The sequence below is a fragment of the Arvicanthis niloticus genome, chromosome 17, assembly GCF_011762505.2.
Source record: "Arvicanthis niloticus isolate mArvNil1 chromosome 17, mArvNil1.pat.X, whole genome shotgun sequence".
NCBI classification, from domain to species: Eukaryota; Metazoa; Chordata; class Mammalia; order Rodentia; family Muridae; genus Arvicanthis; species Arvicanthis niloticus.
In genome coordinates this window covers 8193289-8329461 of record NC_047674.1, presented here as the reverse complement: position 1 = coordinate 8329461, position 136173 = coordinate 8193289, and the positions used below count along the sequence as shown (strand labels likewise).

The 136173-nt window shown below is 36.6% G+C and overlaps 1 protein-coding gene across 1 annotated transcript; it reads right to left on the bottom strand.

Annotated features, from left to right (window-relative positions):
• Positions 1-14827: 14827 nt before the first annotated feature.
• LOC117722638 (solute carrier organic anion transporter family member 6C1-like) lies at positions 14828-101838 on the bottom strand. Its single transcript, XM_034521888.1, has 14 exons — positions 101390-101838; positions 98010-98270; positions 88835-89023; positions 85652-85742; positions 71203-71321; positions 68432-68538; positions 54343-54487; positions 46927-47122; positions 41801-41954; positions 36639-36826; positions 28252-28316; positions 26316-26453; positions 16480-16623; positions 14828-14983 (listed from the first exon to the last, which is right to left on the bottom strand). The coding sequence occupies exons 1-13, from the start codon at positions 101679-101681 to the stop codon at positions 16496-16498; spliced, it is 2073 nt and encodes a 690-aa protein (XP_034377779.1). The 5' UTR covers positions 101682-101838; the 3' UTR covers positions 14828-14983; positions 16480-16495.
• Between the last annotated feature and the right edge of the window lie 34335 nt (positions 101839-136173).

The following is a 136173-nucleotide window of genomic DNA, read 5'->3' as shown; positions in this document are numbered from 1 at the left end:
AAACTTTATACAAGGTTATTCAAAGCTTGATTCAATAAAGTCAAGGAAATATGAGCAATTAAAATATCATCCAGATAATGAAAAATCAGTAGTTCGGGAAACTGCTAGTGCATGGAAAGCAAAGCCATATCTACAAATTTTTGACACGAAGTGGAACTATTTTTCATTCCCTGAGGGAGTACCTTCCATTGAAAACGCTGGTATGGCCTTTGTAAATTTATTGAGAAAAAACTAAAGGCAAAATGCTTCCGGCCATCTGGATGTAAAGAAATAGTAAAGAAACAATCTTACAAATCAATAGCAAAAATAGAGTATCCCTGGGGACTCATAAGGGAGAGGGCAGTCCTGGTGGCACAGCCCCCATAACCTCCATGGTTGCATTTACCTTCCTTAAATCTTGTAATAGTCTCCATTTGCAAGATTTTTTTCTTCATTACAAAGACAGGTGTATTCCAAGGACTGGTAGATAGTTCAATGTGACCCTTATCTGGTTGTTCTTGTACAAGTTGAGTAGCTGCCTGGGTGTTTTCTTCAAAAAGGGGCCACTGACTGACCCAGACACTGTGTTCAGTGGTCCAAACTATCTTATCAGCAGTTACTTCAGTGGCCCCAGAGAAAAGGATATCCTACATCATGCCTGTTAATTTTTGCTATGACAGCTATGGGGTCAGTTGAACCTTGTAAATGTTTACCAAGTCATTTTCATGGCTGAAATCCCATTTTCTTTTTTTGTTTGTTTGTTGTTTGTTTGTTTGTTATTTTTTTATTTTATATTTTATTAACATTTTAGATGCTATCCCTTTTCCCCAAGTTGAGTAGCTGCCTGGGTATTTTCTTCAGAAAGGGGCCACTGACAGACCTTAGTGATGCAGAATTATTAAGGACTGATTACTCTGTGTAGGCAGTTATAATCAGTCGACTATTCTGCAAGTGTGTCCTTTTCTGGACAGTAATTTGTCTGTAGATGGAAAGAGGCAATTCTTGCCTAGTGGCTGTCAACGCACAACTGGAGTAACTACAAGGATGCTCAATTTCTTCTTAAAATCCATGACAGGAAGCTGTCAGGAGCAGACAGGTCTCTAATCAAAATGAACATTAATACAGAAATGTTTGTAACGTCAATTCTAGGACTTCTGAGGTTTTCAAAACCAACTATCCATGTAAGGTAACCTGGACTGTTGTCTGTTGACTCCTCTCAGATATTTCTAAATAAAATATGGAAAACACCCTAACAATAAACTCATAGCCATGCATTTACTATTGTCCCTTAACTCATAGGCTAACTGTCCCAAATCAGTTAAAGTTAAAGAAGGACTGGGTCTAAGCCTTGTATTCCTAAATGTGTTATACAGGCACAATGCCCATGAGAGTATCAATATCCATCTTACTTTTATGTCAATAAGAATCTCATGCCAAAGAAAACCTTAAATTTGAAATTAAGGTAAATTTTGTACCATTAAAAAATTATAACTTCATCTTGATATTAATTATACAGATTTCTACCAATAGGTTATGGCTATGCAATAAGTCCTAGCTAATCCTCCCTGTTCCAACAAACCACTACTTTTCCCTAGAAAGACAGACCAATATTAACCACCTTAGTCCCCAAGCCCAGGGAATAGGGGCGCTGACTCTTCTTTAACTTCTTCAAGCTGATTACAGGCGTTGAGATATTAGAAGAGGGGTAGGGGGAAGAGTAAATTGATAAGTCTCTGATGCTGTGTCTTCACTGCATCCAGATGGAATTCCAGGACATCGGAGGTTTGGGCTTCCTTGTGCTTCTATGAGGGTATGATTTTCTAATTTCTATGATGCTGTTTCCATTAACATAAACTGCCTATAAATTTCCAAATCCTTCCTTTTGTGTTATTAAATCTCCTATTTTTCTTTTTCTTTCTTTTTTCATTTTCTCCTTTTTTTCATCTCTTTTTAAAAATTGGGTATTATATTTACCTTTCAGATTTTATCCCCTTACCCCACTTTCTCCCACCACCCAGAAACCTCCTATCCCATCCCCATTCCTCATGCTTCTATTAGGCAGTGCCCGCACCTACCCCCCTATTACCCTCTCCCCACCCTCACATCCCCCCCCCCACTCTGTGTTCATTTTTTATGGGACCAAGAAACTCCTCTGTCACCTATGCCTGAAAAGGCCATTCTTCCCTACAAATACCACTGGAGTCATGTGCTCCCAGGCTGGTGGTTTAGACCTTGGGGGGCTCTAGTTGTTGCTTTCCTCCTGGGATCACAAACCCTTTCTGCTCCTTCAGTCTTCTCTCTAAGTTCTCCATTGGGAAACCCTTGATCATATCAGTGATTAACTGAGCATCGTCCTCTGAATGTGTTCGTCTTTGGCAGACGTCTAAGGAAACAGCTATATCATGTTCTTGACAGCATGCACTTCCAGCCATCCACATCAGTGTCTAGCTTAGGTACATGGGATGGATACCCAGGTGGAATGGTCTCCTGATGGCCCCTCCTTCAGTTTCTGTCCCATGTTTTGTTTCCATATTTGCTCCCTTGAGTATTTTTGTTACTCGTTCTAAGTAGAACTGAGGCATCCCCTCTTGGTCTTCCTTCTTCATGAGCTTCATGTGGTCTGCAGGTTGAGTCTTCGCTATTCCAAGCTCTTGGGCTAACATCCGCTTACCAGTGAGTAAATACCTTGTGTGTTCTTTTATGATTGGGTTAACTCACTCAGGATGATAATTTCTAGATTCATCCACTTACCTAAAAATTTCTCAAATTCATTATTTTTAATAGATAAGCAATACTCCATTGTGTAGATGTACCACATTTTTTTGTATCTATTCCTCTGTTGAGGGACATCTTGGTTCTTTCCAGCTTCTGGCGATTATAAATAAGGCTGCTACGAACATAGTGGAGCACATGTCCTTATTTATGTTGGAGCATCTTATGGGTATATGCCCAGGAGAGGTATAGCTGGATCATCAGGTAATGCTATGTCCAGTTTTCTGAGGAACCGCCAGACTGATTTCCAGATTAGTTGTACCAGCTTGCAATCCCACCAACAATGGAGGAGTGTTCCTCTTTCTCTGCATCCTCACCAGCATCTACTATCACCTGAGTTTTTGATCTTAGCCATTCTGATTGGTGTGAGGTTGTTTTGATTTGCATTTCCCTGGTGACTAAGGATGTTGAGCATTTCTTAAGGTGCTTCTCAGCCATTCGAGTTTCCTCTGTTGAGAATTCTTTGTGTAGCACTGTACCCCATTTTTAATAGAGTTATTTGGTTGTCTGGAGTATAATTCCTTGAGTTCTTTGGACATATTGGATATTAGCCCTCTGTTGGATGTAGGATTGGTAATGATCTTTTCCCAATCTGTTGGTTGCTGTTTTGTTTTATTGACAATGTCCTTTGCCTTACAGAAGCTTTGCAATTTTATGAGGTCCCATTTGTCAATTCTTGATTTTAGAGCATAAGCCATTGGTGTTCTGTTCATGAACTTTTCCCCTGTGCCTAGGTATTTGAGGGTCTTTCCCACCTTCTCTTCTATTAGTTTCAGTGTATGTGGTTTTAAGTGAGGGTCTTTTATCCACTTGGATTTGAGCTTTGTACAAGGATATATGAATGGATTGATTTGCATCCTTCTACATGTTGACCTCCAGTTGAACCAGCACCATTTGCTGAAAATGCTGTCCTTTTTCCACTGGATGGTTTTAGCACCTTTGTCAAAGATCAAGTGACCATAGGTATGTGGGCTCATTTCTGGACCTTCAGTTCTATTCCATTGATCTTCCTGCCTGTCTCTGTACCAATACCATGTAGCTTTTATTACTATTGACCTGTAGTATAGTTTGAGGTCATGGATGGTGATTCCCCCAGAAGTTCTTTTGTTGTTGACAATAGTTCTCACTATCCTGGGTTTTTTGTTGTTCCAAATAAATTTGCAAATTGCTCTTTCTATCTTTTAAACAATTGATTTGTAATTTTGATGGGGATTGCATTGAATCTATAGATTGCTTTTGGCAAGATGGCCATTTTTACTATATTAATCCTGCCAATCCAGGAGCATGGGAGATCTTTCCATCTTCTGAGATCTTCTTCCATTTCTTTCTTCAGAGATTTGAAGTTCTTGTCATACAGATCTTTCACTTGCTTGGTTCGATTCACTCCAAGATATTTTATATTATTTGTAACTATTTCATAATAGTTATTATTATTTATATATTTTTTAAAATATTTTGCAATAGCTATAATTATTAATTATTAATATTAGTTATTACTATTATTTCAGAATAGTTATGTTATATTATAATATGATAACTATTATTATATGATATATATTATAATATAATGTATAATATAATATAATAGTTCATAATAGTTATTATTAAATAACTATTAATATATTATTAATAATAATAATAGTTAAATTGGTGTCATTTCCCTAATTTTGTTCTCAGCCTGTTTATCTTTTGAGTATAGGAAGGCTACTGATTTGTTTGAGTTGATTTTATATCCAGCCACTGTACTGAAGTTGTTTATCAGGTTTAGGAGTTCTATGGTGGACGTTTTAGGGTCACTTAAGTATACTATCATATCATCTGCAAATAGTGAAATTTTGACTTCTTCCTTTCCTATTTGTATCCCTTTGACTTCCTTTTGTTGTCTAATAGCTCTAGCTAGGACTTCCAGTACTATATAGAATAGGTAGGGTGAGAGTGGGCAGCCTTGTCTAGTCCCTAATCTTAGTGGGATTGCTTCAAGTTTCTCTCCATTTGATGTTGGCTACTGGCTTGCTGTATATTGCTTTTACTATATTTAAGTATGGACCTTGAATTCCTAATCTTTCCAAGAATTTTAACATGAAGAGATGTTGAATTTTGCCAAATGCTTTCTCAGCATCTAGTGAGATGATCATGTGGTTTTTTTCTTTGAGTTTATTTATGTAGTGGATTACATTGATGGATTTCCGAATATTGAACCATCTCTGCATTCCTGGGATAAAGCCTACTTGATCATGATGGATGATTGCTTTGATGTGTTCTTGGATCTGGTTTGTGAGAATTTTATTGAGTATTTTTGCATCAATATTCATAAGAGAGATTGGTCTGTAGTGCTCTTTCTTTGTTGGGTCTTTGTGAGGCTTAGGTATGATCGTAATTGTAGCTTCATAGAACGAATTGGGTATTGTTCCTTCTGTTTCTATTCTGTGGAATAGTTTGAAGAGAATTGGTATTAGGTCTTCCTGGAAGGTCTGATACAATTCTGCACTAAAACCATCTGGCCCTGGACTCTTTTTGGTGGGAAGATTTTTTAATGACTGCTTCTATTTCTTTAGGGGTTACATGACTGTTTAGATGGCTTATCTGCTCCTCCTTTAACTTTGGTACCTGGTATCTATCTAAAAAATTGTCCATTTCATCCAGATTTTCGAATTTTGTTGAGTATAGGCCTTTGTAGTAGGATCTGATGATTTTTTTAATTTCCTCTGTTTCTGTTGTTATGTCTCCCTTTTCAGTTCTGATTTTATTAATTTAAGTACTGTCTCTGCGCCCTTTGGTTAGTCTGGCTAAGGGTTTGTCTATCTTGTTGATTTTCTCAAAGAACCAGTTCCTGGTTTTGTTGATACTTTGTATAGTTCTTTCTGTTTCAACTTGGTTGATTTCAGCCCTGAGTTTGATTATTTCCTGCCATCTACTCCTCTTGGGTATATTAGTTTGTTTTTTTTTGTTGTTGTTGTTGTTCTAATGCTTTCAGGTGTGCTATCAAGTTATTAATGTATACTCTTTCCTTTTTCTTTTGTGGACACTTAGAGCTATGATTTTTCCTCTTAGTACTGCTTTCATGGAGTCCCACAAATTTTGATATGATGTGTCCTCATTTTCATTAAATTCTAAAAAGTCTTTAATTTCTTTCTTTATTTCTTCCTTGACCAAGTTATCATTGAGTAGAGCATTGTTAAGTTTCCACGTGTATTGGGCTTTCCTTGTTTTTTTCCATGTCAAAGACGAGTCTTAGTCCATGGTGGTCTGATAGGGTCCAAGGGATTATTTCAATCTTTTTGTATCTGTTGAGGCCTGTTTTGTGACCAATTATATGGTCTATTTTGGAGAAGGTACCATGGGGTGCTGAGAAGAAGGTATATTCTTTTGTTTTAGGATGAAATGTTCTATAGATGTCAGTTAAGTCCAATTGGTTCGTAACTTCTGTTATTTTCCTTGTGTCTCAGTTTAGATTCTGTTTCCACCATCAGTCCATAGCTGAGAGTGGGGTGTTGAAATCTCCCACTATTATTGTGTGAGGTACAATGTATGCTTTAAGCTTTAGTAAAGTTTCTTTTATGCATGTGGGGCTCTTGCATTTGGAGCATAGATGTTCAGAATTGCAAGTTCCTCTTGGTACATTTTTCCTTTGATGAATATGCAGTGTCCTTCTTTATTTTTTTTGATTACTTTGGTTGAAAAACGATTTTATTTGATATTAGAATCACTACTCCAGCTTGTTTCTTGGGGCCATTTGCTTGGAAGATTGTTTTCCAACCTTTTACTCTGAGGTAGTGTCTGTCTTTTTCACAAAGGTGCGTTTCCTGTATGCAGCAAAATGTTGGGTCCTGTTTATTTATCCAATCTGATAGTCTATGTCTTTTTATTGGAGAATTGAGTCCATTGATATTAAGAGATATTAAGGAAAAATGAGTGTTGTTTCCTGTTATTTTTGTTATTGGCAGTGGAGTTATGTTTGTATAGCTACCTTCTTTTAGGGTTGTTGGAAGATTACTTTCTTGCTTTTTCTAGGTTGTGGTTTCCCTCCTTGTGTTGGAGTTTTCCACCAATTATCCTTTGAAGGGCTGGATTTGTGGTAAGATATTGTGTAAATTTGGATTTGTCATGGAATATTTTGGTTTCTTCATCAATATTGATTGACAGTTTTGCTGGTATAGTAGTCTGGGCTGGCATTTGTGTTCTCTTAGGGCCTGTATGATATCAGTCCAGGATCTTCTGGCTTTTATAGTCTCTGGTGAGAAGTCTGGTGTAATTCTTATAGGTCTGCCTTTATATGTTACTTTGCCTTTTCCCTTAATGCTTTTAGTATCTTCTTTGGTTTTGTATATTTGATGTTTTGATTATTATGTCACGGGAGGTATTTCTTTTCTGGTCTAGACTATTTGGAGTTCTGTAGGCTTCTTGTATATTTAAGGACATCCCTTTCTTTAGGTTGGGGAAGTTTTCCTCTATAATTTTGTTGAAGATATTTACTGGCCCTTTAAGTTGGGAGTCTTCACCACTTTCATTTATACTTATTATCCTTGGGTTAGGTCTTCTCATTGTGTCCTGGATTTCCTGGATGTTTTGTGTTAGGAGCTTTTTATATTTCACATTTTTTTTTTTGCCCATTGTGTCTATGTTTTCCATGGTATCTTCTGTGCATGAAATTCTCTCTTCTATCTCTTGTTTTCTGTTGGTGATGCTTGTGTCTATGACTCCTGATCTTTTTCCTAGGTTTTCTATCTCCAGGGTAGTCTCCCTTTGAGATTTTTTTATTGTTTCTACTTCAATTTTTAGATCCTGGACTGTTTTGTGTAATTCCTTTACCTGTTTGGTTGTGTTTTCTTGTATTTCTTTAAGGGCTTCTGTTTACCTGCACTCTCCTCAAATTCTTTGAGAGTGTTGTTTATGTCCTTTTAAAAGTCCTCCATCATCATCATGAGAAGTGATTTTAATTCTGAGTCCTGCTTTTCTGGTGTGATGTGGTGTTCAGGACTTGCTATGGTGGGGTAACTGGGTTCTGGTGATGCCAAGTAACTTTGGTTTCTGTTGTTTACATTCTTATGCTTGCCTTTTGCCATTTGGTTAGCTGTAATGCTACTTGCACTCACTGGTTCTGACTGGAGTCTGCCTTTCCAGTTATCTTGGTTGTGTCAGAACTCCTCGGGGTCCGGATGACTCTATGATCCTGAGCTCCAGCTGCTCTGGGTACAGTGGCTCCTCTAGCATATTTCAGGATATGGTATCTCCATGGTAGTAGACCAGCTAGGTGTTTGCTGCTCTGAATGTAGTTGCTCCTCTAGGATGCTTCAGGATATGATGTCCCCTGCTCTGCAGCTCTGTGGGCCGTGTCCTCTCTAGGATGCCTGCAGCTCTGTGGTCCTTGACCTCTCTTGGGTACCTCTCCAGCTCTGCAGTCTGTGACCTCCCTAAGGTGCCTCTGGACTCAGTTTCCGGAGGGGAGCAGATCAGCTGGGAGACTGCTCCAGCCACAGGTATCCTGGCCAGGGGCAGAAGAGGAGTGCAACCATCTAAATTGACCTCTCTTGGGTACCTCTGCAGCTCTGCAGTCTGTGACCTCTCTAGTGTTCCTCCGGACTCAGTTTCCAGAGGGGAGCAATTTGGCTGGGAGACTGCTCCAGCCACCCACCGGGCCAGGGGTGGAAAGGGAGTGGTTCTCTGCAGGGGCAGGGTCTGGATGCCAGGTGTACTATGGGGTCTCCCTACTGCCAGTTGTGCTTCTAAGCCTAGAGTGGTGTGCGGGTTCTCCTACCTGCTGCTCTGCAGTCTGTGCCCTCCCTAGGGTGCCTCTGGACTCAGTTTCCAGAGGGGCGCAGATCAGCTCCAGCCACCGGTATCCGGGCCAGGGGCCTGAAATCCCATTTTCAACACTTGTTATAGAACTGGGTCTGCAAATGAAATCAAGAATTTCCCCATTTGGTCCAATTGTCTCGACCCCAGAAAGTGAAAGGCAAAGATGAAATAATAAAAGGCTGAAAAGTTCCAGTAAGTTCTCCATCCTATCAACGCAAAATCGCAGAACTCTGTACTACATTAGCAGCATGTCCTACACCAGTAAGTGAGGACTCAGTTCTAGTGGGGCCAAGGAGAGGGCTAGTCCTTCCTGATATACAGGAGACATCAGCCCCAGTGCCCAAGGGCCCAGTCATAAATTTTCCTTCAACTTTTAAGGTTTTTAATGGCCATTCCCTTATTACTTGTTCTATCCAAAACACCATATCACTGGAACCAAAAGAGGCAGTCTGTCATGGAGTGGATGTTAAATCAATTTCAGTTTTCATAAAAGGTAATAATAAAGTTGTGCTATTCTTTGTTCCTTATGAATAATCAATGTTTTATCACTTGGCTTAACTATTATTTGAATTTCCCCAGTATAGTCAACATCAATCACACCTGGGATAACATGGATGCCTTGAAAAAAAGTTGAACTTCTAGAGATCCTTCAAGGAGAGGGCCAGAGACTCCCATTGGTATTTTAACAGGCTGGGAGTCAGAAGTAAATATGACTAAGGAGGAATGACTGAGGTCCAATCCTGTGCTACCTTGGGTAGCCCTGCAGAGGGAGTCAATTTTTGGATAAATTTCTGATCAAATGGGTTGTTGACAACTGTCCTCATTGTTTGGGGTGCCCAGGACAGGGCCCACAACTGTTTTCCCTGCTAGATAGCTTGGAGGTTACCAGTAATACCTCTGGTGGGTGGCAAAAGGTGGTCATTCCTATGGAACCTATATGTGCAATTGTGTTCCTTTCCCAATGGTAGCCCTTATGACAGCATGTGCACAGAGCAGCTGGAATACTGCCTGAAAGTCCTCATTGAAATGGGCATTTCTCCCAGTAGATTTCTGAGGACAGTTACAAATTAAGTGTCTAGGATTTCCATAAGAAAAACACACCTGACTGAGGACATCCCCCTTTTTGTTTAAAGGCCTGGGGAGTCCCCTGCATCTGTCCCTGAGAAGCAGCTGCAAAAGCCATTCCCTGAATTATGGGTAGAGAAAAATTGGCACAAGCTCTGACAAAGTCATCAAGGGTGGCATTATTACATCTTTCTCTTAGTTTTTTCTAATTCATTCAAGCAGAAGTCTGGGAATATGTGTGGGCATGGATTTTAAGTGTGTAAGATCATGGTGGAAGGAACATAAAACAGATCAGGCTGAGTTTATTGGTATGGGCCTTCTGAATGGAGGTTCTAGGTTTAGTATATAAGCTCACACATTTTTTTAAAAAGGTGTCAGAAGTTTGTTTGAATGATTGGCTGAAGCATGCATCAATAGATAGCCTACTGAGAAGGAGTTGGAGATGCCTGGTATCCCTTGGATTAGCGTTGATGAAGGGATTTTAAGGCGCAGAAAAGTTTCACTGCCTGAATCTGTAAGGCATGTTCAACCTAATCCTCCACAATCAGCGGGTCTACTTAACATGCCCTTCAGGAATCTTATAAGGTGCAAAATGCTGAAAGAGGTACCAGCACATTTGAAGTATTTTGTTGTTGCTCTTTTCCTTGTGCCAATTGGATGAATTAAATGCAGTAGGTTTAACTGGGGCTTGAGGTAGCAGGGCTTAGGTGGCCACATTGAACCACAGGAAGCAAGGTGATCATAGTCATCATAATGTGCAGGTGAGATAAAAAAAATTTTCATAATGACCTAACCCATAATGGTCATCACAGGTGAGGTAAATTTATAATGGCATGGATCGTACTGACCTTTAGTGCTGTCTACTTCCTGAAGCTCTTTCCAGGAATGAAATAGATATAGGCCTACTACATTTGTTTGATCTGTAAAAGCAGAAAAATTTCCAAACAAATGAAAGAAAGACTACATTGGATTGTGGCGAAAGGAAATCTTGGCCAGTGAATCAATTTCCAGACTCGAGCCAGTTTGAAGACCCAGAACCTACTGAATGAAAGGGTGGCTGGGTTCCTCTGAAGAAGGACTTTAATAAGACAACTAAAAGTTTTGCTTTTAGCATTTCTCCAGTTCTTCCCCAGAGAGACCTAAGACCCTTTGCAAGGGTAACTATATACTGGTGGAAAGAAAATAAAGTTTCCGGGGTCTATTGGATACTGGTTCTGAATTGATAATGCTTCTGGAAGATCCCAAGAAACATTCTGGACCTCCAGTTAAGTAGGGTTTTATGAAGGCTAGGTGATTAATGGAGTTGTGTTTCATGTCTTATTCATATTAAGTCTGGTAGGCCCCCTTACTCCTCCTGTAGTTATGTCCCCAATTCCAGAATGTATGATTGGGATAGATATACTTAGAGATTGGAAGAATTCTTACGTTAGTTCCCTGACCAGTTGAGTGAGGGCTATTATGGTTGGAAGGCTAAATGGAAGCCTTTAGAGAAAAGTCTGCCAAAGAAAGTAATGAATCAAAAACACTGTCATATCCATTAGGGGGCTTGCAGTAATTAGTGCCATCATCACAGACTTGAAAGAAGCAGGAGTGGTGATTCCCAACACATCTCCCTTTAACTCTCCTATGTAGCCAGTGGAGAAGACAGATGGATCATGAACAATGACTGTTGAGTATCAGAAGATAAATCTGGCAGTAACTCTATGAACAAAGTAACACATCTCCAGGTACATTGTATGTAGCTGTTGATCTAGCAAATGCCCTTTTCTCAGTAGCTTTCCATAAGGATCACCAGAAGCCATTTGCTTTCAGCTGGCAAGGACAGTAGTTTACCTTTCCAGTTTTGCCATGTGGATATATTAACCTTTCTACCTGTGTCACACCTTAGTTAGAAGGATCTTGACCTTCCGTCCTTTCCACAAAATATCACATGGCTGGACTATATTGATGACATTATGCTGACTGGACCTAGTGAGCAGGAGGTAGCAACCATGTTAGGCATCTGTGTATCAGAAGAAGGGAAATAAATTCAACCAAAATTCAAGGACCACTTCCTCAACCTATTAACTGGTGCTTTATTGACTATAGATAGCCAAAAAGGGCTATTTAAAAGACTGCCAAATTGGTTGTAAGGAAAGTAGTTGCTGAGTTTTTATCTACTTCTTTATAATTGTCCTGAGTTAATTTGGAAACAAGAACTTATGTTCTGCTGTAGAAAAAAACTAATTTAAGTCTGCACACTACAACCCAACTTATACATTTTATCATATTTTTTTCTCCAAGATCAATAAAAGGGGACCAAATGTAGATTTCATGTGTCTTTAATGTAGTAGTACATATTACATGTACACTCAAAGAGAATCTGAATATTATTTTTAACATTATCTAGCTGTACATAAATATTCAAATCATATTTAGATTCAAGAATACTTTTATAGGTTATTTTATTTACATTTCAAATACTATTCCTCTTTCCAATTTTTCCTCCACAAGATCTCTATCCCCTTTCTCCTTTCCCCTTGCCCCTATGAGGCTGCTCCACTCACTCACCTCTGCCTCAGTAGTCTAGCTTTCCCCTATCCTGTGTAATTAAGCCTCCACAGGACCAAGGTGCTCCCCACTCAGTGATGCCAGATAAGGCAATCCTTGGCTACATATCCAGCCAAAGCTGTGGGTAGCCCCTGTGTGTTCTTTGTTTGGTGGTTTAGTTCCTGAAAGTTTTGAGTGTTCTGGTTGATTGATATTATCGTTCTTCCTATGAGGTTGCAAACTCCTTCAGATCCTACAGTCATTGCCCTATCTTCTCCACTGGGGCCCCACACTCAATCCAATATTTGCATTTGTATTGGTCCAGCTCTGACAGAGCCTCTCCAGGCACAATTATGCTGGGCTCCTGTCAGTAAGCACTTCTTGTCATCAGCAATACTGTCTGGGTTTGGTGCCAGCAGATGGCATAAATCCCTTGGTGGGGCAGTTTCTGGGTAGACTTTCCTTCAGTTTCTGCTCCACTCTTTGTCCCCACAATTCATTTAGACAGGAGCAATTTTGGATTAATACTTTTGAGGTGTATCACAAATAATATGAAATATCTTGGTATGATGCTAATCAAGCAAGTAAAAGATTTGTATGACAAGAACTTCAAGTCTCTGAAGAAAGAATTTGAAGAATATCTCTGAAAATGGATAGATCTTCCATGCCCATGGATCAGCAGGATTAGCATAGTAAAAATAGCCATCTTACCAAAAGCAATACACAGATTCCACGCAATCCCCATCAAAATTCAAACTCAGTTCTTCACAGAGATATAAAGAGCAATTCTCAAATGTATCTGGAATCACAAAAAATATCAAAAATCATTCTCAGAAATAAAAGAACTTCTGGGGCAATCACCATCCAGAGTAATGGTGATAAAAAACCACATGGTATTGGTACAGAGACAGACAAGTAGATCAATGGAATAGAATTGAAGACCCAGAAATAAACCTACACACATATGGTCACTTGATCTTCGACAAACGAGCCAAAACCATCCGGTGGAAAAAAAGACAGCATTTTCAACAAATGGTGCTGGTTCCACTGGAGGTCAGCATTTAGAAGAATACAAATAAATCTATTCTTGTCTTCTTGTTTAAAGCTCAAGTCCAAGTAGATCAAGGACCTCTACATGAAACTAGATACCCTGGAACTAATAGAAGAGAAAGTGAAGAAAAGCCTCAAACACATGAGCACTGGGGCAAATTTCCTGAACAGAACACCAATGGCTTATGCTCTAAGATCAAGAATTGACAAATGGGACCTCATAAAATTGCAAAGCTTCTGTAAGGCAAAGGACACTGTCAATGGGACAAAAAAAAATCCACAGATTGGGAAAAGATCTTATCCAACCCTACATCTGATAGAGGGATAATATCCAAAATATGCAAAAAATTCAAGAAGACTCCAGAGAACCAAATAACCCTACTAAAAAATGGGATAGAGAGCTAAACAGTGATTCTCAATGGAGGAATCTCAAATGGCTAAGAAACAAAGAATTCAACATCCTTAGAAATGCAAATCAAAAAAATCCCTGAGATTCCATTTCGCATCAGTCAGAATGGCAAAGATCAAAAACTCAGGTGACAGCAGATGTTGGTGAGGATGTGGAGAAAGAGAAACACTCCTCCATTGCTGGTGAGATTGCAAGCTGGTACAACCACTCTGGAAAATTCTGGCAGTTCCTCGGATTATTGGACATAGTTCTACTGGAGGACCCAACTATACCACTCCTGGGCATATACCCAAAAGAGGCTGTAACATATAACAAGGATATATGCTCCATGTGTCCACTATGTTCATTGCATCATTACTTAAAATAATCAGAAGCAGGAAACAACCCAGATGTCCCTCAACAGAGAAATGAATCAAGAAAATATGATACATTTACAGAAAGGAGTACTACCCAGTTATTAAAACCAAAGACATCATGAAATTCTTAGGCAAATTGTTGGAACTAGAAAATATCATCCTAAGTGAAGTAACACAGTCACAAAAGAATACACAATGTATGTACTCACTGATAAGTGGATATTAGCCAAAAAGAAGTTCAGAATACCCATGATACAACTCACAGATCACAGGAAACCCAAGAAGGGGAAGAGAATCTCTGGGAAGTGAAGGGAGAGTAGGATCTGGGAGAGAAAGAGGAAGGTAAAGAAAAATGGGGGCCAGTTCAGATATGGGAAGGGATAGAGGAGTGCCAGGAATGTGAAAGTAGGTGAGTAGCAGTTGCAGAGGGAGAACTAGGAGTAGCCACTAGAATGTCCCAGATGCAAGGGACCCAAGAGGTTCCTGGGACCCAACTATGAGGACATTAGCCAAAATTCCCAACAAAGATGAGATAGAACCCGTAGATAGATATCTAGTGCATTGGCATGGCCACCAGTAGATTCAAAGATATTTTAATAGTTATAATTTAAAAATTTTGAAACTAATTCTTATTGGAATCTAAATTATACACATAGAATAATATTTTAAAATCCTATTCCAGGGCTAGCAAATGGCTTAGTGGGTAACAGTGTTTGTCCATAGAGATGAAAACCTTAGCACTATGCCAGCAACCCACAAGCAGGTATGACAAAACAGACTCCTGGGAACTGTTCAGGTATGACCTATGCCAAGAACACACACTGTCCCCTCAATAAAACTAAGAAAAAGTGATAATCCATAAAACATTATTAGAAATGTTTCATACAAGTATTTTTATTATGAAAATAAAGATCCACACAGACACTTTAATGGTATTTTTCTCTTCTGAAATTATAGCACATCTTATGAAATCTTCAAAGGATAGACTGCTCTCCTTAGAACTCAGAACCTCACAGATTCTCCAGTCCTACAGATTTAAATCAAAAAGAGTTAGTCAATTTTCACATAAAACTAGTGTGATAGTTTGAACATGCTTGGCCCAAGGAGTGGAACAATTAGGAGGTGTAGTCTTGTTGGAGTAGGTTTTTCACTGTGGGTGTGGATTTTAATACCCTCCTCCTAACTGCCTAGATGCTAATCTTATCTTGTCTGCCTTTGGATGAAGATGTACAATTCTCAGCTCTTCCAATCCTACATGTGGCTGGATGCCTTCTGAACCTGAAAGCCAGCCCTACCAGGGACTAAACTACCAACCAAAGTGTATACCTGGAGGGACCCATGGCTCCAGCTGTATATGTAGCAAAGGATGGCCTTGTTGGACTTCAATGGGAGAATAGGCTCTTGATCCTGGGAAGGCTTGATGTCCTAGTGTAAAGGAATGCCATGGTGGGAAGGTGGGCGTGGGTATGTGGGTGGGGGAGCACCCTCATAGAAGCAGAGAGGGGAAAAATGGGATAGGGGTTTCCATAGGGGAAACTGGGAAAAGGGATAACATTTCAAATGTAAACAAATAAAATATCCAATAAAAAAAGGAAAGAGTTGCCTTGATCATTGTGTTTATTCACAGCAATAAAACCCTAACTAAGACAACTAGTTTATAAATTTTCATGTTGTATGTTCAATTTAAAGAGTGTGAGTACAATGAATACTTCCTGCTTCCCACTTCCTTCTGAGTGCTGTGGGGATGGATGGAGCCACCACCCTTCCATGCAACAACACAGTGCCATCCAAGATTGTCAATTCACACAGAGAAGAAAACAGCAGGGGAAATTGACTTATGAGTTCTTGCTATAGAAAATAAGTTTATCTATGGCTTGAAAATATATCAAGAATGTGAATAATATATGAAAAATTAAAATCTCTTTACAGGAAAGTTTTAACTCAAGGATAACTTCATACATTGATTGATACCTATTGCTTTCAAGTGCAAACGTTTCTTCACAGAAATATATGTGATTAAATGTAATGCGTGATTAAATGTAAATATGAGAATAAAGGAAAAATGGAAAATTGACTCAGGTTATTAGGTATTTTTAATAAAATCCAGGTAAAAGTGTAAAGTAGAGATATATGAATACATTAAGTTTTATGTCTTCTAAAGTACAAACCAGCAAAGAATAGGTAGTGCAAATTTTATGTAAGAATCTATGTCAATTTATCAATGAATATAATTATGACTTTAAAAAAGATATAATAATGTACTTTCAAAATTTAATACACATTTAAGCTAAACTTCTTTATATGTTCTATGGGGAAATTTCTAATTTATAGAATTATTGAAGAACAGTTATCTATACTCCAATAATCTTAACAATTATCTTAATAAAAACAGTAGTTTTGTTAAATACTATACAAAATTTTGAGATAATACGAAGTATATTTTTAAATGTACTATTTACAATTATTGTTTTAAAATTATCCATATGATATTTCATTGACAAAATAGAAGCAAATAATCCTTACCCAATGAAGAAATCAGTTAGAATTCTTCAGTTCTTTTAACATTTACAGGTGTAGGCAGTTCTTCTGTCTTTTCATTTACCACATAATCATATCTGGAAAGAGCATAAAAACAAAGAAAGCCTGCCAATCCTTGCAGGCCAATCCCTGAAATAAAAAAATAAAACGTAGAAGTGTAACTATGTCATATTTAACAAAACTTTTTTAAGGAAAAATGCAATTTACCCAAATAAACCAGTTTAATTCTGAAGGTCTTAATTTCCCATTTATAAAATGATATTATAATTTTATGGTTAGTTGTGTATTTTAAAACACTTATTAAGTTTTTCAGACTTATAAGATAGCTTCAAAAAAGTAATGTTCCATGAATTATTAAACTATGTTAATTTGCAAGTACACAAATTATATTTTCAAAATTTAACTATGAATAGGAACTGAAACTTGCTTTAAGTTTTATGTAGCTTAACTGATTGAAATATTGTTCACACATAAATACAAATAATTATTTTATAGATTTAATTTTTGTCTCAAATTTCTTAAAATTACAAGTATTACATAAAAATAATTAAACTTCACAAGTAAAACACCCTGTTAAAAGTCCAAATATTGTAGCAAATCAACACTGGTTATCTAATACAGCCACTTCAAACAACAAAAAAAAATTAAGAGATCTGTTCCATTTCTGGACTATGGCATCTGTTTTAAAGACATAGTTACCTGTGATAGACAAATAATATTTCCATGGAAATTATAAGCAGTGAGTGACTGTAATCAACATTTGGAAGCATAAACTTTGAGAGATGAATGAGAAATTATTAAAAAATAAACCTGGTAGCTCTTCCAAGAAGAGTGGCTTCCTAGTGAAAAATGTATCTGACCACAGTGGCAAAACATCTAGAGAATACACTAAATGTTTCCATGCTTAATAACTAATAAAATGAGCTATTAACATCCAAAGGAAGGGAGAACTTCATGACAGTGACATGGAGTACATTTTCCACAGCGGATGGGAGCAAGAGATGGAAAACCACACTTTCACTCAAGAAGGATCTGTGAGAGAGCATAGCATTCTGATGTAGTCTTACAAAGACTGACCTGAAATGATTGCATAGAACAGTGCAAAGAAACACCAAGACATGTGATTAATACTGAGAGGGCAATATTCAAACAACCAAACAGAAATGATATGCAGTGGGCAGTACTTGCTGGTTTTATTCAGAATTTAGACTAAAATTTTATAGCCTGGTCAGGAAAGAGTAAAACCATGTTTGGAAGAACAAATCGTAAGTAAGTAAGCACTCGTTAATGAGATTAGTGTGACTCTGTAGGAGTGGACAGCTGTGGAACAGAACAATGAAGAAAGGCCTACAGGACATTCCACAACTCTTTAAACAAGCCCTTAGCACCAGAAATCAACTTCCTGCTCAGGGAAACTTTCTCTCCTTGCTGCCAAGTGAGTACCACAACAATAGCCATGGCTCAGTCTTCAGTATCACAACTCACATTGACAGCAGATCTTACTAAATGGTCCTAGTTGTCCAGGGAAGCAAAATGCAAGTGTTGTGGGGGTCCTGACAGCTTCAACAGAATTCTCACAGGAAGTTCTGGAGACCAGACCGAAATATGCTACATGTCTTGAGCTTATACAGAATAGGCTAACAGGGCTATGTCAAGTTGAGCTTTGAAAATTGACCTGCAAAGTGGTCAATAGACAAGCAGAGTAGTAAAAAATATTGTACTGCATCAGATCAAGTTATAGATAATTTGCAAATCCAGAGCAAAATAAAAACTCTGGGTCCTAAAGGATTATCAACATCACAGGTCAAATGAGGGGCCACCCAGCATTAAAATGTTTATATAATACCAGGTTTGGAGCTTTAAAATTCTGTATCTTCCATGCTGGATTTTTTAGTCTTTGTTCTGGCTTCGGTACTCCTCTCTGGCTCCTGACATCTTCCTTTGGACTACTGATGTTTATCCTGTGTTTGTCACCCTCCTAATTTGTAGACATGAAACCTTTTAAAACATCAGCTTATATCTGAAAATGTCCCAGTTAAACCTACAAATTTAAATCTTTGCAGTGATATTTCAGGGTCCTTGGCTATGAGGATGGGATCGTTGTATTTTATATTAGAGGAGGGTCTCATAGATCTTGGAGGCCAGGTATGGATTGCTACAGTTTGGATTTTTATGCATTGAAAGATTGAGTGTATTGTATTAATACACTGGTGATGAGTCCTATAATATGTAAGTCATAGTAGGAGACTCATAGAGAACACTACAGATATGCATTTTACAAGTCCTTGACCTTGGTTACTTCCCATTGTAATAATAAGCCTAAGCTTTGAATTTCTTAGCTTTCTGTCTCACAATGTGGTAGTTCTATAATAAACATGTCCCAGACATTATGTTGAGGATGATGATTTGATGCAGCAAAAAAAGTTCTGTCAGAATTGTAATCCTATTTAGAATTTGAAACTCCTAGACTGTGAGCTATATAAACTTCATTATAAAATACCAAGATTCAACTATTTTGGGAGCAATTGAAAATGTAATAGTAATATACATAGTATTTATCTGATTTATCCATATCCTCAAAGAGACATTTTTTTCCTTCTTTTGGGATTAAAATAGTGTCTGGCATGTAATGTCATATGCTCATTATCCATTCACTACTTAATGAGATTACTGAACATTCTTTGTGAAATTTCTAGATGGTTATCAATAACCCATATAGTTTTTCTTCACTATTTCATATTTTTATTGCTTTGTGTTCCTTGACTGGGTAATTTGAAATTTCCTTCTGACTTACCAGATATTTTTTGTTTATATGTGAGCCAGCCACTGAAAGTATAATTTATCACCTCAGCTCCTGTGTTGTTAGCTTCAAATTTCTAATTTGTTCTTATTTCCCAATTTTTATGTCTGCTGAACATAAGTTTTCTTTCATATTCTCTCTTCTGATTGCTTGGGTCCTTGGCTATGAGGATGGGATCGTTGTATTTTATATTAGAGGAGGGTCTCATAGATCTTGGAGGCCAGGTTCTCTTGTTTATGTCTATACAGCAGACATGTCCCAATGAAGTATATTCCAAAGAGTACACAGCACTAATTGCACCCATTAACACAAACATACAACATTACCTTCTGTTTCCACAATTCAATTAAATCACATTCATTATTATTGTCTTTTATGCACACATATTTTATCAAATTTAAGAATTCATATTATATGTGGTCCATCATTCTTGAACTTTTAGATAAAATATCTAAATTAGCATAATTCTTTTTCCTTCTTAGCAGATATGTTGTCAGTTTGATCCAATATATTTTTCATGAAGCTCGTATGCTTATTTGCATATTATTTAAAAGAAGCATTCAGTGATACCTCTCAACCATACCCAGACATCAATTATGTCATACTTTGAGAGATTTTTGATAACTAAAAATGTTAAAATACATCTCTTGTCTTGCCGAAAACGAGGAAACTTTCAAGTTTAGTCTTCAGAGAGATCATAGTGTTTTGATGATATTATTGGCAACTTGCCTTAGTTTGGATTTGATTTTTGTGAAGAGACATCATGACCTTGGCAACTCTTATAAAGGAAAACATTTAATTTGGCCTGCTTAGATTTTCCGAATGATTATCATGGTGGAAAGCATGGCAGCATGCATGCAGAGATGGGGATAGAGAGGGAACTGAGTGTTGTACATCTTGATCCACAGGCAGAAGAAAAAACTCTGTGCCACACTGGGCATAGCTTGAGCACAGAAGACCTTAAAGCCCACCTCCAGAGTGACACACAGCAAAGTCACACCTACTCCAACAAGGCCTCACCTACTAATTGTATTACTTTCTATGAGTCAAGCATTCAAACACACGGGACTATGGGGACCATACAACTACATTTCAATTCTTGGCCCCAGTAGGTTTATAATGGGATTGTAATGCAAAATATGTTTAGTCCAAATTCTTAAGTCCCTATAGTCTCAATACTGTTTAAAATCCAAAGCTCTAAGTATCTTCTGAGATTCATGCAATCTCTTAACATTAATCCACTGTAACATGAAAATCAAAAGGCAGATCACATACTCCCCACATGGAACAAGATATACATTACTGTTCCAAAAGTTAGGGAATGGAGCCCAGTCAGGAAATACTAGACAAAAGTAAGACAAAACAAAACAAAAACCTAGCTTGGCAAACTCTGAATTCCGCATCTCAGTGTCTGATGTCAAAGTGCTATTCAAATCTCCATCTCCTTTCAGTTTTGTTTATTGTAACACAGAGCTATCTATTGGATTGGTTTCATTCCTTGTGTTTTAGCTATCTGGCAGGGATCCAATGGATCTGGCATCTCCAACGTTTTGGGGTCTCCAAGACAATCCAAGCTTCACTTTCACAGTTTCACACAATTGCTTCTCTAGGTCTCCATGCAGGAAAAGTCTTTGACACAGACCTTGTGACAGAAACTTTCCTTAGTCAGAAAGGAATATTCATTAACCTCTTTCTATTATCATTGCTTCTAAAGACAGAACCAAATGTCCAAAGATACCAAGTTCTGCTGTTGGCTGGAGCTGCAGCATGGCCCAATCATTCAATTATATCTTCACTGTCTCTTTCTGTTTTTGATGGTTTCCATCATTGCCTAAACTCAACTGTTCTGGAACTCCATCTGTAGACTATGCCAACTATGAACTCAGATATCTGCATGCCTTTGTCTCCTGAGTGCTGCGATTAAAGGCATGTGCCCCCATGCCTAGACATAAACTGTTTTTAATTCCTTTTCAGAAGATGGAATCTTAACTTGGTGGGATTTTGCTATGACATCACAAATCCATTTATTCCACTTAATGTCTTTAATGTGTTTATCTGTTTGAACATGGGATTTAGCTCCTTTGTACGTCTTGGTGCCCATATTTTATGGAACATACACTTTGTAATTTTCTTTGTTCCATTTCATCAAACTGTTCTTCATATGAGTGAACCACAGGACAGTCTACGTTAGGCTGTTTGAGGTGTTCTAAACCTCTTCAGACAGACTCTTCAGACAAGGATAAGAGCAGCCACATTCTGCACCCCAACATCCTAAGAATGATCTCTAGGCAACATACTAAAATTCTTCTCCTCTGAAATTTCTTGAGCCCAGCACCCACAGTTCAAATCACCTACAGCACCACTGTCTTCTATGTTCTTAGTAGTATGGCAAATTATTCCCAATTAAAACACATTCCACTGGTGTGGCTAGAGCAGACACTTAGCTGGTCTGCTCCCTGTTGAGGACACCCTATCCCCAGACATCCTAGAACTCAGAGCAGCAAGTAAGAACAGTCACACACTGCCCTGTACCCCAGAGCAATAACAGGCAGCAGGGGTTGCTCAGGACCCACCAGGCACCCAAACCCCACCCCTGTGGAATAACATTCCCCTTCCGCCCCTTGCCTGGTCCTTGAGGCTAGGACAGACACCTAGCTGTTCTGTTACCATGAAGACACCATATCCCAAGACATCCTAGACAGCAACAGAACTCAGAGCAGCAGACACCATATCCCAAGACATCCTAGAGGAGACACTACACTCAGAGCAGCGGATACCATGTCCTGAGACATCCTAGAGGAGACACTACACTCAGAGCAGCAGACACCTAGCTAGTCTGCTACCATGGAGACACCATATCCTGAGACATCCTAGAGGAGACACTGTACTCAGAGCAGCTGGAACTCAGGATCACAGGATCACAGAGACATCTGGACCCTGAGGAGTTCTGACACAAGCAAGATAACTGTAAAGGCAGGCTCCAGTCATAGAAAGTGAGTGCAGGTAGCACTAAAGTTAACCAGATGGCGAAAGGCAACCTCATGAACATAAGCCACAGGAACAAAAGTTACTTGGCATCATCAGAACCCAGTTCTCCCACCATAGCAAGCCCTGAACACCCTATCACACCAGAAAAGCAGGACTCAGAATTAGAATCACTTCTCATGAAGATGATAGAGGACTTTAAGAAAGACATAAATAACACTCTCAAATAATTTGAGGAGAACACAGGTAAACAGCTAGAAGCCCTTAAAGAGGAAACATAAAAATCCCTTAAAGAATTGCAAGAAAACACAACCAAACAGGTGAAGGAAATAAACAAAATCATCCAGGATCTAAAAATGGAAGTAGAAACAAAAAGAAAAGGGAGACATATAAATAAAAACTGAAGAAATTAAAAAAATAATCAGATCTTACTACAAATGTAATACACTACATAAACAAACCCAAAGAAAAAAAACCACATATCATCTCACTAGATGCTGATCTTGGAAAGATCAGGAATTCAAGGCCCATACCTAACCATAGTAAAAGCAATATACAGCAAGCCAGTAGCCAACATCAAACTAAATGGAGAGAATCTTGAAGCAATCCCACTAAGATCAGGGACTAGACAAGGCTGCCCACTCTGACCCTATCTTTTCAATATAGTACTTTAAGTTCCAGCCAGAGCAATTAGACAACAAAAGGAAGTCAAAGGGATAAAACAAAGAAAAGGAAGAAGGCAAAATTTCACTATTTGCAGATGATATGATAGAATATTTAAGTGACCCTAAAAATTCCACCAGAGAACTCCTAAACCTGATAAGCAACTTCAGCAAAGTGGCTGGATATGAAATCAACTTAAACAAATCAGTAGCCTTCCCATACTCAAAGAATAAACAGGCTCAGAAAAAAATTAGAGAAATGACACCCTTCACAATAGTCACAAATAATATAAAATACCTTGGAGTGAATCTAACCAAGCAAGTGAAAGATTTGTATGACAAGAACTTCAAGTCTCTGATGAAAGAAATCAAAGAAGATCTCAAGAGATGAAAAGATCTCTGATGATCATGGATTGGCAGGAATAATTTAGTAAAAATGGCCATCTTGCCAAAAGCAATCTACAGATTCAATGCAATCCCCATCAAAATTCTAACTCAATTCTTCATAGAGATAGAAAGAGCAATTTGCAAATTCATTTGGAATAACAAAAACCCAGGATAGAAATATTCTCAACAATAAAATACTTCTGGGGGAATCACCATCCCTGACATCAAACTGTACTACAGAGCAATAGTGATTTAAAAAAAAAAAAACTGCATGGTATCAGTACAGAGACAGGCAGAAAGATCAATGGAATAGAATTGAAGATCCAGAAATGAAACCATACACCTATGGTCACTTGATCTTTGACAAAGGAGCTAAAACCATCCAGTGGACAAAGGACAGCATTTTCAACAAATGGTGCTGGTTCAACTGGAGGTCAACATGTAGAAGAATGCAAATCAATCCATTCTTATCCCCTTGTACAAAGCTCAAGTCCAAGTGAATAAAGGACCTTCACATAAAACCAGATACACTGAAACTAATAGAGGAGAAGGTGGGGAAGACCCATGAATACCTAGGTACAGGGGGAAAGTCCTTGAACAGAACACCAATGGCTTATGCTCTAAGATCAAGAATTAACAAATGGGACCTCATAAAACTGCAAAGCTTCTATAAAGCAAAGGACACTTTCAATAGGACAAAATGGCAATCAACAGATTGGGAAAAGATCATTACCAACCCTACATCTGAAGAGTGATAATATTCAATATATACAAAGAACTCAAGAAATTAGGCTCCAGACAACCAAATAACCCTATTAAAAAATGGGGCACAGAGCTAAACAAAGAATACTTAACTGAGGAAACTCGAATGGTCTAGAAGCACCTTAAGAAATGCTCAACATCCTTAGTCATCAGGGAAATGTAAATCAAAACTACCCTAAAATACCACCTCACACCAGTCAGAATGGCTAAGATCAAAAACTCAGGTGATAGTAGACACTGGCAAGGTTGTGGAGAAAGAGGAGCACTCCTCCATTGTTGGTGGGATTCCAAGATGGTAACAACCACTCTGGAAATCAGTCTGGCGGTTCCTCAGAAAATTGGACATAGCATTACCTGAGGACCCAGCTATACCACTCCTGGGCATATACCCAAAAGATGCTCCAACATATAACAAGGTCATATGCTCTACTATGTTCATAGCAGCCTTATTTATAATAGCCAGAAGGTGGAAAGAACCCAAATGTCCTTCAACAGAGGAATTGATACAAAAAAATGTGGTACATTTACACAATGGAATATTACTCAGCTATTAAAAATAATGAATTCAAGAAGTTCTTATGTAAATGGATGGAACTAGAAAATATCATCCTGAGTGAGGTAACCCAAACACAAAAGAACACACATATGGTGTTTACTCACTGAAACTGGATATTAGCCCAAAAGCTTGAAATAGCCAAGATTCAACTCACAGACCACATGAAGCTCATGAAAAAAGACCAAGTCTGGATGACTAGGTCCTACTTAGAAGGAGTAACAAAATACTCAAAGAAGTAAATATGGAGACAAAGTGGAGGACAGAAACTGAAGGAGGGGTCATCTGGAGACCATTCCACCTGGGTATCCATCCCATATGCAGTCACCAATGATGCTGATGTGGATGTTAGGAAGTGCATATTGACAAGAGACTGATATATTTGTCTCCTTAGAGGTCTGCCAGAGTCTGACATATTCAGAGGCAGATACTCACAGCTAACCACTGATCTGATCAAGGGGTTCCCAATGGAGGAGTTAGAGAGAATACTAAAGGAGCTGAAAGGGTTTGTGGCCCCATAAGGAGAGCAACAATACCAACCAACCAGAGCTCCCTAGGATGTAAACCACCAGCCTAGGAGCACATGGGGGTGGGGACCCATGACTTCATCTGTGTATGTAGGAGAGGATAGCCTTGTTGGGCGAGGTTGGAGAGGAAATCCTTGGTCCCATGAAGGCTGAACACTGAGGGTGATGGGGGGATTCAAGGGTGGTGAGGTGGGAGTGGGGGGGTAGGTGGGAGCACATTCTCATAGAAGCAGGAGGAGGGGGGATCGGATAGGAGGGTCCTGGGTGTTGGGGAAATGGGGTAAGGAGATAAAATCTGAAATGTAAATATAATATCCAATAAAAAATGCATTCCACTGCTTTCTTAACCCTTTGGCCCAAATCCACAATTCTCCAAATCAAATTATGGTCAGGTCTATTATAGAATAATTCCATTCCCTGATGCCAACATCTATCTTAGCATTTTACTGGTGGGAAGAGACACCACAGTAACTCTCATAAAAACTGGGACTTGCCTATGCTATAAGAGGTTTAGTCGATTACTGTGATGGTGAGAAGCATGCTGGAGTTCAGGCAGACGTGGGGATGGAAAAGAAATTGAGAGTTCTACATATTAGGTGGCAGACATCGGGTGAATCTATGCCACACTAGGCATACAGATTGAGTATAGGAGAAATAAAGATAAAGTCCACAATAACATACTTTCTCTAAAAGGTCTACCCCTACTTCAAAAAGCCACACCTCCTAGCAGTGTAACTCCCTATGGGCCAAGTATTCAAACAGATGAATGTGTGTGAAGGGCTGGGTCGTGATACCTATTCAATAAACCACACAGCTATTATAAATTGTATTCAAATTTATCTAATATTTAAATCGGTTACCCTCAAAAACCTCATCAGGAATATTTAATTTGGCTGCATAAATATATAGAATAGTTAACACATTGAAATTATATTTCCTAAAGTATAATGCAGGAATCTAAAATGCATTTAACAAAAATATAAGCATTTAAATAAATTATGTAATACAAGTCTATAAAATACTTCCTACAGAATTATGTAAATCTTTAATCATCAAAATAATTATTAGCAGTTATTACCTTGGTATAAACAATTGAAAATTCTAAAATCACCTTTATTTAAGTTCATACAATTCATATCACTTACATATTATCTGAAATGTGTAAACCAAATTTTGCTTATCAAAGATCCAACAACGTACTTTATTTCCACATTCATTAATGTCCCAGAATTTACAAGTAAAATCTGATGTTGCTGCAAATAATAGTGGTCCAGGAACAGCTCCTATAAAATAGTCAATGATTAGAAGTACTTCATACGAAATAGAATAAGAATCATTTCTTCTCAAAGCACACACACACACACACACACACACACACACACACAAACACACACACATGAGATCAATGTGCTGCTATTAAATAAAACACATTTTATTCATATCTTTTATTTTAGTTTAGCTTAAAAGCTAGTGAGATTTCATAAATCTTCTATCATTCTTAGTTTTAACAAACTCTTACTTTATTTCCCCTCCCTTAATCTTATCCCCATCCTCTTAAAACCACAGCACCCAGTATTTCCCGCTGGGGTATCATATCACATGAGTTTCATCATTCTTGTTTATATACTTTTACTCATTCTGCAAGATAATTGTTGCCCATGCAACTTCATAAAGACTTCATTTGTTTCAAGGCTACCTCTGGTCCTTCTTTTGCTGCTCTATTATTTCACTCCCTGCCCAAACCCATCTGTTCCCTATATTTTTCCTTTCTACTTCCATCTCACTTATATTCTGACATCCCTCCTCTTCAAATGCTTCCTGCCAAGCAATGGGATATTTATACTTTCAACATGTACTTTGGATTAAACCTACAAATGATCAGAAGCTAGGGTCCACATATGAAATATTTAGAGTTATGTTATATCGTTGGACATGAGTAGCCTCAGTCAATATAATTGCTTTTGGTTATATCCATTTTTCTGCAAGTTTCTCAATGTCACTTTTTCATTACTGGTAAGCAAAGTTATACTATGTATGAGTATGCATTCTCAGGGTCCATTCATCAGCTGATGACCACCAAAGTTGCCTCCATCCCTAGCTGTAGTGCAATATAAAATCAATGATCATGAATATGCTAGTATCTTTGTTATAAGATATCAATTCCTTTGGCTATATGCCCAGGAATGGTATAATAACATTTGTAATAAGAATTATTTCAGAGTTTGAACAGATGTGTCCCACATTTGTAAATAATACTCTTCATGAAGACATGTAATATGTAACTGAAAATCTCAGTGTAAAACAGAACTTATCTTTCTGTTGGTTATTGGTCAGGGAGGCTGTTGAGGCACTTGAAATAATATGGTTTAAGGCCAGTGATAATAGTACCACCACATCTAGATGATAAGACCTGATTACTGAAGACACCATATGCTTTGGTCACAAGACACAGAAAAAACAACCCTGAAATCTCTCTGCTGACTAGCATTCAGAAGGGTGGGTGAGCTATGCAGGCTGAAGAATAGTAGGGTACTATCTGTGGCCAGAGCCAACTACAGTACAAAGCTTTCAGGCAGGTAGTGCCCATTGTACAATAGTGGCAAGATTATTTATATGGACAACCAAATCCTTTCTTATTAAACTGGAGAACTTCCCTGCAGGAGGAAATTTATGAGTACTACTATAATTATGTTAAAAAACTATGATTAGGGAAAATATTTCACAGAACACATTTCTTATGGAATCCACAAGCATACAGAAACAAGTATAATGTTACTTTGAATATGTGGATGTTTATGTAATCTATCAATGTAATTTGTATGTGATAATAAAGATACTTCAGCTCCAAATGAAAGGCTTCAGCTAACACCATATAATTGATGCCTATTTTGTTTAATTGGATGGCTTTTATTTTACCTAATTTCTCTCTGTATTTACTTAGCAATAAATATTTCATAGCAATCTCATATTCATTTTTGTGTCACTTTATATTATTATTTATCATGAAGTTTAAATATACGTGACAATTTACATACCAAAGGTGAACAATTTTGTACACTGAATATAGCTGAAAACACATACCAGTGAATCTCCAAACTGTATATGTAAAACCCAAGGCCATTGAATTCCAACTGGCAGGTACACTTCTGAAAGCAAATAGCGATAATATTACCTATGAGTCACACATGCTAGGTTTATGTTTTTAAATATAAATATTATACTTAATTTATACCACAAATATTTAGCTAGTTGGCAGAAGTTCAATTTGGCATATGAACACAGTGTATATCTATCCATTTACCCATTATATAACATGACGACTAAAAACTCAAACCCAGTAATTTCTTTCCATGGGAAAGAACTTTATGGATCAAATCTGTCTGAACCACATTTTTTTTCTGAAATAACTCAGCTCTGTCTAGGTCTCATGTTTACTTTCCTCCCTCTGCCAGGTATGGTATTGCTTAGAGTCCATTTCAGCATTGTTAGGTCCATTCTGCATTTTCCTTGTTTGCTATTTGTGGTGTATTCTAAACCCCATAAATTATATCAGTAAGTCTACACTTAACATTCTGGCCATTGGGTTCTAACTAAATGGGACTTTGGATGAAAAAGACAGCTTAAGTCCACACTTTACCTTCAGGTTTCTCCCCAAGGTTACTTGGGATGAGTGAGTTTCATAGAAGTTTGTGTTCATTACAAGGGTTCCTCTCTTACTCTCACTCCCTACAGATTATCCAGGCCTGAATAACACACTATATGCATTAGTGTTCCTTACATCTAGCCTACATTTGGTTACAACATTGTTCAGTTTTCCTTGAATCATCCTAATTTCTGAGATTCCCCTCTTTCATGTGTTACCCATATTATATTTACAAATCCAAATTAAAATAAATAGAAAATAACTTTACATCATTTAAAAGAAGAGACACTTGTCCACACTGGTACAAATAAGTCTCATTTATCAAGTCATACACAGAAAGACAGCATCAAAGATAAAAAGGGCTTGTTGGGAAGAATAAAATTTCAGCAGGAACATAAGAAATGGCAAAAAGAAGAATCTAAAATCTGTTATATACATTTATGAGTAAAAGTGAAGAGATTTTTCTTTTTAATTCTTTTATAGTAAAATACTATACAGATATTTAAAAATTTATTCAGTGCCCCTGATTACAGAGACCCTAATCCCTCTTCTCTTTATAGATCCACCTTTACAAATTCCTTCTCCTCTCCTGTTACCCATCCTTCTCTCCTCAGAGACAGAGGAGATGTCTTGTGTACCACTACTCTCTAGGATATGCAGTGACAGTAGGCCTAAGCACATTGCCTCTCAATGAGGCCCAACTAGGGTGTCCAGATAGGGGAAGGTGATCCAATGGCACAGACACTAGTCAGAGACTGCTCCTATTGTAAGTGGATGCACATAAAGACGAAGCTTCTCATCTGCTACAAATGTAGCAGCCCTTATATGTTCTTTGGTTAGTGGTTCAGACTCTGCAGCCCTATGGACCCAGGTTAGTTGACTCTGAGGGTCTTTTGGTGTTCTTAGCTTTTCCAGCTCTATAACTTCCACTCTTCCACTGTATTTTTATTGATTAAACCAAGTATTTGTTTGAGGGAAAAAAAGTAATGTAGATATATATTTTAAATAAGTACCTTGTGAATTGTACAAGGTGACAATGGATCAATTTTGATTTCTACACATACAAGTCTACCAGTTAGACCACTACCATTTATTGAAAATGCTTTCTTTTGTCCATTGTATATTTTTTGATACTTTTTCAATGATGAAGTATTCATAAAACTGTGGGTTCATTTTAGGGACTTCAATTCTGATCCATTGATTGACCTGTCTGTCTGTGAACTAATACCATGCACTTTTTATCACTATTGCTTCGTAGTACAGTTTGAGGTCCGGTAGGGTGATTCCTCCAGAAGTTCTTTTATTGTTCAGAATTGTTTTCCCTATCCTGAATTTTCTGTTTTTCCATATGGAATTGAGAATTTTTTCCATGTCTGTGAAGAATTGTGTTGGAATTTCAGTGAGGACTGTGTTGAATCTGGAGGTTGCCTTTGGTAGGATAGTCATTTTTACTATCTTAATCCTACATCCTAATACATGATCATGGGAGATCTCTCAATTTCCTGAGATCTATTTAAATTTCTTTCCTGGGAGGTTTGAAGTTCTTATAATACAAATCTTTCACATGTTTGGTTAGAGTTACCCCAGGATATTTTATATTGTTTGTGACTATTGTGAAAGGTGGTGTTTCGGTATTTATTTCTCAGCTCATTTATTATTTGTATAAAGGAAGGCAACTGTTTATCCTGCCACTTTGCTGAATTTATTATCAGCAATAGTAGTTCTCTGGTAGAATTTTGGGGGTTTACATATTTATACTATCATATCATCTGCAAATAGTGATAATTTGACTTCTTTGCCAATTTGTAGCCCACTTATCTCCTGTTCTTGTCACATTGCTCTAGCTAAAACTTCAAGTACTATATTGAATAGGTATGTGGAGAATCAAAATGGATCAAGGACTCAACATAAAATCAGGTACACTGAACCTAATAGAAAAGTAAGTGGGAAAAAAGCCTCAAACTCATTGGCAAGGGGGAAATTTCCAAACAGGATGCCAATGGCTCAGGATATAAGATCAAGAATTGATAAATTGGACCACATGAAACAGAAAAGCTCTTATAAGTCAAAAGATATAGTCAATAGAATAAATACACAACCTACAGACTGAAAAAATCTTTACTAAGCCCACATTAAATAGAGGACTAATATCCAAAATATATAAAGAATTCACAAGGATAACCTCCAATAAACCAAACAACCCAATCAAAAATTGGGGTATAGAGCTAAACAGAGAACTCACAACAGAGGAATCTTGAATGGCCAAGAAGCACTTAAAGCAATGTTCAAAGTTCTTAGTCATAAAGGAAATACAAATGAAAAGTACCCTGAGATTCTACTATACACCAATCAGAATGGCTAAGATCAAAAATTCAGGTGACAACACACATTGGCGAGGATGTGGAGAAATAGAACACTCCTCCATTGCTCATGGGATTGCAAACTGGTACAACCACTCTGGAACTCAATCTGGAAGTTCCTCAGAAATTGTAAATAAATCTACCTGATGACTCAGCAATATCACTCTTTGGCCAAAATATACCCAAAATATGCTCCACAGGGGCACATGCTTCACTATCTTCCTAGAGACCTTATCTATGATGGCAGGAAGCTGGAAACAACCCAGATCTCCTACAACTGAAGAAATGATTTTAAAAATGTGGTTCATTGACACAATGAAATACTACTCAGCTATTAAGAATGGGGATATCATGAGTTTTGCAGGCAAATAGATGGAACTAGAAAATACCAACCTGAGTGAGGTAACTAAGACACAAAAGGATACACATGGTATGTTACTCACTAGTAAATGGATATTAGCCAAAAAAGAATTCCTAGGATATAATCTACAGAATTCGAGGAGGTTAACAAACAGAAGGCCCCAAGTAAGAATGCTTCAATCATACCTGGAATAAAGAAGAAAACAATCACAGGAGGCAGAGGGAGTGGTGTACCTGAGTGGGAAAGAGGAGGGATAGGAGAAAAGGGTAATAGGATCAGTTATGTGTGTGTAGGCGGGGGAACATAGGAAGAAGTCCTAAGGACCAACAAAATGAAGAAATATACAATTTGGGGCAGGTTACCCTCTAGAATGTACCAGAGACCTGGGAAGTGAGAGATTCTCAGGACTTAAAAGGAAGGACCTTAGATGAAATGCCAACAGTGGGGAGAGGGAACTTGTAGAGAATACCTCCAGTAGAAAGACAGGGCATCCAGTGGAAGGATGGGGTTGACATCCCACTGTCAAAAACTCTTTCCCATAATTGTTCCTTTATAAACAAACTGTAGAACAAAAATGGAGAAAAGCCTGAGGAAAATGAGGTCCAGTGACAGGCCCTAATTGAGAGCCAGCTCACGGGGAGGCCCCAAAACCTGACAGTATTACTGAGGCTATGGTATACTTACAAACAGGGGCCTATCATGACAACCCTCTGAAAGGCCCAAAAAGAAGCTGGAAGAGCCAGATGCACATATTTACACCCAACCAATGAAAAGAAGCTGGTGACACCTGTGGTTGAATTTGGAAAAGGCTGCAAGAATCTGAGGAAGAAGGTGACCCCATAGGTAAACCAGCAGTCTCAACTAACCAAGATCTCCTGAGATCTCTCAGACACTGAGCCAAAAACCAGGCAGCATAAATGAGCTTTTCTAAGGCCCTTAACACATATAAACCAAGCCTTGCCTCCTCTGGCCTCAGTTGGGGAAGATGTGCCTAACCCTGAAGAGATATGAGCTCCAGGTCAAGGGGATGGATTGGGGATGGGCAACCTCATAAAGAGATGGGGGAAAGGAATGGAATGAGAAATTGTTGGAAAAGGGATTGGGACAGGGCAATGGCTTGACTATAAAAAATAAAACTTACACAAAAAAAGGGAAAAAACCTCAGCACCATGACTATTCCCTTCACCATTTATTTCCTTATACTAAAACTAATCATTATCTAAAATGTTTAATTTATAAAATTCAACATTTTATTTATGATTAATATTTTCATAATTCACGTCTCTATCTTTCTGAATTTTAAATGTAAAATGAATGTATATTGAGTTGAGCAAAGTTAAATGAAACATAGCACACAAACCTTCATGTGTAAATGTATACATCGCTTCTTCTCTATCTTCTCTTCAACCATTCTCAGAATCTATTAAAGTTATCACCCTAATTAACTTTTAATGCTTCCAACATTTATATAATTAATTAAAATGCCGTATCTCTGAATTATCCCGCTCATATTAGATTGCAAACTATGTTCAATGATTGTAGGTGACAATATATTCTTATTTAAAATGTCTTCCATATTGTTTTTCTTTCTTTAGTAAAAATTATTATTTGTATAGGGACTTATCTCAGTATGTAGCCCTAGCTGACCAGAAAAACATTGTGTAGAACAGGTTAGCTTTGAACTCACAAATATTCCCCTTTCTGTCTCTCAAGTGGTCTGTTTATAGGGATACACTGCCATGCCCTGCAGTTGCTTTCCTTTTTAATTATACATGCCAATTGTACAAACCAATGGCTTCTGAGTATATGATGTACTCACTTTCTGTTTTATTTATTTGTTTGTTTGTTTTTATAGGCAGTCTCAAGTTCTTTAGGATGGAAACAAACTCCCTTCATTTCTAAATCTGACCTTGAACTCCTGATCCTCCAGCAGCAACCTTGTAAATACTGGGATTAGAGGCATGTACAAACACTTTCTAGTTGGTGTAATGCTGGACATCAAGCCCAATGCTTTGTGAATATTCAGTAGGTACTCTCCAAACAGCACTACAGTTGTGCCTCCATTTCTTTCTACTTGTTTTGTGTTGTTCTTGTTGTCGTAGGACCTGAAGAGACATGCTTAATATATTTATTGAGATCTCTGTAAAATATAATACATGCCCTTTTATTTATAAACCTCCTACCTACAAGTGACTTTTGTTTCAAATCTAAAATTTGTTTCTAAAATCGTTTGATTAGTCATTTGAGCCACTGTCCAGCTTCAAAACCAAAAGACACCTTTTCTATTGGCGTGGAAAACCACAGTTAACTCCTGTGTGCAGTAACAAACCTTCTTCTGAAGTTCTCCTACTTCAAATGAACTCCATTGCTATCCATAGGAGTCTGAGATTTCATGAAATATCATACTTTCAAAGATTATATGTTCATTTACTGATCACTTATTTTCTACAATATTCTAAAAGTTGTTTTATCATGGACACTCTGTACATTTTTTTCCTCTGTGACATCAGTTTTAGAGAGATGTATACTTGTCTGCTTATATTCAGCGCTGATCTCAAAACATTCATATCAAAGTAGGAACTCTATACTCTGATCAGAATTATATACAGAAAATTCAAGATATCTGTAAATTCTGGGGTGTTCTTCACATTTCTTCTTCTTTTCATTTGAAGAAAAATCACTGAATAACCCAGATTGGCTTCAAATTCACAATGTTCCAGCTTCAGTACTCAGAGTTGAGATCAACAGTTATGTCACATTTCTTTGTTGTTCCTTAGAACATTATTGTGAACATAGTAGCTGAAATTCCAGTATAGCTGCAACTTGTACAGATGTAATTTTTAATTTGTCTCTTTTATCATCTTATAATTTACAAAATGTGTGTGTGTAAAGGCATACTATCCTTTATTCATTTTAGTAATCACTAAAAATCAGAAGACTCAAAATCACATTTCATGAATATAATTCTCTCTCTGCTGAGAACATTTATTGGATATTTCACATCTACTTTAATGAAGTCATTTTATTTACTAATAATTTATATGCATGTGTGTGTTTGTATGTGTGTTTTGTGGTTGAGCAAGGGAGAGAATGGGAGGAGGGAGAGACTGTGTACTGTTGAGGTCAGAGGAAACATCTCAAGATATATTTTTCCATCTGCCATGTGAGTTCTAAGGGACTAAACTTGGGCTCTCAGACTTGAGAGCAAGTGTCTTTATTCACTGAGACATTTCATCAACTCAAGTTTGGGTTCTTTTCCATTTCTCTTATTTGAATTTTATATTTTCATTTATAGAACTGTTCTTTTAGTTGCCCAAATGGAAAGCATGAATATGATTCTAGATATCTCCATATCTCCACAAGGTTATAACTCACCCTTTTAACACAAACAAATATTTTTCAAACCACCAAATACTTACCAAATTATCTCTAAATGTCACTATTTCACACTCACATTCTCTTTTCTCCACTTTCCCCTTTTAACTTTATTCTCCCTACTATCTTCAAATACTCTATTAAGATACTTATCTGACTGCAACCCAAGCCCCGGACAGGCTGGGGAAGAAGGGTCACATGTTTGAGGCCAGCTTGGGTTGCACAAAAAGACCCTATCTACTAAAAACAATACAAAACTAAATATTTCAACTACAGCAACATAGAGGAAAAAACAAAGCATATATCTCTTCAATTTTTCTCATCTTTGTAGAGAAATTAATTATGCACATTATGTGTTATGATCAAACCCTCCCCTATTTTCTTTCCCCTTTAGTTCCTTCTTATTTTCCCTCATGTATTTTTCCATTAAACTATATATTTGCTAAGATATTCCACAATTTCTGTCTCTATGTTCACTCCACAAGTGAGAACATGTCAGAAGTAAGCTATTGGTTTTCTTCTTGTCAGTATTTACTGGTTAGGCCAGAGACATACTTATTAAACAATCGACAGATTTAGTTAAGAATGATATTCTTCTAAGTCTTTTATTTAGGAGAGATGACAGAGGTTCTGCTTAGTCAACAAAATGATGGACTGGGTATTAGTTCTATCTTGCACCTTACTGACATAAATTGGTATAGTTATGCTCTAACTGTATTTTGAGAGAAAAGTTTTATTTTAACAGGAAGGGTGATATGTACGAAGAGCTAAGGTGGGAGGAGTAAGGAGAGGAGGAGGAGAAGGAGAGGAGGAGCTTGGTGATGAGAGAGAAAGAGAGAGGGGGGCCAGACATGGAGGCAGATGTTCACATGTCTCTGCCAGTCAAAGATAGTTGATATATCTAGATTGGGTATTAGGTTACACTTCTGATTGATATTGAGCAATACCAAATTTATAAAGCCATTGGTTAACATTAAAAAATTGTATAAAAGCATAAAGGAGAAGGGGGCATGGGATAGAGGTTTTCTAGGGAGAGGAAATGGGGAAAGAGATGGCATCTGAAATGTAAATAAAACATCCAATTTAAAAAAATGTGCGGAAAGAAAAAAAAGAATGATGTTCTTTTATTATATACCTGGTGTAAAAATGAGGGTTAGTTGGGCTCAACGAATTCTGGACAATCACATAAATGACAAATATTGGGTCATTTTAATACATTTAAACTGTAAAAGTTACTGTGGTCCTTTGTTTTTGACACTTATGCTTGCTCATGACTCAGCTGTTAATGTAGAATTATAGTTAAATACACATACTAGTAAGTCAAATTACACTCACATCTGTGTGACAATTTGAAAATTTTTTGATATGGATTCATCATGTATATTCTACAAGGTAAATAGAAGGTTTCTTTTAAAGTTACATTGTTTCTGGTGCATAGAAACCTATATTTGCTATGCAGTTAGAGAGCAATATATTTAATTCCAAAATGGGTTGCTCTTTAAATTAAAGTGAGAATAAATGTAGCATCTGTTTGTGTTACAGAAAAATCGCAAGTAAAATATGTAAAAGGAAAAATTATACTTATACATAAATTTTCACAATATAAATATTTCTACTTATATTTCCTAAAATAAAATACGAGAAATAATTTGCTGCAATTATTTGAACTCTTTCTAAATGTATCATTCTTATGTGCTAACTTCTCAAAGTATAAAAATTACATACTTACTGAATGATAATCAAGATGACAGGTATACTACTTAAATGAGAAAAAACAGTTGCAGAAAAGTAAAAGGCAAAAAACAAAGGTATTGTATGACATTTGGTATCACATGTTCCAGAAACAGCATCAATCTCTTGACCTTCCTGATCAACAGTTATCAATCCTTCATTAATGCAAGAACAATTGTAGTATGCCTATTAATATTGAAAATAAAAATGGGATTTCAGAAATAGCCACATATAATAGCCTAATTATTATGAAAGTAAAAATTAAATATTCAAGAGACATTTCCCAGGGTTTTGTTTCCTATGGTTTTCATACCATTTTATTTGGTGATTTTAAAATACAATCATCTAATTTACCCTTCCTTTCCTCTTCTCAAAGCCTTCTTTTGTCCCTATTTCAAATTAGTAGCCTCTTTCACTGTTTTATATACTATTACACATACATGTATATACATATATATGCATATATGTAAATATATATGTAAATGCAACTTGCTCAGTCTGCATAATATTACTTGTATGTTTAGTTTGGGGGCTGACCACTTGGTATTGGATAACCATTTTGGTGTGCTCTTCATGAAGAAGTCTATTCCTTTTGTTCTCAGTATTTCTTTAAGATTTTAGTACATAACAGAAACTCACAGAAGTCTGTCAGCCTCTACAAACAGAGTACTAGAATTAAGGCATATACCATCACATTGAGCTTAGATGCCTACTTTCAATGAACATTCTCATGCTAAACCTGTTCTATATTACTTATAAATTGAAAATTAGTTGAAAAATATGAGATATTTTACTTGCCGGTGAAACATATGTAGGTGTTTGTGGGTGTATGACTGTAAATAAGGCATAATCCTACAAATTTTAGAAATATTAATTAATTATAAAAGTTTTACTATTCTTGGATGTCAATATATATTAAAGGCATTTAATGATAATAACATTATTCATTTGCTTAATTACATTTTATCTGAGATGTGAAATGTGGACATTAATCTGACTATGAAAGATTGTGTAATTATGTTAAACTTTTTTGTGTATAATCATAAACAGAATTGATTTTTACTAAGGAGAGTAGAAACATTGTAGCAGAGATCAAATTTTGTAAGAGCATTGAAAAGCAACTGTAATCCAATCATTGGTGAGGAACACATAAGCATGCATGAATGCAAGCACATACACATATACACACACGCACACACACACACACACACACACACACACACACACGACCTATAAGCCTTCTCATCCCTAGTAAAAAAGAGCAGTCGTTGAGATTCTCCCAACAGGAAAAAATGGGACATATTTAGTGAAGAATTCTACAAGACTTTCAAGAGTCAACACCCAAACGCCTCAAATTATTACAGAAAATGGAAATGGAAGGAACTTAGACCAATCCATTTTATTGAGTCTAGAGTTACCCTGATACCAAAACCAAATAAAGACTCAAGAAAGAAAGAAAATTAGACATTAATTTTCCTTATGAAGATACACATAAAAGTACTCAAAGTTTCTTGCAAACTAAATTCAAGAACATATTAAAATGATAAAATATCATGATCAACCAGCTTTCATCCAAGAGAGGTGAGTATGGTTGGACACATGAAAATTCGCAAATGTAATCAACATATAAAGGAAATAAAAGAAATTTACATAAGATCATCTCATTAGATGCCTAAAATACTTGACAAAATCCAACACCCTTTATATCAAAAGTTCCAGAGAGTTAAGGATAAAAGAGACATACCTAAATAAAACAAAAGCAATTTACAGCAAGCCTATAGCCAACATCAAATTAACTGCAAGCCTATAGCCAACATCAAATTAACTGGAAAGAAATTCAAAGCAATTACACTAAAACTAGGAGAAAGACAAGGTTGTCCACTCCCTTCTTAGCTGCTCAATAGACTATTTCAGTCTTACCTAGAACAATAGTTCATGGAAGGAGACCAAGGCATTACAAGTTAGAAAGGAAAAAGTCAAAATATATGCATTTACAGATGATACGATATGTCAGCAATCTGAAATTGTCCTCTAGCAAATTTCTACAACTTGATAAACACTTGAAGCATAATAGCTGAGTACAAAATTAATTTTAAAAATAGAAGAGCCCTCCTATGTCCAAAATGATAAGTTGACTGAGAAGGAAACAGGGAATCAACATCTTACAATAGAGGAAGCCTATAGAATTGGAAGAGGTTTTTTTTTTTTTTTTTTTTTTTTTATAAAATCAACATCCAATTAAAGTTCTACTACTCAAAATACGTAAGCAACTCAATTAAGTATAAAAGCCAAAATCATCCAATTAAAAATGGAATACATATTTAAACATAGGATTTTCAATAAAGGAATCTCAAATCAAAAGATACACATAAAGAAATGTTCAACATCCTTAGCCATTAGGAAAATGCATATCAAAACAACTTTGAAATTTCAACAGTCAGAATCACTAAAGGACTAATGCACAAAGGATGCTCCATCCTACCACAGGTAAAATTGCTCAACTCTGTTCATTGTGGCTTTATACATAACCAGAAATTGCAACTTACCTAGATTTTACTAAACAGAATAAAGAATATGTGGCACATTTACACAATGGAGTATTTCTCGGCTGTTAAAAAAAGGTGGCCTCATGAAATTTGTTGGCAAATGAATGGTACTAAAAAATAAATCCTGTGTGAGGTAACCCATACCACATGGATAAACGTGATATGTAATAATTTATAAGTGGAGTGGATATTAGCATTAAGGAAATAATATTTATGCTACAATTCACAAACTCTGAAAGTTTATGTGGGTTCAAGTGCTGAAAGGCTTCTCATGAAGATCTCCAGCCTGTCTGGGTGTCGGGGTGTGGGCCAAGGGGAGAGAGTGCGAGCAGGGAGGGGGAATCACTTCCTTTCCCTCCGCTGCTGCCTCTACCTGCATCCCCACTATCGCCACCAACTTGCTCCCAGATGCTGCACCTGTCAATCTGAGCTGAGCAGGTCTGGGCTGAGCCAGTGAGAAGCCAGCTAACTAGCAAGGAGCACAGGAAGGGTCCTGAAGGCCCTTAGAGAGAACAGATCTCTTCCAAGTTATAGCTCTTGTGACAGAAACTCTCGGACAACTGAATGAATCTTGCACACCTTTACTTCTCCTGAATAGGATTTTTATATACAGTTGTGGGGTGGATTAGGGTCTGGTAGCAGGTAACTCCTATTGGCTTGGTTGTAGAGCTGGGAGATACCTCAATACCTCATCTATACCTAGTAGAGCCTGAGGCACTATTCCTACATGACTAATTGCCATAGACCTCTCTGTGGGAGGGGCTATGAGGAGCTGAATCTAAGTTAAAGAAACTAGGGCCCAGGAGCAAGGCCAAAGACCATCCCTTTAGTATCTCCAGGGTTTGAGGCCTACACTCAACCTGGTACCCAGCTGCCTCTCAGAGCCCACTGCTCCACAAGTTTAGATATATTTAGGTCTCTAGGGCAGATTCCTTGACCTCCTTGAGGAGGAGAAATTAAAAAAGGTTTGTTTGTAGACTGCCTGTCTCCAACAAATTTCCTGTCTTAGACAGGAGCTTAATTTTAAAAATAGAAGAGCCATCCTATGTCCAAAATTATAATTTGACTGAGAAGGAAACCAAGGAGGAATCAGATGGAAAGGGAGTGAAAGAAGACAGTTTCAGAAGACAAAGCTAGAATCAGAGAGCATAGGGCATTATAGATACCTAGTCCAGTAGAGGATTCTTGGAATCTATGCTGGTGACCCTAGTGAGGACTCTTAGTAATGGAGGATATGGTCTCCTAACTTGACTGTAGCCACACAAGGCTTTCAGTGGTGAGACAGGGTTGCATTCATTTGAGTTGTTGGCTGAGGGAGTTCCACAGCCTGGACCTGCCAGCAAGGAGCCAACAGGTAGGCCTAGAGTGCATGATGTGAATCTCATAAAGAATCAATAAAAAGTTAAAAAAAGAAGAAGAAGAAGAAGAAGAAGAAGAAGAAGAAGAAGAAGAAGAAGAAGAAGAAGAAGAAGAAGAAGAAGAAGAAGAAGAAGAAGAAGAAAAACAAATAAAAAACAACTATCCCAGCCCTCCAAACTGATTTCACGTTTTAAGGATCCTATGACCTTCTATACCCATCATACTGTGGACCGATACTCTGATACATAAATTTTGGTGGAACATATTCAAATTATGTCCAAACCATCACACTTATGATAAAATTTAATTAATGAGTTAGACATGGCAGGTGATTAATAACAATAACAATTAGTGCTTTTAAGTTACATTTACATTTCTCCCATATTTTAGAGACTTAAATAATATTTTTAATACATAGCATTTTAGGAGAGGAATTTTTATAAATATTATAAATCTTCCTTATTCTAATGCTTGTTAAAAACCATGTTATATTAAAGTTAAATGCTACTAAGCATGTTAATATAATGTCTACAAATCAGTAAATATACTATTTATTGCTCTGTTTTCTTCACAAATATCAGGAGACAAAGGAAAATATAGAAAAGATTTTTCTGTCCCTAGATATATAATTTTGTTCCAATGAAAAGGTAAACACTGAAGAAAACATAATTAGCTGCTATGAAAAATGCCCACAGGGGCTGGAGAGATAATTCAGCCAGTGAGATGCTAAGAATGGGAGCCTGGTTTTGATCACTGGCACCCACATTAAAACCCGCCATGGTGATGTGCTTGTAAGCCCAAAGTTGCAGATGCAGAAATGTGTGCTTCCCTGGGGATTTGGAGCCAGGTACTCTAGCCTACTTGGGAGAGCTCCAAGTCTGTGAAAGCCTGCCTAAAACTTGAAGGTGAACTATTCCTGATGAATGACATCAGACATTGTCCTCTGACCAGTACTCCCATTTACCTAATTTCTAACTGAATTCTTCTTTGATTTTGGAGTATCAAATACTTTCATACACACACAGGTGTGTGCTTCACATGTGCACAACCCTTTGGTTTGTGAAAGATTGTGATCAAAATTCAGTGAACGCTGCTGAAAGAGAATTTGGTAAACAAAAATTAGGTTTTCTTTGAATGTTGCTAAAATGAAAAGTAAGGAAAATATCAAAGCAAAATTTTAGAGAGCTATGAGTAAAATCTCATCATCCACAAATCCTGCATGTTGCTGGAGAGGAAGAAGCATAAGAAAATCTACCTTTTTCTCCTTTAGGCTTTTAGTAGCTCTGCATCCTGCAAAGCAGGGAGAGAAATACTGGTTCTCATCTCTTCCACACACAGAATTATAGACTGAAGTTGTGCAGCCACAGTTCTCATTGCACGGAGCTGTGAGGTTTCCAAGTCTACCTGAGCTGTGAAGTTGAGATTAAACACAATTGTAATCACCATCATTTAAACTGTTAATGTGTACATCAAGGTACACAGACAATCCATAAGTGTAGACCTGGAAATATTTTTCACAGATTTATTAATGTATAGTACTCTCTTCCTGTTTATCTGTTGAGATTTTACAAAAAGTAATCAATCACACAATACTTATATTTCCTTGCTTCTTTTACATTAAGGACCTTTATTTGTTCTTATAAGGTCATATGTTTTCATGAGTCTTGTGTACAAAAGAATATTTAAATACTATGAAAGTTGTTAGTGTGACTACTTTAGGATTATTTTATATGTGTGTGCTTTGCTCAGATGTATGTCTATTTACCTTGTGAGTGCAGCACCTTTGGAAGCAAAAGAAAGGCATTGGATCTATTTGGACTAGAGATGATACAGTTATGATCCTCCATGTGGGTATAGGAAACCAAACCTGCACCTCTTGCAGAAGAACAAGTGCTCTTAAATACTGAACCACCTCTCTAGCTGCCTTTTATTAAAAATTTTCAATAAAACTGTCAATTTTCCAAAATGGTTTATTGTTAAAAGCACAAAAGTTCTTGTGACCAAAGATCACTAGGGAAACCAGAAATGTTAAACACACAGATTTTTCTCTCAAAGGAATAAACATATTACCTTTCCATTCATCCAGAAATCTGCAAATTGGAAGTGATTAATAGCCATTTGTTCTATATTATCTTTGGGGTAGTCCATAATTAGCTCTCAGCCAGGACTAAAGGAAGTCTAAATGATCCTTATGTTGCCTGTACTACCATCAGCTCCCCAAAGATCTCACAACCAGGACCAGAGGTGATTAGTAGCCTATATAATCTCTCCAGTATATATATGATCATGACTACACTAGATCCTTCCTTATATCCGTAAGCTAACACTTGCAGTCTATATAACCCATCTTCTTGGGATAAATGACAGAAACCATGAGTTGATTTTCAATGTAGTTATTCTTTTTTGTGCACTGGGCACTTTATATACCAAGAAACCTCCCTGCCAAAATAGTGTGTTTTAATATGATGTTATTAAACTGCCTGTCATTAGACTTCCTGGAGTTTGATTCAGGTTGAAATCAGTCTGAGCCAAGTTTTCATTCTCACTTCTTAGAAATTCATTTTTCTCCCTGCTGTGATACCTACAAAGCCCCTCAATTTGTCCAAAAAAATGAAGCACATGGCCCTCTGAGAATGTAAGAAAAAATATATTTAAATGGATATTAAGATTTCAGGATACTTGGGTCTCTCACAGAAAAGGTGTCTCGACTCTTAGAAGAATGGTACTAACATGGTACTAACTTCTCAATCTTCATGACGAATCATGTTGTACAATTATTGAAATGGTTTTTAAGATTCAGAATACCAAAACATTGAGAGCTATACTGAATATGAAAATAGACCATAAAAGAGAAAAAAAATTCCTGTCAATTGTATTTTTTTTTAAATTCAGATATATGGTAGATAGGTAGGAAGACAGATAGATAGATAGATAGATAGATAGATAGATAGATAGATAGATAGATAGATAGACAGATAGACATGGCAGTATGTAGGAGCTTCAACTGTTCTCCACATTACTTTGTAATGGTATGATTTCACTGATTTACACATCTTGATTTAAAAGTTTGCTAGTGACTAAAGAGTGAATTAATTTTTATCTGAATATTTTCCATGTCTATAAAATTCTGTTTCAAATTATTTGTCCATTTCTGAATGCCATTTATTTTCTATATACTAATATACTACTGTAGCCCAATTTTCCCAATTAATTTAAATATTAATACAGCAAGAAGCCTGTGATTGAGCAATGAAAAAGGAAGACAGGCAGAGATTTTTAGACACAGGAGAGAGAGGAGAGAGAGAAAAGGAAAGAAGATGAAGGAAGAGAAAGATGATACAGCTTTCATGTTGCTTTAAATAGCCACAGGTAGCTATGAATATCTTATAAGGGATGGATAATTACAGAACAATTTGTCTTATATAGGTGGGCAATTTATATCGATTGGCTCTGAGTTCATTGTGGTGTTGTTTTGTGGGGTGAGAAATTACTGATATAAATATGACTTATAAATTACAAACCTCTAGAGTTTTGATTTTACCGGGTTACTAGGATTTGGGACCGCTGACAACAATGGGGCAGATCGCTGGGAATGTGAGCAGAATCTGCAGCAAGAAAACCTCAAGATTGGCAGACACTGCATAGGGCTAGTGATGGAGGTCTTGGGGTTGCTGGAGCCCAAGAGTTGCTGGCAATAGCACAGAATGGTGCATTTTTTTAATATTTCCTGCAACATACCACTATTAAATATTTTATATGATTAGAAACAAGTCTTTTTATATATTGTTTTCCAATGTCTTTTTTACAATCTGTGGAATATTTTTTTTTTAAAGAATGCTTGACTCAAAGACTTTAGTAGCCCTCTATACAAATGATAACTGGCCAAGAAAGAAAGTACGGAAACAATGCCCTTTACAACAGCCACGAATAATATAAAATATTTTGGTGTAACTCCAACCAAGTAAGTGTAAAATGTGCATAACAACATCTTCAAGTCCCTGAAGAAAGAAAGAATATATCAGAAGATGAAATGATCTCCCATATTTATGGGAAAGTAGGATTAACAGTGAAAATGGCCATCTTCCCAAACCAATCTTCACATTCAATTCAATCCCCACCAAAATTTCAACACTATCTTTTATAGAACTTGAAAGAGAAACTCTCAACTTCACATGGAAAAACAAAAACCCAGAATAGCCAAAAAAAAAAAAAAAAAAAAAAAAAAAATCCTGAACAATGAAAAAACTTCCAGAGGAATAGCCATGACCTTAAGCTGTACTACAGAGCAATAGTGATAAAAACTACATGGTATTTGTACAGAATCAAACATGTTGGCCAATGGATTCAAATCAAAGTCCCAGTTATAAACCCATATACCTATGGACAGAGACTTGAGTTTTTATAAAGAATCCAAAACTCTACAATGGAACAATGAAAGCGAATTCAATCAGTGGTGCTGCTCTAACTGGATGTTTTCATGTAGAAGAATATAAATAGCTCCATATTTATCATCCTGCACAAAACTCAAGTCCATGTGGTTCAAAGGACCTCAACACAAAAACAGATGCAGTAAATCTCATAGAAGAGAAAGTGGGAAGTACCTTTGAACATATTAGTATAAGAGACAATTTCCTGAATAGAGCACAAATATCTCAGGCTTTATTATTAACAATTGTTAAATGAGACCTCGTGAAATTGCAAAGCTTCTGTAAGGACAGGACATTGTCAATAGAACATTTCAGCAGCCTACAAATTGAGAAAGGATGTTCAACCCTACACCTGACAGAGGTCTAATATCTAAAATTTACAAAGAACTTAGGAAGTTAGACAACAACAACCCAAATAATTCAGTTTTTAAAAATTGGTCTACAGAGCTAAGCAAAGAATTCTCAACAGAGAGATCTCAAATGGCTGAGAAACACTTCTTTAAAAAAATGTTCAAAGTTCTTAGTCACCAAGAAAATGCATATTAAAACAACTTTTGAGGTTCTATCATACTCCCATCACAATGGCTAAGATCAATAACTCAAGAGATTGTACATGGTGGCAAAAGTCCAGAGCAAGAAAACTTCTTCATTGCTGTTGGGAGTGCAAACTTGTATAGCCACTTTAGAAATCAATTTGATGATTTCAAAAAACTTGGAATAGTTTGACCTTAAGACTCAGCTATACCCAAATGATGTTCTAACATCCCACAAAGTCATTTGCTAAACTATGTTCATAACAGCTTTATTCATAATAGCCAGAAGTGGGAAACAACTTAAATGTCCCTAAAATGAAGAATGGATAAAGAAAACGTGGTACATCTTTTCAGTTACGACTAAAGTATATATTCTACAAACATATATTTACCCATCACAGTCAAACAGCGGACAGTAGGGCTTGGGGACTCTTAATGGAAGATTAGAAGGAAGAATTGTAGACGCTGAAGAAAATAGAAACTCCATAGGAAGACCAACAAAGTCAACTACCATGGACACTTGGGGTTCTCCAAATCTAAATCATCAAACAAAGAAAGTATACCAGCTAGACTTAGGCTTCACTGCACATATGTAGCAGATGTGTAGCTTGGCCTTCTTGTGGGTCCCGAACAACTAGAACAGCAGCAACCCCAAGTGCTGTTGCCAGTACATGGGATATGTTCTTCTAGCTGGGCTGCCATGTCTTGCTTCTGTGGAAGTGGAGCCTCTAGAGACTAAAAATATGGGGTGGAGGGATACCAAGGGAGGGCCCCAACCTGGTCAGAGGAGAAGGGAAATCAGGATGTGGGAAAGATTGTGGGATGGAGTGACTGGGGGTTGGGGAGCAGTGAGCAGGATAGAAAATGAATATGTAAAACAAAACAAAATTAAATTTTAAAAAGGAATGAAGTTAACATCATGTTTTATAGCCTCATGGTCAGCTCCAGTAGCATTTATTGAATAGTAGCTTGTCATATGCTATCCCATTATAGTTGAAAGTGCTATTATTCTCTTTTATAATTTCACTTACTCAGTCCTTTTGTTTACAATTACATTTATGTTGTCCAATATTTAACATTAACTTATCAAAAGCCCTTTGAATTTTGGATAGTTAATCTAAAATATCTATGTGCATGCTCAGGTGAAACCATGTTACACAGATTCTAGTAAAATCTGTTACTTTCTACATACCCTAACACAAAGTTCTAATTTTGATTATAAATCACTAATAATCAGATTAAAATACAAATAGCTATAGGAGATATGTAACCTTAATATCAACAGTAAAAACATGTTTGATTTTCATTTGCATGATTAATAATCTCAGAAGTTATTTAAATACATAAGTTACTGAATTATTAGTTTAGAAAATATCCCTTCAGTTATGACTAAAGTATGTAGTCTACAAATTTATATTTACCTATCATAATCATCATTGATTCCTTGAAATTTTGCTGTTTCACACTCCACAAAAAATGTTAATAGGAAAAGCACAGCTGACACAACAGCAGATATTGCTATTAATTTCAATTTGCTCTTATTATCCATTTCCAATCTGTCAACAATGTAGCCTCCAACAAAATGGCCAATGCCACTTCCTGAAAGTACAAGAGCACCTGAGAAAGGAAAATACTAAACTGTTAAACATGATCTGTTGAGAGTTACAAAAAAATACATATAGATATCATTCCCTCTAGTCTAGCACAGATTTTAAAACAAACCAAGAAACAGAAAATTCTAGAAGAGATGGTATTTGAATAATTCTGGTTTTTTTTTGATATATATATAACAACCCTGTACATGGTTATGGAGCTAGTATAGGTCTACAGGTTCTGGTAGAGATGTTGATAATTTACTCCTAAACACTGAGTGCGTAAAACAAGCAAGCATAGTCCATGCGACAAAGAAATTAAGAGGTACCTTATTAAGAGAAATTATTACTGTTCCACTTAAATGTATAGCCTATTTCTAGAGCCTTAATTGAAAGAATAGGCTTTTTTAAAGCACCGTGTGAACAATAATGGATGAACCGACTCACTGAGATCTCTCATAGATGGTCAACATGAATATTTTTATAACAATCTGAGCCCATAATAATGTATGTTTTCTTTCCACTTAAGCACAAGTATTCAGAAAGAGGAAGTCACAAGAAGAATATGAGCTGGACAAAAGCAAAAGAAGAGAAATAGAAAACTAAGTATAACATAGTACGCTTACACACTAATATAATACAATCAGCTACAAATGTAGGTCACTGTATAAAAATATAATTGATAAAGAACAAAATACCAGTAATAACCCAGACATGAGATTAAATCATGCCATAATAAATACATACAAATGAAATCTTTCATAAAAATGGAAAGAGTGAAGGAAAAGGAAGAAATAAAGATGATGTTTGAGAAAAACAAACAAATGAAATGTGGTTAATGTACTGAGACACACAACTGATAAAATAAAAATACAAGTTCAGGTCCAAAGTGGTGTTATAGGAAGACTCAGGAATAGCTTTTTCTTTCATGGACTGGAAACAAAATAAGATACTTGGAACTTGTCAGAGAAAAAAGGGTGGGTGAAAACTGTAAGTTGTCTGCACAGGAAATAAAACCTAGAACATTCCACAGACTCTGAAGAATGAGAAAACAAGGGGAGAAAATGTTCTTTCTCCTCAAATACAAAAATTTAAAAGGGAGGTGAACTTCTTGATCCTAGGCAGGACAGTAGCAGTGGAAGGCAAGATGTGGCACTGAAGACTGCATCCTGTGGACAAGAAGCCTGAATACATACCAGGCCTAGAAGCTGAAAGCAAGCTAGCTTCAGGAAAGAAATTAACAGGAAGCCCAGTGAAAAGTCAGTTACAGAGGTACCTGGAGGGAGGTTCTCTGGCCAGGGGCTCAGCCATTCCCAGACTATAAATCCTGGCATGGTCTCAGACTTCTCACGAACACCTCATTGCATCAGCTAGGTAAGCAATGAAAAAATTATGGCTTGGGCGAGTGTCTCTGACTCAACATACTGGCAGGTTTGTGCTCGCACATACTGTGGGAGATGTTCCAGGTTTGTGCTCGCACACACTGTGGAAGGTGTTTCAGGCATGCTTCCTGTCTTGGATGTTTCCTGTGCCTCAGGTTGCAAAAATCTAATAGCCTTCAGAGCAGATGTGTACCCATTCAGCATGGTCTATAGACTGTCACGGTTACTGTTCAGTGACAAGAGCTCACTGTAGCACTTCTGCACTTTTCACTGAGTTTCCTATTAATTTCTTTCCTGAAGCTAGCTTGCTTTCAGCTTCCAGACCTGATACGTATTCAGGATTCCTGTCTGCAGGATGCAGCCTTCAGTGCCACATATTGCAGTGTAAACACTGTCTGCATATTCATTGTCCAGAGTAGCACTCCCTAAGTGAAGATAAAACTCAATTAGCTTATATTCCTCCTGTGCCCATGTGGCTAGACAGGCTCTAACATCAATATCTACAGGCAGGGCATACCTAAAAATAAAAGTCAATGTGAGATGTTAGGCACAGCCTGGTTCTGCTCCCATTAGTTAGAGAATTAGAATAATCTGAAAATGCCTTCTACTATTCTCATTGTATTCATTGAGAATTTTAACTCTAGATCATCCATAACGATCTTAGCAGGGAAAATGTTTTCACTCACTTTTCACTTCATCTATTTACATTTTAATATTGCAATTTTGTTTCTTTTAATTTTTCAGACTTTTGTCTTCATTTTAACTGTTTTCTCTCTTCTCTTTTTTCTTTTCATATTTCCCTCTTCATTTTATTTCTATTTTTATCTTTTTAATATTTTTTAATTGCTGAGAATTTTTATGTGTCTCAGGCAAATGGTTCCTTCATTGAGTGACATCCAGCCATTCAATTACCTTTTCGATTTCTCTATATTATTTTAAAAATCACTTCTACCTTTCTCTCTCCTCTGTCCCACATGAACTGGAGGTAAACCCCAGGGCACAGTGTACAGTGAATTGCTGTGTCCCTGAGCTATATTTACTGAAGAATTAGTTTAAATAACAGCACAGGCCAGCTTGAACCTAGTGGGAACTTTTACTTAGTGAAAAACAGGCTGGCATATAATACCACCTATTCACCAGTATGAATGGGGAGGTGGGACTGAGGTTATGTTTCTAGGGCAAATATTAACACAGACCAGGCAGTGGTGGCACAAACCTTTAATCCTAGAACTTGTGGGTTCGAGGCCATCCTGGTCTACAGAGTGAGTTTCAGGACAGCCAGAGCTACACAAAGAAACCCTGTCTCAAAAAAAAAAAAAAAAAAAAAAAAAAAAAAAAAAAAACAAAAGTATTAACACAGTAGCAATCAAGAGGAAAACATAACATAGGGGAGACCACATCTACATCTCTGTTCTATTGTATTCAAGGCTGCAGCAGGGGAGACTGCATGTGCATGGTAAGTCTGGTGATGATGTGCCAGTGTCACACAGTAAAACTATGATTCTAGATGTTAATCTTCATGATAATATATACCTTCAGTCATTCCATAGACTTTTCAGCACAAATTTAGAAACCAACATAATATCTTTAGAGATCTACAATTCCTAATAATGTTATCATTCCCATAGGAGTCACCATGGAGCATGCATACTACAACTTAGGATGCCTACACATCAGCTTCAAGTGCCAGAGTTTGTCCATTCTTTCAAGAGTTGCAGAAATGCTGATATACTCTGTTCTTGACATGGTAATCTGTGTTGAATAATTGTGGTAACAATCAAAAGTCCTATAAACATTTTGTGTTAGAGAGTACTTTTGACAATAAATACAACCTTATACAAGATGCTCGTTATTCCAAGTCACACTGGTGGAAGAATTCAACATGTCATGAAGACTGCCATATAAAAGTAAAGAGTTGTCCATGAGAACTCATGTGGAAACCTCAATATGAAAAAATATGTAAAAATCAGCAACATATAACACATGAACAGTGTCACTGTGTCTTAGGGTTTCTAGTGCTGCACAGAAAAACCATGACCATAAAAACCTCTTTTAAAAGGAAACATTTAACTGGAGATGGCTTATACTGTCAGAGTTCATTATAATCAAGGAAGAAAACATGGCAGCACACAGGCAGACAAGGTGCTGAAAAGGAGCTGAGCGTTCTACATCTGGATCATCAGGCAGCAGATATGAAAGTGGCTATAGGCCTAACTTGTGCTTCTAAGACCTCAAACTCTGCCAATCAGTGACATTCCTCCAACAAGGCCATGCCTTCTGATCAAGGCCATACCTCCTAAAAGTGCCACTTTCAGGTGCTAAGCATTCAAACCATGACCCTATAGGGGCTATTCCTATTCAAACCACCATAGAGTGAGTTGATTGATGTAATTTAAAAGTAAGGAAAACTCAATAAAGACTGTGAAAAATAATATAAAGATTAAAAATGAAAAGCTTGATAAAATGAATCCAAACCAATAAAACTGGGTATAGCAGGATACACCTAAAAGTCAGAAGAGGAAGAAGGTAAATCAGCCTCATATACAGACAGAATTCAAGTTCCCAATCAACCTTGGCTGCATCCTACCTCATCTCAAACAAAATTAGTTAAAATCTTCACCAATACCTTAAATCAAGCTAAAGAAAAGACTATCGCTTTAGTGCTATCAAAGTACAAGAAAAGATGCACGCCACCAATCCCTGGGATCCACACGGTAGTGCAAAAATGTTGACTAGTATAAGAATGTTTTCGTTTAAAGTAAAGGACAAGCATGGCTCATGTCCATTATACAAAGTTGGAATTCTCATAGGTTAGGGTTTTGATATCTGTTTGTTTGTTTGTTTGTTTGTTTGTTTGTTTGTTTTGTTGCAGTTCTCCTTGTTACAATTCACCACAAGTACAAATATCACCTAGCCTCTTTTCATATCACTTTGTGAGAACTGTGCCTCAGGAAAATGGTCTATGTCTTTTAGAATTGTTGACAATGAGGCTTCAAACCACCACCACCAGAAACATCAAATTGTCATTTTTCTTGGTCACTCTCCAGTATTGGCAGTAAATTCCGTTGTGGAAGACATCACAGACTTGATCAATCAAACACAGAGAAATCAAGCTGGTGCTGACTGACTATCTTTTGTAATAGAAAAGGTGATATACATGCTACTGAAGGAAAAAGTAATCATCAGGTACACCCAGATGTTAACTCTGAGAACTAGATAATGCTTGGCAAAGTGTGCCCATTTGGCTGAACATATCATAGTCCCTATGGAAAAACCTATTACTGTTATTTAACTGGATGGATATACTAGTAAATTGAGTTTTAATGATTTATTATTATACCACAATTTAATACATGTCATAACAATCACTGAAGAATTTTCTATCTACAGTAAATTGTGACTAACACAGAGGCCCACAATGGCCAAGATCCAGAGACAGAAACTGAAGAATGCTCAGCTCTGAGTGGAGCATATGCACAGCAGACTCTGGTCATAAGGTTCACGGATCACTGCAGAAGAGGAATCAGAAAGACTGTAAGAAACCAGCACTGTGGCTAACCTCAAAGAGACAGTATTTTAACATGGAAATATGAGTTGGGCAAAAAAAAAAAAATCATGCCCTAGCATGGAGCTATTGGCAACTCTTAGATCCTGGAGTTGGAGAGGGCATTTTCTGTTAAAAATCTACCTTAGGGTATCACTAAGTTTCTTTTAAGAGTCTATCTTGAGGTACCACCAGTCAGATAACTTGAGCTATGGACCTTTGTAATTGATGGTTTTATGGATCCAATCCTCTAAATAATGGAGAAAGTCTCCTCTAGGAAATTTCTAAGGAACTCTCCTAGAACTACAGACTAATTACAAAAAGTAATACTAACTTACTATAGGATGCTTTACAAAACCAAAGGTTAGGCACAGAAGCCTGAAAACTCTGTGGACTAATAGTCTCATTTGTGGATGGACAGGAGTCTTCACTGCTGTAGATAAAAAAAACTGGCTCAACATGCATCCTTAGATGCCAGAGTAGAGCATGCAATTGTTACTATATCCCTTATTTTCAGGCTGATGTATCAGAGTACATAAAGAGATCAATATATTAGCATAGGAAATGGATGGTGAAAAGAAAAGTCTATTCAATAATCTGCTAATGATCAAGGCTTCTGCACTTGTTAATATTTGGCTTGAGTTATTGTTTTGTTTTGTATTGCTTTATGTATCTCACATACTTTATATTCACTTTCTTTTCTTCCTGACCTTGTGTTTATAGAAAGATTAATGTAAATCTCTTTTAATCTTTCACTTTTTACATTAACCACTGTAACATGACTGCTTGACTTTTATAGCCTAAAATCAACTATTATGTTAGTCAATTTTTGATTAATTCTAGAACCTTTAAATACTCCGTTTACAATGCCTTTCAGAGATTCAAATTCTCAATACACTTTCAAGACTGATAATGTATACAATAGTAAATGCTCTTCAGTGTCAAAACATATGACATTGTTTACTAGAATTAAGATTAAATATAATTTTATGTCTTTTAGTATAATTATAGGTGAACAGTTGTATGTATATAAACAGTGTTTCTCTCTGGTATAGCAGGTTGGTCTGATGCTTATTATCTTCTAATCCTAAATAGGTTCCACAAGATATGATTGCCTCTGATCAGCAAATCCTAAAGTACTCAAGTAATGCCATGTGAACCTTCTCCTTAATTTAATAAAAGGCTAGAGGCTGATATTGGGTAGTGGGTAGAGAAAGGTGGGACTAAATGTTTGAGAGAAGGGATTGCAAAAAGAGAGGGGGAGGGGAGGAAGACAGAGGAGGAGGAAGCAGTCATGGATCAGAACTGCATGGCCAGGAAAAATAGCAAGTAACAAAGATCTTTACTTTTTTAATTTTTTTATTGGATATTTTATTTATATTTCAGATATTATCCCCTTACCCTATTTCCACCTCCTGCCCAGAAGCCTCCTATCCCACCCCCCTCCTCCTGCTTCTATGATGATGTGCCCCCACCTACCCCCCCCCACTCCCACCTCACCACCCTTGAATTCCTCCACACTCGGTGTCCAGCTTTCATGGGACCAAGGCTCTCCTCTCCCACCTATGCCAGACAAGGCCATCCTCTCCTACATATACAGCTGGAGCCATGGGTCCCTCCTTATGGGATCCCAGGCTGGTGGTTTAGACCCTGAGAGCTCTAGTTGGTTGGTATTGTTGCTCTCCTCATGCTGGGAGAGTTATTTTAGCCCTAGATCTGCCCAATCTAGGCATATGGCTTGTAAATAAAATACCTGGATTGCATATCTTTTTATAAGGGCTTATTAGGATTATAAATTCCTACTACATTTTGGCAGTTAGAAAAAAATAGCACAGCATAATTACAATGCATTAAGTTCAAACCAATCTGAATCTGAAACATACAGTTTCTGGTGAAAGTAATAGAAGAATCAGTAGTCAATGTCCATATTTAAGGAAAACATTGAGTACAGAGTACTCAAGAAGTACAAGAAGAATACTCGTACACTGAGTAATAGAAAAAAGGTATAAAAGCAGCTGAAAGAAGAATAGGTTGTGGCTTGAGAACAGTTGTTTCTTACACAGGAGGGGAGAGGATATGGGAAGGCATGTAGACGAGGTGTCAGGAAGGTAATGAGCTTTAGAAAGAGCAGTGTAAATTTTGTGTATTAAAATTATGTTGTGTCGGGAGTATTCCTCTTTACATAGTTTTAACAAATACACTCAGATACACTACACTTTCTGTCTTCTGCTTACATGACATATTTCTTAAATACATATGACACTTAAATATGCACCTGGTGAAAATTTTGAAATCAACCCACTAAGAAGAAATATCTACCTGAGAATTTAGAGGCACGTGAAGGTGCCATTAAAAAGCGAGTTTGTAAATATCGAGGCAAAAAATGTGAAGATGCCTTAAAAGTCAAAACCTCTGTGACTTTGCAGAATGTCTGAGTCAGCACCAATGGGTTCCTCAGTAGACACTGAAACAGAACAGATCATATCACAATGATTTTACCTCATCACATGCAGTACTGTGTTTCTATACTCTAAATCTAATTATTGAAATGATGAAAAACTATATAATTCCCGAAGAGACATATTCCATAAGAGACTAGTAGTTTGGTTTCTCTTTACTGCAAATATAGCTTTTACCTATGGATCAGGTAGCTTGTTAAATGTATTTCTCAGAGTCTTATATAGATACATTCATATTAAAGCATTTACTTATGTCAACTAGTGAATACTGTCTAATTTGGCACCATGTTATTTCACTGTGTTTTTTTGGTTCCAATAGGATTAAATATTTATATCGTTTTTAACTCACAAATGTCACAAACATGATTACATTAAGAATTTGTATGCTTGTACTCTCAACTTCCTGTAGCAAACTAGATTTAGAATTCTGTATCCTTGGGAGGACTTTGAGATAATAAGTTTGAGTAATTTATTTCATAATTTGGTTCAGAATTTTTTTCAGGTTGTATCTTTTTATAATAACACTTCAGTATCAGAGAACCCAGTTTCCTAATGAAGAAACATTTACTCTAAGTTTCATCAGAACGATGTTTACAGTTTCACAGGCCCTTGCAGAAGGATACAATTTCATCATTAAGTCACTAAGAATGGGAAGGCGATTCAGTTGCAAGCAAACTATATCTGAGTATTCGGAAACCTAGTCATTAATAAAGCTAATATGAGAGCAAAGAAGCCTCTAGATAACTCCATCCTTCAGACTGTGAACACTTTTGTCACCCCAGGTAACGCTCAAGAGGATAAGCCTCATCTAAATTTTGCACTTATAAATAAGACAGTTTTATGTGAGGCTAGTGAGTTTTGTCACACAGCAATAGCACAGACCACATAATTAGAAATATTTGATCATCATTGCTAACATTTGTAGGCTTCTAAATTTTGTGATACAGACATACACAAGGTAGTATTTGTTTTATATTTTTATGGCTTCAAATAAATCTGCAGTTTAGAGGCTAGAGAGATGCCTCAGTTGGTAAAAATGTTTGCTTTTCTCAAAGATCTGAACTATTCCCCCATAACTCATATCTTTAAAATGCCAGACAGAGAGGCACACACTCATAATATCAGTGTTGAGGGATGGGGACAGGCGATGGTCCTGAAGCCTATTAGCAAGCTAGTTTAGCCTACACATCAAGTTCTAGGCTGGCATATTTCTAAAAAGAAAATAAAGATGGATAGCTCCTGAAGACGCACACCTAAAGTCTGCTGAGTAGCACATGTAGGTGTACATATTTCCATGTGAACGTATACGTATATGAACATCTACATACATGTCAGTAAACACCAACCTGTGTATTTCTCCACATAATTTAGATGTTCACTGTGTGTGTTTGTGTGTGTTATTCAATTACATTTCCTTATGGTTTGTTTTGACTACCTAAGAATTCCCTATTTATTCTAAGTATTAACTTGTTGGGGGCCGACTTTTAGCAGAAAGCGGCTATCAGCTTTGCAGCCATCTTGAGCCATTATACCCTGACATGAGACTTGTTTTACATCAGCCTACAACAGCTGAGCACACTCTGATAATCTTGGTTTAGATACCTTGGGTGTGTGAGATTAAAGGTATGTGAGATTAAAGGTGTGTGACTTAAGAGTGTGACTTAGAAGTATAGAGATCAGATTTAGAGACAAGACCTAAGGGCATGATTAAAGGTGTAACTTAGAGGCATGGCTTAGAAGTGAGACATATAAAAGGCAGAGGCAGATGGCAGAGAGATATACTCTTTAGGGAGACTCTTTAGAGAGTACACCTAGACTTGGGACTTGGACTAGGAAGAGAGACTGAAGAATAAACGGGATTGAAACACACTCTGTCTGGTCTCCATTCTTTGAGTCCGTCCTCACTCTCTCTCTTGATGAACCCCAACCCGCGGACTGGAGTGGCAGCTTGGGCCGGGATACAGTGGCCGCCAAGCGTGGAGTAGAGAGGGCCTCAACATTTTAGGCTGCCCAAAGTGGGGCAGCCTAGGTCTCAACATTAACTTCCTATATTTTGGTAACCATCACTAATCTACTCTACTGCCTATAGATTAATTCATAGGAGAAACATTTTTGCCTTTATATTACCTAATCTATACACTTTTATTTTATGTTTTACATTACTTAAAACTTATTTAAAATGCATTTCTTCATATATATATATTCCAAGGTCAGCATTAAATATTTTATGTTACCTAAAGAACTTTGTGAAACTGAAAACAAATCTGTGTACATAATATAATACAGTAATTCTGATATTTATTGTTGCATACACTGAATAATATTTTTTCCATTGCTTATATCATGTAGCAAATAATTCTTGTACTATGCATATACATTCAGAAAGATAACAAATTATTAAGTTGTCCTTAATTGTGGCTTATTTGGATTCAAATAGGGAATTTTTCAGTCTATAAATTATAAATGCCATGTGATATCAGTGCATTGGATTTATAGATTATTGGACTAAATATTTCATGCATGGACATAGTGATTTCATGAATTATCATTGTATATCTGCTAATTTACCCAACTATTTATTGAGACAAATACTCTTAATTCAATTTTTTTCATGGAATTTTTAGATATTGCTGTTAATTGTGTTTCTGCATTATTTACAATTCTTTAATTATATTTTAGTCTATAGTGCAATGTTTGGATTAGATTAGAGGTACATAATAACAAGGCACAGGTTCAATTGTCACTGTTAAAAGACTCTATGCTTTCTTGTACAGATAAACCTAAAATCAATACTAAAACAGTATTACAATTGATACCTTAATGCAGAAAATTTGATGTGTATAAAATCAAGCTATAAAACATGGTAACATTTGCATTTACTAAAGAACATGTTGAGAAAGAAATCATGAAAGAACTCTCAATAAAAACAGCTATCAAGAACGTGGCCAGAAATGTGTTTAACATTGGAAATAAGAACTTATATAGTAAAAATTGTAAAACATTACTAAGGAATTGAAGTAGAACACACAGAAAGGAAAATATCATACATGAAAATGATATACAGAATTAACTCTGGAAAACAAAAATCTGATTTAAATATTCAATAATTAAGGTTTAAGTGAAACACCAGTAATACTATTTCAGAGCTATTCAAAAACAATATTGATATTTTCAGGGTAGAAATATTATGCTAATAAGCTGAAATAAACTAACACAACTTAGCTGGAAGTGTAAGTATACCTGATATCAAGAGCCACAGTAGACAAAGAAGCATGATCCAGACAAAATACAGAATACAGTAAACCAAAGGTAGAACTCTGTAGATTCAGTCATATATAGCAAGCTGATTTTTGATGAATGATCAAAAATTATACACTGAAGAAGAGGTGGGTTTTTCAATAAATGTCTAATTGCAGACAACTATAAATTCACCCTTGTCTTTCACTCTGTAGAAAACGTCAACTCATAGTTGATTAAAATGTAAACATAGTACCATAAACTCTATCTTCTAAGATGGAACATAGAGGATACACTATATCAGTGTCAGCAATCATAGTATTTTTTGTCTGTGACCTCAGAGGTACAAATACCAGAAGGAATGTAGATAAATAAGATCATTAAAAAAAAAAATAAGAGGCATCTGTACAAGAAAGAAAACATCCACTAGAATAAAAAGACAAACTCTGAATAAGAGAAAATGCATGCCACATATTCTTTGCTTCAAGCATTAATAGACAAAATAGTACATGTTTTGAAGAAAATTAAGAACAAAGAGCAATCCAATTTAAAAGTTTACATAATCTGACTTCATCAAAACAAACATATCAGAAACAAACAGTCATCTCTCTTTAATATTTCTCAATATTAATGGACCAAACTCATCTATAAAAAGACATAAACTAACAGACTGGATATACAAACAAGATTCAGTATTCTGCTATATATAAGAAACACATCTCAAGAACAAAACCAGACAGTATATCAGAGTAAAAGGATGGAAAAGGTCTTCCAGGAAAATGGCCCCAGGAAACAAGCTGGAGTTGACATCCTAATAGACTTTCAACCAAAAGATACCAAGCATGATGAGGAAAGACACTACATATACATCAAGGGGAAAATCCACCAAGAGAAAGTCTCAATTCTGAATATCTATGCCCCAAATGCAAGAGCACCCACATTCATAAAAGAAACTTTAGTAAAGCTCAAAACACACATTGAAGCCCACACAATAATAGTGGGAGACTTCAACACCCCACTGTCACCATGGACAGGACATTGAAACAGAAACTAAACAGAGACACAGTGAAACTAATACAGGTTATAAACCAGATGGATTTAACAGATATCTACAGAACATTTCACCCTAAAACAAAACAAAACCAAAAAAAAAATACACCTTCTTAGCATCTCAAGGTACCTTCTTCAAAATCGACCCTATAATTGGTCACAAAACAGGCCTCAACAAGAAGATTGAAATAATCCCAAGCATCCTATCAGATCACCATGGCCTGATGCTGGTCTTCAATAACAGCAAAAGCAACAGAAAGCCCACATACACTTGGAAACTTAACAACTCTCTACTCAATGATAACTTGTTCAAGGAAAAAAATAAAGAAAGAAAATAAAAACTTTTTAGAATTAATGAAAATCTTGAAATATCATACCAAAATAAATGGAGCACAATGAAAGCAGTGCTAAGAGGAAAATTCATAGCACTAAGTGCCCTGGTGAAGAAACAGAGAGGTCTTACACTAACAACTTAGCACTACACATTAGAGCTCTAGAAGAAAAAGAAGCAAACTCACTCAAGAGGAGTAAACAGCTCAGAGCCAAGACAACCAAATAGAAACAAAGATAACAATACAAACAATCAATAAAACTAAAAGCTGGTTCTTTGAGATAATCAACAAGACAGATAAACCCCTACCCAAACTAACTAACGGGCCCAGAGGCAGTATTTAAATTAAAAGAATCAAAAATGAAAAGGGAGACAAAACAACAAAAAATTAGAAAATTCAAAAAAATCATCAAATCCTACTATAAAAGCCTATACTCAACAGAACTAGAAAATCTAGATAAAATGGGTGGTTGTCTACACAGATAGCACATACAAAAGTTAAATCAAGAGTAGGCAAACCATCTAAATAGGCCCAAATTACACAAAAAGATAGAAAAAGTTATTTAAAAACCTCCCAACAAAAAAAGCCCAGAACCAGATGGTTATAGTGCAGAATTCTACCAGACCTTCAAAGAAGACAAGATAGCAATATTCCTTAATCTATTCCATAAAATAGAAACAGATGAAACAGTACCTAACTTGTTCTATGAAGCCACAATTACTCTGATACCTAAACCACAAAAGGACCCAACCAAAAAAAGAGTACTTCAGACCAATCTCACTTATAAATATTGATGCATACTCAATAAAATTCTTGCAAACAGAATCCAAGAACACATCTAAACTATCATTCACCACAATCAAGTAGGCTTCATCCCAGGGATGCATGTTTGGTTCAATATACGAAAATCCATTTACGTAATCCACCATATAAACACACTAAAAGAAAAAAACTACATGGTCATTTTACTAGATGCTCAAAAAGCATTTGACAAAATACAACACCCCTTCATGTTAAAAGTATTGGAGAGATCAGGAATTCAAGGCCCATAACTAAACATAATAAAAGTAATTTACTGCAAACCAACAGCCAATAACAAATTAAATGGATACATACTTAAAGCAATCTCACTAAATTTCAGGACAAGGATGCCCACTCTCCCCATATCTATTCAATAAAGTAGTCGAAGTACTAGCTAGAATAATAAGACAACAAAAAGACATTAAGGGAATATAAATTGGCAAAGAAGAAATAAAGGTATCACTATTTGCAGATAAAATGATAGTATACATAAGTGACTCCAAAAATTCTACCAGAGAACTTCTCCTGCTGATAAACAACTTCAGCAAAGTAGCCAGATATAAAATTAATTCAAATAAATCAATAGCCTTCCTTTATACAAATGATAAACAGGCTGAGAAAAAAACTAGGGAAACGACACCCTTCACAATAGCCGCAAATAATATAAAATATCTTGGCATAACTCTAACCAAACAAGTGAAAGACCTATATGACAATAACTTCAAGTCTCTCAAAAAAGAAATCGAAGATCTCAGAAAATGGAGAGACCTCCAATGTTCATGGATTGCCAGAGTTAATATAGTAAAAATGGCGATCCTACCAAAGGCAATTTACAGATTCAATGCAATCCCCATCAAAATCTCAACAAAATTCTTCAAAGACATGAAAAGAGCAATTCTCTAATTCATCTGGAAAGGCAAAAAACCCAGGATAGAAAAATCAATTGTTACCAATAGAAGAAAGGCTGGGAAATCACCATCCCTGACCTCAAGCTTTACTACAGAGCAATAGTGATAAAAACTGCATGGTACTGGTACAGATAAACACGTTGATCAATGGGATAGAATTGAAGACCCAGAAATAAAACCCATACTTACAGACACTTGATCTTTGACAAAGATGCCAAGAATATACAATGGAAAAAAAGAAAGCATCTTCAATAAATGATTCCTGTCTAACTGGTTGTCTGTATGTAGAAAAATAAAAATAAACCCATATTTGTCACAATGCATAAAGCTCAAATTCAAGTGGACCAAGAACCTCAACACAAAACCAGATACACTGAATCTAATGAAAGAGGAAGTGGGAAAGAGCCTTGAAGTCATTGGCACAGGGGGAAATTTCCTAAACAGAACTCCAATGGTTCATTCTCTAAGATCAAGAATTGATATATGAGACCTCATGAAACTGGAAAGCTTCTGTAAATCAAAGGTCAGTCAACAAGACAAATCAGCAACCTACAGATTGGGAAATAATCTTCACTAACCCCACATCCAATAGAGGGCTAATATCCAAAATATATAAAGAACTCAAGAAGCTAACCATCAAAAGCCCAAACAACCCAATGGGGAAAAAAATGGATTATAGAACTAAACTGAGAATTCACAACATAGTATTCTCCAATGGCTGAGAAGCACCTGAAGAAATGTTCAAAGTCCTTAGTGATCAAAGAAATGCAAATTGAAACAACCCTGAAATTCCAGCTTACACCAGTCAGAATGGCTAAGATCAAAACCTCAGGTGACAAGACATGTTGGCAAAGATGTGGAGAAAGGAGAACACTCCCCCATTTCTGGTAATAATGCAAACTGGTACAACCAGTCTGAAAATCAATCTGGAGATTCCTCAGAAAATTGGCAATATATCAACCTGAAGACCCAGCAATACTACTCTTGGGAATATACCCAAAAAGATGCCCCACCATACCATAGGGGCAAGAGTTTCACTATGTTCATAGTGGCCTTATTAGTGATAGCCAAAAGCTGGAAACAACCCAGATGTACCACAACAGAAGAGTGTATACAGAAAACATGATTCATTTATACAGTGGAATACTACTCAGCTATTAAGGACAAGGACATCCTGAGTTTTGCAGGCAAATGGATGGAACTAGGAAATATCATCTTAAGTGGGATAGCTCAGACCCAAAAGGACATGCATGGTATGTGGTATGTACTCACTAAGTGGTCATTAGCCAAAAAGAAGACAAAGACAAAAAAAAAAAAAAAAAAAAAAAAGAATACCCAATATACAGGTCACAGAACTCACAAAGTTCAACAAACTGAATGCCCCAAGTGAGGATACCTCAGTCCTACTGGGGAGGGACAAGAAAGCAATCAAAGGAGGAGAAGCAGGGAGAGACCTGGGAAGGAAAGTGGTCAGATAGTAGGGAGAGTGAAACCTGATCTGGTATTGGGTGAGTGAAAAGGACTGAAGCCCTGAGGGCCAGGTGAGAAAATGAAAATAGGCATCCAAGGGGAAAAGGAGGTTGGGAGGATCTTCTAGAATGCACAAGAGGCCTGATAGGTGGAGACTCTCAGGACTCAAAGGGAAGCACCTTAGATTAAATGCAAGTAGAAAGAAGGAATTCACAGAGCTAACCTCAAGCAGGAAGACAGGGCATCAAATGAGGGACAGGGTTGCCATCCCACAGTCAAAAGTCTGACCCATAATTGTTCCTGTTTGAAAGACATACAGGGGTAGAAATGGAGAGGAGCCTAAGGAAAAGAAGGTCCAGAGACGGGCCCAAAGTGGGATCCAACTTAAGGGGAGGTCCCAAGGCCTGAAACAATTACTGAGGCTATAGAGCACACACACACACACACACACACACACACACACACACACACACACACACACACAAACTCTAACATGACTGCCCTCCAGAAGACCCAACAAACAGCTGAAAGTGTCATATGCAGATATTTGTACCCATCCAATGGATAGAAACTGCTGACCCCTGTGATTGAATTAGGGAAATACTTAAAGAAGTTGAGGAGGTAAGAGGACTAGCAGTTTCAGATCTCTCAGACACTGGACCACCAAAAAGGCAGCATACACTAGCTGATAAAAGGCCCCCGATGCATATACAGCAGAGACCTGCCTGGTCTGTGATCAGTAGGAGGTGAAGAACCTAACCCTCAAGAGACTGGAGGCCCCAGAAAATTTAGAGTTAAGGTGGGGTGGCGAGAAGAAGTTGAGCTCAGCCTCATGGCGACAGTGGGGAGGTTTGGAGTTATGGGATATGAAACAGTCAGAGGGTGGACAGAAGGGAGTAAAATCTGGAGTGTAAAAATATAATAATTAATTAATTAATTAAAAAAACATTCTTGCAAACCAAATCCAAAAACACTTCAAAGTAATCATCCACCATGATTAAGTAGGCTTCATCCCAGGGATTCATGAATGGTTCAACATAAGAAAATGTATAAATGTAATCCAGTATATAAATAAAGTTAAAAAAAGAAAAAGAAAAAAAAAACAAAACAAACGATCATTTCATTAGATGCTGAAAAATCCTTTGACAAATACAATACTCCTTAATGTTAAAAGTCTTGAAAAATCAGAAATTCAAGGCCCATACCTAAGCATAATAAAAAACAATTTACAGCAAACCAATAGCAGACACCAAAATTAATGGGAAGAAACTTGAAGCAATCCCACTAACATCAGGGACTAGACAAGGCTGCCCACTCTTTCCCAATCCATTCAATACAGTACCCAAAGTTGTAGCTGGAGTGATTATACAACAAAGGAGTCAAAGGGATAGAAATTGGAAAGGAAGAAGTAAAGGTATCACTATTTGTGGATGATAAGATAGTATACTTAAGTGACCCCAAAAAATTCCATAAGAGAACCCCTACAACTGATAAACAACTTCAGCAAAGTAGCTGGATACAAAATTAACTCAAACAAATCAGTAGCCTTCTTCTACTCGAAGAAAAAATGGGCTGAGCAAGAAATTAGCCAAATGACACTCTTCACAATAGCCACAAATAATATAAAATATCTTTGCATGACTCTAACCAAGCAAGTGAAATATGTGTGCGACAACAACTTCAAGTCACTGAAGAAAGAAATATTTATGTATGGGCAGTATTAACATAGTAAAAATGACCATCTTACCAAAAGCAATCTACAGATTCAATGCAATCCCATCAAAATTCCAATCCAATTCTTCACAGAGACACAAAGAGCAATTCTCAAATCCATCTTGAATAGCAAAAATGATTGTCAACTATAAGAGAACTTCTGGGGGAATCACCATCACAGACCTCAAGGAGTGCTATAAAACAATAGTGATAAAAAAATAAAAACATGTGGTATTGGTACAGAGACAGACAGGAAGATCAATGGAATAAAATTGAAAACCCCAAAATAAACACACACACCTACCGGATTTTGACAAAGAGGGCAAAACCATCCAGTGGATATCAGACAGCATATTCAACAACTGGTGCTTGTTCAACTGACAGTGTGCATGTAGAAGAATGCAAATTGATCCATTCTTATCTCCTTCTACAAAGCTCAAGTTCAAGTGAATCAAGCACCTCCACATAAACCAGATACACTGAATATGATAGAATAGAAAATGGGGAACATCCTCAACACATTGGCACAGGGGAAAATTTCCAAAACAGAACACCAATGGCTCGTGCTCTAAGATGAAGTATTGATAAATGCAACTTCATAAAATTGAAAAGCTTCTGTAAGGAAATTGTCAATAGGACAAAATGGCAAACCAGACATTAACAAAATATATTTACTAACCCTACATATGATAGAGGACTGATATTTCAATATATACAAAGAACTCAATAAGTTAGACTCCAGAGAAAGAAACAAACAACTCCATTGAAAATGGGGTACAGAGCTAAACAAAGAATTCTCAACCGAGGAGACTCAACTGGCTAATAAGCACCTAAATAAATATACAAAATCCTCAGTCATCAGGGAAATGGAAATGAAAACAACCCTTAGATTCCATCTTATACCAGTCAGAATGAGTAAAATCAAAACTTAGATGACAGCAGATGCTAGCAAGGATGTAGCAAAAGAGGAACACTCCTCAATTGCTGGCTGGAATGTAGACTGGGACAACCACTCTGGAAAACTGTCTGGTGGCTCCTCAGTAAATTGGAAATAGTTCTACCTGAGGACCCAGTTATACCACTCCTGGGCATATACCCAAAAGATGCTCCAGCATATAACAGGGACACTTGCTCCACTATGTTTATAGAAGTCTTATTTATAAGAGCCAGAATCTGGAAACAACCAGATGTCCCTCAAGTGAGGAATGGGATACAGAAAATGTGGTATATTTATACAATGGAATACTACGCAGCTATTAAAAACGACTTCACAAAATTACCAAACAAATGGACAAAACTAGAAAATATCATCCTGAGTGAGGTAACCCAGTCACAAAAGAACACACATGGTATATACTCACTGATGTGCATGCTAGCCCAAAAGCTTGGAATACGCACAATACAACTCACAGACCATATGAAGCTCAAGAAGGAAGACCGAAGTTTGGATGCTTCAATCCTACTCAGAAGAAAGAATAAAATGATTATGGGAAGTAGCGGGAGGGAGGGATCTGAGATGGTGAGTAAAAAGGGAGGATAAAAGGGTGGCAGGACCATGAGTGTGGTCAATACTGATGTGGATGCTCACAGCCAACCATCAGACTGATCAAGCAGACCCCAAGGGAAGAGTTAGAAGGACTTAAGGAGATGAAGAGGATTGCAACCCCATAGGAAGAATGACAATATCAACTAACCAGACACCCCAGAGCTCCCAGGGACTAAACCATGAATCAAAGAATACAAATGGAGGGATCTCGTGGCTCCAGCCACAGATGTAGCAGAGGATTGGCTTATCTGGCATCAATGGTCCATTAGAGGCTCGATGCCCCAGCATAGGGGGATTCTAGAACAGTGAAGTGGGAATCGGTGGTGGGAAACACCCTCATAGAGGCAGGGGGAAGGGGAATAGGATAGGGGACTTGCAGAGTGGAAAACAGAAAGAGGGACAACATTTGAAATGTAAATAAAATAACCAATAATATAATGTAGTATATATACATAAAAAATCAGGAGCAGATCTACTGTATGATCCAGATTCTTCAAATATAACAATATAAGCATTTATATTATTATATTTTTAAGGATTCAGACCATGATTTAGGCTATCAACTAGTTTGGTCCAGGCAGCACATGCTCATGCATTCATTCACTAAATGACTAGGAAAGAAAACGAGAGAAAGTAACAGATTAGACTTCCACAGTACCAATCAGGATACATGTTTAAAGACCTAAGGACTCCTGGTTTGGCTCTACCTCTTAAAATTCTGAAAGTATCCTAATATTTTTCTTGTAAATGAACCGTTCTTACCATACTGAACTTTGGGGCACACTAAAGAGCTGTTTATATTACAATAACACCAAAGAAAAATGATCAGTATAGCTATAAATACACATACCCCAAATTATTACTGTACTAGTTACAAATGCCATGATATATAATTAATAAAGTAATTATTAAACAATAAATAGATACAAATAAGTTGTATGTATACAAATAAGTATACAAATAAGTATACATACATGTAAATATGTATGTGTATATATATACATAAATGTATACATAGACATTATAGAGTACTATTACCTATGAAGAAGAAAAGAATCTTATCATTTGTAAATGATTATATGTATGTGATCAGCATGCATTAATTCTGACACCTTAAAGAGAAAGATAAATACAAAATTATCTCTGCAGTATCTAGGAACTAAGAAAACAGATTATGTGCATATGCATCACTGATTATAATAAAGTTGGAGAACTAAAATTGGGGGAGAATAAAAGGTGCAAAAATCATGCAAGGAAAAAGCTTTTGGGATTTACATAGTGCAATGCCCATGGTCTTCAATCATCTATTATGTTACTAAAAGGAGTATCTTAAAAATGATAAAAACATGTATGTTATAACGGTAGGATAAGGGACACTAACTATCATAATGCAGTCGGTTTCTGCTATCTTCAATGAGTAAGATATCACAATGAACTGTAATAATTTAGACAGTTAATTCACTTTATTCAAAGAATTTAAAATAATGCAAACTTTAAATGGCCCATTCTTAAACTTTACAAAATATTGGTAACATTTTCAGCTTCATATTTTACAATGCAAACTAGTTATTGTTGCTTAGATTCTTCATTGCTAATTAATAAGTGTATGTAATATTTGAGTAGAATGAATATTAAATAGGCCAGCTATTGCACACATGCGTGAAACCCTAGAACTCCTGATGCCAAAGAATGGTTAAATGTTCAGGTGTCACCTGAGCAATATAATGCGACATTTAAAAAGCAATTAAATTCTTTATGAAATGTAATCAGTTATTACAATGAATTCGTGATTTCATAAAACAGGCACTTAGAAAATAAAAGAGATGAAAATCTTATATGCACAATCCACTTAGTCCTAGAAAAGGTTCAACTATTAGGAAAAACTGTATCATGAAGACAGTCAATGCTCTGGCCCTAGCTCCTGTTCACATCAACCCTAACAGCCAATTCAGTCCACACAAGAAATGCTAGCTCAGTTCTTCACAGGAACAAACAAGAAAATCTCAGAATTTACATGGAAGTACAAAATACCAAGGAGAGCCAAAACTAATCCAGACAATAAGAACACTGCTAGAGGTATCACTGTACATGATTTCAAGTTATTCTACATAGCATTAATATAAAAGGTATTTTATAAACATAATATAAATATAAAATATAATTAAAATGTATTTTATTAATATAAAATATGCTATTGGCTCAAAAATAGACCTGGTAATAAATGTTGTAGAAGGCCAGATAAAATTCCATGCAACTAGAGCCACTGTGGTTTTGACAAATGAGCCCAAAATACAGATTGGAGAAGGTAGTATCTTCAGCAAATGTTGCTGGAAAAACTGGACATCTGTAGGCATAAGAATAAAGTTTATTCTTGTCTCTCACCCTGCACAAAAAAATTACAAATACATCAATGACCTTCTCCAGTATTAAGCCTGAATATCTGAAACTACTAGAGGGCAAAATAAGTATATTTAAAAACAAGGAAAGGAATATCTAAATATGATTTCAGTTTGGCTTAAATATTGTGATATTATTTTTGAGGGTGGGAGACTATGTGTTGACACACAGTTCTTCCAATTCATATAATTTTATTAAATGCCATCTTTATTTCTTCAGAGAAAATAAACACAAATTTGTATCAAATCAATTAAAAATAAATCAAAATTGTTAGTTGATGAATCATTATCCTCTAACACTATACAACCTGTCTTTAGTGATATCAAATAAGGGAGCTATTTCTTTCCATTATAAAGAAAATGTGTAATTTAATAATTTAACTAAGAGTCTCCAAACCTTGCATGCAAATTTAAATTAAACACCTTGTCATATTTGTAACTCTATAAGAAAATTACACAGGTCAATTTAACTGGTTTGTTAAGAGAAATATTTTACCCAAACAGCATGAAGAATACTCTTCAAATTAGGCTTGATTTTCTTATTTTTAAGTCTCGTGTCAATGGTGGGAGGTCCCCTTCTTTTAAGTCTTAACTTGTGTGCACCTATAGGTCACAAGAAAAATAATCTTTTCTTATCTCAAAGTCAGTATATATAAAAATATACATCATGCATTTTTCCACATTATAATAATCATGTTTGTCATGGAATGGCAAGTGAGTTATATTAAGCACACTAAAACTAATGTGTGTTTTAGAATGCAAAATTTTCAACAACAGTAGTGCTTTGCAAAACACAATTCTTTGATAATGAAAATTTTTTATATTTGCAGTTAGCCATTATGTATGTCTCTTAACTACCAAAAGTGTGATATCTATGGTTAAATTAATTTACAATTTAATGGAGAATTCAATAGCCATATTCAATAAATAACATATGATGAAACAGCTCAGAAATAGCCTCTCAAAAAATGTATTTCATGTATCACAAAGTATTTTATAGGACCAAGTTTAAAGTTTGGTCAAGAATACATAGTAATAATGTAAAAATATTAATAAACATAATTATAACATTTCCATTTTGTATACATATCATTATACTTTCTCACTTGACATGATCTTACTCACCGCCCTCTCCTACCCACTTTATCTTTTCTTCTCATGCAGCCCCTTTTGCCCCCTCATATCCTACGTGTACCTGCCATCACAGCCTCTTTCCTGAACATGTTATGACTATTCTTGACATCTGAGTAAAGTTTCCTGGGTGACACATTTTCCTCACCCAGTAATTTGTTGTTGTATTTCTAATCAGGCTTTAAACCATGGTTGTTGTGAATAGTGCAGTAAGAGTAATTAATGAAGCTTTCACTTTTCATAAATGATGTCTCATTGGCACTTCCTTACTGACAGCTACTCTGGGTGGTGAGGGATCCCTGTTGTTAAACACTGACTTTAATCACTTTAGGTTAGCATATAAAGTAATTGGCATCACAAGTGTCTTTTCATGTGTATATGTCATCATACTCTGTTCTTTTTGTTCTCTGTCCCTATTGCTCTCCCACATGTTGTGACCACCCACCCTGTTGATTCTTCTCCTTGTGAATCTCACATTCTGCTCATGTGTTATCTGTATTTCATTGCTGTCTATCCAGCTTCCCTTATGCTCTCTTCAGACCCTCACTTCATCACTTCTCTAGTTGTCACACCCACAATACACCTGTACACATGCACACATACTCTCACAAGCATCTGAAGATACATGCATTTTTTTTATGTTTGTGTCCCATTTGTGGAAGAAAAAACATTTGGTATTATACTTTCTGAGTTTCAGTAGATTGGCTTAACATAAAATTCCTGACTCTTTCACGATGTTATTTATCTTTATAGTTGAATAAAATTCCACTGTGCATAGATACTGTGTTTTCTTTATCCCATTAAACTGTTTACAAATATCTAGATTAGTTCCATCTTCTGGCTATTATAAATAGTAAGGAAAGATACACAGCTACTCAGGCATACATATGGGAAAGTCATATAATTAGGTTATATCATAGTTTTAGTTTCAATTTTTAAAAAAATTCTAAATATGTATAAGTTTGTGTGTGAGAAAATATGTGCACATGAGCAATTTCCTGTGTAGCCCACAGGTATAGGTAGTTGTGACCAAACTCAGGCCCTCTGCAAGACTGGTATGTACTCTCAACCTCTAAAACATCTCTCCAGCCCCATATATTCTGGATTTTTTTTTTTAGTAGCTTTCAGAATAACTTTAGAAGTTTATATTGCCACCAGCAGTGAGTAAGGGGTTTTCTTTGCCTACATTCTCATAAGCATTAATTCTCTTGAGGACAATTGTTCTGAGCACATTGAGAAGAAATTTCAATGCAGGTTAAATTTGCATTTTCATAATAGCAAAAGATACCAAGTGTTCTTCAAATATTCATTGTCTATTTGTATTTCTTTCAAAACTGATTATTTGGTCAGATGTTGATGGTAAGACACCTTAAATTTTTGCAATTGGAAGATAGAGACACATGAATCTTTGATTTTAAAAACAGCATGATCTATGGAGTGAATTCCAACGCAGCCAGGGCTACACAGTAAATCATGTCCAAAAAAAAATGGGGGCAGGGGGTTCCAGCATAGGCTCTGTTAGTGATGAGATATCCTTTACAGAACTGTTTCAGCTGCTTCCCAAATGTTTATATATATTGTGTTCTCATCCTTCATTTTTGTTTATTTCATTAAGAACTGAACCTGAACATTCACTTTTCACTGACCACTTTTCCTCTTTCCCTGCTTGCTCTTGTCTTCATCACTAGCAAGTCCATTCTATCACTGGCATTAGAGTCTACTTCTTTGTAATTTCATTATGTATTGAAGAGCAGCTGAAGCATTTAGACTCATGGACTGAGTAACTACTGACCTTCCTTTCATAGACAGATGTTGTTGGATTAGCTACACCTGAGCTTATAAGTCACTATAAGTTCTATTACAATATAAAATATGACTAACAATGACTAAATAGATTTTAGTATCCTTTCATATTTAAATGCACCTGTGTACTTTATAGCTCATTAATATAATACTTTGATGTGATCCTGCTTAATTTGATAAAAAAAAAAACTACAAAACAAAGTCAATATTCTTTGTCACAGAGCAATACAAGTCAGAAAACATAGTCATTTTGAAATTGGTTTATCTGTGCTTTGAGAATGGAAACAGAGGGTAAAAGACACTGTGACTAATTATATTCCTTTTTATACTCACCAGGCAAACTAGATGGAAAACAGAGCAGTGGTAAAGTTGTACTAAATGCAATTACAGCAGCAATAAAAAAAGATTTCCACCAATGACGCTGCAATATTCGAAACCTCTGAACATGTCCACTAGTACAGAGAAAGATAGAAAATTTCAGTTAGGAGCTTTTATAAATAAACCATACTTTGTTGGTAGAATATTCTGTTAATTTGCACTCACTTGTAATTTGTCACTAATAATTTTCGGGCTTTGCTGACATGAGCCGGTTGTCAGCATTTATGCTACTGTTTGGTCTTTCCTCCCATCAGAGCCTCACTCCCCCACTTCCATTTTCAGTGACATGACTCAGACAGCAGATGGTCCTGCTTGTTCCTTTTAAAGACTTTCCCCCTTTAATCTCTGCCCCTGGAAAACCAAGACTTGTTTTTTGTTTTTTGTTTTTGTTTTTGTTTTTGTTTTTTCTGGCTCCTGTAATCTTACACCTGGACCTAGGTTGCACTACTTTTCTTGTTTTCTTGTTCTGCATCTGACCCTTGAGGTCACAAGACATCTGCAAGCCCTTCCTTCGGGCCCCTTGTGCTAAGTGTACTTGCTACTTCTGTGGTGATTCCAGTTTTCCTGTAGGATTCATTTGCATTCTTTCTTAAGGTTTCTTTTGCTTTTCACAAAGCTTAGTAGATAGCAATGTAGGAGGAGATATGAAAGACCCTGTACTGGGGTTTGCTACCTTTCTGTTTCACAGAGTGTCTATGGGCTATCAGTATCTCTTCTCTTTAATCAATGCTGAGCAGAAAAAAATAATTTTCAAACTAACCAAGATTTGTTTGTTTGTATGTATATGTTTGTTTTAATCATTTATTGATAAAATTTCAGAAGTCAGTGAATATCTTATTACTAATATTTCAGATCTACACTCATGGAAAATCTTAGCTGGGAGATAGAGAGATGCCCCACCAGAGTTTATGATTATGCCTCACTGGACGTACTTGCAGGGAACAGGGTTTCCAGTAACCACATAGTGGCTAACAGTCATTTGTAGGTTTCAAAGGATTCAATGCTCCACCACTACACACACATCATGCAGACATATATATGCTGCAAAACCACTCTCACACATAAAATAAAAATTAATATATCTTTATTATGAACTAAAATCTTCACTAAACAGTTACTGTAGGAAAGATGCTCACTTCTCCATCAGCTTGTTCTGGAGGAGCTCTTTTCCTACAGTACTCAAAGACTGCATTAGACTTCCTTTCATAAAATGTGGAAACGTTCACAGTGTTATTCACTGGTGAGACAACACCTCTTCATTTGAGGGTGTTATTCAGGGATATAGATATTCACTCACAATCATATATAGTCCCAATCTTCATTTCTAAATTCTGATTTTCATATGTTAATATGTACCACCCATAAGAGCTACACATTTTTTTGTTGTTTTTATCTGTTAATTTTTGTTTATTTATGGTTATGCTTTGGATTGAACCTAGGGCCTTCTGCATGCCAAGCAGGAGCTCTGTAACTAAGAACACCCTACCTTTCCTTTTGAAAGACTTCAAGATATCTCTAAGATGAACAGCCTCACCTTAATCCCCCAAACCCTTGAGAATACATAGATGATCACTGTCACTGGCTCCCTGTTGCTTGTAATATCCACAAGTTTCCCATTTCTTAGCACTGTATATGTTTTTAATGATATATTACATGTGACACATACTATGTATATTTGTACACCTAAAGAACTGAGGCCTCAACTAAATGCAAATAGTTTAACTATTAAATCTAAGCAAAAAATTTGACAGGGTGATCATATATACCAAGCTATATTTTGAAATCAAAGTATTTTTCTCATGGTAGAAATGAGCAATTTGAAAACTAAAACCTTATGATTTCACTATACAACACTCAGCCAACTGTTTGAAACCCACATATACTAGTTCTCTGATTCATATTGAATAAAACCTGTAACAAACATTCTTTGAACAACATTAAAAAGACTAGAAAAAAACATTACAGCATGCTGCATACTTTCATGCAAAGCTAAAAATGCTTCCCAATTAGACACATAAGTTTAGTTGAAATTTAAGTGTTTTGGTTATTATCAGAATGCTGGATTTACCAGGAAGAATATGTGTTTATTTTAAATAATTATTGTATTCTTAAAATCTTGTTATATTTATTTGACGTATATGAGTGTTTTGCCTGCATGTATGTAGTGCACCATATGCAGAGCTCAAAAGAGGCTGTCACACACACCGTGGACTTGTGGTTACAGATGGTTGTGAACCACCAAGTGAGTACTGGGAACCCACCCAGGTCCTCTGAAAGAACAGGTGCTCATTATCACTACTGCTCATCACCTATCTCTTCAGCTTCAGAGTGTTTCTGTGTGTGTATGTTGTGGGGAAATGCTTATAGACAAGTGTTCAACTGTTCAAAAAATTCAAATATTAAAAAATAAGGTTTTAATACTGAAATAAGAAAATATATCATGGGATATAGAAGAAGAAAACCTTTTTAACTGTTGGGGTATTTAAATATAAAATTCTTTATGCCAATAATTTTTTTAGTAAGTGCATAAATATATCAAAGACCAAAGAAATTACATAATCATCTCAATGGTTATAAAAAGTATTATATCAACAGTGCCAACTAAGCAGGACCACACGGAGTTCCCATAGACTAAGCCACCAATCAAGGAGCATACATGGACTCTTCCCTGGCCCAGGCAAATTTGTAGCAGTACACTGCCTTTCTGGCCTCAGTGGGAGAGGATGTGCCTAATCCTATAAAGACTTGATGCCCCAGGAAAGGGAGATGCTGGGAGGGGGTGAAGTGGGGATGGGTGGTGAGCACCCTCTCAGAAGCAAAGGGATGGGTGGTATTGAGGTAGGAACTCTTGAAGGGGTCCAGGAAGGGATATTTGGAATATAAATAAATAATTTTATTTAAAAAGTGTTATGGAAAAATTAAACAGCAAATCTAGTTAAACTTCAAAGAAAGTATCAGAAGAGTCGTGTACACTCAAATATAATAGAGGTCATAAGCCATGGCTGCAGGACAGACTGATGTAAACAAGGGCAATTCTGAAAGCCTTTCCACTGCAGTTAAGAATGCAAAGTGAGTATCAACTCTGCACACTTACTCAAAAGAGCTCTTATGTAGGATGAGAAAAAGAAATAGAAAAATCAGATATAGGAAGAAGGGAAACTAATTTATTTAAAGATAATAAAGTAATATACTTAATCTGCCCAGAAAACGCACTGAGATGTCTTGAGAGATTATCATTATATATACCTTTGGCAGGGTAGTAGGGTAGAAAATTGGCATATGAAGATTAATGACTTTCCTAGAACCAACAATGAGCATACTAAGAAAATATCAGAAAACACCCATATTAACAGGTAAACCAAAACAAAAAGAACCAAGGAAAAACTTATGAAAGTAAAAGTTTAATTTTTCCATAATCCACAGTAGGTCAAGTACACAGAACACTAGGAAAACTGTCAAAAATTGGAGAAGAAAGGAAGGAAAATAATAAAAGATGGAATGTCCTCAAAGTTCATGAGTTAGGAGAATTAATATTGTGAAAATGGACAATTTTTTATTCTTAAATAATTTTTTACAGTCTAGACTTTATACCCCTCCTGCTCCACCCTCCAACTGTTCCAATTTCACCCTCCCTCCTCATCTCTAAAAGGAGTCCCCACCCCACATCCCACCCCACCAGACCTCGCCACTCTCTGGATCCTCAATCTCTCAAGGGTTATGTGCATCTTCTCTGACTGAGTCCAGACTTGTCAGTCCTCTGTTGCATATGTGTTGGGGGCCTCATATCAGCTCAGGTATACTGCCTGGTTAGTGGCTCAGTGTCACAGAGATCCCAGGAATCTAGGTTAGTTGAAACTGCTGTTCTTCCTATAGGGTCATCCTTCTACTCAGCTTCTTCCAGCTTTTCCCTACTTCAACCACAGGAGCCATCAGCTTCTGTCCATTGGTTGGGTGTAAATAATTATCTGACTCTTTCAGATGCCTGTTAGGCCTTTCAGAGGGAAATCATGATAGGCTCCTGTTTGTAAGCACACCATAACATTAGTAATAGTGTCAGGCCTTTGGGCTTCTCCCTGCACTGGATCTCAATTTGGGCCTGTCACTGGACCACCTTTACCTCAGGCTCATCTCTATTTTTGTTCCTGCAGTTCTTTCAGACAGGAATAATTCGGGGAAAGAGATTTTGACAGTGGGGTTGCAACCCCATCCCTCCACTGAATGCCTTGTTATTTTACTGGAGGTGGGCTCTACAAGTTCCCTCTCCCCACTGTAGGGCATTTCATCTAAGATACTTTACTTTGTGTCTTGAAAGTCTCTAACCTCCTAGGTCTCTGGTACATTCTAGAGGGTGCTCTGCCACCTCCTACCTCCAGAGGTTGCCTGTTTCCATTCTTTCTGCTGGCCCTCGGGTCTCCAGTCCTGTTCCGACTGCCCCAATACCTGATCATGTTCCCCTCTTCCCCACCCAGATCTCTCTTTACCTCCCTGCCCTTCTGTGATTGTTTCTTCTCTCTCCCAAGTGAGACTGAGGCATGTGGCAGAATTTTTTCCTGCCCATTGTATTTTCAATGGAGCTCAGTGATTGGGCAGTAGAAGAAATAGACAGAGCTAGGAGTTGGGAGGAGAAAGGAAAGAGGAGGGGGAGGAGGAGGAGGAGGAAGAGGAGGAAGAGGAGAGGCAAGATGACAGGAGATGTTACCATCTTGTTTTTAGCAGTGAATCATATCTTGATTAATTGTGTTTACAATTCTAATTGTGTAGGCATCTTGTGTATAGAGTATTTGCTAATACATTAAGCAAATTAATAAGACTCTTAATGCTTAAGAGTCTTATTTCTACCGGGTACTGGAATTGTTTTATCTACCTTATGTGGGTGGCGGTTATTCCCTGGGTTTTGGGGCATGGACTCCATGGAAATGATCAATGGAGACAGCAACCATGTCAATTTTTTGTGGGTCCTGGGTTGGCGCTCCTGGCTAGCCAGTGCTGCTGTTAGAGACGGAACATAGAGCAGGAACATGGCAGCAGCCCTGGAGCTAGCCAAGCTGCACAACCACCTTTTTAAAAAAAACCTCTCGCTACAGAGGCATCCTCACTTGGACCCTTCAGCTGGTTAATCTTTTTGAGTTCTATGGATTGTGTCCTGGGAATTCTGTACTTTTTTGGCTAATACCCACTTATTAGTGAGTTCATACCAATCATATATTTTTGGGTTGGAGTTACTCACTGATATTTTCTAGTTCCATCCTTTTGCCTATAAAATTCATGATGTCCATGTTCTTAATAGCTAAGTAGTATTCCCTTGTGTAAATAAATGACATTTTCTGTGTCCATTCTTCTGTTCTGGGACATGTGGATTGTTTCCAGCCCTTGGCTATCACAAATAAGGCTGCTATGACCATAGTGGAACACGTGCCCCTGTAGCATGGTGGGGCATGTTTTTGGTATATGTGCAGGAGTATTCCTGGGTCTCCAGATAGATCGATCTATTTCCAATTTTCTGAGGAACTTCTAGATTGATTTCCAGAGTGGTTGTACCAATTTCTAATCCCACCAGCAATGGAGAAGTGTTACTCTATCTCCACATCCTCACCAACATGTGTTGTCACCTGAGGTTTTGATCTTAGCCATTCTGATTGGTGTAAGGTGGACTCTCAGTCATTTGGATTTGCATTTCCCTAATGACTAAAAGGACTTTGACCATCTCTTCAACTGCTTCTCAGCCATTTGATATTCCTCTGTTGTGAATTCTCTGCTTAATTCTATACCCCATTTTTTATTGGGTTCTTTGGTTTCTTAGTGCTTAGCTTCTTGAGTTCTTTATATATTTTGGATATTAGCCCTTTATCTGATGTGGAAAGACTGTTTCCCAATCTGTAGGTTACCGATTTGTCCTATTGACTATGTCCTTTGCCTTACAGTAGCTTTCCAGTTTCAGGAGATCTCATTTACCAAAGTTTTATCTTAGAACCTAAGCCATTAGAATTCTGTTTAGAAAATGTCCCCCTGTGCCAAAGAGTTGGAGGCTTTTCGCCAACTTTCTTTTCTGTTAGATTCAGTGTACCTGATTTTATGTTGAGGTCTTTAATCCACTTGGACTTGAGCTTTATGGCAAATAAGGATCTATTTTCATTTTTCTACATACATATTGTCAGTTAGACCAGCACCATTTATTGAAGATGCTTTTTTTTTAACCATTGTGTGGGGAGCCGACAGAAGGCGGATATCATCCTTGCAGCCATCTTGAGCCATATACCCTGACAAGAGACTTGATTACAATAGCCTACAACAGCTGAGCACACTATGATAACATCTTGTTTTAGATACCCAGGATTTTCCCTTGGGTGTGTGAGACTTAAAAGTGTGTGACTTAAGGGCGAGACTTAGAGATCAGATTTAGAGTCAAGACCTAAGAGCATGACTTAAAGGCCTGACTTAAAGGCATGGCTTAGAAGTGAGACATATAAAAGGCGAGAGGCAGACAGAAGAAAGGATTATTAGGTATTAGGCACTTAGCACTTGGAAGAAGTAACTTGGAACTTGGAGGCACTAGGGACTAGGAACTAGGGACTAGGAACTCAAGACTTGGGACTTGGAGAGAAGAGAGACTGAAGAATAAATGGTATTGAATCATATTCTGTCTGGTCTCCATTCTTCGAGTCTGTCCTCTCTCTCTCTCTCTCTCTTGCTGAACCCTGACCCGTGGACTGGAGCAGCTTGGGGCAGTGTGGGCTCTAACAATTTAGCCCCAAGGCTTTTGGCAGTGAGGGTTCCAATATTGATAGAGCGATTCGTGACATTTTTGGCCCCCAAGCGTGGGGCAGAGTGGCTCTGGCCGCAACACCATTGTATGTTTTTGGCTTCTTTGTCAAAGATCAAGTGTTCGTAAGTGTATAATTTTATTTCCAGATCTTTAATTCTATTCCATTGATCAGTCTGTCTGTCTCTGTACCAATACCATGCAAGTTTTATCACTGTTGCTCTGTAATACAGCTTGAGGTCAGGAATGGTGATTCCTTCAGAAGTTCTTTAATTGAAAATGGACATATTACTGAATCATTTCTAAAGATATAATTCAATACTTAGCAAATGCCAATGGCATTATTTACAGAATTAGAAAAAATATCCTAAAATTCAAAAGGAGACATAAACAGCTAAAAAGTCTGAAGAAACACAATGCTGGAGATATCTCGATACTGTATCTTAAGTTGCACTACAGACTCATAATGCCTAATATTGCATGGTATTCACACAGAAATAAGCACATAAACCATGGAATAGAAATGGTGAGACACAAAAGCTACACTGCAGATGTCTGATTATGAATGAAAAGAGAAAAGCACATGCTGGAGTATAAATAGCTTCTTTAAAAACTGGTTCTGAGTGCCGGGCGGTGGTGGCGCACGCCTTTAATCCCAGCACTCGGGAGGCAGAGGCAGGCGGATTTCTGAGTTCAAGGCCAGCCTGGTCTACAGAGTGAGTTCCAGGACAGCCAGGACTACACAGAGAAACCCCGTCTCGAAAAACAAAAACAAAACAACAACAACAAAAAATGGTTCTGAGGAAAGTAGATGTCCATATGCAGAAAAATGAAAGAAGATCTTTCTCTCTCTAACAATCAGTTAAAATGAATCAAAGGCCTTAATATAAAACCTGCAAATTTGAACCAAGCAGAGAAAAACTGAACAAGGAGATCCAGGGCTGAGGCACAAGCAGGGACTTCCATCACACTGGGTATGCATATTCTTTCATTTCTCGATGCTCTTTCTCCACCTTCTCAGAATATCATTTGTCTTTATTACTAACTTTTCATATTTAAAAAGTGAAAGCTTATAATCAAAGCTTGCTATGCAACATTTTTTTCTTTTTTTTCCCCATTTTTTATTGGATATTTTATTTACACTTCAGATGCCATCCCTTTCCCCATTCCCTCCCTTAGAAAACCCCTATCCCATGCCCCCTTTTCCTTTTTGCGCTTATACATTTTTTTTAAAAAATGTTAATCAAAGGCTTTATAAGTTGCAACATTTTTAATTAATGTGATTGTTAACATATTTGTATAATCACTAAATTTAAGATAATTGTTAATGTTATTGATTTACATTAATAGCATTTCTTCTAAGGTGGTAAATGCATGATGGGTAAGGTTTATATTGTTATATTTTGATATATTATATCATATTTTATCATATTGCTCCAGATTTATAATACTACTTTTAGCTATGAGTTTTACATTTAAAATTTTTACTTAATAATCTCAGTTTTAGTAAATTATTTTATTATTTCTTTTAGGATAGATTTCCTCTTCTAAACAATCTGAAGTAATCTACATTAAATTCTATCAGTACTACAAAAGCATTTAGGAATTTAAATGTAAGAACAAGTAATGAGAAAAAAGAACTGTGAATTTGAAAGGGAGTGAGAAGGAGTATATGGGAGTGTGTAGAGAGAGGAAAGGCACAAGAAAATGATGAAAACATGCTCTAATCTCAAAAAGTAAAAACGTAACATTTAAATACGTTGTCATAGAATTTAAGTTTTCTGCAGAAAACTGGGTTAATACTTAAATCTGGGATTTTAGACGTATTTATTTTATTCCCTTTTAAATATTTAACTAACCTTTTATCTCTGAGAGCTAGATTACAGTATGATTTACATAGACTTGGTTGAATGTAAGTTGTTGGATGATATTTGATCTTATTATGTCTGAATATTTATATGATTTTTATTTTTTTGGAAAATCTTTTATGTCTTTGACATATTGAAGTCTCACTTGAATTCCAACAATCTCAATATTTATTCTTTTTATTCATTCCCAAATTTCTTATTATTCCACCTCATTTTTTATCATTTTTCAACTGTGTATTTCCCAGTTGCCTGCTACAAGCTTATTGACTCTTTCTTCTATTGTATCTATTACGCTATTGGTGTTTTAATTTCACTTTGTGTCATTTACGTATCAGGATAAATTTTTGGTCTTCATCTCTATGTTCCCTTTTATAGAAGCATAAAATCATATATCCATACTTTCTTATGAAGACGTGGTGTGTGTGTGTGTGTGAGAGAGAGAGAGAGAGAGAGAGAGAGAGAGAGAGACAGAGAGGGAGAGAGCACATAAACAATTGCCTGTGAAACAGAGGCACAAGCAGTTGTGACCAAACCCAGGTCTTGTGCAAGAATGGTCTGCATTTTTAAGTGCTAATATATCTCTTCAGGACCTTAATTTTGGGATTTTTCTCTTGAGGAACCTCCACAATAATGGGCCAGGTTTATGTTGCCACCAGTGAATAAAGGCTTTTCAATTTCCGTACCTGCTTAGCATTTATTCTCTTGATTATTGCCGTTCTGATCAAGTTGAGATGAAATTTAAAAGAAAGCTCCATTTTCATTGCCCTAACGTGAAGAGGTCAAACACTTTCAAATATTTATTGTCTATCTTTATTTTTTTAATTACATTTGAAATGTTAACCTATGTTGTAACAGTGAATATATAGACTTCTCTGTGGCAACTTTTGCTGTTGGACTGCTTGCTGTTGCCCTGACTTAAAAATGCATTCTTTTACTGGGCTTAGAGCCTATTTTGTCAGGAACCAAACAGGTACTGAAGATCATCTGAGACATCAAGCCTCATAGATGAAACAAATGGAAATTCAGATGCAACTATCAGTGAATGAGCAGGTACATTATATAATATATATATTATATATTATATATTATATATATTATATTATATATTATATAATGTATATATTATATATATAATATATACATTATATAATATATATAATATATTATATATATAATATATAATATATATATTATATAATGTTATATAATATATATGTATTATATAATATATATTAATATATATAATATATTATATATATATTACATATTACAAATATATATAATATATAGTATATACATATACTATATATTATATATAATGTATATGTATATACATATACATATATATGTGTGTGTTACAAATGTACATATATATAATAATATATATAATATATATGTACATTTGTATAATATTTAATATATAATATGTATAATATTATATAGTATGTGACACAAATGTATATATGTATATAATATATGTGTATGTATATATATATATGTATAACATATAGTATGGATGTAGATATGCAAAGATAGAAATTCATTCTATAAATTTTGTTAATCTAGAGTGTTGTGTCCCGAGCTGCCCTACGTTTGGGGGCCAAAATGTCATGGGCCACTCTGTCAGTATTGAAACTCGCACTGCCAAAAGCCTTGGGGGCTAAACTGTTAGAGCCTGCACTGCCCCAAGTTGCTCAAGTCTATGGGTCGGGGTTCAGCAAGAGAGAGAGTGAGAACAGACATGAAGAATGGAGACCAAAGAGAGTGTGATCCAATCCCATTTATTCTTCAGTCTCTCTTCTTCTCTCGAAGTCCCATGTCTTCAGTTCCTAGTCCCTAGTTCCTAGTCCCTAGTGCCTCCAAGTTCCAAGTTCTTTCTCCAAGTGCCAAATGCCTAATAACTAATAATTCTTCTTCTGAGTTCTCTAGTCCAAGTGTCTTCTTCCTCAATGCCTAATTCCTACTCCAAGTTGTACTCTAAATTGTACTCTCTAACCTAATTCCTAGTTCCAAGTTGTACTTCCAAGTGCCTAATAATCTGTTACTCTCTTCTGTCTGCCTCTCACCTTTTATATGTCTCACTTCTAAGCCACACCTCTAAGTCACACCTTTAATCATGCCCTTAGGTCTTGTCTCTAAATCTGATCTCTAAGTCACACCCTTAAGTCACACACCTTTAAGTCTCACACACCCAAGGGAAGATCCTGGGTATCTAAGACAAGATGTTATCAGAGTGTGCTCAGCTGTTGTAGGCTATTGTAATCAAATCTCTTATCAGGGTATATGGCTCAAGATGGCTGTAAGGATGATAGCCGCCTTCTGTCGGCTCCCCACACTAGAGAGTACTGACTAACAGAATATGTAAATAGATTGAGTATAGGTCAATATAAAAGATAGCTGTGCACATTGAACACCTGCTAGGACATGTGTGGAGGTCAGAGGACAAATTACATAAACAAATTTTTTCCAAGGATCTTTTAATATTGGCTATTATATGGTTAGATTATCTTATAACAATTTGAATTTTAACTGATTTCCATGAATATTTTGCTCATTGTAACATTCAGATATTAATATATTAGTCATTTATTCCAACTAGATTTTTTATAAAGTGCATAACAATTTTTATTTTTTCGATTTTGCATACATGTGTATGTCTATGCATATGATATAGGAGGAGGTCAGATTACAAATTGTAGGAGTTTGTACTTTCTATCAGGTGGGATCTGGCTTCTAAAAAAATGGTCTTCAGCATTGGCATCTAGCACCTCTGTAAAATAAGACATCTTGCTGGCTCTTTATCTTTGTCATTTGCTTTCCAGAAATTCTAATCAAGATGTTTATTTCTTTGCATTTGTAGTCATTTTTACTATTTAATAGCTGGATCTCACCCTAGATTAAACTTTGTCAAGGTTCTATTTTTATTGTAATGTATGTTTTTCAGCAATACAATCAATAAACAGATGCAAACATTCTCAATAAAATACTTGCAAACTGAATACAAGAGCATATCCAGAAGATCATCTGCCATAATCAGGTAGGCCTAGTCCCAGAGATGCTGATATCATTCAACATATTTAATTCAAAAAATATATTTAACCACATAAACAGACTTAATGACAAAAATCACATGATCACTACCTTAGATACAGAAAAGGACTTTAACAAATGCAACATCACTTTATGATAAAAGTACTGAATATTCTGGAGATATAAAAGACGCAACTCAACATAACATTGATGATTTATGTCAAGCTCACATCTAACATCAACTAAATGGAAATAAACTCAAGAAATCACTGCTAAAATTAGATCCAGGAACAAAAGACTTTTTCTGTATTTACTCATTTTATTACTTGAATTCTAACTTAGAACAGTAAGACAACTGAAGGAGATCAAGTTAATAGAAATACAAAAGGAAAACTAACAAGCAATTTTTTATTTTCAGATGTTATGGTTTTATGAATAAAAGACCCTAAACAATCCATGAGAAAATATCTACAACCAATAAACACTTTCAGCAGAACAACAAGAAACAAAATACAGAAAATTCAAGAGCCTTCCCATATAAAAATGACAAATAGGCTAAGAAAGAAATCAATCAAATAACATATTTCAAAATATCCTCAAAAAGTACCTTGAGTGAAAAACTATGTAATAAAAACTTAACACATTAAGAAGAACAGAAGATGGGATCAGAAGGACTAATGTAGTGGAAACTGACAGTCTAATATTAATAAAGTGCAGATTGGACAAAACTCATCAAATTTCTAACACAATTCTTTGCAAATAGAAACAAACTCAGATTCATATGAACACACACACACCAAACAATCCTCAATGGTGAATAAATTTCTGAAAGTATCACCACCTCTGAATTCTAGTTTTACAAGGAACTAACATAGTAAAAACAGCATGGTATTAGCACAAAAACAGACACATTGATCAATGGAATCAACCTGAAAACACTGACTTAATTCGTATGGACACTGATTTTTTTACTAATAAGCCAAAAATAAACACTGAAGAAAGGATTATCTTCAAAAATGACAGTGGTAAAAGTGTATGTCTGCAAGTATAAAAATGCAAGTATATCCATAACTATCTCTCTGCATAAAACTCAACTCCAAGTGGATCACTGACCTCCACATAAATTCAGATCATCAGAGACAAGAAATTGAGAAATGGGCACAAGAGAGAACTTTCTGACAGGACTACAATAGAAAGGCTCTAAGACCAAGAATTAATTAATAGGATTTCATGAAGCTGAACATAAGGCAAAGCAAGCAACACATCATTCAAGCAAAGCAGCAGCCAAAGGAAAATTTAAAAAGCAATTATATGTCCTATAAAATGTTAGTGGCTACAGTATATATGGAACTAAAACACTGAGCATTAGAAAACAACCCAATTTAAAATGGTGTTCAGAACTCAGCAGAGAGTCTCAAAAGATAAAATACAAAGGGCTGAGTAACACTTAAAAAAAAATGCTCAACAACATTCATAAGGGATCTGCAAATTAGCACTACTTTGAGATTTCACTGCACACCAGTCACAACTATCAAAATTAATAAAACCAATAATAGCACATGCTAATTAGAGTGCACACTAGTACAGTCATTATGAAAATTAGGGTAAAGTTTTTATCAGGAAGTTGGGTGTCAATATACATCAATCCAATTATACTACTATTTGACAAATACCAAAAAAACTCTACTGTAATACTTGTTCATACATATTCATTGATTCTGTGTTCTACAATATGAATAACCCCAGAAGTTAGATACCCACTAAGGTGCCAGCAAAAACACAATCTCCCAAAGAAGGGGGAAATACAACACAATGTTATCAACATTTAAGAAAGAAACTAGAATGGGAGTGATAAGAAAGAAAGGGGATGTGGGGACAGATAAAGGAAGAAATATAGAGGGCAGAATCTAACACTAAACTCCTTTTCCAATCCCACTTGGAAACATACTAGATTTAATTTATTCCTGGGACATGATGGCATAAGAAATCTTGCTGGGGCATTGTTTATCCAATTATTTGATGAATCTATTTGAATTCTTTTCACACGTGCATTTATTTTTAAGCTTCCACAGTAGTAGAGTAGTGTGTTTCCATAAGAGAAATGATGTTATGTCTTTTTTTCATTCATTCAAAAAACAGAACAAGAATGAAACAATATTCACACAAATATGAAAATCAAAACAAAAAAGCCAAAGCAAATAATATAAAGAAATGATGATAAAACAAAATGGGGGGGGGGAGTTCAAAAAAAAATAAACCCACTTAGTTTATTTTGTATTGGGTAAAAACTAGCCATGGGACCCACTGTGGAGTTTTCTCACTACATGTAGTGACATTCTGCTGTAGAAAACATACAGTTTTATGTTTAGAAAACATACAGGAAGGTAGTTGAGAGGAGTTTGATGCAAGGGAAGAATATGAACAGAATATATTGTATGATAAAACACTTTTAATTAAATAATAACCAAGATGAAACCCTCTATGTATAATACACATAGTTACTGTTGTAATATATTGAATGAGTATTGCATGTTTTTAACAACAAATTATATAAAGCTAATGAACCTTTAAGTAATCATATTGACTATATTTCAAACAGTAAAAATACAAATGCAGAGTATAATTGCACTTTTGTTTACTTATATATATGTATGCATCACCCACAGTTTAATGCATTTGCTATGTATTATTCAACCAGTACTCTGTACAACATTAACTAAATACAATAGTAAATAGAATGACTTACACTGCTTGCATAGCTTCTTGTATAGGCAACTTTTTTTTTGCTGCTGTAAAACCCAGAGTGTATCCCACTATTAGTGCAGCATCTGCAATAGCTTAAAAATGAACACAGAAGAAAAAGCTTAACAATCATAATTGGTCAAATAAAATACAAGTGAACTCTTTGGGATATCTACAAGATTTTTTTATGCTATTCTCTATTACTTGTCAGAGAGATGGGTAGGAACAAAGAGGAAGAAATAAGAGTGGTTGTAAAAGAGAGGGAGAGAAAAATTTGTAAATATTTCTGTAAATTATTCTAACAAGTATCAAAATAATATGACAAGAAGATGGTTATAAATTCATGCAAGAGTTGATAATATTCTTATAGTTGATGCTAGTCCTGAGCCACAGTTGCTACTTCTTTGGGAGCAGCGAGTCTGCCCTGTTAGGACTCTACATGGCTTAAATAAGGACTGTTCTTATGACCAAAGTCATGTGCTTTACTCAGAAGTTAATGATTGTGAAAGTTAATTGTCTGAAACAATGTCAGAGATCTAACTACTGACTGACAGTACAGCTGGGTAGCATAGCCTTTTATCTAATCAAGTATTAGATACTAATATAATTTAATTATTAACTTAATTTTATCTTACTTAATCTATATATTTAGTGTATTATAAATATATTTATATTCAACATGAACAAAAAAATAATATTTCCTTTGCCATATCACTACATACATTCTCAAAGTAAATACCAGTTTATGTTTTAAAAATGATATCTAACCATTGATTCATATGTCTGTCTCTGTACCAATACGATGTAGTTCTTATCACTATGGCTCTTTAGTACAAATTGAGGTCAGGGATGGTGATTCCTCCATAAGTTCTTTTATTCTCATAAGTTGAGAATAGTTTTTAGTATCCTGGTTGTTTTGTTACTGCATCTGAATTTTTGAGAATTGCTCTTTCTAGCTTTGTGAAGAATTGAGTTAAAATTTTGATGGGGACTGCGTTGAATTTGTAGATTGTTTTTGGTAAGATTGCCATTTTTATTATGAGAATCCTGCCAAACCATGAGCATGGGAGATCTTTTCATCTTCTGAGATTTTATTCTTCAGAGATTTGACGTACTTCTCATATAAATCTTTCATGCGCTTGGTTAGAGTCACACCAAGATATTTGATATTATTGTGAAGGATTGTGGGACTGTGAAAGGATAGCTTGGTTCCTGGTTGAGTGCAAGCCTCAAATCCTGGACCCTAATGGGACAACAGCAGGTGTTTGGCCACACCCACAGACTCCAGGCTCCTAACATATGACCAAGACCTCCATTGGTCCAAGCTTTTCAATCACATAGGGCAATGCAGCCCTTCCCAAAGAGATTTGTGTCACCTTGCACGGGTAGAGGGCATGACTACAGGCCTCAGCCTAAAGAGATTTCCATATTAACGAGATACCTAAAGGCCAGAGGGTGTAGCCAATTAAGTATTCCTTCCCAGACCCTCCTACCTCCTCCCTCCCTATTTAATTCGGATCTGCCCTGAGTTTCAGTGGGAGTACATCCAGATTCATCTACCATCCGCCATGACAATTAAGTTTTAAAAGCTATGGTCTTCCTCATGTCTTTGGGGCCCACCATGGGGAACCGTGGAGAAGGTCTCAACTATTGAGACATCATCTTATCTCCCGTGGAGGACCTTTCTATGTTCCTGCCATGGAGGCCACTGATTCAACCAAGCTAGCCAACCCTTGATCCAGCCAAGCCAGTGCTACCCGCAGGGCACTGCTGGGTCTCTCTTCCCCACCTTGTTCCTCTCACATCTCTGTTTTTCTGTGGCCCCCAGTGGCATCTGGGAGCCCAGAATGGAGACCACTGGCCTCCATGTCCACTCAAGAGCCCTGGCCCCTGAGGAACTTCAGACTAAGTTAGATCTCCCCTGGGCATGAGCCCCACAGTGTCTACCCGGCACTGCATGGAGTGAACTCAGTCAAAATTCCTGTGTGCTTTTGCCTCTTTGATCTATGGCAGACACTCGGGAACCACAACTCTGCCCAACAGGACCCACGCAACCCACACACGAGCTAATCGCCCTACAAAGGATAATGTTTTGAAGACCTAGAAATAAATAATCCCACACACTTATGATCACTTGATATTTGACAAAGAAGGCAAAACCATCCAGTGGAAAAAAAAGACAGCATTTCGACACATGGTGCTGGATCCACTGGCACTCAGCATGTAGGAGAATGCAAGGCGATCCATTCTTAGCTCCTTGTACAAAGGAAAAGTCCAAGTGGATCAAGAACCTCCACATAAAACTAGATCAGAATCAATAGGTTAACAGATTATTTGAAATTGAATCAGTGCTTATTTAATGCAGGAAACAGTTTACATAAGACAATGTAAATTGAACAAATGATACTGTGTGCAGCTATCCCCTTCTATCCCCACCCTGTACTCTTCTTTCTACCCTCTCCTTGATCCTCCATATCCATATCCGCTCCCACTCTCTCAATGTGCCCTTCCCCCAGGCCTGAGCAGGCCTGCAAAGTCATTTACCACAATAGACCAAGCAACAGTAGGACCTAGGAGAAGCATTGCATTATCAGCCCTGGCTCCTTGGAGACTGCTACCTGAGCTAAGAAGACTGGACTGCCTGCTGAGCTAGCCTTGACACCTTCAGGACTGCTATCTCCTTGCCCAGACCCTGAGCTGAACTGAGAAGAGACTCTGGGGGGTGGGGCTTCCCCTTTATATGTGAAAGCAAATTATTAAACTTCGAGCCTTGATCAGAGAACTTTGTCTTGGCTTCATCTCTTCCCGCCCGTTTCCCTATTCTCAACCTCTCTTACAGGTGAACCCAGTTCAACATTGTTGCTGCTGGCAGCAACGCTCAAGGACAGAAAAACAAAGACATAGAAAAAAAATTGCCACTTAAAACATTCCTGTACTTTCTATTCCTGTAAAACTTTTCAGTGATATTTAGATGATTTAACTACTGTTACAAATCTCATAATTAGATATATCAATGTTATTTTAATATTATGAAACCAAGTCATCATTCCTTAGTACAGGGTCATCACCTGGGCAACAGTACTTATCAGTTAAACCACACAGAAATCTGATAATTATACAAAATGGGCTATACATACTAAAAAATAAATAAATAAATAAAAACCAAACAAACAAACAAAAAACTTGCCTAAATATAATCCAGATGAGTTTGTTGGAACGTGGTCAAAAATGAATGTTGTGGCAAGTATATACATTGGCATCCCTGCTATTCCATGGAGAAACTGCCCGAAGATGAAGAGAAAGATACATATTGATTTGTTCTGTATTAATGTTTCTTCACAAACTTTAGTTGTCATTTTTCCTTCCTTGCACAACTCTTTTGAAAAATAAAAAATATATTTTACTGAATTGAGTTCAAAATTAAATTTATAATTAATTTTCTGGTGCTACCAGCACCATGCTTTTTTGTTAGGTTTAGGATAGTCATACAATTTATTCCTCATTGTGTTTTAAATAGAAATAGCACATTAAAAGAAAATGAGTGGGAATACTAGAAGACATATTCAGATTATGAAATGGTATAGTTATTTATATGCACAGGATTACATATACACAGATATTCTTATATACATATACATTTTTGCATGCATAATCCATATTGCACTCACTTTCCAATTCTTTGCATTTTGTTCTTCTGACATATGACTTCAGAATAAAAGCACTCGCAATGCCCTGGATAGTCCATGGTCTTTTCTTTAGCAATTTTTAAATTACATATAAATTACTCCTAGGATTAAATAATTTGCTTGAGAAGTAGGCTTCAGACATGAAAATGACCTTGCACTTGGACAGGGAAGTAGCCTTAGACACTATGGTCATCCTGATAAGCCCTTAGAAACAGTGATCATAGAAGTATTCATGTAACTGGGTTTAATGCCTTGCTTTTACCTTGACTATCTGTGTTTATTGTCTTGCTTGTTCTTTAACTATTTGCATCTATTGTATTGCTAGACTCTCAACCTTGAACTGACATTAATACATGAATGTAGTTAAAATGGTATAAAAGCATAAAGGAGGTAGGGGAATGAGATAGAGATTTCTATGGAGGAGAAATGGGGAAAGTAGGTGACCTCTGTATTGTAATAAATAAAATATGGAACAAAAAATGAAAATAATTTCCTTGAGATTCTATAATATACTATTATTGTTTGTATATGAAATACCTCTCTAAAGTCTCATGTAGTCAATACTTGATTTCCTGGTGATATTATTTGGAGTGTTCCTACAAATGTGTGTGAGAGAGGCACCTCATGGTCTCTGAAAGGTGTATCTTGTCCCAGTTCCTTCCTGCCTTCACTCTGCTTTGTTCCACCATAAGGTCAACTGACTTCCCTTGCATCCTCCCAGTGTTCTCCCTGGCCATGGCTCAGAGTCAATGGAGACTAGCAACCATGGAGGGAACACTCTGAAACCATAAATTAAAAAGACATATTCTCTATTGTTAAGTTGTTTCTGACCTTTATGCACAGCAACAAGACAACTAAGTGTACACTGAATCATGAAGCCAAGGTATTAAGGTATTAAATGATAACGATTTCCAAGGTACTCTGTGGTCAACTACACATTTTATTTTAAAATCATTTAGATCACAGGTTATTTCTTAATAGTCTTACTCACATGGTTATAAGATTTGTGTATCTATACATTTTAGTTGATTGCAGAACTAAACACATAATAGTAAACCATAACTATTTTGATGATCTTGGGTGAAATTTAACACATGCTTGTAAAATGTTATTGTAGAAACTAAAAAGTGAAAGTATAACCAATTATACCAATGAAATGGTATTTGGTCTAGTTTATGTGAAGAAATACATAACTCAGTGGAAAGTGGGAAGATGCACTAAATTCATAATTTAACTCAGCATAGAACTCCATCTTTGTTTTTTTAAATAATATATTCTGTGTTCAACTGGTATTTTTAAGACATTTTCATACATGTATGCAATATATTCCAATTGATGTCACACCTTTAGTCTTTCTCTCCTCCTCACACTCCATTGATTGGCTTCTACTTTGCAACTGGATCCCTTTCCCATTCACAGTCTTATTTTTTTTAATGAACCCATAAGCTGCATTAGAATTGTTTACTGGGAGTGTTATTTGTAGGATTGTGGTTCATACTCACCTGCCAAAGACTCTCTTCTCTCTTCTCTCTCCCTCTCCCTCTCCCTCTCCCTCACCCACACCCACTCACTCTCCCTCTCTCACTATCTCCCTCTCTCACTCTCTCACACTCTCTCTATCTCTGTGTGTGTGTCTGTCTGTCTGTCTGTCTGTCTGTCTCTCAGAATTATCTAGCTACATATATGTCTACAGGAATGCATGGTGACTTGTGAGTTAATTTTTCCTCCATGATAGGTTGTTCATAGGAAGCTATCTTGGGTAACTGATGTGCAGAACTCACTGCTGCCATGAGTTCAAGTCTACAATGGCTACTTCATGCCTAAGTTAAATGTTTTACATTACTTATCCTTAAGCTCTTTCCTTTTTCTGCCTCTTCTTCTGCAATGTTCTGTGAACCCATTTATGGCTGAGCACATAACACCTCCTGATTAAATTCACTTCTTTTTTATTCTAGAAAGTTGAACATACTAGCCCACACCCTTCTATGGATCATATTTCTCAGCTTTCCGCTGGCTAAACTTTTTCAGTCTTAACAATAAAAAACAATTGTTCATTAAGGAAATTGAAAATTATAAGTAACTTAAGTCTAAGTAGCATCATATATAGATTCCCCCCCCAAAAAAAAACCTATCAAGAAGTGTTCAATACTACAAATGTGGATTAAATGTCTAATTTCACAACACATGGTTTAATTATAGTAAATAGCATTATAGTAAATAGCATGAGTTATGTTAATGACTTGACAAAAATTATATTGTTATAACATTTTATATGAGAATAAACCATCAACCACAGAGTAGACATAGAGGGAACCATGGCTCCAGCCGCATATGTAGCAGAGAATGGCCTTACTGGCATCGATGAGAGGAGAGGCCCTTGGACCTGTGAAGGGCCGATGCCTGAGTGTAGGAGAATGCCAGGGTGGTGAGGTAGGAGTGGGTGGGTCGGTGGGAGAGCACCCTCATAGAAGCAGGGCCAGGGGGAATAGGATAGGGGTTCTGCGGAAGGGAAACCGGGAAATGGGATAACATTTGAAATGTAACTAAATAAAATATCCAATAAAAAAATAAAGGCAATTTTCCTATATGTTGATATTTTTCATCTAGCATTGGGCAGCATAGGAGTTTAGTAAAAAACAAAACCACTACCATTCCAAAAAAAAAAAAAAAAAAAAAAACACACACACACACCAAGAAAAAAATAAAACAAAACCTAATGTTTTTTCAAAGGTTACAATAGATTGTGGACTATGATGACTTTCATGTGAATATTCTGTATGTGAAAAAACTAGCACTTCCAATTGGCAGCAGCAGATTCATCATAGGACTCAAGAGTTTCCTGGCACAAGGAAAGGGGCAGGTGCATATTTCACACCCAAGGTTTCCAAGCAGGAGATAAAAGGACAATGAGATAAAATAGCTGAGGACACTCACTGGAGGTGGTTTGAAAGACTTTGATATGTCATGTTGGCAGACAGAAAACTAGCTGCAAATGAAGGGAAGTAGCATATTTTATTTTTTATTTCATTTTTCAAAAATGAAAAATTTATTTTTCATTATGTGTTCTCTGAACCACTTTGGTATAGTCCACACACAGCTTCCTACATTCTATTTGTTATCTAATCTAGGGTCTAATTATGAAAGCACAAAAAAGGAAAGAGCAGAAAATAAAATTAGAAGACGTAGCAATAATGGAAGATGTGCAGATAAGCAAATGGAAAAGAATCTCTCCTCCCTCTGTCCTTCTGTCCCTCTGTTCCTCTCTCCATCTCTTCCTTTGTCCTTCTGTCCCTCTGTCTCTCTGTCTCTCTGTCTCTCTTTCTTTCTTTCTGGGGGGGGGGCACATACATGAGAATGTGGCTTTCTGCCTGTGGCTATGTGTTTGTATAAAATAAAATGAGTGTATAGTCAAAAAGATTTATGCACATAATCCCAAGTAGAACAAAATGTATAAAGCATAAGTGACAAAAATAGGATTCAAAAGGAAGAAAAAATATTTACTGCTATGACTCCTTAGCACTGATAATGCCCTTTTTAAAGATTAAGTTTTGTCATTCTGGTCTGGGCCCAAGCACAGAGCAGATCCCGGGTGGTAGCTCTGCCACCAATCTCATAGAACCCAGAGGAAGCAAGCCTCCCAGGAGCTCTAACCCAGGCAGTACCTTAGATAAGGAGTCAGCAACACCCACCCCAAACAGGGAGTACCTGGGACCCACTAGGACCCAGAAATTTACTTCTGGCCCAGAGCACTGGTTCCTTCCAGTCTGGGCCCAAACTCAGAGGAAGCGGACCTCCCAGGAGTTCTAACCCAGGCAGTATCTTAGGTAAGGAGACAGCAACACCCACCCCAAACAGGGAGTAACTGGGACCCACTGAGACCCAGGAATTCACTCCTGGCCCTGAGCACTGGTTCCTTCTGGTCTGGGCCTGGGCATTGAGCAGATCTTGGACCCCAGCTCTAACCCCAGTAGTAACACCTACCCCACACAGTTCTAAAACAACCTAGATAATAGGAAAGACAGGCTCCAGACAAAGACAGTGAGCACAGGTAGCACTAAGGAGATCAAGACAGCAAAAGGCAAGCACAAAAAAATAAGCATCAGCAGCCCAGTGTACTTGGCATCATTAGAACCTAGTTCTCCTACATTAAAAAGTCCTGAAGTCCCAATAAAACCAGAAAAGCAAGAATCAGATTTAAAATCACTTCTAATGATGATGATAAAGAACTTTAAGAAGGACATAAATAATACTCTCAAAGAATTTGAGGAGAACAAAGATAAACAATTAGAAGCCCTTAAAGAGAAAAAATAAGAATCCCTTAAAGAATTACAAGAGAACACAACCAAACAGATGAAGGAATTGAATAAAACCATCCAGGACATAAAAATGGAAGTAAAAACAATAAAGAAATCTCAAAGGGAGATTATCCTGGAGATAGAAAACCTAGGAAAAAGATCAGGAGTCGTAGATGCAAGCATCACCAACAGAATACAAGAGATAGAAGAGAGAATCTCAGGTGCAGAAGATACCATTGAAAATATTGACACAACTGTCAAAGAAAATGCAAAATGCAAAAAGTTCTTAACACAAAACATCCAGGAAATCCAGGACACAATGAGAAGACCAAACCTAAGAATAATAGGTATATATGAGAGTGAAGATTCCCAACTTAAAGGGCCAATAAATATATCAACAAAATTATAGCAGAAAACTTACCTAACCTAAAGAACAAGATGCCCATAAACATACAAGAAGCCTACAGAATGCCAAGTAGACTAGACCAGAAAAGAAATTCCTCCCATCACATAATAATCAAAACACCAAATGCACAAAACAAAGAAAGAATATTAAATGCAGTAAGGGAAAAAGGCCACATAACATATAAAGGCAGACCTATCAGAATTACACCAAACTTCTCACCTGATACTATAAAAGTGAGAAAGTCCTGGACAGATGTCATACAGACCCTAAGCGAACACAAATGCCAGCCCAGGCTACTATACCCAGCAAAATTCTCAATTACCACAGATGGAGAAACCAAGATATTCCATGACAAAATCAAATTTACACAGTATTTTTCCACAAACCCAGCATTACAAAGGATAATAACAGGAAAGCTCCAATACAAGGATGGAAATTATACCCTAGAAAGAGCAAGAAAGTAACCCTCTTCCAACAAATCCAAAAGAAGATAGCCACACAAAGATAACTTCACCTCTAATAACAAAAATAACAGGAAGCAACAATCACTGTACCTTGATATCTCTTAACATCAATAGACTCAATTCCCCAATAAAAAGACATAGACTAATGAGCTGGATATGTAAACAGGACCCAGCATTTCCTGCATACAGGAAACTCACCTCAGTGACAAAGACAGACACTACCTTAGAGTAAAAGGCTGGAAAAACAAAATTTCAAGCAAATGGTCTTAAGAAACAAGCTGGAGTAGCCATTCTAAAATCTGCAGCCCAAGAACACAAAGGGAGGGACTCATGGCTCCACCTGTATAGGTAGTTGAGGGTAGCCTTGTCAGGCATCAGTGGAAGTGGAGGGCCTTGATGCCTGAAAGTTTGGATTTCCTAGTGTTGGGGAATTCAAGAGCAGGGAGGCAGGAATAGGAGGATGGTGGGATCACACCCTAATAGAAACTCCCAGAATTATATGGATTAGACTTGACAAAGGCAGGCCACTGGGAGACTAGATTTCAGAATTCAAACAAAAAACTATCTTGATACTAAAATTTGTTTTGAGAAATGTATACTGTAGAATACACAGCCTTGGTGTATCTACTCATCAAGCAAGCTGAGCAGACCTGCTAGAACCTCTAATGTTCTAGAATTCCAGCTGGATGCAGTAAAGATACAGACATCAGAGGCTTATCAATTTACTCTTCCTCCTGCCCCTCTTCTAACATCTCAACGCCTATAATCAGCTTGAAGAAGTTAATAAAGAGTTGGGGCCCCTATTCCCTGGGCTTGGGGACTGAGGTGGTAAATATTAAGCTGTCTTTCTAGGGAAAAGTAGTGGTTTTGTGGGAACAGGGAAGAATAGCTAGGAATTATTGCATAGCCATAACCTATTGGTAGAAATCTGTATAAGTGTTATTAAGATGAAGTTATAATTTCTTAAATGGTACAAAATTTATTTTGATTTCAAAGTTAAGGTATTCATTGGTATGAGTTTCTTATTGATATAAAAGTAATAGTAATATTGTTACTCTCATAGGCATTGTGCCTATACAACACATTTAGGTATACAAGGCTTAGACCCAGTCCTTCTTTAACTATTTTTTAACTGATTTGAGATGTTTAGCCTGTGGGTTAAGGGCTTAGAGTAAGTTCATGGCTCTGAGTTTATTGTTAAGGTGTTTTCTATATTTTATTTAGAAATAGCTGAGAGGAGTTAACAGACAACAGTTCAGATTGCCTTACATGGATAATTGGTTTTCAAAATGTCAGAAGCCCACAGAATTGGCATTACAAACATTTCTATATTAATGTTCATTTTGATTAGAGACCTGTCTGCTCCTGACAGCTTTCATGTCTTTGGATTCTAAGAAGAAATTGAGCATTTTTGGAGTTATTCCAGTTGTGGTGAGACAGCCACTAGGCGAGAATTGCCTCTTTTCATCTACAGGCAATATACTGTCCAGAAAAGGACACATTTGTGGTATAGTCAACTGATTATATCTGCCAATACAGAGTAATCATCCCTTAATAATTCTGCATCACTAGGTCTGTCAGATGATCCTGGGCCGGAAGGCTCAAGATTGGATGCTCCAACGTCTTGTAGTATAGGGACTGTCTAGGTGTTCAGCGGTCTCTATAAATTGGCTAAGTTTTAGAAACTATGCTTTGTGCTTCCCATAATTTCAGTTAATTCAGTCATTCTGGATTTCTAATGGTGTTGAAAACCTATAGTCTCATAGCCAATCCCGGCTATTTATTTTGAGAGAAAAGATTTGAGAGGATGGTTTTCAGCTGACATTCATTCTAAAGCCAAGATAAAAGCCAGGTTCAGAACTTAGTCTTTTAGTTAGGACAGATGACAGAGGTTTTGTTTAGTCAACAAAATGATGAACTGGGTATTAGGTCTATCTTGTACCTTACTGATATAAATTGATATAGTTATGCTCCAATTGTATTTTGAGAGAAAAGTTTTTTTTTTTTTTTTTTTAATTTTAACTGGAAGAGTGATATGTAGGAAGAGCTAAGGTGAGAGGAGTAAGGAGAGGAAGAGGAGAAGTAAGGAGAGGAAGATGAGGAGAGGAAAAGCTAAGAGATGAGAGGGGGAAGGGGGAACATGGCTGGGGATTTTTGATTGTCTTTGCTAGTCAAAGGTAGTTGATATATCTAGGTTGGGTATTGGGTTATACTTCTGATTATATGGGCATCTTGTTATTGAGCATTACCAAACTTATAAAGCCGTCGATTAACATTTTTTTTAAAAGTTACTAACAAAAACAAAAGAAAAATATTCGGTTTTATGAACTAAAATTGTGTGTGTGTGTGTGTGTGTGTGTGTGTGTGTGTGTGTGTGTGTGTGTAAGCCAATGACATCAGAGGCCAAAGAATAGTACCCTTGAGGTGTATGTATTTGTGTTTTCTGGCTGAACAATATTTATGCTTGAAACCAAACTCAAGTCCTCTGCAAGAATAAGATATTTCTTAATTGCTGGCTAGAAATTTTAATATTGATCATGACAAGTTCCTGAGGATTCTAGTATTCTGATCAGAATACTGTTAAGAGAACAAAGTAAGGAAATGCTTTTCATTATCTACTTTTTATTAGTCATATTCTCATTGAAGCAAATATCAGTTCTATAAATATAAATGACATTTTAAAAACATGTATATTATACACATCATACATCTGTATGCATTACATAAAAACATGTTTAATATACATATCTTACATCTGTATGCATTACATAGCATGTGACTATTTTTATATTAAAATTGTTGTGCTTCATATTAACTACTTTCAAATTTAGTACTGTATAAGCTTAACTAACATTATAAACTTCAAAAACATTAATATACATATATTCATGTGGAAACATGTCCCTTAATCATCATTTCTTGTTAAAACCCAGCTTAACGTGCCAATAAAAACCTATACATGATAAGGAGTGATCTGAGACAACAGTGTTAGAAGTATACTCCAGGGGCATTTCAAGTAGATCTTATTTACTAGGAATAGTGAAAATTGTGAAATCAGCACTACTATCAAAAAACCACTATCTTTTTAAATTCAAATGGTAGTCAAAATGTAGCATACAGCTTTTGAAAAGGATTACTTTTCTAGTCACCCCTACATTCTATGTAAGCTTATTCCTATATTTGAACTTATATGAGTCTGTGCTATTAAGAAAACAAACAGAATAATTAAAGTATCTGGTACAAAATAAAAAGAATTTTTCTAGAGCTTTGTAACATCCTTAAAATTGTATGAAAGCAAAAATTTTATAAATTATCCTACAATATTTCTTCTTATGCTCATCTCTTTCCAAGAGAAAAATCAGAGCACTACGGATATTATTAAGCATGGTTACATAAACACATACAGAAGAAAGGATGCACAGATATACATCATGAACTATTTTCAATTTCTTGAACCATAGAGTTAAATAAATATTGATAATATATGAAAATATATTAGAAAAAAACTCACCTTCTTTTACTTGACTCAGTGTTATAATTTCATAATTATAGATAGGAACAGCAAAAACAATTGCTGCAAGTCCTGTTACAAAGCTGCCAGCTGCTGCCCATTTTGCCCTATTCCCTCTACCGCCAAAGTATCCTACAAACATTGCAACCAAGAAAGCAGCAAAATAATCACTAAAATTCATTATGAATGTCTCTGAATTTGACGTTGAAAAATGAGATGCATAAACAACTATGGTGACATCAACAAGAGCAAATAGCATACCTAGAAAGACAAAAGAAAACAAAAGTGAATATAATACAGTTTAATATACAAAATAAACCACAATTAAATTAATTAAAGTTATATTTATACTATACAAGATTATTTTATAATACTCTCAATGAGTAAAATCTATAAATAAAAATAAATTTATTAACTTTCATTATATATTTTACCTAAATATGAGAAGCTATTTTAAGTACCTCAATTAGTAGTAGTAGTAGTATCTTAGAGATAAATTATGTTTGAATCATCTCATCACTATATTAGATGTATCATGTTTCAATTTGAAGAATTAATAAATAATATAATGGATGTTTACCAATTTTGTAATTAAAGTTATAAAGACATTTGAAACCCAGCCTGGATTTCAAAGTATAACATTGTTCCAGATCTAAGAGTCTGTCTTTGAAGTTTAACATTTCTAAGCATTAAAATAAAAAATAAAACTAATGTATATATACAAATCAATCATTCTAAAGTGTATGAAATAAATAAATGTGGCATTATCTGTGAACACTCACCATTCAGCATGTAAAAACATACCAAAAGAAAAAAACCCAAAAAAACATTAAAAAAAAAAATCAAAAGAAAGAAAACCTTAGTGATGCAGAATTATTAAGGGCTGATTACTCTGTCTAGGCAGATGTAATCAGTCAACTATTCTGCAAGTGTGTCCTTTTCTGGGCAGTAATTTGTCTGTAGATGGAAAGAGGCAATTCTTGCCTAGTGGCTGTCTCACCACAACTGGAGTAACTCCAAGGATGCTCAATTTCTTCTTAGAATCCAAGACAGGAAGCTGTCAGGAGCAGACAGGTCTCTAATCAAAATGAACATTAATACAGAAATGTTTGTCATGTCAATTCTGTGGACTTCTGACGTTTTGAAAACCAGCTGTCCATGTAAGGTAACCTGGACTATTGTCTGTTCACTCCTCTCAGCTATTTCTAATAAAATATAGAAAACACCCTAACAATAAACTCCAAGCCACGAATTTTCTATAGTCCCTTAACTCACAGGCTATCTATCTCAAATCAGTTAAAAAATTTAAAGAAGGACTGGATCTAAGCCTTGTATTCCTAAATGTGTTATACAGGCACAATGCCCATGAGAGTATCAATATTCATCTTTCTTTTATATCAATAAGAAGCTCGTACCAATGAAAACCTTACATTTAAAATCAAAGTAAATTTTGTGCCATTTAAGAAATTATAACTTCATCGTGATAATGATTATACAGATTTCTACCAATAGGTTATTCTGCATCACTAAGGTCTGTCAGATGATTCTGGGCCAGAAGGCTGAAGATTTGATGCTCCAACGTTTGGTAGTACAGGGACTGTCCAGGTGTTCAGCAATTTCTATAAATTGGCTAAGTTTTAGAAGCTATGCTTAGTGCTTCCCATAATTTCAGTTAACTCAGTCATTCTGGTTTTCTGACAGGGTTGAAGACCTATAGTCTCATAGCCAATCCTGGCTATTTACTTTGAGAGAAAAGATTTGAGTGGATGGTTTTCAGCTGACATTCATTCTAAAGAAAGAAAGCCAGGTTCAAAACTAAGTGTTTTAGTTAGGAGAGATGACAGAGGTTCTGGTTAGTCAACAAAATGATGGACTGGGTATTAGGACTATCTTGTACCTCACTGGTACAAATAGGCATAATTATGCTCTAATTGTACTTTGAGAGAAAAGTTTTATTTTAACAGGAAGGGTGATATGTAGGAGGAGCTAAGGGAAAAGGAGTACCTAGAGGAAGAGATGGCGTGAGGAGAGGAGAAGCTAGGTGATGAAAGAGAGAAAGAGATGAGGGGCATGGAGGCAGATGTTCACATGTCTCCACCAGTCAAAGATAGTTTATATATCTAGGTTGGGTATTGGGTTACACTTCTGATTGAGCATTACCAAACTTATAAAGCCTTTGATTAACATTTTAAAAAATTGTATAAAAGCAAAAAGGAAAAGGGGGCATGGGATAGGGGTTTTCTAGGGAGGGGAAATGGGGAAAGGGGATGGCTTCTGAAATGTAAATAAAATATCCAATAAAAAGAAAGAAAGAAAACAATCACACTAAGGGGGAAAGTGATCTGATATAAGGAATAGCTGCAAAAAAATCCATTTCTTAGAGTGAAAACAGAAAATGGTTATAAATTGAAACTCATGGTGTGTGTGCAAAGTGGCAGGATCATATGTCATTGCCAAAACGTCAATCTCTGCTGCTGCACAATTACCTCAAAACACTCTTTGGATTGCAGGGATCCAGGAATTCACAGGCTCTGCCTAAAGCTCCTAAAGCTCTGAGAACCAACTGATCCCCTGCTGGTCTACAGCACCAGGGCCAGGCACAGGAGCACAGTGCGGAGGAAACATTCAGGATTGTTGCTGATAGAATGTCTGTTTCCTACATTACCTCCAAGAACCTCAATCACTCAGTGTCGCTCCTGCTGCCACAATCACCACCCAAATCAGAAAACCACAGAAGACTCTGCCTACACTTTTGGTACCTACTGCCCCAGCCTCTCGCTGACAATAGCTAAGTGTGAGTGCGGGTAGGAAGCCAGTGGGCGAGTGTAGTTTCCTAGTTATTACAAATTTTTTTAGTAAAAGTATCTAACTAAGATAATAGAAGAGAAAGAAAAGGAAGAGGCAAGAGGAAGGAGAAAACAACATGTGGATAACGGGCACTCATGTGTTTCTTCCTGTGCTCTGAACCACTTGAAGTCTTGCAACCCCTCAATTCAAAGATGAGGAATCAAACTCCAGGCAGAAACCTGGTTTGTCGGTGTATCAAATTGTGAGCAGAAATCGTGAAGGCGATGCTGTTTTCAGTTATATTTTGATCTCCCGAGCATTCAACCCGAACTTAAGGTGGTCATTAAATAACATGTACTAACTCAACACCACCTTGCCAGATGTTCTGTAGCTGTAACCCACTGTGTGGAACGCACCTTGTCAAGGAAGGAGCCAAAGACTGAAGGCAGTGGCAGTGCATTGGGTTAACTGATTTTCATTCATGTTTGGAAAACAAGTCAGATATCATCTACCTGCTCCTTCCCACAGTATGTCAGTCTCATGTCTACCACAGTAAATTCTCTAGCCTGAGAAACTCTGCTCCTCTAACTTACCATGAGCAAAGACTGCTACAAAGAGCAGAAACAGGAAGGTCTTAATGTTGTTGAAACGCTGTAAACAAGGGAAAATGAGAGGGCCCAAACCAAATGGTCTTTCTGAAGAATCCTTGTACTCTGGATGCAACTTTTTCCTATCTGGGATATTTGCAAACTTCTTCATGGCAGTTGGAAGTGTTACCAGGTACGTTTCTATTTTCATGTGTTCCTCACTACTCTGGTGTTCATTCTTATTTACCACGAGCGCCTCCTCCACTTTATCTGAAGTTTTTCTCTCATCCTGGGCCATGGCCTATCCACAGCAGTTCTGAGGATACTCGAGGTGTCTTGGAGGCTCCTGTGTACTCCCTGGGCCCAGTGAGTAATGTTTTCACTGCCACTGGAACCTCTATAGGGAACGTTATTTCCAGTGCAGGGAGCCAACGTCTTTACCGTCCTGTTGAGTGACGCTGCAGAAATTCCAAGCCTGGATTCCATCTTCTCTGTGAAAAAAAAAAAAAAAAAAAAAAAGAAGAAGGGAAGGAGAGAAGAGGAAGAGGAAAGAGGACGTGAATATGATTAAACCATGTTGAACAAAACGTCAAATAAATAATAAAAACATTTGTAAAAGAAATGGAAAAATAAATATGTAAGCAAAGAAATAAGGAACCAACCATCAGTATCTCGAGGCTTTTGTTCAGTGTGGTGTCTCTGCAGCTGGATAATCTCACTTGATAGAAATTCATTAAAGTTGTATAGTAATAAGTAAGTAAATGTCAGGAAATAGGAGATGATTTATTCCTGTCCGCTGTGATGGAAGGGCTTGAAGAACAAGCAAGAATCAGAATAAAAGACGTGAAGCAATGACCTTGAATGAAAAGCTTACACTGAGAAAGAGTTGTCCTGAAAATTCATCCCCAGCCAAGAGCAGAAAAGCAGGTGTATATTCTACTATAAATGGAGGAAAGCAGGTGTATATTTAATATAAATGAAGGCAGGGGCTGCAGAGGAGCACTAAAATTCCTGGGTTAAATATGCCATTTGAGAGAAGGACCACGGTATATGTTACGAAACTTGTTTTATATAAAAACACAATTTCAGATCAGCTTCCTTCTTAGGATGAACCTGATTCATGTTTAAACCCAGGGTATCTTTCCATTCCAGATGAACCTATCTTCTCTCTTAAGGTGTCGACACGTTGCTACACCTTATGAAACTTAGAACAATTTTGCCACTCAATATGGTACACCAGAAAAAAAAAAACAACTGACTAAATGTAGAAAATTAGTATGCATTCAAAGAATATTATTCTCTTTTATATTAAGAGACTTGATTTTCATCATTCTCATTATATGAATAACATTAAATGCCTAGTTTACTATTTGCTCATACTTGACATAAATACCATATTGCTTCATTATATTAATAAGCATAAAAGTAGTAGGGTTCCTAAGGATAAAATATGTGGGAAGGTAAAAATCATTCTTACCTTAATCTTCTTCTCCCTGATACTAAACTATTCATAACCTAAGGGCAGAAGGAGAAATAGAGCTGTGCAAACAACAAAAGCACTGAAAATTTTGTTTCTAGTAATAATATAGAAATCCAAGAGAACACAATTCCCACCTACCAACAGCCAATCAAGATCTTATAAATCAATATTTGGAGGGGTCCAGCAGAGAGCTGAATTTGTAGTCATCAGGTGAATTCCCTCGAAAGGATAAGAAGCTATTCGAAAATAGTACAGAGCATTCATGTGTCTGTTTGAAAGGACACAAAGATGGAAAGAACTATGGGAAAATGGAACATGGGAAGCAATTGAAGTTTTGAGGTTTTTTTTATTCTATATTTTATTTATTTACATTTCAGATGTTATCTCCTTTCCCCATCTCCCCTCACACCTTTAATCCACTATTCCATTTCTCTTCCTTCTTTTTTGCTTTTATACTGTTTAAATTACCTGCAAGTATTAAGATCAATTCTGGGTTGAGGAACTAGCAATACAAGAGATGCAAATAGTCAAGAAACAAACAATACAATGAAAGAACATGCAAGACAATAAACAGAGTCCCCTGATCACTCCTGTGATCACTATTTCTAAGGACTTATCAGGATGACCAAAATATCTGATCCTAATTTCCTGTTCTAGCCCAAAGTCATTTTCATGCCTGAAGCCTACTTCTTTGTTGTAGTGTAAGATTTAGATTCCTGCCTGTAAATACTTCTTTGTTCTAACCTAGGATATAGATTTCTGCCTGAAGGTACTTCTTTGTTCTAAGCCTAATGTCAGACTCCTGCCTGCAGCCCATTTCCTTGTCCTTGGCTAATGTCAGATTCCTGCCAGGCAGCCCCAAAAACTCTCCATATCACCCCCTTTTTTATTGCAAAAACCAGACTGAGCCTGTCTTAGGTTGTCCTGACAAGGATGGCTTCCTTACCTGTTATGGAATATGCATTATCAAAAGCAATGCACTTCTATCTTAGGCTAGTAATAACTTGCTTGTTTAGAATTAGCTAAAGATTTTTGTTTGTTTTTATGAAATGTGTTGTTTTAGTGATTTTTTTCTCATTCTGTTTGTCATTTATACATACAAAAGCTACAGTTTTTATGTATGTGTTTTGATTTTTTATCCAGCTATGATGCTAAAAGTGTTTATTTGATGCAGAAGTTTCTGGATAAGGTTTGTTTCTTTGTTTTGTTTTTTTTTTCTTTGAGTTCTTGGACAGAATCTCATCATCTGCAAGTAAAGATAATTTGACTCTTTTCTTTCCTATTTAAATCCTGTTAATCTCCATCAGTTGTCTTATTGTGCTAGCTAAGAGTTCAAGTACTATGTTGAGTAGGTATGGAGAGAGTAGACATCATTTTTTTTTTTATTTTAGTTGGATTGCTTTGAGTTTCTCACTGTTTATGCTGATATTAGCTGGAGGTTTGCTATACATTGCCATTGTAATGTTCAGATATCTCCCTTTTGTCTCTAGTCTCTCCAAGAACTTTTATTATGAGTGAGTGTTCAAAGTTATTAAAGGTCTTTTCTGTATCTAATAAAATTATCATGAGAATTTTGACTTTTTGTATGTTTATGAGGAAGATTAAATTTATTGAATTATATATACTTCCATATCACTGGACCTCGGGGATAAAGCCTATTTAATCACTTTGCATAATCTTTTTGCGTGCATCCCTATGTGTTCTTGGATTCAGTTTACAAGTATCTCACAGAGGACACAGATTTTTATTTGGAAATTAATAGCTTATTAGAGGAGCATAATACCCTATGTAGGGTAACTCCAGTTAAAATCTTATATGAATATAGATAGGTAGGTAGATAGACAATAAATAAAGAAATTATAGATAGAGGCATAGATAGGTAGAAAGATAGATAAATAGATAGATGCATACACAACAAATGAAAGAAAGAAATAAAAAGAAGGAAAGAAGGAAGGGAGGGATGAAGGGAAAAGGGAGGGAGAGAGGAAGGGAAGGAGGGCGGAAAAGAGAGAGAGAGAGAGAGAGAGAGAGAGAGAGAGAGAGAGAGAGAACAGTAGACAGGTAGAATGAATGAGAAAGCCATATGGAGACCTATTAATGACACAAAAAGGCCTTTACCATTCCTCCATTCCTCCTCTCTCGTACCCTACCAACCGTCTTCCTACTTAAATCTTGCTCTCTACTACTCACTTTTCCTCTTTCTTCCTTCCTTAAGGTCTTTTTTTTTTACCTCTTCCCACCAAAGATCCCTTTCTAGTTTCCTGGATTCTACAGGTACTCAAATATTGACACAAAAGTCAATATTTGAAGTTAAGACCTATAAATGCCAGGCAGTGGTGGTATTGACCTTTATTCCCAGCACTGGGGACTCTTGATTCTGAAGGCAGAAACATGCAGATCTCTGTCATTTGGAGGCTAGTCATATGTATATGTATATGTATATGTATATGTATATGTATATGTATACGTATATGTATATGTTTGTGCATGAGTAACAACATGTGATGATTGCCTTTCTGGCTTTTGTTACCTCACTCAGTTTTTCAGATCCATCTACTTATCTTCCAAATTCATTTTTCTTTGTAACTGAATGAAATTCCATTGTCATATTTTCATCATCTATTAATCAGCTGATAGACATCTACACTGTTTCTATGCCTTAGTTATTATGAATAGAGCATCAATGAGCATGGGCGAGCTTGTATCTCTGTTGTAGAATAGTGAGTCCTTGGGGTATAAGCCTAGGAAACATATGGTGGATTTAATTCTTGTTTTCTGAGGAACCACCACACTGGTTTCCATAGGGTTAGCACCAATTTGAACTGCAATCAAATTTTATAATCATGGTCAGTTTCCAATATTCTTACTAGTAGTTGTTATCTTCTATTTTAAGAGTGTGAACATTAGATGATATCATTAGTTTAAATTTTCTTTTCCCTGATTGCTCAGGACACTGACCACTTCTAAAATTATTATGTTTTTCCCTCCCATTATTCCTCCCAGTTCCTTTCCACCAGCCCTCCCATCTAGATCCACTTCCTTACTATCTCTTATTAGAAAGGAACAGGCTTAAAATAGGTAGTAATGCAATAAATATTATATATATATATATATATATATATATATATATATATATATATATATTATAAAACAAAAAAAAAAACACATTGGAATTGGAGCCATTTAACTGAAATATATTTTCAATCATTTCACTCTAAAATATTGTTTATCATTAGTTCTAGGAGATTTGGTTTTATCATTTGCTTGTTTTTTTCAGTTGGTTTTTCTTTCATCCTTCCTTCCTTCCTTCCTTCTTTTCCCTTTTTTCTTGCCTTTGAGATAATGAACCCAGTATGCTAGTTCATTTCTTTTGATGGATGAACTGAGACAAGATACTCCAATTTATTACTGAAAAGTGTACATGACTTCTGTCGTTTGTTGAGGTTTTAAAAGTTTGAAAATGTCTTAGTCTCCTTTGGTTTAATAAGTTTTTGTGTTATCTTTTTGCTTCTCTAGTTATTTGGATGTGTTTATCTTTCCTTTTTCATCTAAGTGTTCCTTCCTTTGTCCTCTGTGGGACTGGCTTAGTGATCCTGAATTCCATTGGCCTGCCTTTATCATGGAAAGACTTTCATTCACAATAATTATGAGTACTAGTTTTGCTGGGCATATTAGCTAGGATTGGCAACATTTCTCAGAATTTGAAAGACACCAAACTATTTTTGCTTTGATGATTAGGACTGAAAGTCAGCAGTAATTCCTGCTTTCATAGTTTGGAATGAAAAATGAGCACTTGATTATAACTTGATCCTTCTCTTTACTATCTTTCAGTATATTTTGTTGTGTAAATTAAATAGTTTAACATACCATGGGGAGCTTATACTCTGCTCCTGTTTGTGTTGCTATGAATGCTTCTTTTCTCCTAGATTTGGTAAATTTTTGTCTTTTTGACATTAAAAATGTTTTCATTACCAGAGAGATGGTTCAACTGTTAAAAAGCATTGGCTGCTCTTCCAGAGAACAAGGGGTCAATTTCTAGTATCTATACAGCAGCTCACAAGTCTTTGTAACATGAGTTCTAGAGGATCTGTTGAAAGATGCTGTGAGTCTCTGGCTCTGTGCTTTTAATATGAAGGCTTTTTATTACTCTTTCATCACATTTTTATGAGGCTGCTTATGATATTGATCTCTTTATGGTTTAACTTTGCCGGGATAGATGCATTCTTTCACATTTGACTCAATAGGGTACAAGTTTTTAAAGTATTCCCTACTACTATTCTGAACTGCTTTGGTGTCTGTTTTTATATTTCCTGATCGTTTCTAGTTTTGTGAATTTGGTTTGTTTCATTCTTCTTTTTCTGTTATTGGGCCCATGAGACTCTTAATCTCTATTATTTTAACCAACAATCAACTCATATATTCAGTGGTTCTTGTACTGCTTCCTTTGTTTCAATCTCATTAATTTAAGCTTTGGGTTTTTTTGTTTGTTTGTTTGTTTGTTTGTTTTTTACTTTTTTGCTAGCTACTAATTTGGATTTCTGCAGTTCTTGTTTTCCAAATTCTGAAATTGTATCATTAATCCATTCAATTGTGCTTGTTATTTTTTTACCTCTAGAAGTTTAGAAATTGAGATTTCTCTCATAGGACTCTTTTTACCATATCCCAATGATTTTTTGTTTTGTTGTGTTTTCATATTCACTTAGTCTCAGGAATGTTTTATTTCTTTCTTGATTTCTTCTCTGAGCCATTCTTTACTAAGTACTAAGATTTTAAATCTCCATGAGTTTTGACCATACCACACTCCACGTGCCCAATTTCATCTGAGTTTCTATACTTTCTAGAGATTTATTTGGAGCTGATTGTAAGTTTATAACATTGTGCTTAAATAATATTAACGTAGAGTTAATTTCAATTGTTCTGAGTTTTTCAGGATTGTTTTGTCTCCCAGAATGTGAACACTTTTAGAAAAGTCTCCATGGGCTACTAGATATGATGTATATTTTGGGGGGATTTGAGTAGAAATATTTTCTAAGATATTTGGCATCTAACATATGATGTAATACTTTATTTAATTCTTCTATTTCTTTGTTATTTTGGTCCAAATATTTTATCTAGTGCAGAAAGTAACATAGTGACATCTACTATGATCAGGTTAGTGTGTATCTGTGTTTTTAAATCCAGTAGTACATTTTTATAAAATTGGTCTCCTCAAAGTTAGGCACATAAATGCTTACAGCAGTAATGTCACCTTGCTTGATTTGAATTAAGTATGTTAAACTCTCCTGATTAGTTTTAGTTTGAAGCCTGTGCTATCAGATACTAGGGTACCAGTGTCTCTCTTGCTTTGTTGTCCCATTTGCTTGGTATACTATTCTACATCCTTTCAATTAAAGGTGGTTTCTATCTTTAAACCTAATTTCCTCTATACAACATAAAGAGGGATATTATTTCTTAATCCATTCCACCTAAATATGTCTTTTGTGTGGACAATTGAGGTCATTAATGTTTAAAGTTAGTATTGGGAAGGTATGTATTCAGTGAAGTCATTTTGTTGCTGTTTGTGTTCTTAGTCATAGTTTTATTTCCATAAATGTAGCTCTCTTTGTTTTCTTTCTCTAACTTCTTAGCTATGCTTATTCCTCTCTTCAGCCTTGTAGTCTTTTCAATATTCTCTTCAGTGGTGTTTTGAAGGACTTAAGCCTACTCGTAGCAGATCCTTTTGCTGAGTATGTAAACAAAGATGGCAAACAGACAAGATGCCTGTGGTTATACTCTCAACCTCTAAATCAATGAGCATGAACATCATTACTTTGAGATATTCAGCCATCGAGATTTTACATTAATGACAAAAAAAAATGCTGTAATAGAACTTCTCTTTTTCCCTTTTCAGTACCTCTGAGAAAAATTTACATCTTCATGAATGGATCAAGTCTCTCTCTCTTTGTTCTGAAACAGAGAAGTATTCCCTACAGTGCTAATTTCTTACGTCCCTCATGTTTCCCGATTAGTTCCTCAGTTTTCTATCACCTTTTTACATCATTTCTTGGCATTAGATCATTTTTAAGGAGTTATTCAATTCTGTCTCCTTGCTAAAGCTGGATGATGCACAAAGCTCATGTGCATGTGCTTGAATAGCTTTGTTCTGTAGCCATCTTTCTGGGAAAGTCCTTTTAGGAAAGTATATTAGGAGATGTTGAAGGCACAACACAGACTCCTTTAGAATAATGAACTAGAACAAGCTTTTAAGAAAGGGTCATGGGGTGGAGAGATGGCTCAGTGGTTAAGAGCACAGGCTGCTCTTCCAGAGGTCCTGACTTTCATTTGCAGCAAACACATGGTAGCTCACAACCATCTGTAATGGGATGTGATGCTCTCTTCTGGTGTGTCTGAAGAGAACAATGGTGTGTTCGTATACATAAAAATAAACTAATCTTTAAAAAATTAAGTAAAATAAAGAAAGAAAGAGTCATATTCTGTACTTTTTGGCTAATATCCACTAATCAGTGAGTACAAACCAAGTATGACCCTTTGGGTCAAAGTTACCTCACTTAGGATGATATTTTCTTCTTTTATTTTTATTAATCATTCTATTCATTTACTTCCCAAATGACATCCCACTTTTCCATTACCCCTTCACCAACCCCCATCCCATGATATCCCACTTCCCAGTTTCCCCTCTATCAAACCCCCACCCCATATCTGCCCTTCCCCCTCTCCCTTGCCTATATGAGGGTGCCCCCCCCACCCATACTCTCAAGCTCCACAGCTCCAGCATTCCCTTACACTGGGGCATCAAAACTCCTGTGACCAAGGGCCTCCCCTCCCACTGCTGTCAGGCAAGGCCATCATCCTCTGCTACATATGTATCCAGAGTCATGGATTCCTCTAGGTACACTTTTTGGTTGTTGGTCTAGACTCAGGGAGAACTGAGTGGTCAGGATAGCCTATGTTGTTCTTCCAATGAGGTTGCAACCCCCTCTTCACTCCTCCTGGCTTTCTGCGAGCTCCTCCACAAGGATCCTTGGGCTCAGTTTGATGGTTGATTTTTCTAGTTCCATCAATTCACCTTCAAAATTTATGATGTCTTCATTTTTAATAGCTCAATACTATTCTGCTGTGAAATGAATGACATTTTCTGTATCCATTTCTGTATCCTCTTGAGGGACATCTGGGTTGTTTCCAGCTTCTGGCTATTACAAATAAGGCTGCTATAAACATGGCAGAACCAAAGGGGGAACAGAAATATGTATGGAGGAGGGGCAGGAGAAGTCCAGAGGGCCAAGAGAATGAATGGAAATAAGTAGCCTCAGTGTGGGGTGGGGGGATTCTCTAGAAAGTACCAGAGATCTTGAAGGTGAAAGACTCTAAGGACTCAATAGGGGTGGCCTTAGCCAAAATGCCCATCACTGGAGAAAGGGAAATTGAAGAGTCTAAGTCCAGGAAATAGACAGGGTCTCAAGCAGAGTAACAGGGTTACTAAACCACAGCCTAAATTTCTAACCCATAACTGTTCCTGTCTAAAAGAACTGCAGGGACAAAATGAAGAAAGGACTAAAAGAAAGGTAGTCCAATGAGTGGGCCAACTTGAGATTTATCTCATGGGAGGACACCAAGGCCTGATCTTAGCCATTCTGATTGGTGTGACATGAAATCTCAGGGTCATTTTGATTTGCATTTCTCTGATCACTAAGGACTTTGAACATTTCTTTAAGTGCTTCTCAGCCATTCAAGATTTCTCTGTTGTAAATTCTCTGTTTAGATCTGTACCCCATTTTTTGATTGGGTTGTTTGGTTCTTTTGGGGGTTAGCTTCTTGAGTTCTTTGTATATTTTGGATATTAGTCCTCTATCGGATGTGGGGTTAGTGAAAGTTTTTTCCCAATCTGTAGGTTGCTGATTTATTCTAGTGGCTATGTCCTTTGCCTTACAGAAGCTTTTCAGTTTGATGAGGTCCCATTTATCAATTCTTGATATTAGAGCCTTAGCCATTGGAGTTCTGTTGAGGAAATGTTCCCCTGTGTCAATGAGATTGAGTTTCTCCTTTCTCTTCTATTAGATTCAGTGTATCTGGATTTATGTTGAGGTCCTTGATCCACTTGGACTTGAGCTTCATACTAGGTGACAAATATGAATATATTTTCATTTTTCTAAGAATAGACTGCCAGTTAGACCAGCACCATTTATTGAAGATGCTTTCTTTTTTCTATTGTATATTATTGGCTTCTTTATCAAAGATCAAGTAAGTGTGTGGTTTTATTTCTGGGTCTTCAATTCTATTCCATTGACCAACATGCCTGTCTCTGTACCAACACCACTGCTTTGTAGTACTGCTTCAAGTCAAGAATGGTGATTCCCCCAGAAGTTTTTGTATTGTTAAGAATGGTTTCACTAACCTGGATATTTTTTTCCATATAAATTTGACAATTGCTCTTTCCATGTCTGTGAAGAACTGTGTTGGAATTTTGATGGGGATTGCATTGAATATCTAGATTTATTTTTGGTAGGATGGCCTACCATCCAATTTTAATCTACTAAGCCATAAACATGGGAGATCTCTCCATTTTCTGAAGTCTTCTTCAATCTATTTCTTGAGAAACTTGAAGTTCCCATCATATAGATCTTTCACTTGTTTGGTTAGAGTTACCCCAAGACATTTTATATTACTTGTGACAATTGTGAAGGGTATGTTTTCCCTAATTTCTTTCTCAGCCTATGTATCATTTGTATAAAGGAAGGCTACTGATTAATTTGCGTTAATTTAATTTTATATTCAGATACTTTGTTAAAGTTGTTTATCATCTGTAGGAGCTCTCTGGTAGAATTTTTAGGATTATTTATTATACTGTAAATGGGGATGCCTTGACTTGTTCTTTGCCAATTTGTATCTACTTGATCTCCTTTTGTTGTCTTATTGCACTAGCTAGACCTTCCAGTACTATATTGAATAGATGTGAGGTGAGCATCCTTGTCTTGTTGCTGATTTTAGTGGGATTGCTTAAAGTACTGCTCTGTTTAATTTGATATTTGCTGTTAGTTTTCTGTATATTGCTTTTATATATAGGTATGGGTCTTGAATCCCTGATCTCTCCAATACTTTTAACATAAGTGGTGTTATATTTTCTCAAATGTCTTTTCAGCATCTAATGAGATAATCAAGTCATTCATTTCTTTGAGTTTATTTATATAGTATATGATGCTAATGGTTTTTCATATATTAAACCAACCTTGCTTCCCTGGGATGAAGCCTACTTGATTGTGGTGAAGGATGGTTATGATGTATTCTTGGATCCAGTTTGCAAGAAATTTATTGAGTAGTTTTGCATCTATATTCATAAAGTTCTCTTTTTGATGTTGGGTCCTTCTATGTTTTAGATGTCAGAGTAATTATGGCTTCATTGAATGAATTAAGTAGTATTCCATCTGTTTCTATTATATGGAATAGTTTGAGGAATGTTGATATTAGCTCTTCTTTGAAGGACTGGTAGAATTCTGAATTAAAAGCCTCTGCCCCTGAGCTTTTTTTGGTTAGGAGGATTTTAATGACTTCTTCTATTTCCTTAGGGGATATGGGCCAGTTTAGATAGTTTACTTGCTCTTGATTTAAATTGGGGAAGTGGTATTTTTCTAGAAAATCATCCATTTCATCTAGATTTCCAGTTTTGTTGAGTATAGACTTTTGTAGTAGGATCTGATGAGTTTCTTAATTTCCTTGGTTTTTTGTTGTTATGTTTCCCTTTTCATTTCTGATTTTGTTAATTTGGATACTGTCTCTCTGCCCTCTGGTTAGCCTGGCTATGATTTTCGCAAAGAACCAACTTTTGGTTTTCTTGATTCTTTGTATTGTTCTCTTTGTTTCTATTTGGTTGATTTTGGCCCTGAGTTTGACTGTTCTCTGCCTTCTAATCCTCTTGGGTGTGTCTACTTCCTTTTTTTCTACAGCTCTCAGGTATGCTGTTAAGTTACTAGTGTGTAGGATCTCTTCAATTTCTTTACTATAGCATTTAGTGATATGAATTTTCCTCTTAGCATTGCTTTCATTATGGCCTATAAGTTTGGGTATGTTGTGCCATCATTTTCATTGAATTCCAGGAATTCATTAATTAATTTATTTATTTCTTCACTGACCAAGTTATCATTGTGCAGAGTGTTGTTTAGTTTCCATAGATATATAGGTTTTCTGTTGCTTTTGTTGTTATTCAAGTCTAGCCTTAGTCTGTGGTGATCTGATAGGATGCATGGGATTGTTTCAATCTTCTTGTATTGGTTGAGGCTTGTTTTGTTATATGGTGAATTTTGAAGAAGGTACCATGAGATGCTAAGAAGAACATATATTCTTTTGTTTTAGGGTGAAATATTCTGCATGTATCTGTTGAATTCATTTAGTTCATAACCTCTAATAGTTTCACTGTGTCTCGGTTTAGCTTCTGTTTCAATGTTCTGTCCGTTAGTGAGAGGGGGTGTTGAAGTCTCTCACTTTTATTTTGTGGGGTTCAATGTGTGTTTGAGTTTTAGTAAAGTTTCTTATATGAATGTGGGTGCCCTTGCATTTGGGGGATAGATGTTGAGAATTGAAACTTTCTCTTGGTTACTTTTCCTTTGATGAGTATGAAATGTCCTCCATCTCACTTGATGACTTTTAGTTAAAGGTCTAGTTTATTGGATATGAGGATGGAAACTTTAGCTTGTTTCTTGGGACCACTTGCTTGGACCACTTTTTTCCAGCCTTTTACTCTGATGTAGTGTCTGTTATTGTTATTGGGGTACATTTTCCGTATGCAGTGAAATGTTGGATCCTGTTAGCTTATATCTTTTTATGGGGAATTGAGTCTATTGATGTTGAAAGATATTAAAGGCAGATAATTGTTACTTCTTGTTATGTTTGTTGTTGTAGATGGCATTTAATGCATGTGACTCTCTCACTTTTGCTTTGTTGTGCAATGATTGCTATCTTGTTTTTCTTTGGTGTAGGTACCCTCCTTATGTTGGAGTTTTCCTTCAAGAATATTCTGTAGTGCTGGATTTGTAGATTGATATTGTTTGAATTTGGTTTTCCTGGAATATTTTGGTTTCCCTATCTCTGTTGATTGAGAGTTTCACTGAATATAGTAGCCTGGGCTGGCATTTGTGTTCTCTTGGGGTCTGCATGATATCTGTCCTGGCCATTCTGTCTTTTAGGATCTCTGTTGAGAAGTCTGGTGTAATTATGATATGTCTGTTTTTATAAGTTACTTGGGCTTTTCCCCTTACATCTATTATTATTCTTTCATCATTCTGTGCATTTAGTGTTTGATTATTATGTACCTGGAAGAATTTCTTTTCTGGTGCAATCTATTTCACATCCTCTAGGTTTCTTGTACATTTATGTCCATCTCTTTCTTTAAGTTCGGAAGTTTTCTTTAATGATTTTGTTGAAGATGTTTTCAGGTCCTTTGAGCTGGGAATCTTCACTCTCTTCTATTTCTATTATTCTTAGCTTTTTTCTTTTCATTGTGTCTTGAATTTGAATTTAGATTTGAATTTTCTTTGACAGTTGCATCAATATTTTCTAAGGTTTCTTCTACAACTGAGATTCTTTCATCCATCTTTTGTATTCTGTTGGTGATGTTTACATCTGTAATTCCTGACCTATTTCCTAGGTTTTCCATTTCAAGGGAATTTGTGTTTCTTGTTTCTACTTCCACTTTAAGTCTTGGACCCCTTTGTTCAGTTCCTTCACCTGTTTGATTGTGTTTTCATATATTTCTTTAAGGGATTTATTTGTTTCCTTTTTAAGTTCTTCTACCTGTTTGCACATATTTTTCTGTATTTCTTTCAGTGTGTTATTGATATCCTACTTAAAGAACTCTATTATCTTCATGAGATATAATTTCATGTCAGTTTCCTTATTTTTGGTTGTTTTTATCTATGCAAAGCTTGCTGTGATGGCAGAACTGGGTTCTAATGATGTCAAAGTATATTAGCTTCTTCATATTGTATGGTCTTGCACTTGTCTTTTGCCATATGGCTATCTCTTGGTGTTGAGAGGGGTATATAAACTGGTGATCTGCTGCCCTGGCTGCTGAGGCTCTCCTGGGAGGCTGTCAGATTGTTGGATCTTCAGAGGGGCAGACACGCTGCTGATCTGTTACCCTGGCAGCAGCAGATCTCCTGCGAGGCCTTCAGACTGTTGGGTCTTTAGAGGAGCAGTCAAACTGTTGCCTTGTGTGTAGCTGTTCTCCAGGGAGGTTTTCAGACTGTGGGTTTTGTTGCCTTGTGTGCAGCAGAACTCCTGGGAGGCCTTCAAACTGTGGGATCAGTTGTCCTGCATGCATCAAAAGTCCTGGGAGGCTTTCAGACTATTGGGTATTCAGAGGAGCAGAAAATCAGGTGATCTACCCCTGTGGAAGTGGAAAGGGGAATGGATTTCAGTAGGTGAGAGGCTTGTGGGGGGTGATAAGTCCTGGGTCCACTGGACTCTTTGTGCTTGTCAGCTGCTGAGGTTGTTTAGGCGTTTCCTTCACCTGTTGCCCTGCATGCATCTCCTGGAAGACCTTCAGACTGTGGTGTCTTCAGAACAGCAAGCAAGCTGGTGATCTGCCCCAGTGGAAGGCCATAGGGGAACTTTTAAAACACAGGTACTGCACTTGACTAATTATTGTATGTGTAGGGCCTGCTTTTGTATCTGGCACGGGCTGGGTGCTAAAATAAAGTTTGAGGAATAAATGAGCAGCTGAATAAAAAAAAATCTGTGGTCAAAGAACTATAAATCATTTTGATCCACATTCATTTTGATACTGTTCTACACAACTTCTCATTCCAGTGGCAAAATATCAAAAAGAGAAGACAACTTAAAGTGAAGGAATGCTTATCTTTGTCTTCTAGTTTTAAAAGTTTCAATCCACAGTCAGCTGGCAACATTTTTTGTTGACCTGGTGTAAGAGAGAACAACATTCAGGTAGAGTGTGGGAGCCCCACACAGCATACTTCAGAGTTTGCTGCTGATGCCAAACATCCTGGAGGCACTGTTTAACAAAGTTCCTGTGCTTGGACAACCTAGAATGATCTTTCCCTGCCCTTTGTCGATATTTGCTTCATACCTTTTTTTTATACTTATGATTCTTGCTGTTAAAAGCCTCTCTCTAAAAGCTAGAGCTAAGATAACAAAAAACTGGTATAAACAATAATGAAATTTCTAAAAGTTTTCTGGAAAAAAACAGTTACACAGAAAATTGAGTTTTTCCTAAGAACTTATTACTTAAATATAAACATTTAGAGATTCTGCATTGTGCAAGTTTATGACAAGACTTGGTACCTTCCTGAAGGCAAAAGTAAGCAGTATTAGGAATCCCGATGTTCTTCTATTTTTTACAGAATTGTAATAATGATAGAAATCACATTATAGCAAGGATTCATGGCAGAGACACAGAGGAAGGCATCCTTACTCAGTGAACTGCCTGCCTTTCTGAACAGACTTGTCAGACCAGAACTTTTCTGATAGACCAACCTTACTTAAGCAAAGGGACTGAACAATATTTTAAAAATCAAAGAAAAAGAATGGTGATCATATGCCAAATATAAAAGAAATACAGAGAAAGGAAAAAAATCAAATAACCGTTAGAGGTTAAATTTTTTTAGAAAGCCAAACTTGATATAATAGGTAGTAGGAAATAACTTTTGATTTATTAATTTTATGCCAAACTGAAACAAAATCAAATTTAAATAGAGTCATTTTCTCTAGCATTTCTGTAACCACAAGGCTTTACGATATCAATCTTAAGGAAGAAGATATTGAGTTTAAAGAAATTTGATTTTAATATAATGTTAAATTTTAGTTGTTATAAGATTGCTGTTTTCTTGCTTTATTCTTCTTTTGATATTCTTATGTAAATTGTCAAAGAAAATTATGTAAAACCTTCTTATGAAAGAAGATTTTGGGTATGGACACCAGATGCCGCTGGAGACATCCTGAAGGATGCACTGATCCCAGAGCCATAGGTAGAAAGACCTACACGCTGCCCTATGCTCATAGCCAGGTGCACTCAGATTCCAGCAAATACCCAACACCCCATCCCTGTGGAATAGCACTCCCCTTCTGCCCCTCTCCCGGATCTGAGGCCTGCAGCAGACCTCTGCCCTGTCTGCTCTTGTGTGGACACCGGGTTCCACCAAACACATCCTGGAGGATCCACTGATCCCAGAGCAGCAGAGGTACCACTGAACCTAGAGCGGCAGAGGAACAACTGAACTCAGAGCAACAGACAACATATCCTGAGATATCCTAGAGGAGCCACTGCGCTCAGAACAGTGGGCACTGTATCCTGAGACATCCTAGAGGAGACACTGCACCCAGAACAGCTGACACCTAGCTGGTCTGCTACCTTGGAAACACGTTATCCTGAGTCATCCTAGAGGTACCACTGTACTCATAGCAGCTGTAGAAGATCACAGAAACATCTGAATCCCAAGGAGATCAGACACAAGCAAGATAACTGGAAAGGCAAGCATCAGTTAGAGACAGCTAGTACAGGTAGCACTAGAGCTAACCAGATGGCGAAAGGCAAGCACAAGAACATAAGCAACAGAATCCAAAGTTACATGGCATCATCACCACCCAGTTCCACCATCATAGCAAGCCCTGAACACCCCATCACACCAGAAAAGCAGGATTCAGAATTAAAATCACTTCTCATGATGATGATAGAAGACTTTAAGAAGGACATAAATAACACTCTCAAAGAATTTAAGGAGAACACAGGTAGACAGATAGAAGCCCTTAAAGAGGAAACACAAAAATCCTTTAATGAATTGCAAGAAAACACAACCAAACAGGTGAAGGAATTAAACAAAACCATCCAATATCTAAAAATGGAAGTAGAAACAATAAAGAAATCACAAAGGGAAACTACCCTAGAGATAGAAAACCTAGGAAAAAGATCAGGAGTCATAGACACAAGTATCACCAACAGAATACAAGAAATAAAAGAGAGAATCCCATGTGCAGAAGATACCATGGAAAACATTGACACAACTGTCAAAGAAAATGCAAAATACAAAAAGCTGCTAACCCAAAACATACAGGAAATCCAAGACACAATGAGAAGGCCAAACTTAAGGATAATAGGTATAGATGAGAGGGAAGACTCCCAACTTAAAGGACCAGTAAATATCTTCAACAAAATTATAGAGGAAAACTTTCCTAACCTACAGAAAGAGATGTCCATAAATATACAAGAAGCCTTCAGAACTCCAAATAGTTTAGACCAGAAAAGAAATAATTCCCACCAAATAATAATTAAAACATCAAATGTACAAAACAAAGAAAAAATACTAAAAGCAGTAAGGGCAAAAGGTAAAGTAACATATAATGGCAAACCTATAAGAATTACACCAGACTTCTCATCTCACTGAAGACGATAAAAGCCAGAAGATACTGGACTGATATCATACAGGCCCTAAGAGAACACAAATGCCAGCCCAGACTACTATATCCAGCAAAATTCTCAATCAATATTGATGGAGAAACAAAAATATTCCATGACAAATCCAAATTTACACAATATCTTACCATAAATCCAGCACTTCAAAGGATAATTGGTAGAAAATAACACAAGGAAGGAAACTACAACCTAGAAAAAGCAAGGAAGTAATCTTCCAACAACCCTAAAAAAAAAGGTAGCTATATAAACATAACTCCACTGCCAATAACAAAAATAATAGGAAACAACATTCATTTCTCCTTAATATCTCTTAATAGCAATGGACTCAATTCTCCAATAAAAAGACATAGACTATCAGACTGGATACATAAACACAACCCAGCATTTTGCTACATACAGGAAATGCACCTCTATGAAAAAGACAGACATTACCTCAGAGTAAAAGGATGGAAAACAATCTTCCAAGCAAATGGTCCTAAGAAACAAGCTGGAGTAGCAATTCGAATATCAAATAAAATCAATTTTCAACCAAAAGTAATCAAAAAAGATAAAGAAGGACACTTCATATTCATCAAAGGAAAAAATGTACCAAGAGGAACTCACAATTCTGAACATCTATGCCCCAAATGCAAGGGCACCCACATACATAAAAGAAACTTTACTAAAGCTTAAAGCATGCATTACACCTCACACAATAATAGTGGGAGATTTCAACACTCCACTCTCAGCAATGGACAGATCATGGAAACAAAAACTAAATCAAAACACAATGAAACTAACAGAAGTTATGAAATAATTGGACTTAACTGACATCTAAAGAACATTTCATCCTAAAGCAAAAGAATATACCTTTTTCTCAGCATCTCATGGTACCTTCTCCAAAATAGACCATATAATTGGTCACAAAACAGGCCTCAACAGATACAACAAGATTGAGATAATCCCTTGTACCCTATCAGATCATCATAGACTAAGACTTGTCTTTAATATGGACAAAAACAATGGGAAGCCCACTTACACGTGGAAACTGAACAAAGATCTACTCAATGATGACTTGGTCAAGGAAAAAATAAAGAAAGAAATTAAAGACTTTTTAGAATTTAATGAAAGTAAGGATACATCATACCAAAACTTGTGGGACTCCATGAAAGCAATACTAAGAGGAAAACTCATAGCTCTAAGTGTCCACAAAAAGAAACTGGAAAGATCATACACTAACAACTTGACAGAACACCTGAAAGATCTAGAACAAAAAGAAGCTAATATACGCAAGAGGAGTAGACGGTAGGAAATAATCAAACTCAGGGCTGAAATCAACAAAGTAGAAACCAAAAGAACTATACAAAATATCAAGAAAACCAGGAACTGGTTCTTTGAGAAAATCAACAAGATAGATAAACCCTTAGCCAGACTAAACAAAGGGCACAGAGACAGTATCCAAATTAATAAAATCAGAACTGAAAAGGGAGACATAACAACAGAAATTGAGGAAATTAAAAAAAAAAAATCTCATCAGGTCCTACTACAAAGGCTTATACTCAACAAAATTGGAAAATCTGGATGAAATGGACAATTTTCTAGACAGGTACCAGATACCAAAATTAAATCAGGAGCAGATAAACCATCTAAAGAGTCCTATAAACCCTAAAGAAATACAAGAAGTCATTAAAAGTCTCCCCACCAAAAAAAGTCCGGGCCCAGATGGTTTTACTGCAGAATTCTATCAGAAACTTTCAGGAAGACCTAATACCAATTCTCTTCAAGCTATTCCATTGAATAGAAACAGAAGGAACACTACCCAATTCGTTCTATGAAGCTACCATTACACTCATACCTAAACCACAGAAAGACCCAACAAAGAAAGAGAACTACAGACCAATCTCTCTTATGAATATTGATGCGAAAATACTCAATAAAATTCTCGCAAACTGAATCCAACAACACTTCAAAACAATAATCCATCATGATCAAGTAGGCTTTATCCCAGGAATGCAGGGATGGTTCGATATTCGGAAATCCATCAATGTAATCCACTACATAAATAAACTCAAAGAAAAAAAAAAACCACATGGTCATCTCACTAGATGCTGAGAAAGCATTTGACAAAATTCAACATCCCTTCATGTTAAAAGTCTTGGAAAGATCAGGAATTCAAGGCCCATACCTAAACATAGTAAAAGCAATATACAGCAAGCCAGTAGCCAACATCAAACTAAATGGAGAGAAACTTGAAGCAATCCCACTATGATCAGGGACTAGACAAGGCTCCCCACTCTCACCTTACCTATTTAATATAGTACTGGAAGTCCTAGCTAGAGCAATTAGACAACAAACAAAAGTCAAAGGGATACAAATAGGAAAGGAAGAAGTCAAAATTTCACTATTTGCAGATGATATGATAGTATACTTAAGTGACTCTAAAACTTCCACCAGAGAACTCCTAAACCTGATAAACTACCTTAGCAAAGTGGCTGGATATAAAATCAACTCAAACAAATCAGTAGCCTTCCTCTACTCAAAGGATAAAATACTGAGAAAGAAATTAGGGAAATGACACCCTTCACAATAGCCACAAATAAAATAAAATATCTTGGAGTGAATCTAACCAAGCAAGTGAAAGATCAGTATGACAAGAACTTCAAGTCTCTGAAAAAAGAAATAGAAGAAGATCTCAGAAGATGGAAAGATCTCCCATGCTCCTGGACTGGCAGGATTAACTTAGTAAAAATAGCCATCTTGCCAAAAGCAATCTACAGATTCAATGCAATCCCCATCAAAATTCCAAATCAATTCTTCATAGAGATAGAAGGGGCAATTTACAAATTCATTTGGAATAACAAAAAACCTAGGATAGTGAGAATTATTCTCAACAATAAAAGAATTTCTGAGGGAATCACCATCCCTGACCTTAAACTGTACAGAGCAGTAGTGATAAAAACTGCATGATATTGGTACAGAGACAGGCAGGAAGATCAATGGAATAGAATTGAAGACCCAGAAATGAACCCGCACACCTATGGTCACTTGATTTTTGACAAGGAAGCTAAAACCATCCAGTGGAAAAAGGTCAGCATTTTCAACAAGTGGTGCTGGCTCAACTGGAGGTCAGCATGTAGAAGAATGCAAATTAATCCATTCTTATCCCCTTGTACAATGCTCAACTCCAGGAGGATAAAGAACCTTCACATAAAGCCAGATACACTGAAACTAATAGAAGAGAAGGTGGGGAAGACCCTCGAATACCTAGGCACAGGGGAAAAGTTCCTGAACAGAACACCAATGGCTTATGCTCTAAGATCAAGAATCGACAAATGGGACCTCATCAAATTGCAAAGCTTCTGTAAGGCAAAGGACACTGTCAACAAGACAAAATGGCAACCAACAGATTGGGAAAATATCATTACCAATCCTAGATCTGATAGAGGGCTATATTGAATATATACAAAGAACTCAAGAAATTAGATGCCAGACAACAAAATAACCCCATTAAAATGGGGTACAGAGCTAAACAAAGAATTCTCAACTGAGGAAATCCGAATGGCCAAGAAGCACCTTAAGAAATGCTCAAAATCCTTAGTCATCAGGGAAATGCATATCAAAACAACACTGAGATACCACCTCACACCAGTCAGAATGGCTAAGATCAAAAATTCAGGTGATAGTAGATGCTGGTGAGGATATGGAGAAAGAGGAACACTCCTCCATTGTTGGTGGGGTTGCAAGATGGTACAACCACTCTGGAAGTCAGTGTAGTGGTTCCTCAGAAAATTGGACATAGCATTACCTGAGGACCCAGCTATACCACTCCTGGGCATATACCCAGAAGATGCTCCAACATATAACAAAGACATATGTTCCACTATGTTCATAGCAGCCTTATTTATAATAGCCAGAAGCTGGAAAGAACCCAGATGCCCTTCAATAGAGGAATGGATGCAGAAAATGTGGAACATTTACACGATGGCATATTATTCAGCTATTAAAAGTAATGAATTTGAGAAATTCTTAGGTAAATGGATGGAACTAGAAAATATCATCCTGAATGACATAACCCAATCACAAAAAAACGCACATGGTATTTGCTTACTGATAAGGGGAGATTAGCCCAAAAGTTTGAAACAACAAAGATTCAACTAACAGACCACATGAAGCTCATGAAGGAAGAACAAGTGTGGATGCCTAGGTCTTTCTTAGAAGGAGCATCAAAATACCCAAGGGAGCAAATATGGAGACAAAGTGTGGGACAGAAACTGAAGAAGAGGTTGTATGGAGATCATTCCATCTGGGTATTCATCCCATGTGCAGTCACCAAAAATAGATGCTGATATGGATGACAGGAAGTGAATGCTGACAGCAGCCTGATAAGGCTGTCTCCTTAGAGGTCCTCCAGAGTCTGACATACCCAGAGGCAGATACTCACACCTAACCATTAATCTGATCAAGGGTTCCCAATGGAGAAGATAGAGAGAAGACTGAAGGAGCCGAAAGGGTTGGTGGCCCCATGAGGAATGCAACAATACCAACCAGCCAGAGCTCCCCAGGGTCTAAACCACCAGCCTAGGAGCACATTTGGAGGTACACATGACTCCATCTGTATATGTAGGGGAGGATGGCCTTGTTGGGCATAGATGGGAGAGGAGATCTTTGGTCCCATGAAGGCTGAACACTGAGTGTGTATGGGGGTGAATCAAAATGTAAATATTATATCCAATAAAAGAGTGGGGGAAGAAAAGCTGTTAGAACCAACATCTTTTTTAAAAAGTCAGCCCTTTTTAAAAAAATTATCTTCATACTAAAATTTGTTTTGAGAATTGTATATTGCAGAATACACAGCCTTGGTATATCTACTCATCAAGCAAGCTGAGCAGACCAGCTCAAACCTCTGAGGTCCTGGAATTCCATCTGGATGCAGTAAAGACACAGTGTCAGAGGCTTAGCAATTTACTCTTCCCCCCACCCCTCTTCTAATATCTCAACGCCCATAATCAGCTTGAAGAAGTTAATGAAGAGTCAGCGCCCCTATTCCCTGGGCTTGGGGACTAAGGTGGTAAATATTGGGCTGTCTTTCTAGGGACAAGTAGTGGTTTTGTGGGAATAGGGAGGATTAGCTAGGTTTTATTGCATAGCGTAACCTATTGGTAGAAATCTGTACAATTATTATCAAGATGAAGTTATAGCTTCTTAAATGGCACAAATTTACTTTGATTACAAATTGATTACAAATTTAAGTTTTTCATTGGTTTGAGCTTCTTATTGATATAAAAGTGAGATGAATATTGATAGTCTCATAGGCATTGTACCTGTATAACACATTTAGGAATACAAGGCTTAAACCCAGTCCTTTTTTAACTTTTTTAACTGATTCAAGATGGTTAGCCTGTGAGTTAAGGGACTATAGCAAATTTATGGCTTGGAGTTTATTGTTAGGGTGTTTTCTATGTTTTATTTAGAAATAGCTGAAAGGAGTTAACAGACAACGATCCAGATTACCTTACATGGATAGTTGGTTTTCAAAATGTCAGAAGTCCACAGAATTGACGTTACAAACATTTCTGTAGTAATATTCATTTTGATTAGAGACCTGTCTGCTCCTGACAGCTTCCTGTATTGAATTCTAAGAAGAAATTGAGCATCTTTGGAGTTACTCCAGTTGTGGTGAAACAGCCACTAGACAAGAATTGCCTCTTTCCATCTACAAATTACTGTCCAGAATAGGACACACTTGCAGAATAGTCGACTGATTATATCTACCTAGACAGAGTAATCAGCCCTTAATAATTCTGCAGCACTAAGGTCTGTCAGATGATCCTGGGCCAGAAAGGCTGAAGAACAGATGCTCCAACATTTTGTAGTAGAGGGAGTGTCCAGGTGTTCAGAGTTCTTTATAAATTGGCTAAGTTTTAGAAGCTATGCTTTGTGCTTCCCACAATTTTAGTTAACTCAGTCATTCTGGATTTCTGACGGGGTTGAAAACTTATAGTTTCATAGCCAATCCTGGCTGTTTACCTTGAGAGAAAAGACTTGAGTGGATGGTTTTCAGCTGACATTCATTCCAAAGCCAGGGAAAAAGCCAGGTTCAGAACTAAATATTTTAGTTAGGAGAGATGACAGAGGTTCTGGTTAGTCAACAAAATGATGAACTGGGTATTAGGACTATCTTGTACCTTTCTGGTACAAATAGGCTTAATTTTTTTTTAATTCTTTGATTAACATTTTTAAAAAGTGTATAAACGCAAAAAGGTAAAGGGCGCATGGGATAGGGGTTTTCTGGGGAGAGGGAATGGGAAAAGGGGATGGCATCTAAAATGTAAATAAAATATCCAAGAAAAAAAGAAAAAAAAAGAGGATTTTGAAAGAAAACATATTTTGAAAAACTGTGAAGTCAATGAATAAGATTACTGAGGAAATGATTTTAAGTATAAAGCCTGAAAGAGACAAAGTTGTCAGAATAGGAAAAGCAATATGGAGATGTGCTTCCTATCTGTCCCATCGTACATTAAGCCAATGATGTCCGGTGTCTGATCCTTCCTTCCCTTTCTTCCCTTTACTGATCTTGCATCCCCCTTCTCCAGACCCTGCCCTCAGCTGAGGCTGTTCTCTAGCAGTGTGTATGAAGCAGGGATAGAATACTGTTTGGAGACAAGATACATGCTTGAGGCCATGACCCTAGTAACCTATGCCACCTAACAAGGCCTCAAAAAATAGATTTTCTACCATTTCCTAGTAATGCCAACAACTGCCACAAAACCTTTGAAATATAGCACACATTTAATATTGAAACCATAACTTATATTAAACAAAAAAAGTAAATACAGCAATAGTGTCTGGGATTGGTATGTGCAGATGGGATGGATCTTTAGGTGGGGCAGTCTCCTTCAGTCTCTGCTCCACTCTTTGTCCCTGCATTTTCTTTAGACAGGAGCAATTCTGGGTTAACATTTTTGTGATGAGTGGGTGGCCCATTCCTCAAACCATGCCTAACCACTTCATATTGTCTCTACAGGTTCTATCTCTCATTTGGGTATTTGAGCTAATGTCATCCCCATTGGATCCTGGGAGCCTCTTGCTTCCCTGGCATCTGGGACTTTCTAGTGGCTACCCCCAGTTCCTCATCCCCCACTGATACAAACCTCCATTCAATTTCCTGAACCTCTGTACTTTTCCCCCATCTCTTCCCCTACCTGACCCTGCCCCCTTTCTCCTTCTCCCTCCTTTCTTCCTCCCAGGACTCTCCCTCCCTGTACATTCCATGATATTTTGTTCCCCTTCTAAGTAAGACTGTAGCATCCACACTTTGTTCTTCCTTCTTCTTGAGCTTCATATGGTCTGTGAGTTGCATTGTGGGTATTCCAAGCTTTTTGCCTAATATCCACTTATCAGTGAGTACATAACAAATGAGTTCTTTTGTTACTGGGTTACCTCGCTCAGAATGACATTTTCTAGTTTCATCCATTTGCCTGTGAATTTCATGAAGTCATTGTTTTTAATATCTGAGTAGTACTCCATTGTGTAAATGTACTGCATTTTTTCTGTCCATTCCTCTGTTGAGGAACACCTGGGTTGTTTCCAGCTTCTGCCAATAAGGCAGCTATGAACATAGTGGAGCACATGTCCTTGTTATATGTTGAAGCATCTTTTGGATGACAGGAGCCTGATACAGCTGTCCCCTGAGAGGCTCTGCCTGAGCCTGACTAATACAGACTAATCTCAGAGACTCCAATGGAAGAGTTAGGGAAAGTACTGAAGAAGCTAAAGGGGTTTCCAACCCCATAGGAAGAACAACAATATCAACCAACCAGACCACCCAGAGCTCCCAGGGACTAAACCACCAACCACAGAGTACACATGGAGAAACCAACCCATGGTTCCATCTGCATATGTAGCAGGGGGTTGTCTGATCTGGTATCAGTGGGAGGCAAGGCCCTTGGTACTGTGGTACTGGGTGGTAAGGAAGGAGAGGATGGGTGGGGGAGCACCCTCACAGAAGCAGCGGTGAGGCAGAATGATATAGGAGGTTTGCAGAGGGGAAACCAGGAAGAGGGATAACATTTGAGATGTAAATAAATAAAATAACCAATAAAAAAGAAAAATAAGTAAAAGCAAAGAAAAATATTCTTAATTAAGAAGCAGAGAGGTTTTGGCTTTCATGGAATTCAGTTTCAGTTTACCACTTTGCCTGGTCAGCATCTAGGACTTCCCTATGATATACCCATTCTACCATCTATTAAAATCACAGTATTTATTTTTTTGGTTTTTTTTGGGGGGGGGTTGTTTTGTTTTTTTGTTTTTCGAGACAGGGTTTCTCTGTGTAGCCCTGGCTATCCTGGAACTCACTCTGTAGACCAGGCTGGCCTCAAACTCAGAAATCCACCTGCCTCTGCTTCCCAAGTGCTGGGATTAAAGGTGTGTGCCACCACTGCCTGGCATAAAATCACAGTATTTAAATAGATGTTTAGTTTATTTCACTTAACCATCCCTTTGTCCTTTTCTACCACAAAATCATCAATTGCTATTGAGAAAGATTTCAAATGAAGTAAAAATGCCTAAGAAAAGTTAAAATTTTGTATTTGTAAATTGCTTTTTAATTAAACAGGGTGTTTCTTCCCATTTACACACTAGATGGAGCCAAATGCTTAAGCTTGTTTTAGAAAAGTTGAGAAAGGGAAAACTGTTTAAAAATAGTGATATCACTTTCTACCTTCCAAGGCAGCACATGAAAATTCAGGAGGCTTCATTCACACCCAGATTGGAACTTTGCTTCTCTTTAATATTGCTCATCCTAATAGCTATATACTTGTGTATCTCTGTATATTTATTTACTGTGTGTATGGTTTTGAGGGTATGTACCTGTTTATATGGCTGAGAGCATGCATGTATGCAAGTACATATTCACATGTATATGGAGGTAAAAAAAAGTCAAGGATCTCATTCTGCATCTACTCTTCATCTCTGTTCTTTAAACATAGTCTTCCACTAAACCTAATGCTAATAATTCAGTGATACTGACTGGCCAATGAAATTTAGGAATATAATATATAATATAACATGGAAGAAATCAGCTGATGTGGCCTGCCCCTGGACAGTGAAAGTTCACTCAAGTTGGGAACTGGGGCACAGCAGCAGGAAGGAAGGTGGTAGGAAAGGACTACACAGTCAGTGTGTTTTGGAGCATCTACAGAGTGGGGTGCCTGGAACCCTTCTTTTAGGTCAGTCACTGACCTGATTTTCTGAATGATGTGTCCTGCACCTGTGCCTTCATAAAGAAATTGAAGAGATATAATGTTAGCAACTTAACAGCACACCTTAAATATCTAGAAGAAAATGAATCAAACATACTCAAGAGGAGTAGATGGCAGGAAATAATTCATCTGACTACTGAAATTAAAAAAAATAGAAACAAAGAAAACTATACAAATAATCAATGAATCAAAAAGTTGGTTCTTTGAAAAAAACAAGACAAGCATACCCTTAGCAAAACAAAGTAGAAGACAGAGAAAGAGTACCCAAAATGATAAAATCAGAAATGAAAAGAGGGACATAACAACAGACTCTGAGGAAACCCAAAGAATCATTATGGCATAGTTCAAGAACCTACACTTCACAAAATTGGAAAATCTAAATAAAATGGATGATTTTCTCAATGGATGTTACCAAAGTTAAATCATGATCAATTTATATAGATATATAAGGAAATATAATTTCCCTAAGAAAATATAAGCTGTCATTAAAAAGTTTCTCAACAAAAATGAAGGCCCAGGGCCAGATGAATTTAATGAAGAATTCTACCAGACCTTCAAAGAAAAGCTAATACTAATACTCTTCAAATTATTTCACAAAATAAAAACAAAAGGAACATTGTTAAATTCATCTTATAAGGTCACAGTCACCCTGATACCTAAACCACACAAAGATTCAACAGAAAAATAAAATTACAAACAAAATCCACTTATTTTGCAATTGTTAAAAAAAATACTTGCCCCAGTCCCACGGGGCATTAAACTGGGACCAGAAGACTTGGAAGAAAGAACTGGAGGACAGGGGACACAAAGAACAGCAACTTATCTATAGTATGATCAAATCACTATTTTAATTTTTTCACACAGAGGTTATAAACAGATAGAGGCAGGATGTGGGAAAGGGGATGATGCAGGAGTGTAGGTGTCCTCAGGGGGAGTACAGATATCTTTCAGAACAGGGTATCAACTGGGTGAAGAAGCAGAGAACAAGTCACTATGACTCTGTCTATGATTCACTTGTTCTTATCTAAGCTGGTACTTTCCACCAAAGCTACCTATCCACAAGGTCTATCACTATTTGTTCTTATCCAGGCTGGTAGTTTTCCACCAAGGCTGCCTCTTTACAAGATCTATAGCTATCTGTTCTAGGGTCAGTGTTTTCCCACAGAGACCAAGATTTGTGTTAGCAGGCATGTATGACTGACTTAGGCCTATGGCTGATTTAGGTCTTCAGTGTATAAGCAAGGTTGCTCCCGACAAATACTCAATAAAATACTCACAAGCCAAACTCACAAACCAAGAACAAATCAATAAGTCATCCACCATCATCAAGAAGGCTTCATACCAGAGATGCAGAGGTGGTTCAATATATGAAAATCAGTTCATGTAATCCACCATATAAACAAACTGAAAGAAGAAATCAATTGATCATTCCGTTAGAAGTTTAAAAAGGCCTTTGACAAAATCTAACACCCCTTCATGTTAAAAGTCTTGGAGATATCAGAGATACAAGGTACATACATAAACATAAGAAAAGCAATATAGCTCATGCCAATGGCCAACATGAAGTTAAGAGAGAGAAATTTAAAGCAACCCCACTAAAATCAGGGATAAGACAAGGCTTCCCACTCTCTCCCTATCTATTCAATATAGAACTTGAAATACTTCCTTAGGGCAGTAAGACAACAAGTCAAGATCAAGAAGATACAAATTAGAACAGAAGAACTCAAAGTATCACTATTCAAGGATTATATGAAAGTATGCATAAATTACCTCCAAAATTCTACCAGGAAATATTTTCAACTCATACACATGTTCAGCAACATAGATGGATACGAGATTAACTACAATAAATCAGTGGCCCTCCTATATACAAATGATAAGTGGTCGGAGAAAGGAAGGAAGGAAGGAAGGAAGGAAGGAAGGAAGGAAGGAAAAAAGGAAGGAAGGAAGGAAGGAAGGAAGGAAGGAAGGAAGGAAGGAAGGAAGGAAAAAAGGAAAAAACAATACCCTTTAAAATAGACAAAAATTAGATAAAACATCTTTGGGTACCTATGACCAAGCAAGTGAAAAACCTGTATTATGAGAACTTTAAATTTTTAAAAAATGAAATTGTAAAAAATGCAAGAAGATGGAAGGAGCTCCTGTACTCATGGATTGGTAGGATTAACATCATAAAAATAATCCACCTTATCAAAACAATCTATAGATTCAATGAAATTTCTATTAATATTGTAACACACATCTATGCAGACCTTAAAAGAACAATACTCAACTTCATATGAAAAACAAAAATCTCAGGATCGCTCAAACAATCCTGTACAATAAAAGAACTTCAAGAGATACATATCACCATTCCTTATTTCAAGTTGTACTACAGAGCTGTAGTAATAAAAATCACATGTTATTGGGATAAAAACAGACATGTTGATCAATGGAATATAATCAATGACCCAGGTATAAATTCACACACATATGGGCAACATATTTTTGATAAAGACTCCAGAAATATATGATAGAAAATAATCTTCAACAAATGGTGCTGCTCTAACTGGATGTCTGCATGTTGAAGAACGCAAATAGCTCCATATATATCACTCTGCATGATACTCAAATTCAAGTGGATCAAACACCCCATTATAAAACAAGATATGCTGAACCCAATAGAAGAGAAAGTAGGTGGTAGCCTTGAATTCATTGACACAGGAGACACTTCCTGATTAGAAAATCAATAGCATAGGCACCAAGATTAACAGTTAATAAATGGAACATCATGAACCTTAAAAGCTTGTGTAAGGTAAAGGACAGTGTCAATAGGATAAAATGGCAGCCCACAAAATGGGTAAAGATTTTCACCAAGTCCACATCTGAGAGATGGTAACTATCCAAAATATATAAAGAAATCATGAAACTAGGCATCAACAAACCAAATAATCCAACTAAAAAACTGAGTACTAATCTAAAGAGAGAGAAAAAAGACAGTTAATTTCAATGATGCTAGTAACAATGACTTTTGAGCCTTTTTAATGACTCAGCTTGTTTATCCCACTCAAAGTATTAAGATACTTCTATATAACTCTCTGATGATAAATTTTTTATTGCCATTTTGATTAATCATGGAATATTAAAGAATATAAGCTCAAAAAAGTAATCGAGACTTTTAAAAGTTGGTTTCTATGAAGAAACTTTTAATCGCTTTATTCTAATAAGAGTAACTCTAAAACTTATCATTAGTATTACTTAAATCTTTCTCTTTTATTGAAAGTAAATTCTTAACTGATACAATAATGGGGGAAAAAGATTTTTCCCAAGTCCACATCTAATAGATGGCAGCTATCCAAAATATATAAAGAACTCATGAAACTAGGCATCAACAAACCAAATAATAAAACTAAAAAATGGAGTACTAATCTAAATAGAGATTTTTCAACAGCAAAATCTGAAATGGCTGAGAAACTCTTCAAAAAAATTCAACATCCTTATCCATCAGGAAAACCAAATCAAAACGAGTTTGAGATTCCATTTTACACCTGTCAGAATATCGAAGTTCAAAAACACAAGTGACAGTTCATTCTGGCAAGGATGTGGACGAAGGAGAACAGTCCTCCACCACTGATGAGAGTGCAAACTTGTACTTTGGAAATCAATATGGCAGTTTTTTAGACAATTTAGAATCAAGGCCCAGCTATTCCACACCTTGGGATATACCCAAAGGATATGCCATCCTTCCTCAAAAGCAGTTGCTCAGCTATGTTCATGGCAGCTTTATTCATAATAGCCAGAACCTGAAAACAAACTAGATGTCCTTTAAACAAATAATGGAAAAAGAAAATGTGGTACATTTACACAGTGGAGTACTACTTAGCTGTTAATAAAACAATGTCATCATGAAATTTGCAGACCAATCAATGAAAATGAAAGAAAAATCATTCTGAGTAAGGTAACCTAGATCCAGAAGGACAAACATGTACTTTCTCGTCCTTGGATATTAGATACAAAGTAAAGAATAATCTTGTTACAATCCACAGACCTAGAGAAGCTAGGTAACAAGGAGAACTTAGGGAAGGATACAGGAATCGCTTGAGGAAGGGAAAATCGATGTTATGATTCAACAGGGGTGGGGGTTAGAGCAAGAAGGAATTAGGTGTATGGTGGGGATTTGGGGAGAGATGACTGGAGTAGGGGGCATTTGGGAGGCTTGGTGGAAAGCTAGTGCAAAGGAGACTCCATGGTAAGCCTAGCAAAAACTCCTATCAATGAAGGACACAGGACCAGAATTGGCCATCTTCTATAACCTGGCAAGACCTTAAGTATTGGGATTGGGAGACCAACTCAGCCACAGAACCTGCAGCTGACACTTTGTCCTGCCACAGAGTGTTTTGGGACCAGAGCCCACATAATAATCATCAGAGAGACTTTTTACAGCAAATGATCAGAGGAAATATAGAGTCCCACAGCTAAACATTAGTCACATCTCAGGAAGTCCTGCTAAAGAAGAGGAGGAAGAATCAGAATAAGCACAGGGTACAGAGATATGACAAGAACATGGCCCATGGGATCAACTGACCATGATTCATGGGAACTTGCAGAGATCAGGGATTCTATAGGGGTCTGACCTAGGTCCTCTGCATATATGTGATGTCTGAGTATCTTGGCATTCTTGTGGAATTCCTAGTAATGGGAGTGTCTTTGACTCTTTTGCATACTTGTGGGACTCTTTTCCTCATATTGGGTTGCTTTGCCCAGTATTGATGTGATGGTATGTGCCTGATCATATAGGAACTTGTTATGCTGTGTTTGGTTGATGTTCTGAGAGGTCTGCTCTTTTCTGAAGGCAAAAAGAAGGAGAGTGTTTCTGTGAGAGACAAAGAGTGGAAGGGGAAGACTGGGTGGAGGGAAAACTATAGTTGGAACTTAAAAAATGGGAACAAAATTTAATTTTTTTAAAAGTTCGTTCAGTAATACTTCCTGTTTTATTTTATATCAAAATATTCTTTATATATTTCTTCATTTGGTTGCTTCTACTTTGTTCATTTTCATCTCTTTATATGCCCCCCCAAATGCCTCAACTATTCATTGATACATCTTCAGCCTGTAAAATATCACACAATAGACAGCCAGTCACTTGTCAATTTATATATCCACTCATGTTTTCTTTAATTAGGGTGAAAAATAAGAGAAAGCTCATAATAAGCTCAGTACTTTTAACATAGTGTTTTATCAAATTGTAACTCCTATTCTTAGAATGAATGGAGACTATATATCCATAGAGACATGCACACACAAACATCCCTAAATCATTGTCAGCATCAGCTTAATAAACCATTAAAATAAAACATAAAAGTTATATTGTCCTGTTCAGTAGGGCATTAAACAGTATCCAGGTAGATCACCTAAGAGAGAATGGGGGAAAAAAACAGGCAAACGCAAAGAACCACAGCTTGTCTACAGGCTGATCAAACCATAATTTTTACTTTTTCACACAAGGGTTATATACACAAAAAGGCAGGATATGGGGAAGGGGATGATGCAGGAGCTAAGTATTCAGGGGAAGTACACATATCTTCCAGGACAGAGTGTCAATTGGGTGAGGGTTCAGGGGACAATTCACTATGACTCCGCCTATGATTCACTTGTCCTTATCTAAGTTGGTACTATCTACCAAGGCCTATGACTATCCACAAGACCTATGACTACTTATTCCTATCCAGGCTGGTAAATTTCCACCAAAACTTCTGGTTTGCAATATCTTATAGTTATCTGTTTCAGTGTTTTTCCACAGAGACCCAAGACTTTGTGTTAGCAGGCTGACTTAGCCCTATGGCTGATTTTAGGCCTTCAGTGTATAAGCAAAGCTGCCCCTGACATTGTATTTTTTGAAAAGTAACTTTATTGAATGGTCACGTAATCAATAAAGTATATAGTTTATTCAGAAAGAGATCACACCTTGTACATACACACACTCATAGTAACAATAAATAGATAAAAATAAAGATAAGTTTTTAAATATAGGGACTAACTAAAACTACCAGCAATATGATTGACCAAGAATAGCATTTTCAAAGAAGAAATATACTTTGAAATTAAAAGGCTATTATACTATTTATAATAGCCAGAAGCTGGAAAAAAACCCAGATGTCCTTCAACAGAGGAATGAATACAGAAAATTGTACATTCATACAATGGAATAATAGTCAGCTATTAAAACCAATGAATTCATGAAATTCTTAGGCAAATGGATAGAACTAGAAAGTATCATCCTGAGTAAGGTAACCCAATCACAAAAGAACACACATGGTATGCACTCACCAATAAGTGTATATTAGCCCAGAAGCTCGCAATACCAAAGATACATTTCACAGACCACATGAAGCTCATGAAGAAAGAAGACCAAAGTGTGGGTGATTTTGTTCTTCTTGGAAGGAGTAAAAAAATACTCAAGAGAACAAATATGGAGACAAAGTGTGGGACAAAAACTGAAGGAGGGGCTGTCTGGAGACGATTCCATCTGGGTGTCCATCCCATGTGCAGTCACCAAAGGCAGATACTGATGTGGATGCCAGAAAGTGCATGCTGACAGGAGCCTGATATAGCTATCTCCTTTGAGGTCTGCCAAAGCCTGACATATACAGAGGCTGATGTTCACAGCTAACCATTGAACTGATCATGGGGTTCCCAATGGAGAAGTTGGAAGACTGAAGGAGCTGAAAGGGTTTGTGGCCTCATGGGGAGAGCAACAATACCAACCAACCAGAGCTCCCAGTATCTAAACCACCAGCCTGGGAGCACATAAGGAGGGACCCATGACTCCATCTCTAGATGTAGGAGAGGATGGCCTTGTCTGGCATAGGTGGGAGAGGAAGTTCTTGGTCCCATGAAGGTTGGATTCCCCAGTGTGGGGTAATTTGAGGGCGGGGAGTTGGGAGTGGTTGGGTGGGTGAGAGTACATCCTCATAGAAGCAGGAGGAGGGGGGATGGAATAGGAGGTTTCTGGGTGTGGGAGAAATGGGGAAAGGAGATAACATCTGAAATATAAAACAAATGTCCAATAAAAAAAAAAAAAGAAAGAAAATCTGAAAGAACCAGGTAAGAAAAGAAGTATCTGGAGATCTGATCTGACTGTGTCAACATCCTTGATTGTTTTGAATCCTATCAGTTCAGATTTGACTTCACGAGTGCTATGGGGATTATTAGCATTGGAATCAAGAATATCTCCTGAACACAAACTGAAGACTATGCACATTTATCTTTCTTTGTAATCATTGTACCCATGAGAAGGTTGTCACACTGACATTTATTATACTGTCCATGGAGCATAAGGTCTTTCTTTTACCCTCATCTCTTAAACAGTGAATACCAGGAAGAGATAAATACTGAATTTGAAATAGTAATAACATTAAAGTTAATAATTGAACAGATAAAATTCTCATGTGTAGGGTTTGGTTAATGTTAGACTATAATGTGAAGAACTGCATGAGGACTATCTACAAAATGTAAATAAACATTAAAAGCATTCAACATCAGACAAAAAGAACTGATTGGGTTGAGATGTATATGTCTGGCCTCAATAGAATAAATCTTTTGTTACCTTTTTTACAGAAGCTAGTATAAAATACCATAAACATATATTAAATGATTTTCAGATATTAGACACAAGATTTTTAAAAAATGTTATTTCTAAAGAGAAACCAAAAAAGTTTAGTATTATAATTTCTTTGTCTTTTTTTCAAACAGACATTCTGAACTCCAGAACTAGACAGGAAAAAAAGGAACCAAGATCAACGATGGAGGGAGAAAGAAACAATAGGGAAGAGATTTCCAGCAGAAAAAAGTACACTGAAAATCTACAAAATCTGATATATGTAGAAAATAGCAACCAATGCTCAAGTCGATGATTCGGAAGGACACTTGGAATATACAGGAAAGACCCAAGGACTCAGTAATTTGTTACCACAGAGGCTAAATTACTTTAGAACAAAGTTAATTCAAGAAAAAATATAAGTTTATTAACTGAAACTCTATTTTAAAAAAAACAAAAACTCAGACGATAAAATGACTATAATCCCAGCACTCTGTAAGCACAAACAGCGAGATCATGAATTTGGATCTAGCCTGGTCTGTACAGATAATTCAAAACCATCCTGAGCTATGTAATTATTCCTCTCAAAAAATAAGAACTGAGGATGTTGCTATGTAGTTAGACACTACTTGTGTGCACAAGACCCTGTGCTTGATCTATCAACACTGCAACACTTTCTCCTCAATAAAACTTTCTTCCAAGGAAAAAAAATAAAATCCAGATATTCACCCAAGTAAAATTTCATTATCTAGCATACAATAAAAATTATTAGATATTTTTGAAAAGAAAATATTTATTAATATCCAAAAAAGTAATCACTAAATAAAAATCCATACACCAAAGAATAAAATTGGAGAGCCAAAATGTTTAAATAGGTATCATCACTCTTTTCAAACATATAAGTCAAAACAACATAATGAGATTGTAAGTATATTTTGAAAAGAGTTGATAGAATTTGGAGGTGCAAACATGGTTTCTAAAATTAAAAATGAACTTCACTAGAAAGAATAATAGGAGTTTAAATGCTGCAAAAATGAGATAAAAAAGAACAATAGAACTCATTCAAACTGAATAAAGAGG

Coding starts and splice junctions, on each gene's coding strand:
- LOC117722638 (XM_034521888.1), bottom strand. CDS start 101,681: ATGGCCCAGGATGAGAGAAAAACTTCAGATAAAGTGGAGGAGGCGCTC. Junction 98,271..101,389: donor TGTAGCAGTCTTTGCTCATG/GTAAGTTAGAGG, acceptor TTGTCTTTCTAG/GTATGCTATTTGCTCTTGTT. Junction 26,454..28,251: donor TACAGTTTGGAGATTCACTG/GTATGTGTTTTC, acceptor ACTATTTTATAG/GAGCTGTTCCTGGACCACTA.